Raw genomic sequence first — 125673 nt, 5'->3', positions numbered from 1 at the left:
GGCAATTCTGCCAGCCACTTTAGCAAATACCTGCACATCTCCAAGTCCAAGCTGGATATTCAGGAAGTATCCTTTGAAGGTGCAAAGCAAGGCATAATGCCCTTCGGATCCTCCTGGTGGTACTGCGGATCCAAGCGCAGTAATCCCTCACGCAGCTCCCAGAAAATACAACCCTTCGCGTCCTTATCTTTAATCTGTGATCCTCATGCAGATTAATAAACCGGTTCTCTCTTTCCTTCAAAGGGGGCAGAGGACGCCTGCGACAGTCCTACAGCGTCATGAATCTGTGAACAAAGGTTTCATTACTGAACAAAAGTGATTGGGAAAGGCCTGTAGGAAAAAGAGATTTCTTAGGCAGCCTTCATGTCCTCTAGGATTGTTTCAAGAGCCCCTGGTTCACTGGGAGCTGTCAAGATTTAACAAGGTGGTAATTTTATGACTAAAGAAATTGAAATTAATGGCAGCAAAAGTTATGTAGCAGCGTAGTGTTTTACTCGAATACCTAGGCTCCACGGTGCCTACTGTTACAAATGATTAAACTAACTGACTTCGGCATGCAGAAGCTACAGGTTCAAAAACAAAATGAGGCTTAAAATACCCTAAAAAAGGCAAAGATGATATAAGCATTTGTCTGCTTCTTATAATAAGGGGTCTCTGTGATAAGAGACGCTGCGTTTTGAAATGCTTCACACCACCCATCTTTTGCCTCATTTCCTTTCTGTTTATACCAAGCTTTCTACAGAGCAGTGTTTGGTGTTCCTCCACACCACTGCCCCATGTCTTCAACAGGTCCCACAGGGAGGCTTTTCTTCCTGCCCCACAAGAGAGGGACCATCCCGAGGACCTCACCTGGGGGGAACCAAAAGACCGGGACAGGATTCACAAAGACAACGGAGCGTGTGTGAGGAACAGACAAAGCAATCTTAAATACGGCTGCCCAGATTCAAACCTCGGCTCCAAAAGGCCCTGAACTGCTAACTAACAGGAACAGGGAGAAGCATCACACTTACACTGTCCCCATTTCTTACCCCTTTCTCCTACAGACCTGGCGCCAGGCCCCTGGGTGGGAAAAGCCCAGGTCTGTTGCCAGCTCTCTGGCAGGTCCAAGCGATGCACCAAAAGCAGTTGTGCGATGAGCTGCCCGCTGGCTCCCTCACACAGATACGTCCTGCACGAAAACCAGAACCAAAACCGACCGACTGGCACCTGCCTAAAGCTGAGTCTGAGGTGAAGGAAGGGCCTGAGATTTCTGGAAGGAAATACCAGGGTGGATGTGGGTACTACCTTACTGTACGTTGCTATCAGCACTCTCCACACACACCTGAGAACCAGCAGCTCCTCCAGCAGTACATTTTTTTCTTATTACTGTTTGATTTAAGGATTATATCTGTCCAGTCTCCATCTGCATTATCAGCACATTCAACCGCCTGGCGAGCGTGCAGAAAAACATAACACACAACCGTTTCACCTTGAGATATGCCAGAACTGGCTTTCTTCCCTGGCCGACTTATAAAAAAACAAATCAGGTAGCGATGAATATATATACACACATTAACAATAAATAGAAAAAATTAAAAAGCCAACTCCCATTGTAATTTGAGATTGTAACTCCCAGCACAATTATCACTGGAAAGGAAGGGAAGACACAAAGACAGATTTCCCTGTGCTTGTCCTTCTGTCTCTGTACTACGAAAGCACACATACCACCTAAAGGAAAAATCATGTGTGCTTATAACTGCAGCTCAAACTATTCCAAAGACGCTCCTTTGGCACCAGGGTGGTGAATGATTGCCAGGACAGATGAAGAGTGACAGGTCCTCTTACAGCACGGGAGGAAGGAAAGAAGAAGCTGTTGAGTTAAGCAACGTGGTCCCTACCGTTCACCGGGTCACACGTGCTTGAGAATCACGATTCCTTGCAGTGACAGCCCAGTGCACCCCACGTGAAACAAGCTGAGGAAAATTACAGTCAATTATCTCTGGTTCTACAAGAAGAAATTCCATGGGTATAAGGTTACCCTGTCGTTTGGTTGTCTTCACTTCTTCCACACACCCCTCTGCTAATAGGAGGTTTTCCTACCGAACCGTAAAGACACGCAACCAGGCCCCGCTTGGGGAATTAACACGTTTTATTTCTCCATAGACTCTTTCCCTCTTTTTCATAAATTACTCACTTTTTATGAACTTTTCTTTCTCTATTGCACCGTTAAATAACAGGAGCACAGCCTTGCACTCATGGCTAGTTGGAGGTAGAGAGAAAGGTGACCTCCGTGTGGCAAACTGCCGTCAGCAGTGGCAGCCTGAAAACGAACAAGATGCCACTTACCCTCCGGGACACCACTGCCAAGCACAAAATCTTTCATTAAAGCTAATATTAACCAAAAGTGAAACAGCTGGTTTTCAAGGAGGTTTTCTTCAGCAGCAGAGAAGACAACAGCTTCGCTACAGCCGTCACGGTACACGACAGGCTCAGAAGTTGGCAAGAAGCAACTGAACATGGGAAACGATGAAGGCAAAATAAAAGAGGGGTGGGGAATGACAAAGATATCCTTAAAGAACTAAGAAACTGAATCGATACTACTGGTAATTTGTACATGGCTTTAAATCTATTGAGAAGAAAAGATTTGGCCTGAGATGGCCAAAAAGTCTAGCCAACCTCCAAGCTTTAGTGCTACCATCTCCAATCGTCTACCTCCACGGGCAATTGCTCCCCTGAGCATCACCAATACTTACAGGTATTCTTAAAAATAAAACATGCAAACTGTGTTATGACGCAGGGAAACACGTCCACTTCCCTGCAGTTTCACCCTGAAATGATGATTTCCCCAGAGGGCAAGAATCACCTGTGGACACCTCCGCTGAGCACTCAGCATTGCTGTACTCCAGTCCGCCAGGCTACTGATGGCGAGCCGAGTGTTATTCTTTATTATGGTTATGAACCCACCCGCTTCCGAAACCAAGTATCATTTTTTGGGGAACAAACCCACAAGTTTCACAATGCCAAAACTGCCATCGATCAGGATTTTCTCTAAAATAAATAAAGGGAGCTTGACTCGTGATACCAGAAGCACTGACAAGACCCTGCCAGGTCTATGCCCTGAGCTTCGTGCTGGCACAAGGTACTTGGCACCAGAAAAAGCAGCGAGGGTTCAAGAGGAAGAGCACAGGCAAAAAGTTGTTCAGGATGCCTGCAAGGGATCAGTTTTGGCAGCAGAGGGAAGAACTAATGACAGAGAGATCGGCCAGCTGAATCACAAGCCATTGCTTTTCGGGGAGGCAGGGACAAGAGACAGTCCTGTAAGGCGCTGAAACTCTGGCTCACGAGTCAGCTAAGGCAGAAGCAAAAATCAGGGCACAGTTGGTCTTTGCAGGAGAAGCATCGTTGTGGCAATGAGCATGATTGGCTATTAGCCAGAAATAAATCGCATTATGCATTGGTAAGTGGCAGCATTCAGCAGGAAGTAAATTGCAGATGTCTTTGGGCTCGTGCTGGAACGGTTCCTTTTGCTTTTGTTATTCAGAAGCACTGCACAAAAGGTCATGGCAAAAAAAAATATTTCTTTAAAGTTAAAGCCCTATAATCCTACCTAAAGTACATTTATTTTTTCAATGCATAAGAATGCGAAATGCCATGATTCTGTGAATTGCTCTTCCACTATAATGCCAGACATGTCAGGAGTTGCTCTGAAAATAAACACAGTCTGTACTGTGCACATCTCCCCAGTTTGCTCACTTTACTACAGGTTTTCTGCTACTGAGAAGCCAATTTTACAAAACTCGACTGTCCAGAATCGAAGCAAGCTAAGGGACAGAGATTACCATAACCTCTAAGGCTCATGCACATGAATTTTTCTGTCTTGCTCTCTTCTCAGTACTTAAGATCTTGCTCAGAATAAATCTGCAGTAAAAGCCAAGGAACAATTTATAGGATGACCGGAGCAGTCAGGGTAAGAAAGAGCACAGGCATAAGCACTTATTTAGTCTCCTGAAAACAGACCAGGTGGTCCTTAAATCTCTTTGATGTTCACAGTTTTAAGAAGGGACGGTTTTAGATTGAATCACTTCATTCCTTCAGTGTAGTGCTGTCTTAATCTACAGGAGCTGCTCTGCGGAGTATTTAGCAGAGGCAAAACCTTTGCATCCCTCAAGTTCAGGTTGCAGAAAATGCATCTCCCCTCCATCCTCAGGCATGCAAGACTGGGCTGAATATTGAAATATTGAAAATTTGGTTTCGTTAAACTTCTAGAACCATTTTAATTCTGTTTCCTTAATAAGCTTCAATGAATGCTCGCTAATGTGCGTTTTCAAAGCGCATCTCTTGGGTACAGGAAGCCCCAGGCTTCAGTGTCTACACGCATTCAGAGACGAGAGACTAACAGAAAGCTTTCATCACATCGCTCTCAGCGCTGCCGTGGCTATTCGCCAGCCTGAAGATTGCTCTCTGACATGGTGTGAGCTAATTCTTGTCGTGCTACTTCACGCTTGGCTAGGAGTAATTGTTGCCTCATTACAAATTTAATAATGACACTGTGATATGGGATCACTCTGCAATTTCCTTCCCTTCCATTTTTTTCTTTTTTCTTCTTCTTCAACACCAATTGCTACAGATTCCAGCGATTTTAATTAATTTTTCTTTCCTTAAAAAAAATAAATAAATCACATTTGTCAAGGTTTTGCTCAGGTAGCGCTTACAGAGCTTTGGAAACATCTCCACAGTGATTTTAACTCCTGGTTCCTGCAGGACCCTGAAAAGGTTTCTAGTTTTCCTTCACCTGCATCTACTCTGAGAAAGCACGATGGCTGCCTACGCCCTTAAAGATGCACCGCTTCCCAGAAGAACAAAGAGATTTAGGAAAAGGTGCACAAGAAAACCTCTTTAAGGCCCTTTCCACCCTATGGGTTAGGAACAACAAGCGCAGCATTTCCCATTTTGCTCTCACCTTACCCACTGTCAGGAGAGCTGGATCTTAAATCTACCTCGTACCTCCACCCCAGCCCACCCGAGGCTGTAAAAGAGTCTCAAAGCAGAACAGCGATCACACTCACCCTCTTCTCGCTGCCAAAAATGACAGTCTGCTGAGCACAGGCTACGGGAGGGGGATGCTTCACTGCCATCTCTTCCAAGCACATGAGTGGATAACACCCTTTCAAGAGTCACAAGAAAAACTAGGCTTATTCCCAGTGCCCCAGCATTGCGTTCACCTTGCCATTACTCAGAATAAAAACTCTGGAAGCATCACCCCAACACGCATCAAAAAAACTACCTGCATTTACTTTGTCTCTCTTTCCAGCTTCCACCCAGCAGTGAGTGATACCCGGCGGGTGGATGTGGCATTGTTCCTTTGTAATCTGAGGGGACTTATTTTCTGGAAGCTCTTATACTCTCTGAACAAAGTGCACCATGAAGACCACTCTGGGTTCAAGTGTTGCTCTGGCCAGTCTGAACTACAGTGAGAGGTTCCTCAGACACACAGCGATGTCTGGAGAGATTATTTCACACCCTCACCTCCCCACCTTCCTCTCACCTGTTTTGCACTGTGCCATAAATGCAGCTGATGTAATCAGCAGCCTGGAGACTCCCCAGAGCTACGGGAATCCCACAAAAGGTATGAATGCGACCCATCTGATCGCATGGGTGAAAATGTAAGGAAGATGACCTCCAAAGAAAGAGGAGGTTAATCCTTTAATGCACAAGACCTGATTCTGAGAACGCTGCAGCGAACACCATGGAGCAGTCCTGGAGCTACAAGACCTGAGAAGCACTTTCAGCAACTTGTTCCAGTGCAACCTCCTCTCCCTGTGACCTCGGTGATGGCAGTTCCCACTGCTAAGGCCTTGGTGCTTCTCATGATTTCAAGTGTCTGTCCACACCTTACTTCTCGTCATTTTCAAACAAGTAACACATAAATAAAAGCACAACCTGACAATAAAAGGATAGCAGTTTTAGAAGAATATCTTTTATGCTTTTCCATCCTCTTCTTTTGCCTTTTTTTCCTCCCGGTAGAGAAATAACGCCAAACTGGGAGACGCAAGACTATTGAACCCACTATCGTTTTTGTAGGCTATTTCCCCATGGCCACCAGATAATCTGGAAGGGGAGAAATAAAGCCCTGCCACACCAGTGAGTGCTGATTTGAACTTGAAGACCCAAGCCCGCTGGAGTGAACAGTGCCAAAACAAAAACTTACTCCAGGTTTCACTAAGGTGCACTGTAAAGGCAAAGTAACACAGGCGAGAATGCACAGAATCCTAAAAGGAAAGAAACATATAATCAACGATCTCTACTACCACGAGACACCTGGAAGCACATGCTGAGGACTGTAATTAAGACAGGCGAAGTGCTGCAGAGGCGGCGCAGGGCACGTGCGGACGCAGCGCTGCTCAAGTCCCTGGTACTGTGAACGGAATAGCTGATATGACTCCGGGGAGGAAGCCACACGATATTTATGATGATAGGGTTAGCTCAAGGGAAATAACTCTGTTTTACTGCAAATATCAGAGACAAGAAGACAAACTATCCTCTCCAGTACTGCTCTTTCACTCCTCTGTGCTGCAAGACTTTCAAGGAGGTCTGTGCAGAAGAGCGCGATGGGTTTTCCAACCAGCTGCAAACACCGGCAGGCACCAGCTACCTTTTACAGGTATACGGACGCGAGCTGTCCCTATAAACGGTCTCCTTTCTGAGCAGGACTCTTGGGGTTGCCATTTTTTGCCCAAGTCCAAGGAACTTTGCTTCTCCTGAGCTGCCCAGACTAATTGGAGAGACTGTGGAAAGTGTATCCCAAGTCACAACTTGTGCCTGATGCTTCCTCATTGGCACCACGAGAAAGGTTGTCTAAGGCTTTGGAGAGAAACTGCCGTAACACAGGCATGGCCAGACAGCCTGTTCTTCACTGGGCTGGGGTCATTAAGCATTTCAGTGCTCTGTTCTATGCTGCAGTAAATATTGTGCTTTAAAGCCACCTGATAGGTGTTTAAGTCCTGTTGTTAATCTTACTTTCAGGTTCTGGGACCCAAAATACAGGTTTATAGGTTTATTCCACAAGCTGAGAAAGCCTGCAAGAAGCTACCATAAACGTAACCCTCACCAATTACTGAGCAGCGGCCTAAACAAGAACATTTCTGTGTAGGGCACCTATATGCGGTGTCCTTGCCATCATTTCCTTGCCAGAGTCCAAGCAAGCCGGAAAGCTGGAAAAAAACACAACTCACCACGTCATACCCTAGAGTTGGATTTGTATTCAGTTTCTGGGGCTGCATACAACACAAGTTTGGAACCAGCTGGGAGCACATAGCACGGTTTGGCATGAATGCTATGTGCACATCTGGCAGCGTGGACTCACCACCTTCACGTTAGGAGCGTCTCCTATCTGCAGGAATGCATGATTCTCCTTGCACAAGCTCTGAAGTATTGACCAGAGGTAGAGCAGTGAGACATGAGTGGGAAGCGGCTGCATTATCACCTTTCAGGACAAACAAATTAAAATAGCAGCCACAGCAAGTGGGAATTGCACCTGTGAAGCCTGAAGGCAGCCATCTTGCATCTTCCCCCTGAAAAAATGCACCAGGCAGCTTCAAACTGGGAAAAGATCCTCAAAATACAAAGGGTTACCAAAAGCAAACCTGCCCACTAAAAATTCTTCAGCTTCCCCTCACCTTCAAAGGGACATCAGTCTTTTTGAAGCCTGCAAAGCGCAGCGTGTGGCTGAGGGAGGACGTCTGCGTGCAACACCACTTCTTTCAGCCGATGAAAGATGCCTGATAAGGGCCTCGAGAAAGCCGGGGCTCTCCCTTCAAAAGCAGACTGCACAGGGGAAAAGCCAAGTGCTCCACGCTCCTCTTCCCATCCCTTGCCAACCCCCATCAGGCTGAGATACTGAGGCAGCCAAGCCACCCTGTGCTTGAAAACGGAGATAAAAACTTGCTCCTTATCCCATTATTACTCTGCAGAGCTTTCCCATCCCCTCAAGACAAACAAAGAATACAGAATTTCAGAGTCTAGCTCAGTCTTGGCTCGAAAGCAAGCCAATACAAAGATTTTGTACAACTCTTGCCTGAACGATTAATCTCACTAGCACTCCCATGTCTGCAGGCACAGTGTACACCAAGAGCCAAGTGCCCATGAACTACGTGCACAAGTCAAATCGCATCCTCCCCCAAATCCCTTCCCACCCCCCAGTTTGCACTGTGGTGAGAGAGTTTTATAAAACAGAGGGGCTCCTCTCTAGGAAGAGGAGTAGCCACTCCAGTATAACTTCCACAGCAGCCAGCCATACATTATTACGGTTGTGTTCACACGCTGTATCTCCAAAATGAAAAATATGCCATCCGGGACGCCAGGAAAGGTTGGATTTTTGCTCTCATTGCCATGCTGAAGTGGGCACATCCAGATCCAAGAACATCTCCCCAGCCGAAGGGCAGAAGGACTGGGCAGAAGGAGAGCAGCCAGGCCCCCAGGCTCCCTGCTGGGCTGAAGAAAAGGGACTGCCACTTCTGATAATCTCCTCCAGCTGCTTCACCTGCTAGGAATCATCAGCACATGGCCCCCACCACACGCTATGGGATAAGAAAGGTCACGGAGACTGTACAAAACTGAGAGCCTGCCAGCAAGCCCTGCTGTGCACACTCAGGGAAGCAAACCGTAATTCAGATGCCTGACAAGGTGCTGCTTTGGAAAAAGGGTTAATGTCAAAAATTATTGCAAACGCTTTGAGTCAGAAGCAAGATTAAGCGCTTTCCACCGTTTCCTATAATACATCTTTTGCGTCATTTCTCCTTTCTTCTCTCTGCTATTTTTTTGTTTCCTCTTGCCATGAAGCATTCAGTTCTCACTACTCACACCATTTTACTTCACCTGCTGTTTCCCACTTGCCCCTGCACCTGCTTTGTTTTGTTGGTCAGCTCTGCTCCTTTCTGGTCGCTTTTCAGAACTTCACTGGCTGTGGAAAGTCACAATGTGACATGAGGAAAATCCAGGTCTTGCCATCCTGGTGCAATCTCCTTATCCAAATGTCCTGAAAATTTTCAGGGATTTCATACAAAGTCTGTGAATCTTCTAATTCTTATGCTTTTAAACTTTCCCAGAAGGTAACATGACTCTAAAAAGAGAAGATGTTTTAGCGGTGATTTGAAATACTTCTGAGGACAAGGACAGTGAAGTATTCCACCAAAACATCTAGTTTCTTGAAAGCATTTGTTCCCAAAATCTAATTGCTCAAAGGAAAATCATTTTGGATGCTGCCATCACGCGACCTGACACTACTGGCAGCCGGTGACACTTAAAGGACCCAAGTGTAAGGCAGATCCAAGCCTGGCAGCTTTGCTGACCCTAAACCCAAGGACTGCAAGCAGTCATCTCTCTCAAGGAAGAGTCTGCAACCAGTGTAACACCAGAGGAAAAACTAAAGCTCAACCACTTAGGGCAAAAAAATATTACTACCTTTTCTCTCCAAAATGTCTCTCGTGGATGTTGAGCCCTAATTTTCTGCTGGACACATGTCCCATCCCAAGAGCTGAGATTTTGACTTGAGCAATGCCAATGTAATGTAAAACAACTTCAATATTTCAGGTGGTTGGGTCTGGCAAGTCTTCCTCGATGTCATTTAAATTTTAGAGAGAGGCATATGAAAAGGGATTTATGCCAGATGGAAGCCCTAGGAGTGGCCCATCGCACACACAATTCTCATACTATGTCCATTGTTCCAGTGTCACTGCAAATTGCACGAATTCAAAGGAAGGAGACAGCAGGGAACCATCCTCTCAGGAGAGCAGGGAACCATCCTCTTAGGAGAGTGGCAGAAAAGCAGAGCTTTCCACTTTGTGTCAGCAAGCTGTTAATGAATGGCAGTCATTCCTCTTTGGTGGCCTTCATAAAATGAGCCAGCAGTGTCTGTTTTACTCCTGCGTGGTCACGTGCCAAATCACACCTGGAAATAAGTGTCCCCTTACATGACAGTTTCAGCAAAATAGACAAAATCAGATAAAATCTTAGAACACGAACTGATCTTAGATCCCCACAAAGCACTTCCCTCAGAACTAAGCTATCCAAGGGTGTTTTGGCTGCAATGTGCCCCTTGAGAGCACCTTTCTAAAGCCCAAAATACTAGGCATCCATGACTTCCTAGCATCCAGTTACACATCTTGCTTGCTCTCTCCAGAATCTCCAAACTCTGTCTCCAGGATCCAGGTATCTGTGCTGGCAACTGAAGGGGAACACTGCCTGGTGAGTACATCGAAGCACAAACGGCGCTGCTCTGAAACACAACAGCACTAACACAGAGGAGGTGACAGTGAGCAAAGCCACCTTCCTCACAAGGGGATCTCCATTACCACACTCCAGAAAAAACAACCTTTCAGCAAGACTGTGAAGAGGAATGAGATAAAGTGCTCCACAAAAAATTCTTTAAAAGGGCCCAGGTAATGGCAGACAGCTGCCTTTTTGGAGACCATTTGTGCGTCTCTCCATGAGCAATCCAGAAATAAAGCCATCATTCCTCATTTTTTAAATAATGGAGTCCAACAAAGCCAGCAGAAAGGCATCCTTTTCTCCACTGGTTAATTTTTTCCTTCTCCCAGCCAAACAATTATTTCATGTTGGTGTTCATCCAGGCAAGCTCTCCACCCTCAACTTCCAGCTAATGAATCAAAAACAAAAGCTGCACTTAACCAAACCCACAGTTGACCCTGCATCAAAGTTGTACCTTGACCTGCTTTGATCCTCCCACATATAAACAAAATTAAACAAGTCCCTGGCCTACAATTAGCTCATTTCATCCTATCCTCCAGGCAAACTGAACTTCAGTCCTGCTGAGGATGGGGGCACCAGAAATACCCTTGTGCAAACACTTGGCTTGTCTTAATTACTTGATCTTCGTGCATTCAGCATTTTGCAGACACATCAGCAAGTACAGCCTTCCCATCCTTTTTTTTTTTTCCTCCACTCTTTCTCTCCTTGTATCTTGTTAAATTCAGGAAAACTAATCCTTCAATTAGAAGCTGAGTTAAAGCACACTTGCAGAAAAAATGTGCGAAGTGTCTGCTTACATCTCCAGCAAATGAGGGAACCATTATCATCCATCCAGTTGTCACCAGGATTTGTATCATATGGTTAGGCCATTATGATTTAATTCTTTTACATGGTATCTCAAAGTCATTTACTTGCAAGAGCTTGCAGTTAACTGGACCACATCAGCCAGGGTTGCACAACGTGCAACACCCTTTATCACAGTCACTCATCGGTACTGAAACAGGCACCCTCCATCATATTTGAGGAAGTGCTCAGCAGCCTAAGCTGGAGAAAAGCACAGATCAATTTGACCTGAAGTTGGTCAAACATCCAGCAGGCAGCTGTGATCAGTAAGAGTCTTTGCAACACCATCTCCTGCTGATAGAAGACTACTGAATATTTACACCCAAATTCTCCCCAGAAGAGCTTCCTATGCTAACTGCAAAGTCCAGTTATATAATATAACCAGGCTCTCCTTCTCCTGACAAATCCCGTGGTTATGGGTGAGGAGCTATCTCACGTGAGACTGCAGTGGAGGGGCTTGCTCTGCAGCCACCGCTTTATTTCAAGTGGAATGGCAATTCCCGGGACTCTGGGGCTGCTTTCCTCTCCGTTCATGTGCAGCAGATACGGCTTGTGACCTCCCACCGAGAGGAGCTGTAAAAACGTAAGACACAGCCAACAACAATTTCGCCGTTGCCCAAAGCGGCAAAATGCGTTCCAGTGGCTAACCACATCCATCAACCCCCTCCAGTTATTCAGCCCCGTAGAGCACGCATGTAACAACCTCCACAAAAGTGCGAGTGTCGACACTGCACCAGAAAAAAAACCTGTTTCCTTTTTTTTAAACATTCCCCTAATTAGAGACATTTTGAAGCTTCCCATAAACAACGCGTTGTAAGAGAAATGCAAATAAAGACAAGATTTACCCAGAAGACCAGAAAACCTTGACTACTTTAGTCTTCTTAAAGCAAGAAAAAAGAACCTCCAAAGTACCAAACCGTCCTTTTCAGACTTTTTAGAAACCCTCCTGAAGAATGCCATGTTTTACAGTTCTGTGGGGGCAGTGAGGCAGGGAGTATTTTGTCATGTCCAGGATCTCATTTTCACGCAGGATTTTCCCCAACACCTTCCCCACTACCAGCATGTAAAACTCTGCAAGTCGCCGTCTCCCCTCCTCTGTCTGTGAAATGACGATCGACATTTATTGCTGTCCTCTCGCCCTCCAAACTTCAGCAGGATTTCTCAGATCAAAACGAAGACAAATACTGGTGCTCGTGCTCAACACCACGTGTTCCCTGTATATTCTCTGCAGTCAAAATATAATGCAAGACCTTAAGAGTAACAGCAGGCTTCCCTCTGGCGAGGAGTCATAAGATGTTTTTAATTGATGGAACCACTGAACATAGCTGACGTCAGAGGTAGGATCTTTACAGACCTGTTTCTGGTAGGATTATAGATTTGAAGGTTCTTTGGCACTCATCCATTCGAAAAGCATTGTGCAATAGCGTTACCTGGTTCATCTAGGAGATCTCAGTACTATGCAGCACCTGCCTGTGCATGGTACCAACAGCTACTCTGTAGAAGGACCTGTCCCTAAAAAAGAGAATAGCTGGAGAAAAATACAAAGTGGAAACACCAACTGCAGGTGCAGAGACATCCAAGTCACAGCTGGTCACTAAATGTAACCTCTGCTACCATCTACTTCTTGCTACAGAATCACACAAATTCCTTTTCCACACAAAGAGGAGTCAAAAATGAGGAAGGGGGCACCTCTTCTCCCGCTGAAATCCACCCCCGCACATTCCAGCTCCATCTCACTTGCAACAGCCTTGTCTCATCTTGTACTGCCACTTCAGGAGGATGGCTTCCAAAATGGAAGCTGATTTGGGTATTTGGGTTTGGAGCCTGCATACGAGGAGACTCTCACTTCTCCACTGAGAATCCCTAGAAACTCCAGGGAGAAAGAAACACAGTTCCCAGCAGCACACCACGACACGACTGGATGCAGCTCTATACAGACTCGAGAAATGAAAAACAAAATAAGATATTTAACAGACACTTCAGGAAGAAAGAAATTTAAAAATATAGATATTCTAACGTAAAAAGCGCCTCACAAGAAGCACGTGTAAGGTCTGCTAACAAAACAACAAGCCAGGAAACAAAGACTAATGACAAGAAAAGTGGAGTTTATTATTACCAACTAAGATGATCTAAGATGAACTAAGTGATGGCTTTGCCAAAGAAAAAGGTCTACAGCAGCACCAAAATACACAAAAAGGATGCCCAGTGAGCAGAATGAATCCAAGTCTCCTGGAGCTAATGCAGGTTACTCCTACAGATGGTGGCCATGAAATATAGAAGCTTTCTGAAAAAGCCTCAAAACAGATATATAGATATATATTGATATCTGTCTATCGATCTACCTGTATCTGAGATGCTCTCCTGCTTTCTGCCTAGTCAAAACTGCAAAGGAGGCACAGGAACCTGAAAACAAACCTGACAAACACAAATTTTGGTGAGTCTGATCTGTTCTTCAGTCACACAAAATAAATCTTTCCTTGATGATAAGGAGAACTTTAGATATTGCGCTTCACAATCAGGAACACTCATTTTTTCAGCTAGGTTTCCTTTTAGTGCTCAGAGGGTTAGCTTTTGCAGGGATATGTGTTAAGTCATGACTGAAAAAATAAGGCAAGCTATCCTAGATGCCTCAGTGAAAGCAGCTGTGCATGGCAGTCTGCCCTTTTTGGTACGTTTGCCCGGATGAGAGAGCTTTACCTGTGGTCCCATTCACATTCTTAATAAGAGCACGCTGCAGTCTGACCCAGAGCACAATTTATGTCTCAGCTTGCCATTGAAGAGATGCCAATATTTGAAAGCTGACCCTCCACCCTTCATCTCATTCTGTCATCTGTTAATTGCACCAGACATTTTACACGTAAAGTACCTCCACAAAGAGCCAGCAATGCGCTGAATTTATCAGGCACAATGGCTCTGCACAAAGAGGAGTCTCCAAAAACATTCCTTGCTGTTCCTTTACCTAATCAAAGAACCAGATCTCCACACACAACAAATGGGCTGCTCATATCTCACAAGACGCAGCTATTTCCCACTTGGAGGAAAAAGGCCACATAGAGCAATTGGCAAAAAACTAAGCGAGGTCTCTGCAAGAATCTTCTTTTATCCCAAATTCTCCTGAGATGAAGCACTTGATATGAGAACAAAAAGTTCTGCAATTCTTGTGAATAATTAACTTCAGTACAAGCAAATGCTCTTCTTGGAAGACAGCTTCCCCGAGCAAGCACAATTCACAGCGATGGAGATGAAGTAACAGGAAGGAGAAGGTGTTAAACAGATGATGATAAACCAAAGATTTCTCCAGGAATGTTCCTTTTCAGAGCATCTGCAAAAAAGTAAGTACTAGGACCTCGCACACAAAACAAATACCTTGGCAAATGGGAAGACACCGGCGCTACTGCACAAGGCACCAGCTCCGAGACACGCAGCCCAAGGCAGACCAGCCCTGGTCAGAACAAGCCCTTGACCTTGCAGCCTTCCACGTGCTTAACTTAATGAATGGGGCATAGCAATAGGAATAACGAAACGAGCTTGATCTTTGCAGGATTTAGCATGAGTTAATGTGATGTTGTTCTGCAAAAGCATGCGGTAGGCATCATTATGCCTTTGCAAACCATTAAAAAACTAGTTAACATAAAAATCTGCTTTTGGCCCACGTTCAAGATTCCTAACGGTATGTGTAACACCGCTCAGTTTTAGTTGATAATTGAGAGGTGCCTTACAAACATAGAAAAAAGGCTAAATGCAGAGTCACTTGCTGGCCCAGGTAGGAAACGAGGTGCTGCGAAGTCTTGAATATCAGGTAAGCCTGACACAGTTCAGCTCTCCTGATTTCAGTTTGACAGATGTGAAACAGGTTTGTGAAGCCCCTCTGAGGACCTTGAGGAATTTGAAGAAATCTAAGCAATATTTTTGCTCAGAAAATATTTTTACAACTCAAGGGACAGCTGGATTGACAAGCTTGTATTCTCTTCCGTAGGCATGATGCAGAAGAAACACAGAAATTATGGCAGGTCTTGTACACGAGGGCTAATTCTGAGCTAGAGCTGCTGCTGAAAACCCGTGGCTCGCTTTTGCAATGGAGCATGGGGGGAGAGGCAAGGGAAGCAGTCTGTGGAAAACGTGACACCTTGGTCACACATTAAGGATTATTCCTCTCAAAGGAGTTTGGGCTTTTTGACCAGCTGTGGAATTTCACTCTTATTCCCCGGGTGCCATGTTTTTTTGGCCGGTCCTTATGGTTGGCACACTCAAGTGTTTCCAGGCACCAAAGCAAATGGCTGTTTTCTCCAGCAGCCACAGACACCGACGCAAGTTCCACAAATCCCCCAATAAATCACGCCACAGGGCTGAGATACAGGCACACGTTCAGAAAACTGACATAAAATGCACTTAGCTGACAGCAGGCGGGATGCAAGGAGAACATCTCCAGGCGGGCTGAACACCCACGGACAGGGCTGGCACTCCTGGTGACGGTGTTTCTGAAGTCACAGCGCCCCACCTACCCGTGTCACCGCTCCCTGAAGCGAACTGACTCGGACAGCAAAAGGTCCACCCGACGGGAGCTGTCCGGCCACGCAGCAGGCCAGGTAAGGAGCGGGGTTACAAGCCAGGTCCCCGTGGCCCAGCCGCTCACCTTTGCCAAGCAGATTCCAGTACTCACCATACGTTCCCGCCAGACGTCGGATGTCTCAACCAGCTTCCAATTCTTCCCTATTTCCCCCTAATCCTTATGGGCCCTTTCTCTTTTTAAGTATAAAACACACAGCAAAGAAACGCAGAGGCAAAATGTGTGCCCACGCTGCTCTGTCGGTCTTTCAGCTCCGCCCTCTTTGCCTTCTGAACTGTCAGAATGGCGTCCTTATTTCCTTCATCACTGCACCTTTCATAAGTTCAGTTTTCTATATCTGTTTCCTAAAGCTCCTAAAACAGAACCTGAAATTGCACGTAACTGGAAATCTGGAAAGCAATTTATTTGCCCACACGCATGTAAAATGCTATGGTTTTTCCCCACAATGGCTTTAAACATCTTCTAATTGCCTTCAGCTTTGCAATTCCATCCCTGGGACCTGCTGCAGGAAAGAGCACCAGAGAACAGCTGTGTTTCAAAATCCCCAAACTTGTAAATAACGTGTGCCTCCCCCTGTGGGAAGTCAAGCTTCTTTATCGTTCTCCTACCGATTCACGCCCATAGCTTGACCAAGAACATCTCCCTGTTCAGGAACTCTTCTGCATTTTCCAGACCTACCCTGCCTGCTTACATCAAGATGCAGCGTGGACTGCAGGCTGGAACAGAAAAGAATTAGCAAGGCCATTTTTAAATGGCAACAAAACAAAGCCCTGTTTGGGGACACTTCTTTCCTGGGCAATCATGTTTCATGCTACTCCAATACAAAGGGTGATTTATTTGCTGAGACTTCATCAAACAACACCACCGTCCCTGTAGGGAACAGAAAGACGTGTTCCTTTGAAAAAAAAAAGAAATGGAATAAAGACCTTTCCATCACTGCAGCCTCTGCAGAAACAGTTCAGAATTTGAAAGCAGCACATTCAGAAAGCACAGCCAGAGTTTAAAAGTATTACTATATTTACTGGAGCCGGAGTCTTGCTGTGAAAACATGCATCTTCCTGCAATTTGTGTTAGGACCATTTAAAATTATTTTCCTCACATAAAACAGCTTCTGCCCTCAATGCTTATTGAAGTCAAGTGCTAGCCGGTGTTTATATGGAAGAGAAAATATTTGAAGGCACTATTATCTCCTGCACTTGCAAATGAGGATTTTATTGTTTCTTAACCTCAGAAATGTACCATTTTATTTCAGCTTCAGAAGTAGTAATGATTACAAAGGGACAATCTCCACCAGGCAACAGCCTTGTTTAAGAGCAATCTGTCCTCCAGTTGCGCCTGGAGACCGCACGCTAACACTGCAGAACGCCCCAGTGCCATGTGCCATAAAAACAAACAGAAGGTTTCGTAACCCCGCAGAACAGCACACGAGACAGGAGGAAGGTAAAATCCCTCATCCCTTTGGGAAAAGAGCCCTCAGACTTTATCATTTCACGCGTGCATGCACAGAAATGACACGGCCATAAAAAGTCAGAGAGGAAAAGGCGAAGGAGATGTGCGTGAGGGCTGCAGAACAGAGCAGACGTTAGAGGAGACAGGTTTGCAGCTCTGTCCCAGACTACGGCGTGGCCTTGGGCAAACTGCTTAGCAGCTCAGCATGGCTAAAACAGGATGAATGCCACCTTTGTGCCGTGGCGGCAAACTGAACGCAGACCACAGGGGTACCTGATTTTATAGGAAGGGCAAGCACGCCGTTAACTTCCCATCTGCAGAAATGCTCTGCCTGTCCGCAACGGGAAATTCCTACCATAACTTTGAACACACACCTGTCCCGAAGCAGGCTCTGCAGGCAGTGTGTCACAGCAACGGCCACGGGATAAAAAAGCTAAAATCCTGGAGAAAAACCAAACATCTTCACTTTGGCTAAAGCTCAAGACCAAAGTTGTTTGCAATTCAGCTGGGTTTGGACTTGCATTACTTTATCTTTTTTGGTACTCGACATGATTGGCAGCTTGCCTGCCTCACAGCCGTGTCTCTGGCTGCCGAAAACCAGGCTAACAGGGATGCCATTGATACGCCACTCATCAGCTTTGTAGAACCGTAGAGTTTAATCACACGCAGGGAACAAAACACACACGGGCTTCCTGGGCTGTACCTGAGGAGAAGAGAACAAGGGAGGGAAGGAACAGGCACCGTGCAGTTGCTCCAACACCCAGGATGCTGTACAAGCACAGTGCTGTATCCTACTGAAACGATCAAGCGTAACGGAGCATTTTTAGAGCAGGACAGAGGATTTCCCTTCAGTGGAATAGTTTCCAGAGGAAAAAGGAATTTTGCAGCATTTAACAACAGATTATTAAAATGCCAACACTTCCCCTTAAAACATGTGCTTGACCTGCTGAGCACAGACACCGTACCAGGCTCTCTGATGGGGCCCGAAGGCCAAAATCTCTCTTCAGCTGCATCTAACCCATGGGGAACCAGAACTGATTCCCATCAGCACTTACACAGGCCAGTGCAGGGGCTGCCTTCTAGTCCTGGCTACATTAAAGGAAACTTTACAGACAAAATTGCATTAAAAAAAAAAAAAAAAACAGACTTAACACCAATATGAAGGAATTTCATTGCCTCAAATTTACCTTTATTAAATGGTGCATCTTTTTTACTTGCTTCCAACATTGAAAGAAACATTATGCGAGAGCAGTTTCTCTTTCAAACCCTCCCAAATTACTGTTATGGTTTTAAAAGTCAATGTTTTCCAAAACAGGTGTTTAAAGCCTACATTCGTGCAGCAAAGTATTCAGTGTTATTCTCCAAAAATATTGTATTCAGTTGGGCCTCCAGAAGCCAAGGGGAGCCAACACACAGTTAAAAAAGCAGCGAAAAGAATCAATACACAATCAGGGTCCCTAAATCTACAGCCTGGCTTCAGCCTCCTGATTTTGAAAGAGCTACACAAGTCATGATTTAAAGGGATGTCCACAGGCAAGGACTGGGGAGAGGAGGGAGAGAAGGCAGGGCAATTTGGGGGGAACATTTGGGAAAAAAAATACCCCCTTTAGGTATTAGATATACTATAGCTCCTTTAAGGACAAGCCATTATCAGCACGTAATTCTTCAGAACAGGCGAAGGGGCACAGCTATGAGCATACATATACTCAGGAAAGTCCAATACAGTGACACCGTCTGAATTCAAAATATGCAAAACACACCAAGACATAGCAGACTACAAGGAGAAGCAGCACTCTGAAATAGAAGCTTGGCTTTTCCTCCTTGGTTAATCCTCCCTGCCTGGGAAGTGAAAGCCCAGTTAATTTAATCGGCCTTTTAATCGGTTCCTTAACACTGCAATAGGCAGGTTGCTCGGGGTGAGCTCAGGAGTTACAGACGAACTAACCCAACGGGGGCCTCCATCGGGAACTCTCTCCTTGACCCACTCTCCTTCGTGCCCTGCTTCCCAGCGCTGGCACCCCTGGGACCCTCTGCTGAGCAGATTCAACTTGCTAAATCAGCAGAGAATTAATCACTTCACCCTCATTCAGGAAATCCCCCTGAGGGAGTCAGGGGAAAACCTCCCTTTTTGCAACAGCACACTGTAGCCTACAATTTGGCGCAACTTTAAATGACACCCTCACATTTCCAGCGACAGCTGGCATGTGCTGAACTTGAATTTGTTGGGCTTCTCTTTAAACTGGAAAATAACGCTTAGCATATCGATGCGCAGCAATGCTTAACTCGTACAGTAAAACATTTACTTGCAGCCAAAGTTGCACTCAAAGCCTCCCAAAACCCCTGCATTGTAATCAAACAGCAGCCAAGTGAAGTTGGCCTCCTGTGCTTTTTCCTCTCAGACTCCAGCCAGCAAGGAAGAATTGACTGAATACATTTGGTTGCAGAATATCAGGAAGGATTTAGCACATCAGCTAACACAGGACTTGCTGACTAAGAGGAACTCAGCAGACACTAGCAAAGTTTTCTTAACTCAGGCTATCAAGGCTTCCCCACGTAAGAAGTTTAAAAGCTTGTGGTTTGAAATTCCACCGCTGAAGGGTAAGAGGTAGAAGAAATTGCGTCAGTGGATTTAGACACTGGAGAGATTTTTAAACTTCCCACGGAGTATTTTTGTTTTCTTCCCTCATCGTCCTACCCCATTTCTCAGAGATTACAGCACCGCTACCGAGTTTGCTTAATGAGGTTTACACAACATTATAGGTACTTGATTTAGCTGTCACGGCTACCATCTGTAATTAATCCTCCCAGGAGCTAGAACGCTGCACAGCTTGCTCCTGCAAGCTGCGTTTCTGATGCGGTGCAAGCTTATAACCTCCATAACTCTGCTCTCGCACCAGTTTTCTGCCGTCGTAACTTCTCTGCATTCATTTGGCCACTCGCAGCAGCCAGCGGAGAGCGTGACCCCCAGGAACAGGCTGTAAAGGAGCCGGATGTTAACAGTAACGGGACTAGGAGGGAGCCCTTTCCCTTTGTCCTTTCCCTTCCCTTTTCACAGAGCAAGAAATAAGGGAGCACACAAGTGATTCGACCATCCACGTTTGGAGGCTATTTCTGTACAACATTTTGCACACAGCAAGTGTGATCAAGACAGATCCTTTAAAGCTGAAACAGGTGCAGTTTTTACCTTGTACTAACTTATGCACAAGAATTACCATAGTAAAAAGGCAAAGAGGTTATGGCACTTCAGCCTCCCCTTCACTGCTACGTGAAAAAGCAGGTGAGACGAATACTACACCTCCTCCATGACGCCATCTATGCTCCCATACTTCCACAGACCTGATACTAAGATGGAGCTTGCCTTGTTTTTAAAGCAAGGAGACCTGTGCTCGTTGACTCCACGGAATAAATGAATTCCTGATTCTGGTCCAAAAGCTGCAATTTAAGCACAGCATATCTTTAAGGGAAAAAAGCCAACTATGATTTAAAGATTTCTAGCGATACAGAGTAATTCATAGCACACCTCAGGGAACTGTTCCAATCATTCCCTCCCTTCACGGTTAAAAGTCTACTTAATTTCTAAACCGAATTTATCTGGCTTTCAGCGTCTGGCTCCTCCAGTTCCTTATGGGCAGAAGAGTTTTATTTCTTAGAATTTCTGTTCCCTCTGTAGTCTTTTCCACCCAGTGCCCAAATTACTGCTCAGCCTCCCCTTTGAGAAAGCACGCCTTTTTGTTTGAGTATAGCAATCCTGCCATGCCTCCCCAAATCCCCATCAGGCAGACCTCGTCCAAGCTACCAGCAAAACATTCACCTTAAATAAGAAAGCACGCAAAACCTGGAATTCTCCTATCTAATTTCTCCTATATCTTATGGCCAAATTTATCGAGGCCGTGTTCACAGATACTTTTCTGTAGCAGCACACTTCAACTCTGTAAACAAGACCTGTAAATGAAAACATCCCTGAAGTGTGTTATCTTCTCTCACTGGGGAAGAAATAAAGGAAAAAAGCTGGAGGAGTTTGTTCTTTGAGAAAAGTGAAGAGTGACCAGATAGGAAACAGGCCAAACCCCGAATGCCTGAAGACCCCCTCAAGGTTTGTCCTCTCTATCCAAATTTATCTCTGCCTGAAGCCAATTCTTCGGCAACAGAAACAAAAATATGCAACTGGTCCTGGCTGCTGGTGCAAGATAAGAAGAAATTAATACTTCTGTGGTAGATTCTGCAGATAACCTGCTATACGTGCCCGAAGGAGTCATGTGCAAACACATCAATAAACACATGAGAAGTTACTGCTTTCCAAGGCAAACCCCGCTTCGCACTGCCAGTTTGCAAACTTGGTTGAGACAGACAGTGAGGAGCAACCCTTACGCTTTGGAACCTCTCCGTCGTTCGTTTGCTTTAATGAATTAGATTTCCTCTGCCTGGGGCTATCAAATGATCCCATCCTGGATACGTGCTTGTTGTGAATGGCACGCGAAGGCTCAGAGGCAAGCTGCTTTCAGTTACGTGGTCATTTCCAAACCGATGAGCAGGTCTCTACAGCCACCTCAAAGGAGCAGCTACTGCCCTCTGGAACCACTACAGGATGCCGAAGCAGCAACAAGCACGTGGACAAGGGGCTTTGCCAGACCACACGGGGACAGGTGCACAAAAAAGCTTAAAAGGGGAAAAAAACACATTTCCCAGTCTGAAGGAACTAAGAAACGTCTACAAAGACTTCAGTTCTGATAAAACTATCAATGTGAGAAGGACAAAGATAAGCACCTCTGCTCACAACGAGGCCCTCAGCAACTTCCACGAATAATTCTTATGTGTTAAAAACCAAGTTTGGGGGCCCAAACTGGCTCGGGGTTTCCAGCCTACGTGACCTGCACCAGCAGCAAGTGGCAGTTCACATTATCACTGCAGAGATAACCTAATGCTGAGAGAAAGAAAGCCAGTCCAGCTGGGAGAGGGGCAGGAACTTTTCCTGAGTTACTGAGGGGGGTCATTGACAGAGCCACAGCGCTGGCAGAAGCATTTGCTTCTCTCCACAGCACCTTCACACACAGCGCCAGTAAAGGCTGGTGGTATATTTACCAGAGCTGGTCAAAATACTGAGTCGAAAGCTTTCAAATTAAAACCATTTTGAAAACAAACAAAAAAAATCTTTACGCACAGCCTCTTTCATTTAAAAAATTCTGTGGGATTTTTTTTCTAATGTTATTCCATGGAACTACTCGAAGACTGCACTTACCAACAAGCACATCTCAGACTTTGTATGCACAAACTAAGCTCAGCAAAACCTCCGGTCGACAACCAATCTCTAGTTAACCCAAAGGCACAGAAATCTAATCACCCACCTTTTTGATCAGCTTCCAAGTTGCGTTTTTAAAGGGTACACACACCCCTCTCAGAAACCTGGCACAGGACGCACATACCTGCTTTTAACACATCAAAGGGTCGGGGTACTTGCCCCGACACAAGCCAGCTGCTCTGGATATCCCTGAGCGCTGGCTTTTGTCCACAGCAGAGCCGACCCACCAGCGTGGGCGCAAGGAGGACAAGAAACCTTTCAGCCCCTTGGTTATCTGCAGAATGGGATTCGGGACCTGAGTGACAAGCACACCTTCGGCACAGAGGGCAGCTGCATCAGCGAGGCGCAGCAGAACAGCTTTACCGTCAAAATACTCCCCAGAAGCACAAAATACGAGCTGGATTAAAAATTAAGCAACAACAGAAAGAGCACGCAGCAAAATTTGGCTTGGGGCTGCAGTGAAGATCGAGAAGTGAAGCCAGAGGAGAGCAACCCACCCTTTGCTCCTCCGCAATACGGACGGGACGGACAGCGGGATGGCAGCACCATCCGGTAGCACCAGAGCTCCGCATATTCTTATAAAGTATTAGCTAATTTCCCCCCCTAAATACCATCTCAAACAAAACAAGCAATTTACAAGGACACAGAAACAACCTGCCCTTAGCTGCCACCACCAGTGAAACTAAGCGTCCTCGCTGACTGTACAAAACGGGGTGCAGAGCCCAGCTGGGTGACAGCATCCGGATCAATGCAGAAAGCTACGCGGGGGGACACCGTAAGCAATTCTCCCCCCTTTTCTCTGTCTCCCCACTAAAGGTTTCAACCTATCTTTATGAAAATATGCTCTGAATTGGGTGGAATCTAGCATATAAATTACTTCAACTAATAGCCTTGGTTCAAAACAGCAAATTAGGTAAATGCTTAAAAGAAATCCCCGTCAGGAAAGACATCAAGTATTTGCTTAATTTAAAAAACAGGTGGACAAAAACCTGTTCTTGCAATCTCTGAACTTCCTAACAGTACCAAAACCACAGCAGAGCTTTCAGAAACTTTTCAAAAATCACTCAGCACCACGTGGCACACCATAAACCCTCGCTGGCTGTCCCCTGTTCGACAGCTCATCTCTGTCAGCACTTTTCCCTGCGAATTACTTCCTTTCACCCCTCTTCCTGACCCGAAATAAACCTAAACATCATAAACTTGAACATGGTGAAGTCCCTCAACTTAACCAATTTTTAGCATCTCACAAGTACACTTTTTTTTTTTTTTTTTTTTTTTTTAAGTTATCTGTCTTTCTGCCTACACACCAAAATCTCCCCCAGCAGCACATCCCACGAGGGAACTTGTGCTTTATCCTCCTGGTCCACTTTCACACGTTTGCACAATTCACACCCATGGCTTAAAAATATCGCTGCGTTCTCTGCCGAACGAACCTCTGGGACATTTTTCTCAGAGTTTTCCCTGAGCTGGAAGGTCACAAGCGAGCAATTCGGTCATCCAAGTACTCGCCACCCTGGCTGTTCATTTCCATCCTACCTGCAGAAACAGAGCCAGGACTCTGCAGAGGAACTCCTCCCACCGCACGTACCCTTCCTAGAGGAATTCAAAGCAAGCACTGCTACAGTGCTCTCTTGTTGGCCCGGCTTCTCTCAAACTCTGGCCTCCACTGTCTAAGGTCCACAGCTAACGGTGGAGAGGCTTTTTGCTTCCCTAAATCAGATAAAATTGGAAACAGGCTCCTGTAAGTGCAGTTATTTAAACGTATTGTGCAAAAACATAATGATGTCCACAGGAACTTTTATTTATTCACGTACACGCTCATATTAAGAGTGAGAAAAAGAGAGGGAGATGGAAAGGGTCCCAGGAACCTCCCTATAAACAAAACCTTGTCTGTGATCAATTTTTACATTCTCCTATGTGCTAAAGATAGCAAGAGATTCCAGCACAACAGCTGTGCTGCACTGCTTTCATTTCAAGGTCAGAATATGGACAATGTAGGCAATAAACTAGCAATTGGAACACAAGGAGGCCAAAAGCCGGTCAGAAAATCCTCTGGAAGTCTACATAAAAGCACGATTAAGAGAAAGGGGTGGGGAGAGGGATATGCAGTATTCGTTGGATTCCTAAAGCAGCATCTCCCAATTCCTTCAGACACAAGGGGGTCCTCACCTTCCTAGTGACCAAACTGGCTGTGCCAAGGAAAGAAATACACAGCAGAAGACCTCATTTGCCTTCTCAGCAGTCACAGCAGCTGCCTTGCCAGGAAATGGAGACAAGAACACAAAGCAGAGCCAGGAGCTGTTCCCACAGAAGCCAGAGGCAAAGCACGGATGGATTTCCAACACTCAAAGTGCCTGGGAAGGCAAAGATAATCATGTTTGATTAGAGTAAGAGCAGCCCCGCGGAACCTACTGCAGAAACGTGCACAGAGCACAGCAAATTCCCAGCCAGAAGAGCCCCAGCAGGACACGGACCGGTGAGTGCACCGGGGTAGGTGAAGGGAGAGCTTCAAGAACCACCCAGCTGTGCTCCAAGGGCTCCCCTACTCCAGCGCTGAGCCGCCTCAGCAAGGATGTCTGGACGGCGGAGCACGCTGTGCAGCACACGCCGCCAGCCCCAGCGCTGATGCCGAGCACGGAGTAACTCAGATCTCAATGTGCACCAGTAACTCACAGAGCACACTACAAAAGGCAGTGGGGTAACACCCACAAGCACCTCCTGGGGAGTCCAGCCCTCAGCTCCTCATCCACACACAACCTCCAACACCCCTTGCCTAATGCCAGTGGCTGTGTTGCTCCACAAGGCTTAACCTCGAGCTGTCAGACACCCTGAGTACCAAGTAATGCCCACAAAAGGATACGAGCTCTATGCTTTGCTCAGCAGTCTGTTAACACCCACGTAACAACCGCTTTTGTGGTCAGGAGGTGACAAAACGAAGGATTACCCCTAAAGAGGGTCTTTCCATGACACACAGAAGAAACACAGCGCTGAGTGGTTGAACAAAATAACGAGTTGTCCCACACCTACCAGCTAAGCTTCAGAGCTGGTATCTTCGTATGCCCAGAGACAGCAAACAGCACCGAGAGGGAAGGGACAAGTCACTGAGTAACTTCTCTCCTCCCTCCCACTAGGGCAGATCTAGAAGACTGATGGATCTGGTAGCCTCTAAGACTGTTACTGTTATCTTGCAGGCACATCTGCAGTTGACCACTTACTCATATCCAGTGCTAAATCATTTCTTTGTCTGAAAGTGTGTGCGCTTGGCTCAAAGCAAGGAGCCAAAACCTCACGCGTGGGGCCAAGATGAGGAAAGAACACGGGACAGAGAAGCCCAAATCTCTTACAGGTAAAGTTAAAAGGCAACCCCATGCTTACTAAACACGAGCTGATAAACTGGTTCCCATTTTGCAGCCTTATTTCAAGTGCTAAATAAGCTCGGTGGCTCGAAGGCTGACTGCCAGCGTTAGGGTCAAATGCTCAGCTGGTGAAATGCCCGGCTCCACAGACATCAAAGCAGCTGAAGCCATTTACAGTAGCAGAGGACCCGGGCCTGTAAAGCAGAACTGTATGGGAATTTGGGCTCCCCAAAATAGAAATACTGATCACGTTTCCATAAGGCAATTCTGGCCACACCTCTGGATTCTCTGCAACACTGCAAAGTGGCAAGTCTACAGTCACCACCTCCATCACACTGGCACCACTGTCCAGGGAATGAAAGATTAAGAAAGAGATCAACTCTCCATACCAGCCGGGCAGATACTTCTTGGCTTTCCGACCAGCAATCCTCACACAACCCCCCGCTCTATCTCGCCACTCAGACATTGCTGTCAACACGGTTGCAGAGAGCTCAGAGAGCTTGCCAAACATGAACGCCAACAAATCACAGCCGTGTCACTTCCACATCATTTTGCAGTCAAGGGTCAGGGTAAGCTCCTAACAAAAACAGCCCAATTCCACAGTGGGAGAGTGAGGATCGGAAAGCATCTCCTGCACACAATACTACAACGCCCTGAAGAGGGAAAAGGAGCCATGGCCCACAAAACTGAAGGGGAGAACCAAGCAAAGAAACACCCAGCCGTGCTGAACTCAGCCCACTTGTGGATTTACTTGCACGGAACACCGCAAAAAGTAGACAACTGCAAACAGAAAGAAAAAACTGTCTTCAGCAAAATCAAAGCTGCCACATACACCCTCCTCTGTGGTACGGGAAAACCAGAGGTTATAAGCAGAGCTGCCTGGAACTACGTGTAAGCTGAAACGTGGCTCTGTTTTTACAGCTCTCATAGCTGACTGATGCTGTCTTCATCACAGAAAAGCACAGCGGTGACACTTATGGCACTCTAATTATATTAAATATCTAAAGCCTTTAAAATATTGGTGTATCATCTAAAGGGAGAAAGGCTCAATTACCGAGAGTATTTTTTCTATTTCATCCAGCTGAGAATAACTGTTAAGAGGTTGTTGTACAAGATGTGATGGATTTAGCCAGATGCTCTCATCATTTTTACTGCAGTACTTGAAAAAACCAGCTTCTATTAATACACTAGAAAGCCAATGAATTACAGAAGCATGAAATGACTTCAGTGAGGTTAAAAAATTGTTGGCATCATACAGAAAGCACTGAAAATATTATGTTTAGAGACCTCAGCGTAGCTCTTAGAGACAGCACTGCTGATTTTAACAAGGAGGTTACTTATCGAAGCTGCAATATGAGCAACGCTCATCTCCTCAGCGTGAACATGTGGATTTCTCAGCTAGTCCTAGAGGCTAAAGAAGGCATCTGGGTAAACGGGTTGCTGAGTGAAGGAAATGACCTCGAAAATCAGATCAGCCCCTTGCTGGCACCTGCAGAACAAAATGCATATTCACACACAAGACTAAAAGGAGGGAAATGATCAGATATTAACCAAGTTCCGTGGGCCACTGTGCTAGACTTTCTTATAAGCAAAGGCTCTAGCAATCCGCACCTCACATATCACAGTGTCACGGTTCTAAGACGAAACACCTTGTAGCAGGGAGGTTGAGTCCAGTTTCCAAATCAGAGCTGCCTGCATCCTACATACCCATAACAGAGCCACAAGCTCAAAAGCACCAAGTGTTACCTGTGGATACCCAAGCAGTGGAAGTCCAGCAAAAATATTCTGCGTGGAAGGCACCGTTCCTAGTTTGTTTCTGATACCTGAATTCCTATTTTTATCAGGGAAATCAACATCAAAATAATAATTTAAAAAAAAAAAAGGCTGAGGAGAAGGCTCCACACTACAAATCAATAAATAACGCTTCTGACAGCCCAGCCGCAGGAACGTTCACCACAACACATGGAGCACCCGCAGCCACCTATTACTAAACAGAAATGCCATGCCAAGGGGGTAACTAGACAAGCCAGAGGATGCTAATCCTAGCAGAAAAAGCAGTTTAACTGCACAGCCCCCTCCTAGGATGCCAAATATCGCAGATAATACCTTTTCCTAGGGATTTCAAGAGGCTTGTCTCTGATCTCTGATATTTCCTGCCTGAAGCAAGGAGAGTTGATACTCTTAGATCTTGCCAGCTTAGATCTTGCCCTCAAAAAGAAATGTATCTATGGTAAGTCCAGCACACTGCTCTCCAATGCCTGAGATCCTGAGGTCTCATGATTCTTCTACAGCCAGCAAATCCTTCTGAAACTCACAGGAAAGGATCCCACGGCCTTGTGGAGTCAGGCTGTTGCTGTAATGACAAAGCGGACCGGACAGGACAAACAGAAACCCTCTGCTGCAATACCAAAGACAGACACGGGGCTGTCAAGCTGTCTGTTAAGCCACGTCTTCAAAAAAAAAAAAAGGTAGATCAGTGTTGTGTTAAGTCGCATCTGATAAATCAAAATATTAACGGACCAGACAGACAGGAAGAAAGGACCATTACAGAGGTAAATGCTGTTAAACTCAGTTCTACTTCTACCATGCCACTGTGTTGCAGCTATCCTGGGCCACCATGGGTACGCCCTTAGTTTATCTGGTCAGTCACACGTCTTACGCATGGGATCGCTTACTGGATTACAGTCAAACATTGGAAAACCTGCTAGGAAGTAAAATTACACTTTTTTTTTTCTTAATATAGTAAAACAATACGTTGTAGTCATGCCCAAACCTCTGCAGTTGCAAGATCTACTACTGCCAGATAACAGGGCTGATAGCCGCATTCATTGTGGCTACAACCATGGGGTCTTGACAGCAAACCTCCATCCACCTTGCGTTACATATCGTGCTGCCACCTTCAACTTGCCCAGCGTAAGCAGGAGCACGATGAGAGCATTCTGCTTAGCCAGATAAGGTGCAGACCGGTGCCAGGACACAGCATTCAAGTACGGAACATGCCTTTGATGAAACACTGCACAAACAGAGAAGAGACAAAGGTCTAAAGCTCTCCAGGACCACCCTTGCCTTTTCCCTCTTATGGGAAAGGAGAATTGCCTTCCTATTTAAAATCCTGCTGAGCGAAAGCCCAGCTCCTTTTGCTAGAGCACTCTTTAACCATGCCATTTTGCTTCCAGAACACCTTACTTACTATTCCTTTTGACGCTCTGCCTGCAATTTCCTAGCAGAAAAGCCAAGATGTCCCTGATAATGTTTACATTCTCAGAAGTCTGCAATGTAAGATTCCCCACTACTTCAGTCTGACAGTGCCGAGTTTCCCCGATGCAAACCCAGCCCACTTGTGATGACAGACAAGTCACCAGCACTAAAGACACGTGCAAAGTGCTCGTGGGCAGAGGGAGCACGTCCCGAGCCTGAAGGTTTAAGTCCCTCTTGCTCTGTAACACTGCATTTCAGTATTTCTCTGGACTGTAAGTAAGCTTCGTTGGTAATAAGCACATAAAGAAATTTCACTTCATCTACCTAGGCAATGTAAACTTAAAGTCTGGGACAAATTCTGCTCAATTTGTATTTGACTGTAACTCAATTAGCTCCGTATTATCTCATAGGATGTCTCCAGATGTCTCTGAAAGTAACGTATTCGTCTTTGTTTTGTCCTAAGGATTTCATTACGTTTTAAACAGATTTTCATTAGCTTTCTTGTTTCATTCTAGGGAATCTATGTAGTAAACAAAATATGGAAAAGAGACTTAAGAATTACTCCTTGGTCACTCAATGGAAGCACATAATTCACTTTTGTTTTGGAAAGTTTCCCACAGGAGGAGATTGGGGCACCGTCAGCTTCACTGAGGAGCTCAGGTAGAAAGGAGTGGGCACAATTTTCAAGTACATCTCAGTTAAGGTCCAACCCAGGTTTTCAAAATGGAACATTTCTCAAATTCTGGTTCTTTAAATCACATTAAAACACCCAGTGGAATAAAAATGTAGCAAGCGATGTTTACTCTGTAATATTGAGAATTTAACTGTAAATTAACTCCTTAAATGCTAAAGAAAATAAGGTCTTTACCTATATAGAAGAATCTATAAAACTGCTAGCAATGCGGAAAAGAAACTGCTAACAAGTTTGCTCATGTTTTCACCTGAAGCCGCTCTACCAGACTCAGTGCATGCCAGGATTTACTGCACCCACCAGCTCAGAACCGGCCATTAGTGCGTCAATGGTGACAGCTCTGTCTAAATCAGGGCAGGTTTGAAGTTCCTAATGAAACAACTGACCCTGTACTTCCTCTGATATCCATGAACCACAGAAGACACAACCTACACCGTGTCAGGTAAGTTGCAACTTTGGTCTGGTGCTGGCTAAGCACCCAAAACCAACCATTCCCACATGACTGTGACCACGTCCATTAATGCAGAACAGCAGCTGAGTTCTCAGAAAACAAAAAGGTTTTAGTTTTCAGGGACACCACATTCCCATTAGAAATCGTAAGATTTCAAGTTTGATAACTAAGATAAATGGGTATGCATATAGCTGCAAGGTCCAAAAATGCCTATCTTTGTCATCTTGCTATAATACCTTAACTTCAGCTCCCACTGATGTCACGGGAAATTTATGTTCAATATGAACTTATATGGATGAAACAAATTACAATTTTCTAATGTTGAGCTTGCACGTAATTTAATATTCTCGTAGTTTAATATTCACAGAAAGCACTTTATGAAACTTTCGGTTTCTCTTGAGCAAGGAAACATCTGGTTCAAAATTCTTCAAATTAATACAGGAAGAAATAGGTCGTGTTTGTGATTTCTCATCTGGGAGAGGAGGGGGGGCTTTTTTTTTTCTTACAGATCCTCAGAAACAGTTAAGGATCTCTGAAAACGCCGAGGACTCTCCTTAGGCACAGCATTCCAGCTGGTAATACCAAGATACTTCTGATGCCAAGCTCACAGGGTGAGAGGATTAATTACCGAATGATTCTGAAGTAGCTATAATGATTACAGAATAGGGTAAGCACCGAGCATTTTATTCTAATAGGCCTCCCTAATCTATGGTTCAACAATAAATCACAGCATTAGGAAAACTACAGTGGTCTTCCAATGGAAGTCGGCTGCATATATTTGCACAAAAAGCTATTTAATATGCATGGTAGAAACACAGACACCCCAGCACCATAAACTTCAGTGCATCGTAGCATCACGTGGCTCTCTAAAGGTATTTTCAAGGTGACAGATCTGAGATGTGGTATAAAAGCAATACCCCCACCTGGAAGAGTTCTCCATCTATTATATGGCCTCCTGAAAGCACCAAGGAGTATCTTAGACTCCTTGTGAAACTCATCAGTTACAACAGCAACAGCTAGAGCACAACTGAAATGTCTCAGAGAATGTTTTATCCTGGACAGCTTGGAATCGATTTATTTAATAAGCCTGCGGAACGACTATAACGACGAAGGGATCTCATACTGGCATTTCAGATGGAGACACGAGTTATTCACAGGAAAAAAAGAGGAAGAGGAAATGGAGAAAACCAACGTGGAAGATAAAAAATTCAACATGGGACCACTGTCCAGACACAGCAGTCCTATTCTGCTTTATGCCTGATTAAAACACTAATAATTTATTTCCAACCACGGAGCAGTCTTCACCAGTTCCTCGGAATTTCTTTGCCAAAGATGTTTTGAGTTTGAAGAAAAAGGTCTCGAACCCAGCCTCAGCTGGCAAATGTGCAAGCGCAGCCTGGCACCGACACAGTGCAAAGCTGCCTGTCCCAGGAGCAATTTGACATGCGGCATGTAGGAGCAGACACAACTCCCACAAATTCCCCTATCAGCAGCCTTCCTCCACAGCTGTTTCTCTCAGCTGTCTCCCCAAAAGGAATAAGATACAGGATAAACATCTCTAGGCTCTGCCAGGGCAAGTAGCTGTGCTCTGAGCCCCAGACTACAGAGAGCCAAGTCCTGTTTTTCAGTACTGAACACCGATTTTTGCTACCTACATGACTCGAGCTACCCAGATGCAAACCTTGGCCTTAACTGATTTGTGCAGCATTTTGGGAGTCAGTCAAAAAGATCACATCCCAACTACCGTTTATGTATTTGCTGTTACTTAGTGATATACAGACACATCTAAACTGGGCTGTTCCATTTGTCTGACTCGCTCTTGTGCCAGCTGATAGATATCCTACTGCACAGACACAGAAAGCTGTTTATACAGGAGAAATTCACTCTATACTAACAGTTTCTTTTTCATTTATAAACAAAACAGTTCGTTTTCCGTTTATTTTTCTGTATGTAAAGGAAAATTTCTTACTGATAAATATTAGTGACTCCAACATTTCTAAATTCTAAAACTAAAACCAGGATTTTCCTATACCCTTGCAAGAGAAAGGTGCTCGACATCCACTCACCTTTCATCGGTTGTCTCACAGATTTCATCCAGAAGTTCTTTGGGGGTCATCAAAAACGTACAGCGCATTTCTATTAGTTGGTGGCACTCGTATCAAGTGCCGATTATTTTTCAAACTCCTAAAAAAAAGATCCTAGCCCAAAAGACCTTGGTATGATGTTCAATGTCATTCAAAAGAAAACTTTGGCGGTTTAGACATAAACCTCTGATAACTAGTATTAAATAGAAATTAAAAGCACTACTGAATCCACGGCTGCTGGGGAAGAAGCACTCAGAGCTTTGAAAAGTTTTGTTGGTGTTTCCAGCACTTTTTCCAGATTCTGGATTTGACAAGTCCCTCCGGCAGAAAACCAACATTACAAGGAAACAGCCCAAGTTCCCAGATCACGACAGCCTTCAACAAGTGCCCGCATGTACGGGTACAGATATTTCACTCCAATACAAGACCTTTGTGTTTCTAACACAAACTCATCCATTTTTTTTGCCTCTCTCCTAAAGCTTTCATCCTCATCCTAAAGCTTTTTCATCTCTCCTAAAGCTGCTGATACACGCACACACTCATAGTGTCAACTCCGCCTCCATAAAATCTTCCCTGGGAATAATCAAAACTATATTGACTTTCTTGTTAGGTTCAAAGACCTTAACAAGTCATCTGATGAACATTAGTGTTACGTCCCAGGAGCACGATTACAGACTTTTCAGTAGTCCATAAAACCGACAAGACGACTGCCTCCAGCACTGCGCCCTGCTGGGCTGCTTTCTGCAGCTCAGTCAGTGCGCCGAAGAGAGGGGAAATCAGTTTTTCCGTGAGTTGTCCTTTACCATTCAGGAGAGAAAGATGGATATCAAGTGCTGATTGTTTAAAGTCACATTGTGGCACGCTTGCCCTCCAAATGATACAATGAGATCCCTTCTGGAGAAGCTGCAATGCCCGACCTGAGCATCTTCTGTTGCCTTCTGCCTGTGCCACGCAGACCTGTCACGGCGGGGCACGTCTACGCCTACCCCTGCTAACCCAACCCAGCAGAACCGCCCTGCTCCCACACCTCAGCCCCACGCCACTGCTCCACACGGAGCAGCAATGGCTTCGTGTTTGCAAAGGCACTGCCGCAGCGGAATAAACGTACAGGTTTAATGACCACCGCTCGCCATTTCCATTTTTATCATAAAGACCTCTGCAAAACCAGCTTTTTTTCCCCTCCCAACGTTTTCACCAGCTGTGGGACGCCGCTTCCAACCCCAAAGCTGGCACTTGCAGCCCAAAAGTTTTCAGCAGAGGGCCCAAGTTTGGCACACACCCCAACATGACAGGGTCCTCAGCCCCTCAGTTACAAGCTACCTTTGAGACACGTCCCCAAGTGAAGCAAGCTGTCACCTTTCTGTAGCTACACTGCTTTGCACTGCCCTGAGGCTTCCCCTTTTAATGCATTATAGCCTTGTTCCACTGGCAGAAACTGACCTCTACCATTTCTTCTACCAATTAACTGGGCATCACAACCGCCATCCTCTAAAGAAAAAAAGCACCGGAACCCTGATTGAGGTTTTGACAGGGTTGAGGAGAGGGAAGGAATGAGGAAACACAACCTGAATTAGTGACCTAGCAAAGAAAAACAGAATTTTTCATGCGGGGAACTTAGGAAGGAAAAGTAAATGACAAATCACAAGGAATTATGTCCTAACCAAGGCTCTTGCAGTGCATACAGAGAGCTGGAAGACACAATGATTTGTAAAATGTATAAATGCTGGGTAATTGTTGAATTGTTGTACTAGTGAATGAATCCACGAGCAACCCTGCCAAGGCTTCGGCGTATAGCTCCTGTAACTGTGACATTAAATGTTAATCATCTACTTAAGGCAGTGTTCGTGGATGAACAGCCACCGTGCAGGAAGGGCACTGCAGTGGAAAATATAGAAGAGGGCAGCTCTTGTAAGGACCCACTCTCCAAACCCAGCTGATCTGAGATCTCCCACGATGCGGCACAGGGAGAGGAGCCCAGGTGGAGATGCCAACAAGCAGCAGACCCTCAGAGCTTCAAGGAAAGAAAAAATACAAGCTGCAGAGAGTCACCGAGCCCTGGGTCCCCCCCTTCAGCTCTTCCTGCACCCAGTACAGGACAACTCCCAGGCAGCTGTTAACAAGGCTCACAGCCTCCAGGTTGCCCTTTATTCACGTTGTGAAGAGACCTTCAGGTGCAAGTGGGGGTAGTTGCTGGTTTCTCTGATGTTAGAAACCCAATGCCAGCACCTCCCCACCACAGGTGTTTTTAATTGAAGGGATAACAGTGGGAAGGGGTTAAGGCTCCACCTGATTTCTTCACAGAGATAAAAAAGAAAAAGCAACTGGAAAAGGAACTGATGGGCCAGCTACGCTGCTTGTCTTTATGCATGATGTACAACCTAATATATCGCGAGAGAAAAGTGAAGTACGCCCACTGTGAGGCTTTTACTGTGTGGTGCTTAGTATTCAGAACGAGTTTAGTTTCAAGTGCCTACAAAAAAAAAACCACAAAACATGATAATGCTGGAAGATAGCAGGGCTCAGCTATGCTGCTCGTGTTCTTTCCTTGTAAAATTGGTGTTTGTATTCTTAGTCCCAAAAAAATGACTTTTACATGCCTTCTGAATGAGAACCACTACAATATAAAAGAGTTATTACATAATACTAAGATGTGAGCCTTGATCCACCAAGTAATAACTCTTTACTGATTAAAAGACAAGATTTCACTACATCCTCAGGAGAATAATCATCTTTCATAAAAGCTTCTTTTACCTCGTGCCATAAAAAAGGAGCCTGCTCCCATCCCCCTGCCTTATGCTATTATTTTAAGGAACACAGAGAACACAGCCAGCATCTGTTTTATTCAAAAAAAAAAACTTCATGCAAATATTTGCCTTTTATTTTTGATCTTCAGTTGATCTCAGCTTTCTGGAAGTCATTTCCTATGTGCGAAGTGTCTCATCAATAAGCCTTAACGACATACAAGTCATGTAAATCAAGAGGCTTATTTGCTATCACCTTGCACGCCCATTTTCAGGCATACAATGGGAGAACAAATTGGATATTAAGCACTACACATAGGACATTGTGTTATGTATTAGCACTAAGATGTGAGGCTGCACAATGGCACTGCAGGATCAGGCCGCTGCTACACCAAATTCACCCCCAAATTCCCCTGGCCTTTCCTTTGTTACCTGGGAGAGTCGCAGCATCTCACTGTACCTGTTCAATAAGTAAAATTCCTCATATATAGGATGTCGGTCAGCTCTCATAGCTACGTTTCCACCCTGCAACAGCAGGAAAAAGCTAGCTCAGTCTTGCAAGCCTCCAACACGTAACTCATTACCTCCTGAATACCTTCGTTCTCCTTTGCAGAAGAGCAATCCGAGCGCAGGCTGCTCAAAGAGGAACCCCCCAGCAAAGCGGGCAGCGGTGTGTTCTGGGCAGCGGTCGCGGGACCATTACACAGAAGGGAGATTCATGCTGCGGTAAACTAGAGTTTATAGACACAATGTTATATGCGCGTTATAAATAGGAGTTTATAGTTTGCTCCCTGGAGGAGCTGAGGATGTAACCCCCAGGCTAAGTGGTAGCAATTAAATCACATTATTTATAAAAGACACCTTCACTATCTTGAAAGTATGCAAAACCTTCAACTGAAATCACTGATTCCGATCCCGTTTTCTTCAGTATTTTTTTTTTTTAAGATGGATAACAAGAGGTTGCTACACCTTTACCTCGTTGTTACCCTAATGTGTTATGTTCCCTATCCAGAAGTGCCCTGCACCTGCCAAGAATTAATTTTAATAGTCACTTAATTCATTTAAAATAGAAGCTATCCAGAGTGGGAACGTTTACTTCAAGTTTGAAGAAACATTACTTTTTATATTTCCCCATTCATTTCAGACTCAAAGCACAGATGGAAACAGAAGAATTAAATTTAAAATGCATACAATGATACAATCCTGCGATTTTTTTGTGACCTCTCCCATGACTGATTGCAGAGCAGAATTAGAGAGACGAAAAGCTGAATGATCAGAAGAGCTATGACATGGGTTTTCCCCTTTTCCAGAAAGGCGTGTTGTTCTTCTGACCGACTGCTAAACCTAGGTCTCTTCTCTCCAAACATTCAAGTCAATCAAGCACTTGAATTACCCTGATTCCTTTTTCAGACAGTTCCAAAAGGAAAAAGGGAAGATAAATTTTTGGTAGAAGCACAAGTACAGTACGTGTCAGGGTAAGGTTAGGGCTTTGTATTCCATCTAGTTTTCATCCAAACTCCAAGATTAAAAACATATTCTATTTCAAGAAACGTTGTTTAGCTTCATTGCTGCTTCGTAATGTTAGAAAACCATTGTATGCGTCTCCAGAAATTTCCAAATGAGTTTGTCACTCCCCAAATTCATTCCTGCATCCGTTACCACAAGTGTTGGGACGGACCACACCTGTGTTTTAACACAACCAAAAGAAAGTTTAGTGGAGATCGCTCAGCTGGACTTGTCCTTCCCTCCTGCAAAGTCTACCAGACAGAAAGTATCATTTATCAAACCACACTTTCCATTTAATCCAACTCCCACCTTAATTCACAGCCCCATCCTTCTCTCATCCTCCCAGGGCTGAGAACTACTCTTGGTACAAGCCAGCTGGAAGAAAGATGCAAACACAGAGTTTAACAATACCTCCCCCAAACATTTACCTTCACTGGGGCGTGAAAGTCTCCTCAGCCCACCTACACTACCCTCCAGCTAAGAAAAGCAAGTAACGTGCATTTTCTTCTTTGCTAAATAAAAGCAGCAGCAGCGCCGGCTGTGTGGACCTGAAAACTCCTTCAAAGGTGAAGGAAGAGGGAATAACACAAGCCTCCTCAGCACAGCTGGAAACGAAACAGAGATGTTTTTCCTCAGAGGAAATGCACGAACAGGAGCTGACCCTTGATATACAACCAGCTATGTCAGCCAAGCAAGATGCAGAACGCTCTCCTCAGTGTTAACGATTCACGCAGCTCTGCAGCACTTGCATTCACTGTTCTTGAGTTATGCCCAGAGGATTTTTCAAGTGACTTAAGAGTTCGGGTTTGCAGCAGAAGCAAGGCAGCCAAGTGCCATAAAGCAAGATTTGCAGCAACTAGCGTTTCTACAATACCCTAGGAACAGCTCACATACAACTACTTGCACCCGACACACCAAGAAAAGCCCTGAATAACAGGAGACTGAAAGGAAAAACAGTGTTTCTAACCATAATTTTGGATGTCAGAAAATTTCTACAGACGTATTTGCAGGGAGGGGATGAACTGCTCTTTTAGAGCCATGGACACATTGCAACGCTGCCACTGCAGGCGACAGCCATCAGGAGAGGTTACAGAGTTTGGCCCGATGCCTTCTTGTCATTCAGAAAAGCTGTCTTCCCCGGGAGTAAATGGTTTGTAAGCAAAGGTACCCAGAAGGCACATTCCTCCTCTGCAACAGATTCTGTCGAGATAAGATCCCTCCTCTGCAGGTTTGCCCTGCCACTGGGATTTCTCCACTGAACGTGTTTTTATATGCAGCTCCCCACAGTCGCACACAAACGCTAAAACCACAAAGTTATCCCCCAGCCCTCTCTGCTCCCCTCGGGGCACGCAGCAGCATCACCAGCGAGGAACCCCACAGCCAAATTCTGCTGTCAGCCCCACCTGTGCTCTCACAAGTCGGCCCCCACTGGTGTTAAGACTCGCTTTAACCCTGATGCAGACAACAGCAGAGATGGCCAGCATGGGGAGCTCAAGGCAGCTCCAACACCGCTGCCCACTGCGGTGCTGAGCCCAGCTCAGCTCCCCTCCAGCTGGGACGTGGCCTGCCCTTGCTTTCCTCTGGCTTTCCAGAGCACAGGCGAAGGCACAGGGAGCTCCTCGGGTACAGACAAAGTCACTCGGGTCTACTCCTGTCACCCACATGCAGCTTGGCCACGAGGCAAATCCCTTGCATGCTGCTCTGGCAGCGCTGCTCCTTCTAGAGGATAGGAGCTTGTTCTAGGAACGATACGCTTAAGTCGTTCCAGTTTTACTCTATTATAAATGTCAGAACAAAAATACTAATGCAGGTGCTGAGCTAAGTTTTACTGCAGCGCAATTCTCTTGTGCAGCTAATGAAAACTAGTACGATTACAGAAATGGTTTCCTAATAAAAAATACAAACTTATTAAACACAGATAAAGATGAAGTCAAGGATACGGGGAGCAAGTTCTTTAAATGGGGACATCTAATGTGAAATATCCCCACATGCAAAATTTGTATCACGATATCGCCAAGACCTGCACTAGCATTTCAGACGCAGCTGCAGGGGAAGTGGAGAAACAACAGCAAGAAAACACAGAACGCAAAAAAAAAAAAATTGCAACTGACATCAGTGAGAAGTGGTAACAGATTAAAACCCCTCATTTACCAACCTTTCAGCTCACTGAGCTGCAATGCTCATAATAGCGCAATCTGCCATACAACTCATTAAAGTTGGAGCCTAGACAAACTTCCCAATTGCTTCTAAAACACTGAAGCTCCACAGTGCATTACTGAGAGAAGCAAACCCGTTTAGCCTGACACAGCTTCTCCCCAAGCCACCCACTGAAAACATTCACATCCAGCAATTTGCACTACATTTTACCTCTTGGGGCAAAAAAAAAAACTTCCAAGAGCGAGGGTCCAGGTCAGAAGGCCTAAAGCTACACAGGGGCCATGCTTCTCTCACACGCCACATGTTTGGCTAACTTGCTGGAAGAGAAATGAACACCCAGGTTTTCCCTGGCTGCTGCATGCTGCTTGCCAGACCACAGCAACAGATCCCTGAGCAAGTTGGCTGTGGGGTCGGAGGCAGGTACAGGAGCGCTCCAGGAAAGCAAGCTGCTCGGCCTTTCCCTCTCAGCCCAAAGCACCTAAGCAATGCTACCAAGTGTTACAGAACAAAGCAGTTTGTACAAGAATCACAGATTTTGACTATTTATGAAGTTGTTTATAGAATATGTACACGTAAAGAGGAAGACACTAAAACAAAATACTTTGGATCAAGAAAGAAGCATTAAGGTACCCAGTACTTACCATAATCAATTGAGAAAAAGTGTTAAATTGCTGCCACTAATACCTTATATATTTAGGGAAAAAAAAAAAAACACAGAACGTACCTAGTATCACTGAGACATTTTACAAAAGACTATTTTGTCCTGTCCAGGACCGAACACTTATGATTTCTATCTTCCAATCTGTAAAATCGCGCACATCCTTCACAAGCTGGACAAATAAGGAGCCCCAGTTAGAAGCAGGCAGAGCTGTACTGAGATGGAGAACGGTTGGGTTCACAAAGGCCCAGGGAGAATTGCTGACCTCCCTGAGGGCGATATTTATTTTGCTGTTGTTTTCCTGCAGGCTGAAGGCTGCTCTGCGACCTGCTGCAAGATCAGCCATCCCCAGCAGAGGTGACAAAATCAGCAGTCAGAGTAAAGTTCAACAGCACCTCCTCAAACATTTTCCCCGACATAATACACTGAAGCTTACCTACCTCAAAAACCAAGCCTTGGTAGACACAGGCACCTGTGGGACAACAACAAACAAAAAAAAGGATGGATTAGAAGAAAAAAAAATTTACAATCACCAGTCACCTGCCTTATTTTGATCAGGCCAACCCATTCCCACAAGCACCTTATACCCCCTCAGATGGGTGACAGATTCCTGTGTTTGGTGCCTCTCATGCAAGGGGCACATCTTCTCTCCCTCTGCTGCCACAGCTGCCTCCTCCAAGGAAAAAGGCCTCACAATATACACGTAAGATGAAGCTTACAACTCTATTTCTACTTTGATTCATGGCCTGAGCTCTCGCTGAAATACAGGCGAGCCACTGCTATTCAATGGCAAAATACAACCCTTAAAAGTGCAAGGTTACACAGCACTTAAATTGCATGCTAAAGAGCAGGCTCTTCTCTGTGCTCCTATAAATCCTTTTACCATCTACAGGAGAAACAAATAAGCACGTGAATATACACATAAAAACGCGATCACTGTGAGAAGAGCAGCCATGAATTCCTGCCCCTAACTCACTCCACGGGCAACGCGTCGCATCTCCCCTGCTGACAGGCTCACGGGACTCCCGCCCTTCAGGCTCCCCACCTGATGCTACTGGGAGAGGGAAAGCTTCTCCGAGCAAGTGACAGAGAGATGCGCGCCCATTCGAGCACACTTTATATATTCTGCTTCAATAAGCCAAATAAGAGGTTAGAAAATAAAGCCATGAATAAGCTCAGTGACACTTCTTCCATTGATTTTCTGGGAAACAGCCCTTCTCAAACAACAGCACGTATCTGTCTACTGTGACAAGAATGTGAAATCAAAAGCAACCCAAGAAAACCAAAGATTAAAAGCAAAGAACGGGAGAAAAGCTGCCTCGAGGGACCACCCAGACAACTAAGAATTTCCTTGTCAAAGAGTGTTTTTTCCCATAAAAAGCAGATTAGACAAATTTGTACAGAAAACCTTGGAGCCACACTGCTCGAGATTGAGAGCTCCTCCTTCGAGCTGGTCCTCAGCTCAGCTACAAGAGGCTGCAGAGGCACCATCAGGAATTATTTTCCCTTGCCAAAAAGATGAGCCCTAAGAGCCCAGTTGTGTTTCTTTCAAACTCTGCAGGTATCTTTCTACTCACACTGGCACTAGGAAGATCACACGCGCAGACTGAGCACGGGAGAGGATGACATGCCGAAACGCCGGGTTTCAATCTCACATCCACTCTGCATTTTCATGGTGGTGCCAAGGTACTCGAGTGCCACTAAGACTTAGGCTCTCAGCAATTACCTGTTCATTAATTTACTTGACTTCCATAGCAACCCGGGTTAAAGGCAAAAAAAAAAAAAGACATTACCATATCTAGACTTCACGATACTGCATTTATTTTCATCAAATACCAGTTATTCTCCTGCCCCTCACATCCCTTTCCTCCCCCCCATACTCTTCTTTTGAGAGGAGAGAATAATTTCAAGGTTCATCATCCTCCTGCACCTCAAAATTCAGTGCAAAACGCTACGAGGTCACATATGGTTGGAAGGCACATGAAAAAATAATACTTAACACCAATTATTTGAAGCTGATACAGCTTGACCATTTTAATCCTGAAAAGGGCTCACTGCCCTTCCTTCTTTACTTAATGACTATAGTTCATTAAAAGTATGGAAAAAATGACATCATAAAAGATGAATTACTGTGTCATAGCCTTCACTAAAGACTTGAAGCCCTTAAGAAAGCCGTGTGAGGGGTACACAAAAAAAAAAATCACTACCATTTCCTACCTCTGCTTCAAAAGGCTGTAATTACATCTGGGGCCCTTTGTGCCAGGCACTGTAAATACCTCGCAAGAGAGCGGTCGTGTGCCAAGGAACTCATCGACAGGCAGGGATCAGCAGGGATGAGAGAGGCCTTGGAGTCTCTCTCTGTCGGCACTACAGCCCACTCCCTCCACTGCACCCTCTGCACACAGGCTCACCCCATGTGCAGCTACAAAGCAAACAGAGCTTTGCAGCACCCTGGCTTTCCACACAGCTCCAGGTCACCGGAGTGATAGAGGACTGTTTGCAAAGCTCACCTGAAAGGGTTCCCTCAAAAGAGCATGGTGCCTTTCATACACTGAGCGAGCTATGGAAGAAACACCCTGACTTTTTGTCTAGTTACTTGTGCTGGGCATACCAGATACAGGTGGTTGATAGGGCGGTTTTCAGATTTTTTTTCTTTTCGAAATGAATCTCTCTGCTCACCAAGTTAATATCCCACGTTCACATCTGCCATTTCCCCCATTCACACACAGACATGGCTACTAACTCCTGCTGTTCGTTAAGACAACTAAAGCAAACATGACACATTACACTGGGAGCTGTACGTGGGGAGTCTGTCACTTCGGGAACCAACAGCCCACAGCCGCACGGTCAAAAAGAAAGCCAGAAGACAACCTAAGAGCACAAGTGCAGCCCCGGTGCATTGCCAAAATCAAGCTATCAATAACCTTAACCCCTGCACTGACAGCTGTAGTAAGATTACACATAGCTTTGCACTTTTATAAGTCTCTCCAGAACACTTTTTTTTTTTTAATTCAAGTGACAGAAGCAGTCAGCGGTCAATGCCTTAGCTGCACTCAGAGCAACATCCACACAACGTTAAGTTTACCTCAGAAATCTCTTAAATCAGCGCAAGGTGACAAAGCTGCCTCCTGTGCACTCCCCAAAGCCCCTATTATCACTGCCCTAGCACAGCGCAAGCAGATACCCTATGGGCAATGATCTCTGCCCTCCCCACCGCCACCAACAGCGGTGACAAGCGGGAGGGGACAGGGGCACGAGGGCTCTGCTCAGTTCCTTTCGCACCCAGGCACTGGAAACCCATCGTTTCTTAAAATAAAAAGGACCCTTAAAATAAAAAGGACCCTGGCTTTGGAAACCCCCAGCCTCTTAGTGTATTCTCAGCTGTCCCAAGCCCCCTCCTCACCCTCCGTCACCTCAGGTGACGAGCCTGAGGTGAAACCCACAACCAAGCCCTACGGTGCGCACCCACCGCCCCTCAGCCGCCTGCGGTCCCCCCCCGCGACCATTTTGGGAGCAGGCACAGCCGGCCCGAGCCGGGGGGCAGCCAAAATGGCGGGGGGCGGGAGACGGACCCCCGGCCGGAGAGGGAGGGAGGGAAGGCGCCCCAAAACCCACGGGGACCGCCTGGAGGGGCTTCTCCTCGGGGCACCTCCCGGGACGGGACTCACCTGAGGCGGCAGCAGCCAGCGCCGCGCTGAGGAGGCAGAGCGGCGCCCAGGCGCCCATGGCCCCGCCGCGGGCGGAGAGGAGCCCCGGCAGCCCTCGGCAGGTGCCGGGGCAGCTCCTCGGCCCCCGGCCGACCGCCAAACTTTCCCCGCAGACAAAGCGGCCCCGCTCCGCGCCGCCAAAAATGCGCTGCAAGCCGCCCTCCCTCCGCCCGGCCCGGCCCCCGGCCGCGCCTCGCTACCCCCGCCCCCGGCAGCCGCGGCTGAGGAGGCTGGGGCTGCGCCTCTCCTCCTCCTCCTCCTCCTCCTCTTCTTCCTCCCTGCCGGCAGCTGAGCCGAGGCAGGGGGAGCTTGGGGGGCTGCTTGGACAGCGAGGGGCTGGCGCTCAGAAGTCGACCCCAGGAGCGGGAGGTTTCTCCTTCATTTTGTTCGCGGCTCGCTTTTGCAGGGTAAAAGTCGAAGGGGCGCGGTGTTTGCTGGAAGGGACCGAGCCCTGACAGAGGTGGACGCTCAAACCATCTTCCCACCACCGAGTCCAGAGCTCAAGACACTTTGCTCCTCACCCATTATATAATTTCCTCTAAAAAGGAAGAATTAACATTAGTGATTACAAGCCAAGCACTCGGAACTTCACAGAACCTACCAAGTGCACCATACACCTCAAGTTCAACTTTTCCCCGTAGAAGATTTTCTTCTTTTAGGCACTTTCCAACCTCCTGACCACTCATTACAAACTTACTACTTCACACCTCCAGTGCCACACGTGATAGAAGAGACCGGTGCTAATTTCTCCACATGCTTTTGCAATATGAATATTGCTTTCTGCAGTAAGTCATGGGATAAAACCTTGTGGCTGGTTTTCTTTAAACCATGGACATTCAATAACTCTAAGCAAAAACCTAAAATAGGGATGAAATAGAAAATTGATCCTAGTTTTGTTAGGGTATGAATGTAGTCCTCTTCAGTTCGTGTCAATGGACGCGCCTCATGGCGGTATCCTAATTAGCAGGTAGCAGATCCGTCATTTGTACAATGCTGCACTGACGAAGTCTTTTCCTCTTGCTTGCTTTAAACAAAGCTTGTTTGATTAAATGCAAGTATGCCAGCAAATTTAATAGCAATTCCTCATAGTAATTCAATCTGTTCAATTTTGATCACTTTCTAATGAACACTACTCTCTTGAACTCAGAGTTGAAGGTCATTTTTTTTCAGGACTGGATGCCATTAATTTCTGTAACAACTCTAGCAAGAAATGGGAGAAATAAGATGTACAGCATGGCACCGATCCAAGTTTCAAACTGTAATTTGCATGATGAGTTTGTCACTGCTTTACCAAGTTATTATAGCTATTAGCAGGAGCTACTTTTTTTTTTTTTTATAAAAACAGGAGCAGAGAGACTTCGTAACCACTGGTACACACACAAAAACACTAACCAAACAAATATTTCATGTTAATTTAGAATAGTGTACAAATTATTAAGGGAATAAACACATGCGCCTTAATTCCCTCTTAGTTACTCAAATGAAAAATCAGGACAGCTCGACTGAACTCAAAGGAGCACTAGCTAGGCAAAGCAGGTGGAAATAGTAAGAAGAGCCAGGCATTCAGCGTTCATTAACTTTATAGATGTGCAAAGCCCTAGAGATGCCTGCCATGTAGAGGCACTTTTATACCAGGTGCACGTTCAACAAAACAACCAAGTGGAATACTTCTGGTTGTCCTCATTTTTGTTAGCCAGATATAAACTAGGCAACCAAAGACAACGCTGCCAATGTTTGCTCTCCCTATAACCATCTTCCCAAAATGCACAGCTTGTTTCAAATTACTGCTGCAGAGAAGTCTAGCTGTTAACTTTGGATCATCCAAAGCCATGCAGAAACACAGCCTCTGCCATACAAGCATTTCAGTCAGTGCAGGAGAAAAGCCCCAAGATGCAGTAGAATCTAGTAATAAGTTATTTTTGACTGGCACCACTCCACCTACCAGTTGAAAACAACACTTTATCACCTGCTCATGCCCTTGATGAGATTTTGATTCATACCAATCCATTAACGTGAGCAAAATGGGTCTGTCCTTACTACATAATACAGAAAGAAATTGACAGAAAATAAGTGATTACTGAGGAATGGCAAAAGTATTGGGGAGATGAGTCTTGCTAGTCTTTTGCTTTCACAACTATTTTTTCACTGCTGTGCTCAACTGCATGCAAGACTTCTGTTCTGTTGTGTCCAGGGGGAGGATGGAGGGTATGCGTACAGAGGGAACAGAGAACAAGTTACTTACCTGCCGATTCTTCGATTATTTCATGTTGCTGTCCGTCTTTCCTTGATCATCCTCTGTCTTTTTACAGTTTGTTGCCCTTTTTCAGCTGCAGCCTCCCCTTCTCTATTTCTCCTACCTTCCTTTCTGCTGTTCTCAGTTTGATTTTCTTTCCCTCTTCCTTTTCTCCCCATCTCCAGTGCTGACCTGCTCATTGTTCCCATGCCACTATCTTGCTTTTGTCTTTTCTCCAGCTTCCTTCCAACAGATCCTACAGGACAGCTCACAGTTGCTGACATCTGTGAAGTGACAAGTTTTTGCTCCTTTGGTAAAAAGGCTGTGGCTGTTCTCCATGCCCAAACTGTCACAGAAAAGAAATCAGGTTTAGGAAGGTCAGATCTGCCATGCTTCCTTGTACTCCCTGTGTTAGTAGTCATATCTGCCCATTCAGCAGGGTCTCTCTGCTATCAGTGTCATCCCCTCTCTAATACTCTCTATTCCAGCTCTAACATATTCCCACAATCTCCATCCCTCCTGCTGTGAAGCATTTTGCTCCCCACTACATCCTGGGTCCTACTACTATGCTATAACCCCAAATACTTTAAAAAAAAATTAAGAAGGAAATTCAGAATTCAAAGTCAACCAAGGCAGCTCTTTAAGGTGTGTGAGACCAGTCAGCAGGCAAGAGAAGCCAAAGATGCAAGCTGAGCAACAGAAGAAACATTGTCCTTCAGGGAGTCCATTTCTACACAACACTACGTCACACCTTCCTACAAGCTCTGGTACAACACAGAGGAACAGCAAAGATTTAAGTCAATTCCTTCTCATCTCACAAATGTATCCAGAGTGAAGGAATACACTTTTCCGGCCAGTATCCATACCTTTTCAGTCACACCAGATCCAAATAAGTGGATTTTCTACCACATTATTTCCCAATTCAGCTGTCAAGGCAGATAAGAGTTACAAGTTTTAACGCACTCAAGATTACCATGAAAGTAACTTACTTTAATATTAACACCATTCCAAAGAAGCTGTTAAAGTCAGTCATAGAACTCAAGACGCATAATTGACATGATTTCAAAAATTTAACCATTCCAGAGGAGAATATTCTTCATTAATATCCTGGAAAAGACAACATATTTAAAAGAAAACATACCAAATTTTGCACCAAGGCCTCAAACTGAAAGTTTTGTAAAGCCTTGTCCTTGACATCGTGTTTTTCAAGCCCTAATTCAATATAAAACCAGCATTTTTGAGTCTGTTTATGAGTTAACAGCAAACTAAATTACAGAATGAACTTCAGACTATCTAGAGAAATATGAGATTGCACTAAGACTGGAAGTATGCATCTTGCAAAGCAATAACTCAACTGTCAGCCGCAGCCACATCTCAGAAATGGCAGGACAGAAAGTCACTGAGGTTGAAGGATATTTTTTTTTTTAAAGCATACTTTATCAAATCTCTAGGCTGAGGTCAATTCCCTGTGCATTTGTGTTTAGGCACTGTTTCTCAATTTGGCATGCAAGTCACTGGCTCAAGTGATTCGGATCAGTCATAACTTATGTCCATGGAAAGCTGGGCATGCGCTGGCACATACACACAGAATAGCTTAAGAAACACGTTTCTGAAAAGGATCCACCTCAATCCAGCTCTGTTGGCTGAGGTCTCTTCTCAGGGTTTTCTTAAATTGCTTGGAATTTAGTCCACATTGTCCAGACTAAGAAATCTATGGGTTAGGCCTTCCAAAGATTGTGACCTTCATCTAGGAACTCGTTAAATTGAAGCAGACTCAGATGCAGTCTGAATCAAGTCTTCTAACAAGCCAGGTGCTTTCTGGAACAACTCAAGTAGACAATCATGAAGTGGATTTTTTTGTGAATTCCCCAACAACAGAAACCCTGGCACCAGTTCTTACATTTAAAACTTCTACCAAATGTTACCTGACATAACCGTGCATTCCTTCCTGTAAGGGTGCTAAATCTTACTGTCTCAGTCTCATAAAAAGTTCCACAGAAATAAACATGTTATATAAAAATATATGTATATTAATTACATTTAATCACGTTGAATTTGAAACTTCCAGTCAAACTACTCACTGCTCTTGTGTGGAAAAAAGTGAAGAGGCCAAAATCTACCCTTTGCACACCTCTTCCTTTCTCCTAGTGCTAAGACTTCCAGCAGTAGACTTCCAGAGGGCAGCTCTGAGCAGAGTTTTGCCATACCTGATTTTATTTTATTTATTTTTTTGGCATCTTGGTCTATTTCTGCTCTGTCTTCTCTGAAGATAAGTTGGCCTGATGAAGTCAGAGACTAGTGTAATGAATTGACCTTCTTCAATGAAGAACAGTCTCACTACTGTGCTTGCACAGATCAGAGCTTTTTAACATCTCCAGAAAAAAAACAGCTGGCTTTCTCTATAGAGAAAATTGAGGAGAAAGGAACCAATAGCTACAGGTACAAACAATCCACAAACAATTAAATTACCCCGTACCTCCTTCCCTTCCCTGGAGTGAAAAAGTGCACATCGGATGCAACTCTCCTAACAAATATTAAATAGCAGACAATTTAGCTCTGATAACAGTGCTTTGCTGAATTCCAGGCAAATCCTGTCAAAATTGAATGAACATCTCAAAAAGTAGATATTTTTCTTGGCACAGAACAATAATGTGCCAGAGGCTGCAACTGTGCCCTAAGTAATTCACAGTTCTCATATGAAAAATAAACAAAAGTGGAATTATGTGGCATAAGCTTTTTGGGAGAGGACTTAAACTCATTCCCTAACATGTCAAGACACTGTCATTGACTAGAAGCTTTGCCCGAATTTAATGTGTTCAGGGTTGTTTACTGATGGTATTTTTTTTACCCAGAAGGATGAAGGATTTACTACTTTAATTAAAAAAAAAAATCTAACCTAAGCTTGAGATAAAGCACTGAAAGGGTTTTATCTGACCAAAGAGAAAACAACTTCCTTTCGTAATACTCTGATGCTGTGATAAAGCTAGAACATGGAGCTTCCTCTCATGCAGCATGAAGCCTGATACACCCTAGCCACCTTTGACTCCTCTGTCTTGCATTTCAGTCACTCTCTTCTCAAAGGTCAGTAAAATTGTCTTGTTTTCATTTTGCTTTTAATAAATACATATATTTAGAGAGGACAGATGTAATTTTACCATGATGCCTTTAAGTCTGTAGCTCACTACACTAGGATACAATGCCTATCCGTGGTTTTAGTTCTAAGATTACCAACTTTTCTCTAGGTAGCACCTTTTCCTTTCAAAGACCTTTGGGAAATGATAGCTTGAAGGCCACTGTGACATGCTTTAAGAAGAATCTGCGATCCTGACAGCTATATGTTTAGTGCACATTTCACCTCTTCACAGAATATGCGAGACCACAAATCATTACTGGAATAAAGAAAAATCCAATCTTTTCCCAGTGTCTCTACATGGACAAGGAGTAAGAGACTACCTCCGTGCACTATGCATAACATAAAAGGTTTTGTTAATGAATATTTTAAAAATACATGGAGATTAGGTTATTAAAAGATGAAGTATGCATCTCAAACCACTATTGATGCTGGATTCTTGAAGGGATTTAAAAATGTATTTTTAAAATATGTCTTTAAATAATGACGAACTTGGGCTTTCATCGCCTCCTCATCTACACACAGCCCTGTTAGTGAAACTAGAAAAAAACGTTTCCCAAACTGAGCACCCAGCGCAGTTTCCTCCCTTCTCAGGGAGGAAGTTTCCTCCCTTCTCTTTATAGGGTGACTGCATTTCAGTTTTGGATAGCCAATGCAAATGTGCACATATACTGGCTACACACAGCATGTGCACACCCGGTCTTTAGTTTTGGGGAAACATATGATTGACCATGCTCACGCAGTACAGCTTTCTAGCAGAGCTGCAGTCAGTCCAGCAGCACCCAGACGACAAAGTACAGAAGTCACCAGGCAGCACCCTGGAAATCAATCCAGCAGGCTCTTTCCACAAACCTCAGCATTAAACATTTTTCTACTGCCTAGCGCATCTGCATGCGTACTGCCAACCAGGATTCTGTTTTTATCTCACTGTTCCAGTCCCCCAAATCCACTCCCATCCCCAACAAACCCTGAAAGATGCGAACAAGTATGCTTGGGAAAGCCCTGTGAAAGGAAATGTATTTGCAATGGTTCAGATCCCCTGAAATATTTTTCTTTTCTTCCCCACAGGGCACCTCTGGTGTAAAGTCACTACCCACCTTGTTAGCATGTCATCTTTTCTTAAGGCTTTAAGTAGTAGTTAGCCTGTATACAGGTCATTTACAATTTTGTTTTGTCATAACCAGATTTCACTGATGCTGGGAAATGAGGCTTAACTGCCTTCCTACAAGGAGCGTCTTAAAGAAAAAACACTGAAGTGCCATTTGCCTCGCTGCTCTCATTTCCACTCCAGTCAGTTTCCTCCTAATGACTGGCTCAGAGGCCTTGCAGCTAGCAATGTAATCACAGGACTCCTCCTGCTGGAAAGATGAAGCTTTCAGGAGAGAAGAAAGCATTTGTTAATCACTATCCTTTTTACTAAAATAAATAAATAAATAAATAAAATAAAATAAAATTAGGCTTCAGTGGGGTTTTGTTTGTTTTCAACTAAGTTTTCTTTAAGCTGAGGAAAAAGTCACCCAAATGTTTCTCCACTTCAGCAAAACCCACAAAGACCACCACAACGCCAGCTGCAAAGAAATACCATCAGCACGGGTTTGTGATATAAAGATATAAAGATACCCCAGCACAACATATCGGGCCCTGAAGAGTCCCGCTGCCCCACTGAGGATCACACCGAGCAGTTTCCCACCGTCACAGCCCTAACATATACCTGTCTAGCTCTACCACTGACCAAAACAATACAGCATCATGAGGTTACCAAGGGCAGTAACTGCTTCCTCACTCAGCATTTCCAACTTCCTAGCTATTTTGGAAGAACAACTTTCCCCCTTCCTTTCCCCAAATACTCTTGGAGCTAGAAAACTGTCTCACGTTTAACTTAATGGAACTTTATGGTAGCAAATTCAGCTCTGTTTTGACTATTTTTACATTTTTCATAGGCTGTTTTAGCAGAAAGCCTCATCTTTGTTCTCAAAAGCCTCTCAAGTGAGTGCCTGCCTTCGCAAGGTGACGGAATGTTACCCACCGTAGGTACAGGTAACCCTAAAAACAAGCATCTTATGTTGAAGGCCACTGATGAAAAACAGTACTAAGCCTTAGATGTCAACCCAAATCCACTTTCTCACAAAGCCTCTTCCTCGTAGCAGGGTGCTATATTGTATTTTTAGTCTGTCATGACAGCTTCATTTCCCCCTCTCCTAATTAAGTCTTTAAAATTTTAAAATTTAAATTAAGTTTTATCCTATGGGCAGAGCTAAGCTTAGCATTAGCTTCAACCCAAAATTGGGAGACCACAATCCAGACTGACAATGCCAACGGTACTGCAGAACATGAACGTAGCCATGCCAGCCAGATCTCCGTTCCACTACTCCTTCCCTTCTCGTTTGTAAAGGTGTTTTTCTCACCTTTGTGCACAAAGGAGGAACTTCTGGAACAGAAAGTGCTCGGAACGCCACTTTTACTGCCCCACGCTGTCCCCTTCTGCACGGTAGTTAGGGATTTTGCTAATGACATTTCCTTCACCTTCTCATTTCCATTCACTGTATGTTACAGATAAAGCCTGTGTCTGCATTTAGAACGACCTTATTCATTGTAGGCACCATGGGATGTTTAAACAAGACTTCATCAGTGACATCACCCAGACAAGCATCGTGCTGAGCCCAGATTTTCCAAGCAGTTTTGTTTGCTCCAAACGAAGCGCTCAGCCTGACACCTTAGGCCAGCCTAACTTTCAGAGCAGGGGCAGCACGCAGCAGGACTTGGCAGCTCTGGAAAAATTAACGAGGGAGCCTGGACCTGACACGTTAAATCAGGATGTGTACAAGGCTGATGTTACTTGACATTTTGGAGGCAGCGCTCCGTTACAGTACGGCAGAATGGCAACTGTGGGACTAGTGCTAATCCCAACAGTGAGCAACCTGGGAAATCCCCAGCCAGTCTTTCGTGCATCAGTTTTGAACGCTGCATTTGCAACATCCCTATCCTGCTCTAGCTTTACCTCTGTGCCATAGTTTACAGCAAAAGCTCTGTGAACTCAGTTTGACCTACCCAGATTGAAGTTTTTTGGAGTGCAACTAATTTCCATACAAGTCCAGGTTTAGGCTGACAGCCTAAACCCTTCATTCCCCACAACTGCACACACGCTTCCATTGTAATTTCTTCCTTGTTTGGGCACATTTTTCTCTAAGTATCAACCGGGAATTTAAGTTCATTGCCTGCTTCCCCTTAGTTATACAGCAGTTTCATATGGGATAATTTTAAAAGCAATCATACATCATCTACATTACAAAGTACACTGCAGCACTCCCTTCTTTTCACAAGGAGACAGACCTGGTTAATGGAGTTTTGCTTTTGATGGAAGATCTGTGCTCCATTTACCTACCGAAGGAGTATTAAGCATTCATTAACAGAAACGCTGGCAAAGGGCTGCCTCTTATCATACGTGACTTACAAGAACTTAATGTACAGAACAGATAACCAATTTATATAGTGCCATAACTAAATCAGAAACCACCAAAGCATTACAAAACCACAATTGGCAAATAGTACAGTAGTATTCATAGCTAGATGCAAGCAACACCATCTTAGTTATGCTTACGTGACAATTAAACAGGTTTCCAAGGCACACTGGCACAAAAACCACACGTACAACAGTTCCTACTCTGCGTGTTTTGGGACTAAGCTTATTACAGGGGATCAATCACAGGTTGTCTTCCTCCTTTTCATCTCTCCTCTATCTCAATCAAACATTTCAGGATAAAATCATAAAATACACAACGTTTTGTATAATGCCATTTTGGTAATATGAAGGCCAGGAGCATTATTACTAGATCAATTAGTAACATAGCGTACTCAAAACTGCAAGATTTTCAGCTGCACTTGTTCAGGTACAGTTTGCTGAGTTCATTAGCTATTTTTTTCCTCACCTGACCTCTAGAGATTCAGATTTACAGTATTGCCACAGTGTTCAAATTTTCAAACTATGCATTTCTGAAGGAATATACAGTACTCCACATTTTTATTCTCTGAAAATACATTCGGCAGTCAGCCTGAGATACGTTCACCTGTGTATTTATGCTTAAGCATTGCTAAATAAAACAGAACACCCATCTTCTAAACAACAGGCCTGCAATAACGGATAGTAAAATCTGAAATAAGTCAAGAAAACTACATGAGACCAAGAAACCTAGGCAAATGATATCATAAGCCTAACTTGTCTATATCAGCAGGTATCTTACCTTCGTCATGTTCCACTGCAGTCACAAACAGCACATAACATTACAATATCTCACAGCATTACTCGTATATACAATTTGTTAGTGCTAAAGATGCTGTTTGCTTACATGCACACACAAAACTTTCTCTGCAGAGTGGAACCCTGTAAAAAAAATCCTACTTTTTGCTAAGATTCAAAGTGTTAATCAATTGCTCGTGAACTATTTGAGTCGCGCAGAAGCTTAAGAGACATCCTCAAACCAAGGCACACCTCCCATGGCTTGATCTTCCCTGTTCAGACCTGCATACATACTCCAAGTTTAAAAAAAAAGCTTACCGTATAAGTGATGTACCTTTAGAGGATGCTGTACTTGAGCTAATGAAGCTAGACATCGTACAGGCAAGGAACTTGTAGAAAAAATTGATCATGTTCATTAGAAAAAGTCATCTTAGAAAAGATTGTCAAAAGCAATCAAAACCTTTTGTTGCAGAGTAAGTTGCTCCTCCACTCTACACTGGCATAAACTAGACTTGCCTGCACACAGCCAGTAATCAGCACAGCCTGCTATTTAAGACACAGGGTGTCTTAAATATATTTTAAAATTAAACCTAAACTTCAATGCTAATGCTTTGGAATCTAATGCTTCAAAAAAAAAAACCAAACATTTATCTTTATTATATATCTTTCTATGTCTTCCGAAAGTTGCCAATTCTGTCTCACCTAATCATGGATACACACGTTTTTATAGGGAAACACCTCCCCTTGCAATACCTCTTTTCTTGATCTAGCTAGAATTGGACCAAATTTGATGTTTAGGTCAGTTAACTTCACTGAATATATTTGACACAATATTTCTGCCAGTCGCACCAACTCACTTCCACAAACCTCGGTTGATATTTCTGCTTTCCACAAGGCATGAGCACAGCCCATAGCCAAGGTTGTTTACACAGCTATTCAGAAGTACTGACATTGCCTTTTTGCAAATACTACATAGAAAGTCTGCTGAAGTTAGCGCGAAGCCTTCCTTTACCCTTAAGACAATTTTCTGATGAAATTGCATAAAGCACTCCACATATTTAAAGAAACAGCAGTGTGGCCTAGCAGCAACCTGTCAGGCACCCTGACTGACTGCAGCCAAATGCTTCAGATGGAGGTGCAAGGATTTCTAAGCAGATATGGGTAACCTCCTCAAAAACAAACCAACAACTCATGTCCAGTAAAAGGTATGATTTAAAGCCCCAAACACAAGCTACCCTTCCAGGTTTGGATAACCTCATCCCCTTTTAAATGGCCTATCCTTTCTGGAATCATCTGAATTCTTTGGATTCATTTCTACTAGCATATGTCTAGCAATGAAACACAAAAATATCAGCAAGAAACTTTCCCTAACAACCCTACATAGGGGAACAAGAATGCCACCTGCTGGAAACAACGTGCAGAAAGCTGAGAAAAATTCTGCAGCAAGGTGGAAAAACACCTGTTTTTTAGCCAGCCAGTTAAAAGACGCATGGGTATTTTCTCTGGTCTCCAGTTAATAATTAAGAACTATGCTGGAAAAAAACAAATAGGCAAAATAACAGGTCAGAGCAATTGCCACACAAACTGAATTAAATTGAGCAGAATGACAGGATTACACTACAAGCACACTCATTACTACCTGTTGCAAAAAAAGGGTTGGTGTTTTGTTCTTAATTGGTTTGACCCACACCAACTAGCCCTCAAGAACAAAAAGCTAACTGTGCAAAAAGTTGAAACATTGCCAAGTTGAGCCTTCTGGTGTAAGAGCTCAAACCCAACAAGAGTTCAATTCATTTGTCAAACTGTGCTATTCCTAAAAGAGACCTCCATTTCAACGAAGAAGCCTTTACCTTCAAGATTTTCCACCAAAGCTAAGTGGTATTCATAGTTACCAAGAGTCAAAGGAACAAGCTAAGCTAACACATAACCAAAAGGGACCCCACAGCATTTCTCCCTGTACACTGGCAGAGGAGTTGGGGAGCCTCCACCCAATAAGCAAATCAGTATTTTCTAAGGCAAGTCTAGTGGTCCGTGCACTCTCGAGATAACTAACCCAGCACATGACCACGGCCCTACATATCCTAGCTACTCACTGCTGCTCTTATGTACGTGCTCTTCATTCCCAGCTGGTAACACATGAAATACTCCTAAGGCATCAGTCAGCGTTTTGAGGCAAAGTCTCAACACAAAGCGTACTGCAGGAGCCTTCTTAGAGTCACCAGTATGGAAGCAAGACCTCCTGCTTGTTGTAAAGCTGCCTCTCACCCCCCTTCAAACCATATCCACTTATCCCTTGTGGTTATTTGGAAGCCCATAAAAAGGAACGTCTTTGGCCGACCAGAAAGGGATACTTAAATTTTGTAGTTTCACTCAGGTCTCATCTCGAAATAGTTTAAGATCAACTCTTTCCAGGGTAGTACAAACAAGCCACTAATTGGGTTCGCTGAGGGGCATAATATCAACTATGCATTGATGAAGTGTTATTAGAAAAAGAAGGTGCACAATCACTCCTCTCGAAGAAGATAATCCGTTTTTTTCTGTAGAAAAAAAATCAACTATTAAAGTTTGTCACAAAGACAATCCCACATTCAGAAGTAATTTCAGAGTGCCAAGTAGAACAGAAATCCATACATCACACCTCTATGTATGTAGATTAAATGAAAACAAAGCGGGATGCCACAAGCATCATGCAAACGTGGCTCCCACCAACTCAAAAGCAAAACCACCTCTGATTTTGCAGAAAACAGGATGGTAAATTAAAATCTAGCTTTTCTCTTGGCAAGTTATACAGCAGCTTTCCAGAAGTAACTGCATTAGCTTCTCTGTGTGAGGTTGGGTCTAACAGACAAAAGCATTGAACAATTTTGCAATTTCAACAGAGTAGAAAACCCAGCATTATGGATATAACACGTGCTGGCCTTCCAGCTGCAGCTGTGGAAATTGGATGCCAGTACCTCGAGCTTATAGCACTATATTTATTAGACTAAGAACCATTATGTGCAAAGAAAAAAAAAACCACACACACAAATTAGGGAACTGTCAGCTACCAAAAGAAGAAACTTAGTGTCTTCAGTTTTGACAACACACTCCCTTTTGTGACATAGTTACTTGTTACACAGAATTTAAAAATGAAACTTGTGTATTTATTTTTCCTTTTCACAGAGTATGATTTGAAATCCACCATTAGCTTTCCAAGCCTGATCATCAGATCTACAAGGAAAGGCATCAGGTACTAACAGATTCTTGAACAGGTTTTTCTTCATCATCTCCTTCCATTGTTTCTTCTTCTTCTTTTTCTTCCACTTTCTCTACCTCAGGAAGAAGTCCATCAAGGTTCAATAGCAAGCCTTCACTGGTTGAAGATCTAATAACCAACTTCTGCACAAAGGGACCTACAAAACAAAGGACACCACCAATTTAGTTACTCCAACACTTTTTGTGTCTCCAGGCTGAGTTACCGTAGTACTAGATCTAGATCGTGTCAGGTATATGACAGTCACAGAACGATGCGAGTAGACAAATCATTTCAGTACAGACAGTTTAACACGCACCCTGCCAGATAGGGCTCAAAATGCACTTCATACTCCGGTGCTACAAAAAGGTAGTAACACGATGGCTACATTATTCCTTCAGTATCTCACCAGCACTTGACATAATTGATATTCCAGGGCCTTGGAACATACAAATCAAGCTACACACACATACACACTCTCCTCTAAAGTATAGAAAAAAATCCAGTCAGTTTGGAATCTAGTCTGACTGGCAAATTACAGATGGGAAGTTCCTAACAACCTGACAGCTTTTCTTCCAGCAGTCATATACACCAGCCTAGGATCCAGTTTTCTGAAGAGTGCCTTGGGAAGCACTTGACATATAAGCATAAGTGAAAAGCCTACTTTTTAAAGGCAGCAGGCATGCCATTCCATGAACAAAACCCTACATTTTTATCTACCACAACATGTAGCACCCATAGCTTCTGTATGGGTTAAGAATGGTGCTCTGCTATCCTGTGCTCTCCAAGAAATTATTTGAGTATTACAAAGCAGTGGAAATAATACCGAGCTCAAGGCAGAAAGTCCAACACATGCTTCCTCCCTATTCCTCCTCCAGAGCAGCAGAGGAAGCAATGCAGGAAAGTTCTGTGAAGTGCAGTCTGATTATCTGTCAATCACATCTGCATTTTGGATTGAAGCTGCACAGGAGGCAAAGGTAAGGACAACAGCATGCATTTGAGGAAGGGGCTGCTGAGGTAGGCAGCGGTTTTCAAATTCCCTTTGGATTTGGAAAGGAACTGAATAAAACCCAGACTGTGGAGAAAAAGGCTAAGATGTGGTTATTTGTAACACATACGTATCCGATCAAGATGATTAGGAAGCAGTAGAGATGATACATGTCTGATAGCTAAAATAGAGCTCCTAGTATAAAGAAAAAAAAAAGCAAACCAATGCCATAGAGCAGGAAGAATACGCTTCAAGGTGAGAAACCTAACAAGTCAAAAGACTGAAATAAAATAAATGATGATAGATATATTAACACAACACGCTCTTCCCACATACAGCAAACAACATTCTCTCAGGTCAACTCAAATCATCCTTTCATCTTCATGATGTCAATGCCACCCCTACATAGCTTGGCTTCTGAGTGTTCACAATTCCTTATATACAATAATTAAGCCCTCTTTCTAACATTTCAATCCTAGTAAAGATGACCACGTGGGCACTGAGTTCATTTCCAACCCTCCCACTCCACCCCTCACTGAGTGGTCAGGTCAGAACAACCATGTCAAAGAAAAAAAAAAAGCTGCTTTAGGCTCCAAAACACATTACAATTGGCTTTCCCCTATTTGCAGCTTCACAAAAATTAACTTGCCACCTGTTGATCGCACAAATATTCATGCGTGATAGAGAGCACCAAAATAGCCCAAACAATCCTATTTCAGGATCCTACCAACAAATGCTGAAGGAGTCTTTTGACAAGAGGCACTACAGAAATAACCCAATTTCTTTGTGGAGGATTAATTAGAACTACATTATACTCTGAGAACATATGGCTGGTGGTATTTTTAGCCTTGCATTAGACCAAGTGACTTGCAGAGGGATGCCTTTTTAGTGATAACTGCATAGTTGCACGAAGACGCACTACTACATATGGAAAATCTAAAACGAACAGAAATCTGTAAACGAAGCGACTGACAGTTAGCAAGCCTACCTAGATTCCTTTCCTGTAAAGATATGTTGAGGACCACGCTTGCTTCCTATAAATGGCATATATTTTTGACCAAGCAAGTAAGAACAAGACAAAAAAACACACCACAGTCATCAAGCTTGATACCACCAAACAAACAGAAATGTTATCAAGTCCGGAACGGCTTACCCTTACTTAACCAAGTTGGTGTAGTTTATATATGAATCTCATCAATAAAAAAAAAAAAACAACTCATGACTTTCTGCTTTTATTTAAGTTTTATTTCTAGTCAACTAAACCCTTATACTTTTATTTGGGATTAAATGCTTCCAAAGGCTTGTTTAGTTTGCTTTTCACAGTCTGTTCTGTCTGTACAGTCAGAGCATCAGTGGAAGAGACAAAATTTGACTCTTTTTTGCAGACATTAAACCAATATTAATAAAAAAATTGGTTGGTTAGATTACAGAAGGCTATTCTTCCCTAGAATTATGTTCTTAAATCACTGTTTCCACTCCAGTAATGCAGATGACATCTGTTTTACATTTACTTCAATATGAAAAAGAACAGCTAGCGTATTACTTGGTCAAATTCTTTACAAAAGAACAGTGAGCAGAACCCACAGGAACAGCACGCCGAATTCATGCTTTTACTCCTTTGTAACATGATCATTCAGTTAGAGAAGGAAAAGAAAAGATTAACAGCTTTGCACCAGGAACAGCAGAAATTTAAAAAACATCTTGGCGACAGAAAAAAATGGTTGTATATATTCAAACGGGTAGTTAGCATCAGACTAGATGTTAGCTGAAGCACTGGCGTTGTCTTAAGCAACTGCAGTTAGATTCTGGGTTTGGATTCTTTGTATTCAGCTTCAAGTGGGGTAAACCAATCCACCCATACCCTGAAGACCCCCATGTCTCACAAGGATTCCAATGTATTGTTATAATCCATTTAAGCATCAACCTGCCAACTCAGTTTTGTACATCATCTCACTTCTTTCCTCACACAGACACTTCTGCAGTGCAACGAGAGTTCACGTCAATAAAAGCAGATGCTATTCATGTCGTTATGGGCTGTCAAGCTGTCAAGCCTTAATTCACTGAGTAGTCTAACAGCTCCCTCCTCCCGTCCCAAGCAGACAAAGCAATGAGGTCATTTAATGACACCCTGGTTAATAATCGTTTCTTTATTTTGTTTCTAGAGCTTCAACTAATAGACTGGAAGAACAGCTACTTACCAGAACTTGATGGCTTGAATTTGCAGATATCCTCTAAAATTGTTTTTAGATTGGCAACTATCTGCTCAGTAGGCATATCCAGCTGAAAAAGGATAATGCAGAGTTAGCCATGGTGATACTTAAACCCTTAAATTAATAAATCAGTATGTGCTGGGTATGAACATATTTCATTTGGATACATCTTGTTTCTCTGTATCCCTGTTAAAAGAGTTACAAATCCCATTAACGACCTTATCAAAATGACTCTGAGAAGTATACGAGGCTGTATTTTTATCGTTGTTTTCCTTCTCTCTACTCATGACATTCAATTACTCCATTCCCATGACCCTGTATACAACATGTAGCCTTAAAGATGTTTTTAAAAACAACCCACATACAAGTGCTTTTGTGAAATAGTACTGAAATTAAGTATTAAATATGGGCCCCCAGCATAAGAAGGATGCAGGGATCTGTTAGAACGGGTCCACAGGAAGGCCACGAAGTTGATCAGAGGGCTGGAGCACCTCTCCTACGAAGAAAGACTGAGAGAGCTGGGGATGTTCAGCCTGAAGAAGAGAAGGCTCCGGGGTAACCTCATTGCAGCTTTTCAATACTTAAAGGGGGCTTAAAAAAAAAAAGAGATGGAGAAGGACTTTTTGCTCAGACAGATAATAACAGGACAAGGGGGAATGGTTTTAAATTGAATGAGGGAGATTTAGATTAGATGTTAGGAGGAAATTCTTCACTCAGAGGGTGGTGAGGCGCTGAACAGGTTGCCCAGAGAAGCTGTGGATGCCCCATCCCTGGAGGTTCAAGGCCGGGTTGGATGGGGCATCCACCGTAGACTGGTGGCTCCTGGTTCTGCCCGACGTGCTCACGTAACAAAGTACTTACACACTACTTCAGGCACATAAGCAGTCCTCGCTGAACAGATCACAAATACTTGGGAGTAAACCAACACCGCTGCCAAAAAATTAGTATCTCCATCTTCCCTCATCTATTAATCACCTTAAACCACAACTGCTATTCATCTCACCTGGAGTCTCTTCAACAATGAGCAACTCACGAGGAAGAGACGCACAAACCTGAACACCCTCGGGTCAAACCCAGGGCTGACTTCTCTCAGCTCCTGGAGAGCTTAACGCACGTTTCTCAGACTTAATGTTCTGCTAGCGTTAACACCCTGCTATGCCTTATTTAATCTCCCTGGTCTCACCCGTATCACCCAGACATCTTTATGAAGTCTTTTTCTAGAAGTTTCAGAAGTGGAATTAAGAAAAATGAGCTTGCTTTTTTTTTTTTTTTTTTTAACAGAATTAGCTTTGTTTCAGTGGAGTGTACAGACGTCACTGGGTCCCACCTTCTTCTCCACTCCCTCTCAATGTAGCACAAGCAGGTTTTAACAATTCACTTGTCCATAAAGGTATGCATTACAATAGAAATCTTGTTATACTTCCCTAGTCTCCTCCCAGATTTGGTCCATTAATTTCTTTTCATGCTCCTCTGGCAGATTTTTGATCCAAATGCCATTCTTCTGTTACACAGGCCAGTAAGCATTCATCTTTATTACTGTTAGCCTGACTGCGAAGTGCTTAATCTTTCATAAATTAACAGCTGTAAAAATTTGTTTGCTAATGCTGAGCATTTCACTTCACTGACAGACTCACCATGCTGTACAGAATTCAAAATAAAGGAACACTTGCAACAATTTCAACAATTATAGTAACTAATTAGAAGCTATATATAAAGGCTTGAACAGTGTTTGCTTCCTAATCTTGCACTAGGTTCGAGTCTCAAGCAAGCCTCCAATTGTGCAACTTGAGTGAGCTACTTAATATTCATCATCTGTCACCAAGCCTGCAACACAAAATATACAGAACTAGCAAGCTGCTCTAAACAGTAAGTTACAATTTCTTCTAAGAACTATAACACATTATGAGAGAAGACAAACATGTCAAAATACGAAGACATTAGTTAATATCCCGTTTGATACTACAGGAAAACAGGGCAAAGTGAGTTACATTCCATCATGCAACATGACACATCCCAAGAGATCGTGTACCACAATTTTCTTGAGATGCAGATGGCTCCATAATGAAGACAGGTAATGCCCAAAGGGTTTTAAGTATTTCAAAATAGCTTCCACATCACCAAAGTATCCCACAGTAACTCTTGGTGTGCGCACAGTCACTGTGTATCAGCACTTAGATATTTAGGTTAATTCTAGCCTTCCCCAAACTGACAGAAGCACTCTGGACCAGATCTCCAAAGCTGCACGAGCTGCTCTGCTCAGATCGATTCCGGTGGGACCTCAACATCTAACTCCTGAGCCACCCTGACGAATAACAATGCCTCCAGAGGGAACAACTATAAATTTATTTCTAGTCCACTTTGTATAAATACAACCTAACCACAATGGAGCTTGAAAAGATGGCAGTATGTGCTAAAACCAGAGCACAGAACTGAAGCGTTACCTAACTATAGTTTAGGTCGCTTCTCTCTAGAGCAGCACAAGGTGCTGTAAGGAGGTACAGGGAAGTTATCTGTTCTTTTTTGAGGGAAGAAACAAGTTTCTTTAACAGGACCTCTCACTATCTCTGCTGCCTAGGCAGAAGTTACCTATAAATATCCAGCACTGTACAAGTTTAACCAAAAGAGATGATGTTTAAAGCTCCATTTACGAAGTCCCAAAGCTTCTAATCTACTAGAGGATCTTTAGAAGGCTGCAACTGAACATACAGAAGACCCGCTCAGCTATTTGGTGGATACATCTGCAAATGAACTAGAAGATGCCCCGCTATCAAAACACTAGCTTTAAGTGTTAAACTGCGCTTAGGGAATTGTATCAAGAGATCAGTCGTGACACTAAACCTGCTCTACTGATTTGACTACAAGGGCTGTATGTAGGGAATGGCAGCCATGGAAGGGCAGAAAAACCTGACAGAATATAAAAAAAAGTTATCAACACCAACAACTCAGAACACTGTGGTAAACAGGATTATCACCAGCTAGTTAACTAAATGCTTTGGGAATCTGGGGACAGGAGAATCAAGTCAAGCTAGCTACAGAAGTCATTTAGACACAGCAAAGCTGCTCTGCATGGCAGAAGCTGTACAGAGAACGTGCACAGCATGGGAGGAAGTGGAATATGCCCAAAAAGGAACACAACATTTGAGACATTCGAGCTCAAGAGCTGGAGGAACCTCCCTCCAAAAACAGTGAGACAGCCAAGTCTTCCTAGATGCTAACGTTAAAGGCTGAAAGTAACTGTTGCCTCATACACCCCAGCTGACAAAAAACCCTTCCCATTCCTTGGTGCAGGGAAGAGGTGTGATTTGAGAGGTTCATGATCATGCTGTAAGATACTTAATGGTTTGGGAACCATCATGTGGAAAGACCTATTTGGTAAACATGAAATAAAGAAACAGCACGCATGATTTATGCATCCAAAAGGCTATACATACACATAGGTTTGTTGTTGTTTTTAATTGAGCAACAAAAAATAAAGGTAATGCTAAAAGGCTTCCTGATGGGAATTTCTATCAATTCCTTCAGGTTGCAACTTGTTTTACAATGGTTTCACTGCCTGGGCTAAAAAGCAAAGCAGAAAACCACCTACCTAACCACAAAGCTGACAGCTCTGAAGTTCAAGTCATGCACGAACATATGTACAAACCTACATGTCCACTGCAATCTGCAACCGACTTACACAAACCCAGAAAATGGCTAGCCCTGCACATTACATGAAACAAGAAGCATGCCAAAGCAAACCAAGGAAGAATGGCACATCTGTTTGCCATTACCTTCCTTCTCCAAACATCTCTGGTGCACCGAGATAAATAAGCACTAGTTGACAGCAGTCCAGGCATACTGCTGTTGTCTTTCAGAAAATGGACGTGCCATCTTTCCCAAAGTTAGACAAGGTCTAACAGAGAGTGTACAACATTATACAAAGTCTAGTTTTGGTTCATCTATAAAAGGTAATGGTTTGAAACTCCATGATCCTTTCAGTTAAGTGACAAAGTCCAGTAGCCCTTCCTCTTATTTAGAAATAGCCCTCTTCTCATATTTTTGTTATTGAAAGGAACTGCACTTGACCATCTCAGCTACTAACATTTTAGTCCCTCTGATATTTTAAACACTATTGAATCAATTAAAATAACTTCTAAACGTAAGTGAAAATACTAGCAGGTATGGCACCCCTGTGTCTAAAGGAAAACCCCATAGCTGACAGGCTCAAGCTGCCTCATTTCCCTCACAAGCACGGTTTATGCACAAGAAACATGGATATGTATTAACTTCCAAGTGAACCAATCCAAGTGTCCTCATTCCTGTGTCCAGCACGAGTCCCTGTAATACCACCTGCATTGCCATGTTTGTTTTGTTCTACTCATTTCTGCCTCAAGGGGGACAAAGAGAGCCTTTTTCCTCCTCTTTTGCATGCCATTCTAACAGAACAGTCACTTTCAGTTCAGAACAGAGTCATTTCACACCACATTCAAGAAATTTAAAGGAGCTGTAAAGCTTGTGCCTTGATCTCAACGCTCACATGTCCTCTTCTTCCAGCAATCAGGATGAAGGATAATGTAAGCACTAACATATAGTCCTAAAATAATGCCCTCCAGAGAGCCTCATACGGTGGGGCAGATCAGTCTGCCCTCTACTTCCAGCCACTTTACCTCTGTGGTGGCGTGGCCAGAACACCCATGTATCAGCACGGATCCACCTACATATTTCCAGCTCGGTCTCCAGCTGAGGGCTTCCCACCTGCAGTCATGAGGACTTGGGCTCCCACAGTGAAGGCTGCAATCAGCCAGAAATTAAGAGTTTTGGCACCTTCACTCAGAACTCAGGTTCCAGGTTTTCTGAAGACTTACAGGGCAATGCAGTCACTAAAAACTAGCCGTTTCAAAAGGGAACTGGAATTTTTATGGCTTCATCTCACGGCATGTCGGAGACCTGGGCTGCCCAGCAGCCATTCAGCCAGAAAGCTAAATCACTTCTCAAGGCACTTAAACTGGGCTTACAGTTGTGGCATCTGACACGGGGGAAATCTACTCCAAGTCCCCTACTACAGCTCTCATAAGACAATCTAACAAGAACAGAAAACCCACAGATCCCCAGCATTTCACGGTTTAGCTCCATCAACTCCAAGATCTAGAGTTCCAACTACCAACAATACTTTATTTTTTATTTCAGTCAAATGTGAAACAAGTTCGTGAAGACAGACATGAGTTCACAGCTCTGTTTTCTGAGCAAGTACATTTTGTCTCCTGGTGCTAATAAGAGATGAACAGAGCCCTGTTTTACCTTTTAGCTTATAGCAATGGTGAGACATTTCTGGAGCACAGTAAGCCGCCAAGCAATTAACAACGGTACTGTAACCAGCATCCCGTAACAATATGTAACCTCTGTATGTCTCCGCATTATTCGAGTAGAACCAGATTTCCTCTTAATTTCAAGAGAAGCACTTGACTCGGCTGAACTCCAAGAACTTGTCCTTAGATGCCTCTATATAAAATGTTAACTAAATCTCTTCAGAGCAGGTTTAGAGCAACTCCTAACAAATTTTACTTTGCACTGCACCAGCATAATAAAACTACTCCATTTTGCCATAATTCAGGGAAGTCAAATGCCTCTCATGACAGCGAAGGCAGGAACTGGAACATCTCCGCTTTCGGGAACAAAAAAAAAGCCCCCAAACCAAGAGCTAAGTGCTGACAAATGTGGCAGATGAACATTTCCACAGAATTGGAGAAAACATTCGGAGGACAGACGGTATCAGTTAAAGAGCACTGACCCACTTTGTGTTGCCTTGCTTTCACTGGCTTCAGCTCAGTTATGAACCTTCCCAAGAAGGTCAGAAGGGAAAGAAAAAAAAGCATTTCTCTGTAAGAGCCTGGTGACCCTGCAGATATCCTTTTCTCATCCTGGCACTCAAGCTGGTTGCGCTTCTGAGATACTAGCAGTGTATAGGAAAGAAAAATGCAGGCAAAGAATACCCGTTACTGAGGCTGTGCCCTTGATCCTCGCTGTTGTGAAGTGCCGTTTCCCGTTCTATAGTTTACTTCGCTATGTTTTTCGCCACCCTCAGTCCCTGTTTTGTTCCAAATTTGCCATATAGGATTACTAGGAAGACATTACTTTGGTATAGCATCAAGAGCTCCACAAAACCTTCAGCTCTCGCTGAGGTATGTATTGTAAGGCTCAATGTCCCTCACAGCCTGCAAGGACACTGACACTTCTGGCCTTCCCGACACTGACAGATGAGGGAGGTAGGTGCTACTGCCAGTGCAAATTGCCACTTCCAGCCTTAACTCATGATTTCCACTCACCAAGTTTGAGAGGTCTCTGGTTCAGTACACCTCCCTCCACACTCCTAACCCTCTAAAGGAAATGGTGTTCCTGTGCACGTCCCTTCCCAAAATGTATATCCTTCCAAACAAACTTTTAACTCTCAACTCAAAATAACCTTCCTGCATTTCACAAGAGAACCACTTCCCAGGAAGCTCCCTGCACAGACACAGAAACAAACCAAAAACTCCTTCCTGGTGTCACCTTTACATTTTCTAAAGACAACACCTCCAACTTGGGAGAAAGAATACTTCATAGCAGTCAACAGCAGCCTATCCCAATTCAAAAGCTATGTCAAAACCCTCAACAAAAATGACTTCAAGCTGCCCTCTTCAGATAGCGTGATTCTGAAGGAGACATCCCAAGTGTCTCAGTTGTCTCTCTTCTGCTCTAATCTCTGTGTCTTAAAAGAAGATTTTACATTCTTGGTTTCACAACCTCAGATCTACTAATTAGACTTAACTATTGCCAACTCCCAGGCTTTTCAAAGACATCTCAATTACTCACTACATAAGAAAACACCACTGAGGCTGCTGACTTATGTGGGAGGGCGGCATTACTTCAAGCTATGGGCCATAATTGAACTAACAGGCAACATAAGACAGCAAGCAGCACTAAAGGGAAAAGCTCTCTTTGAGAAACACCAGCTTGGCAGAGTCCCAGAAACATCTATGCCACTGCTTGGAACACAGCAATAGATCTTTACGCTTCTGTGTAATTCACAAATGATTATTTTCTCACTGACAAGGTTTAAATTTAAAGAGCTCTTGATTTAGTGGTGAGCAGACACGCATAACCACTCAAGGCTTCCACCACCACCCAGAGCCTTGCCCGTGCCAGATTTCCTCCCAGCGGCGCTGCACAAACAGCAGCACAACTAGGTCAGGCACAGGAGAGCAGCTACAGAGGGTGGAGACATTTTACACGAGCCGTAACCACAGTCATCCTCCGGCGTCCAACTCCCTGAACACGTCACGTCCACTGCGGTGGAGTCACCTCTGCCACGGAGCTGATGTTACCTTACCACAGCTCAACTGCGCACAAGTAAACCCCCAGCACGCTATTTCCGATCCAAGATTAAGAGCTCATTCACAAGAACCTGCTATTTACTAATTATAATTTAAAAAATGACATCTCTGGCTGCACCATAGCTTCAGAAGTGCTTACAGAAATGCGGGGCCTGGGCCGCCCAGACAAAGAACCTAAGGTGCCCTGTAACACCAGCAGCTCATGGCCGTAACAGGACATGGTTTAAGTCTCAAAAACTCTAACCACAGCAGTAAGAAGCTATACCAAGTACAACCAACTACACGGAATGCTGTCAAGCTATCCAAGTTTTGATTGCTGTTATTAAAAAAAAAGTTGTTTTTTTTTTACATTAAGTGTGAAAAAAACTTTAAAAGATATTTAATTTGCAGGTATTTTGAAGGCTGATCAAGAGGATTACAATTAAAGTAGTCCAAAGCAAAAAATTAAAGATATAGAATACAGGCAAAATACTTGAAAAGTATTTTCTTTTTTTTTTTTCTTTTTCCATTTTATCTATGGATTTGAAGTGTTTTATATAGTCACATCAGACTTATAGACAGCTAAAGATACCTCCTGCCTGAATGAGAATCTAATACATAACACATTTTAGGAGAATAGTCCTGAAAACCTCAGTTTTGAGGTATTGTACAGAAGAACAAGCCCTTTAAATTCATATGCACAACTCACAGGAGCTAGCCAAAATCAACAAACTTGCTTATCTAATATCACCAGACAGAACTGCAGAGAACACAAGTCTTGTGCACTTCCTTTCTGTACCAGTATCAGTTAAAGTTAAAAACGGGTCGGATTACAAATAGACAAAATAGAATGGAAGTAAAACAATTTGGAACAGGAAAAAAAATAAGGAAAAAAGCTTAAGAGCCTATAACAAGGGAAAAGACACCCTTCAATAACCCGGTTTCTTATGACGGTAGTCAAAGCGCAGATTAATTTTACATTTCAGGTATGGTGCAAACAGTTGGTTTGTTTCTTCCCCTGAACCAGGACTAGAAGTTCTTAAAATTAAACCATGACTAAAAATTTCCTAAATTAAACCAGCCTTTAATTATTAGGTTCAAGTGAATACAGTTTGATCCAGAGATCCCACTCTTGGCATCCTTAACTTCTCAGCATTAGATATGTCTTGCTCCCAGTGGAACCAGCTTCCATCACCATACTTCAGTGACATACAAGGCTCACATCAGCTGAACACGTTGCACAAGAAACAGTAAAGTTCTTTTTAGTCAGTGAAATAACACTTAAAATCTTGAGAATGCACAGGTCAAAAACTTTTCTTCCCTGTTTTAATACTGACTTCAACTCTGCTCAGTAGAGAACACTCAAGAACTCTCCATACTTACCCTTGCTATTCTTGTCTTGATTACACGCTCGTCTTCTACCGTGTACTCTAGACCTTCTCTAAAGAGTTGTAGCATTTTGGGGATATCGTGGCCCAGGGAATCTAATTAAAAACACAAAATCTGGTTAATGTTTATGAGTAGGGCATAACATACTACTAGAAAAGGGAGAATTCAATGTTTCAGCTAAAGCAGTTAAATTCCAAAGAAAAATGTAGTTTCATGAAGCATCCTCACACATCTTCTATGAAAATCTCTCTCCATATTCCTTCCTTCCTCATTAATGAGCAGACATTAATAGATGATATAGTAAAAAAAAAAAAAAAAAAAAAACTAAGTAAGATTTCACTTCCAATAAAGAACCTGTGAAGAGCGTACACAAGCAGTCATTATTACCTAATTCCTAATATAATTAGTTTGGAAGATCAGAACCTACTGAGTTAAATTTAGAATAAGCCCCAAGCGTCTACCTTGAAAACAAACACTCCACAACTGTGCAATAGCAAGATTACACACTACGCGAAACATCCTGGCCCAGTCCAGCCATTGAACAAGTCAAGACAGCTGTTTTGTTATCTCAGCTGCAGCTCATTTGACAGATTTACAGCACCACTCGGTTGCTTCAACTACAAGTATTATTTCTCCCGCATGCCTTTGAGTGACTCCAAGAGAAAGCAGCCACCAATAACCTACAAACCAAGCAAATTTGTAATGGCATAACATAACTTTTGTTTGTCCCCAGAACATCTGGAGTGTTCTGTTGCAATGCCTTGGGCAGGTTCGTATGTTTGCCTCAAACATTTAGGAGGCTAAAAACACTGCCTGCAGCCTGTAAAAACATTGTTAGGGCAGCAGGGGAAGGGAATTTGGTTCAAGATTTAGCATTTCATGCAACTGACACTGCTCACGTGAATAACTTTTTTCCCGTGTTTGAAAGACCCCCCGAAGTACAGCAAAAATAAATTAAGTCAGCAAGGGAGACAAAATATTCAGAGACATTTGGTGCTGTAAGAACCTGATCTGAATAGGAAGTTTCTTGAGCATAATGAAAAGGGAGCAACCACACAGAAAAGTTAACAGGTTATACTAACAAGAAGCATAAATACTGTTATTAAGAAGCACAGACAAGTACATAGAGCAGTCACGTAGCTGGGATTCAAACAACTGCCCAACAGTCAGACAGCACAACTATCTCAGTGAACATCGTTTTTTCCCCAAAGTTGTTTCTATTTTCCTACGTAACTTCACTACGTAAAGTTTGTAGTACTATTACAGTTGATCAGATATTAACTCACACGCACAACTAGTTGACAAACTTACCTTAACCGTAATCCCAACACTTTTGTTGTAGGGGAAAGGCACAGTACTAGGTTCCTAAAACAACTTTCGCATATGACAAAAGGAGTGGCTCAGTCACATGCAGTCAAATACTCAGTGTAATTACATGTCCTCATGAAAAAAAAAATCACCTCAAGAGTTAATCTTGTTCCAGTACTTAGATTTATTAAGAAAATAAAAATGCTTCTTACTTCTTTTTGTGCTGGGGTATTTTCGTCTTAGCTTGCCTCTTAATGGTATTAGTTTAGGCATTATTGCCGGAACAGCTACATAGGAGTCCACTTGGATTTCATCTTCCAAAATCTGCAATAAAACAAAGTAAAATATATTTAGGAACACAATAAATTAACCAAGTACACAACTTCTACGTACAAAAATGTCAGATCACAGAAACCAGTATCTTACTCTTTATATTGGCTGCTAACCTCAAGCTAGAGCTTGCTGGACATGAAGTTCTCTGCCCCCCTCCCCGCTTGGTCACTGTTACAAGCTACAATGTTTAATTTAGATAATTCTTAAAAAAAAAAAAAATACCCATTTGATTAATTCAACTCCTCCTACAACAGCAGCTCCATTCTCTCGAGCTATTTCAGCTTCTTGCTCATTCTGTTGAGAGAAAAAGAATTTATTAGCATCTGTACTACCAATTAGTCTGTATCAACAGCACTGGATAGGTTCTTTACCTTGACAACGGGATGTAAGAACAGACTATATACTAGTTAAGAAGGGAAGAAAAGTTTAAGACAAACCAAAGATGAAAAAAATATATCTAACACTGGCGATTTAGTATTGGAGCAGCAACCTCAGTTCACTTCCAGTCCTAACAGAAAGCAGTATTCAAGCTTTCAGTTTGTTCCTGGAGAGAAAAAAAAAAATCATCCCTTTGGGGAACAGCTCTGTCCCATGCCCTTTCTCTCTGATCGTCATCCTCTGGAAGCTTCAACCAATAATCCACTAGGTGGAGTCAACACGTGCTGTTACTCAAAGCTAAAAGAAAAGCATGAAGCAGGCTTCTTAAAACCACCATAAAATACGGCTATTTACTTCTGAAAGTGCTATTAAACTTTTGCTTCAAATAGCATTTAGAAGTCAACTCTGGTTTTCCTGTTTTCAGAGGACCATCAACTAAATCCAGGGCACTTCTCTAGAATCATTTCATATAGGTTATTTTGTTAGAAAGATTAACAGGCAAAGAACAACAGCAAAGAGACTGAACTAGCCTCACACAGATGCTACAAAGGCTCTCCACACCATTTCACATCACTGATCTCCTAGCGTGGCAGATGAAAGGTTTGGGGGTGAGGTGGGGCAGGGCATTATGTAGATTGGTTGTCTATATTTTTTATTTGAGAAGTTACTGAACACCACCGCCACTCAATGGCGAGCCGTTACAGCATAAGCCACTGCGAGTAACTTCTAATTTGCACTGCCTTCTAAGGCTTCAGACAGCAAGGTTAGACACGACTGCTAAACCAAACTGTCCACCTTTATTACAGGATAATCAAAGTTTTTACTCTGCAAACAGACTTCAATAATTTCTCTCCCTCAGTCCCACCTACGCAGATGTTCACTCCCTGAGTGCATTGCTAGAATAAATTACGTATACGTAGATATATCAAGATGAAGGAAATTCAAGGTGGTTGTTAACACATTAAGGCGCTGCTGAAGATGAATCCTCAACAGGCTTGAGAATCCTGCAAAGCATTTAGAAAGCCTTCCCAACACACGGTACAGCGCACACAACACGACTAGATCCCATGCAAGAGCACGCTAGGTTCATAACACATATAACTAAGTAACTCGTGCTTACCCACCTCTGTGAAAACCAGGACCTTATTCACTTCATCTGTAAAGCGATACGGAAGAAGAACAGTGCTTGCAAACGGATCTACTTTTTTCTAAAAATAAAGGAAAATATTGAAACAAAAAAGAAATCATGACTTCAGAGCAAGTTATACTAAATAATTTTGCACCCACACAACTGCACAGATGCAAGCATCTTTGACTAAAACATTTTTACCCACAACATACTTGCACGTAATAATCATAATAAACCAGCACAATGCACTGATTCTGACTGCCTTTGTAGGTCTGGTTTGGAGTAGCAGAATCTAGACTTCACCAACATAAAAATACATGATTTATGTACGCTGCTGCTTGCCCAAGAGAAAGGGGCTGGGGTCAGTGACTCCCGCACGTGGCACTGCCGCCACGCTCAGGTGCCGTCAGTAACACACAGGGAGGTTCTGCAGTCACAGCTCATTTAAATTAAGTTTCTGAGGAGGTAGTGGCCAATGCAAAGCATCAGCAAGAAACGTGTCTCTCACCAAGGCTTAAGAATGCCTCATTGCTACTGGAAGCAGGAACAAGAGGTCTGTCTAAGCATAAACTTTATCTAGCTCTAAGTGACCCTGGTATACCAAAGGGATATTTAGTTACACGCACAAAGAAAGAAACTTTAAAGAGACCAAACTGTTTTCTAGCTCTGAGGGAAGGAGAAAGGGTTTCAGGGAAAATCTAAACTGGGCTAGGTGCCTTTGAACTGACAAAAGGGAAGACTGGCAATAAAAGCTAAGATACTCCACCAAGACAACACTCAGACCAGACTCCTAGCAACCCTCTCTGAAGCTGAGAGCGCAAGAAATGTCACCTAGCAAAAATTTGTCCATACTTTTTCCTCATTTCTTAACCAGCATCCTCTGAAGACTTGCAAGGACACCATCCACTTTTAGTGTCATGAAAAGTGCTCACATTGACATTTCCACTTAACATGAACACGTCATTAATCCAAGCCAGAAAAAACAAATAGCTGCAAGAAACTCCTCCAGAAATGACGGTCTTAGCAGCTTAACAGGAATCCTGGCTCTCTTGCACTTCATCAAGGTAACAGAGCAAGTCCCTCTGCTCTGGATTCAAGTCCAGTCTGTTATACTGACTAGGAACTGGTACCAACTGTGGTCAAGGGAAGTGAAACTATCTCCCAGTAATTGCTGAGGATACCGGCAGCTCTTTGGCATGCAGCAATGTAATAGGGCTCTTGCATGAACCCCAAAGATCCCAGGGAAATAAATGATGAAATAAGGTTCTTCAAAAAAACAACTACAAAAAAAAGGTTTCCCTTTCACTGTCTCTTGCTAAGGACGAAGAGCAGTGTATGCATAAGTGCCTTCACTCCAACAGTACCCACAAAAAACATCGTAAGCAAACAATACCCTACTTTCAAGGTGCACGACTGAAAAACAAAAATAAAAACATGGCACGGGACAGAGATGGGAAGAAGCTAATCTACACTTCTCCCTATAACAAAGAATCCAGAACAAAATATAAGCATGATTTTGGTAACACACCTTCAACTGGAAAGCCCAAACAAATGTGAAGTTCAGTTTGATCTGTTCTGCCTGGACCTGATTTTCAGTCACATAATAGCCCATCTTTGAAATTCTTGAAGGTGCTTACCTTGACCCCAAGAATTTGAGCCGTATTTAATAAGCGTACACACAATAAAGGCATAAAGCCACCTGCAAAAGCAGACTGTACTCTGACAGTCAAACAGAGCAGCTGGAAGCAGCAGCTGAGAAGGCCAACAGAAACATCTACTCTACATTGAAAACACAGCCTACCCATGTTAAAAAAAAAAAAAAATCAAAACACCTCCTTATCCTCTTCGAACTTACCTTCTTCTGCTGCGCCATATCTAGAAACACATTAATATACACATACTGTTTTGGGTATGTGAAGTCTAGTTCCTGAAATTTCTTCAGCATACCGACAGCCTCTTCTACGTTATAGGACGGCCGCTTGTAAAGCCACGTCAGGTACACATCATCCACTGGCTTGCTCATCAGAGGCCGCCTGATAATTCCTTTTTTCTTTTTTGTTTCTTCCTGCTTGGCCTTTTGTGAACCTCTTTTTGCACTTCTGAGACAAAAAGAAAACAAACACCATTGTTAGATCATCTGCAGAAGAGTTTGGCACTTGCTCCAAGAAAAAGAAGTAAACGTCAGTTAATTAATGAGTAGTTACCAAGGTAGGCTCAACACATAAGACCAAGTAACATCCTTAAATTCACTCCAATAACTTGTCTCAAATGGCCAAGACAAATCAAGCTTCCAGTGGAGTTAACAAACACAAGCCCCAGACTTTAACTCTGCTATTTTGAAAGGCTCTCAAAATGAGGGAAAAAAATAGAGGTAGAAAAGGATACTCCATTCCTCTATTAAAATGAAGATTAAAATTGAAAAAGTTAACTATACTCCAATGCTCTTGGTGTACAGCATGCTCCGCTGTTCTGCGCACAGAACTCATTTTTCTTCTCCCACTTATGCACTGGTATCAGACTTTAAGAAACATCAAAGCAATCTAGGTGTCTAGCTGAGGTCATTTGGTTTGCTGAGCTTGGGTTCCACACGAGGGGCAGGCGCTGAGCTCTGCTCTCTGGGGACAGCGACAGGACCCAAGGGAACGGCACGGAGCTGGGACAGGGGAGGGTCAGGCTGGGGGTTAGGGAAAGGTTCTGCACCCAGAGGGTGGTCGGGCACTGGGACAGGCTCCCCAGGGCGGTGCTCACAGCACTGAGCCTGCTGGAAATCGAGAAGTGTTCAGACAATGCTCTCAAACATCTGGTCTGATTTTTGGGTGGTCCTCTGTGGAACCAGGATTTGGGCTCTGTGATCACTGTGGATCCCTGCCTGCTCACGATATTCTGCGCTGTGATTTTATGATAACGTGAGGCAAGAAGAGGAACGGTCTGAAACCAGTTCCATAAGCTCAGCAGCTTCCACGCTGACACGATTCCTTCAGCTGTAACCCAGCCGTCCTTTTCAAAACCACACAACAAAACCCATCGCGTTTCCCCCCCACAGCCGTTGCACTCCTTACTTGAACCACTACCAAAAACCCTCCCTGCGGGCCCAGCCTTGATCTCCCCTCTCCGCACTGCTTCCCTGGGACCCCACTGCCTGCGGGAAGCCCCCGAGAGCAGCTCGGTGCGAGGGCGACACCTCACACACCACCACCACGGCCCCCACAGGGGCAGCGGGACCCTCCCGGACCCAAAGCCCAGCCGAGGGGCAGAACCACGCACTCACTTGGCGGCCGCAGCGTAGCAGCAGACGGGCTGCGGGGGGCGAGGCGAGGCGGCGGCGAGCGGCTGGCGGAGCCCGGCCAAAGCCCACCGGCAGTGCGGGGCCAGAACTGCGGGAACAAAAACACAAACGGCGCCTCAGCCAGCCGCCCGGCCGCCTCCTCGGGCTCCCTTCATCCCCGGGGGGGTGAGGGCGAGGAGACAAGCGGCCGGCTGGACGCAGACGAGGCCCCGAGAGCCGCGCCCCCCCCGCCCCCCTCTCCCCTTCACCTCTCCACACGCAGCGGCCGCTGCCGGCCGCCATCTTGCGCGCCCGCCGCACCGCCCCGCCGAGCCTGCGGCGGCGCCACCGCCCCGCCGTCCCCCCGAGCGCCGCTGCCGGCGCCCAACGTTCCCCCTGCTCAAAGGTCCCCCCCACCCCCTTCGCTCCCTGCCTAAAGGCCGGGGAAAAGGCCGCCGTGCCGGCATGGTTCGAAGGCCGAGCACCAAAAAAACGCCCCTCGGTGCTTTCAGGGGGCTGGGTGGCGTGATGTGTGTGAAGGGAGGGTTTGGGCGGACAGTATTAAGGGGATCGTGAGGCACCGTGCGCCCGCTGCCATGCCCAAATCCCGACAGGCCCCGCATCGCTTTGCCATGGCCCCGAGCTGGTGGCTGCCGGGGAAAGGGTTTAAATCATCACGGTTTAAGCTGACAGCAGCCAGAAACCTGAAATGTGCTGTACAGATCTTACCCGTAAACATGCTAAAATAGAAACAAGGCAGAACGAGTCGCGGGAGAAATGCACCGCGTGAGTCACTGCCAGCCTGCCGCGGCTACTCCTCGATTTCCTCCTGCTTCCCTAGCCACAGTGCTCACAACCAGGGACATTTCCGTGTGTAATAAACTCCCCTGTGAGTTAACATCGGCTGCTCTGCTCCAAAATGATGTGCTGCGAGTCCCTAACAAAACTCTGCCTGCCCCAGACATCGGCTGCCAAGTCAGGGACTGATGTCCTCTGAAGCTGCGTGGTTTGTGTAGCCGGGGTGTCAGGCCCTGGCTTAAACCTGCTGCGTCCTGCAGCCGCTCTCAAGCCTTGCTGTGCTCATCTGGACACACTCGATGCTTCTGGCTGGGAAATTCGGCCCTGCCAGAAACCCCAGTTCCAGGGTACGTGGCTTTAAAAGCCACGTTTGTGCTATTAATAACGGAAACAGTTGTCAATTGATTCCCAGTTGTTCCAAATAACTCAAGAAAGCTATTTTCTGGCCAAAGTCACCCTTGTCCCATTTCAAATGTGTTTGGAAAAGATCTGTCTGGTCTACAAAACTACCTGTGGAGCACGTAAGGACTCTGTTTATCTGGATGCTGAACTGCTCCAATATACACCATGCGCTATATTCCAGTCTCTTGCTCACTAAAGGGGGCCCACTTATTTCACACTGATGTGCTTTTGGCTACAAACATGCTGACTTCTGCAGTTTCATTCCCTCCCTGATGAACCTGGGACCAAGAATATTCTCCAAATTCTTGTTTTTTTCTTAGAACTCTGAAGAGAGGTTTATCTATTTCTTCTGTTGGTTTGCTCTGAAGTGTTTGTGAAACATCTGACTCACATTGACACTGTACGTTTCTTTTCTGAACAGTGTATTTTCCAGTAGCACGAGTCCAATTTTTCCCTGTAAGCTTCTTACTGACTTTAATAGACTCTGATGGGGGTCTAACCCAGTCTGCCATATTCTCTTGCTGTTTCAGTGCCTTTGTGCTCTCCTACTTCTGAGTAAGAGGCTGCCACACTCACTGGAAGTCTGACCTGGAAGGGGTCTCAGCCCAGATCACCGTGCCCCTTTGGTGAAGAAAGAAATACAGCTTTTGTCTCTACAGGGACCACGGGTAATGGGTAATGACCCTGCTGAAGGCCTGGCAGTTGTTTTGCAGGCAGCTGTTTGATGTTTACATCTCCTCGTGCATTCCCAAATACGGCAGGGAGCCCCTCGAACTAGAATTGTTATTTTTAAATCAGAGTAGCTGATGTTATGTGCATATGCAAAACATGGCATAACAAACCCGATACAGGTTTCTCCAATGTAACTGTTCACTCTGTATCTCAGGAAAGGATCCAGGAAGATGGGAAGGTACAAGGGTGACAGGAGGAAGAAAATCTCCTCAGTTAAAGTCTTAATGACAAGTGAAAAAGCACAAAATCCAAGCATGGAGGCAGATCAGGTTTGGGCAATGGGATTTCTTTTTGGATGGGCAATAGGCACCTACGTATCCTATAGTGGTGGCAAACGTAATACAAGACTTACCACGCGAGTCTCCTTAACATGCACCTGTGATCGGGTAACAACCCACATCCTTCACCCTGTTCCTCCATGACTTCTGAATCCCCTCATGAGCTTCCCATTTGTTCAACAAAAGGTCACTGCTGCAGATTGTGGGTGTTGGCTCTGTGGGGAAACAGGCTCATGGTTAACTTGCTAATGATTCTTCCGTATCACCTGTACGGATACTCTGAATACCTCTTGTGCACAGCACGGTGAGGAACCCAGACATAACAAATTTATTCTGCGAAGGAAGCAGGGCCTTGGGGAGGCTGCGGTTTGCTGTACAAGTGGTGGGGGAGCCCCCAGGAGATGCTGATCCTGCCAGCGGTGACCCCGGGCAGGCCACTCGCAGAACCTGGTTTCTCAGTTACGCTCCCTTTTGAGAAGGGAGGGAAACAATACCTGAGGTGAGGGTGGCGAGGCCCTGGCCTGTAATGGGAGCTGGAAAACCTACAGAATGATTAACCCAGGCAGGGGAAAAAGGGAGGGCACAGTCCTCCTTCACTGGTCCGTTTGTATTTTTCAGGAAAGAGGAGTAATGAGCGAAACAGTTAAAGGCACCGATATCAAAGTCAGTACCAAAGCCTTTAAAAGGCTGTACGTGATTTTTCTCCTAAGAAAGGCAGGCCACTAAACTATTTGAAGAGTCTTTTTCTTTCTCCCTCCTTTCTCTCTGCCCTGCTCTGTATGTCCGTGCTTGCTCCTGATTACTCATTTACTCCATTTGCTAACAGAACCCCTTGAAAAATCGTGGAGGCTCCTTCCACGCTTCTTGTTCTCTGAGCATAAACGAGTCCGGCACGAGTCTAGACAGCTGCAGAAGAACTGAGTTTCAATAAGAACTACTTGTCCTACCCTACACCTCCCCAGCTGCTCGCTGCGAGGTACCTCACAGGTACTTCCCGGCAGCTCTATGCTGCTTTTGTTGCCAGTTTTCCCTCCTGTGCTATCCCACAGAATGAGTGCATGAAGACCTACACTCCTCTCCACCCCTGGTTTCTTTTTTTTTTTTTTTTCTATTTTGAATCCATGCTCTGTCCTCATGCAACACCCCTATTTTTTCTCTTGAACTTGGGAGCAGCCCTGAGAAGAAGGCAACCTCCAACTTTGGTGTGCCCAACTGGCGAAAACGGGCTCTAACATTGGCACGCCGTTTACCTGCGTTCCCGTGCTTCGTCCGCCCTCAGACACGGGCCTGTACAGCCACAGCGTGGGCGCCCAAAAGGTTTTGCAGCAGACAGACGCTTCCTCTGGAGAAACAGAGGTGACGAATGTGAGCTAAGACACCACCTACACCCCCAACGCTCGGCTTTTGCCTCACGCTCGGCGAGGGGCCCGCTCACCCCGACAACTGCCTCACTTCCTCAGCTCGGCAGGCCTTTGTGGGGTGCCCTCTTCACGCAGGCTCTGGAAAAGGCTCCTCACTGCAATTAACGGCAACAATTAGCTGCGGAGGGCCGCTTACCCTCGCTGCACTGGGGGGGGGCACGGGGTGGCCTCGCTGGGGTCGTGGCACCATTTTGGGCTGGGGCACCACTTCGGGGTCCGTCACTATTTGAAGGTCCCGTCACTATTTGAGGGTCCCTTCACCATTTCGGGGTCCCGTCACTATCTGAGGGTCCCGTCACCATTTTGGGGTCCCGTCCCCACTCGAGGCTCCGAGCACCCCCTCCCGTCCCCAGCACCGCCCGCCCCGCTCCCTCCTCCTCCTCCCGTCCCCACCTCCCACTCCCCCGCCCTCCGCGCCGCCCGAGCCCCGGCCCGCTCCTCCCCGCCGCCGCCACCGCCGCCACCGTCTCCCCGTCCCCGTCCCCGTCCCCGTCCCCGGCGGGCCGCCGCCTGCATGTCGTTGCTGCCCGCCGCCCCGCCGCCGCCGCCGCCCCGCCGCCAGCCGCGCCGGATGCAGGTGAGCGCCGCCGGGGCCTGCCCGGGGAGCGGGGCCGCCATGTCGGGGCCTGCGCCGGCCGCGGGGAAGGGGAGCCCGGCCCCGGGAAGGGGAGCCCGGGGTTGGGGGGAGCAGGCGAAGCCGGTTCCCCGCCCCCCCCTCCCCCCCGCGCCCCACGGGTGTGGGGGGGGGCTGCCCGCTGCGGGGGGCTCGGGGGGTTCGGCTGCCCGGCCCCGCGCCCTGGCGGAGTTTACGGGGAGCGGGGGCTCGCTGTGGAAACTTGCTGGGGAACACGGCGGGGAACATGGCCTTCCGAGAGCCCCCCGAGCCGCCCGCCGTGGGATCTCGGGGCAGGCCAAGCGACCGCTTTGGGGAGCTGTGACTTGTCGCCGGGCGGCCTGGGGTAATGGGGTGCTGCCACTGTCGCTGTCACCCCCACGCCACGCTGTGCCGCTTGGACAGGCACGGGGACGCGTCCCCGCCACCTGCAGCCAACCTGGAGGGGAAAACACCTCGCCTCGAGGTCGCTTCTCGCCTGTGTGGACATGGCCGATAACGAAAGTGACGATAACGCGGCTATTTTTAGCCCCTGCCTTTCCTCTGAGATGTTTGTGCTCCGGTGCACGTTTTTTAACAAAAAAAAAAACCCACAAAGTATGTTCCTTCTCATAACGCCTTCTCTGCGACAAAACCCCAGGAATTCGTAGAAGTTGCATCCGAATTTGGAGGGCCAGAAGGCTTTGACAGGGGAGGAGCGTGGCCTTTACAAACACAGCACAGCCGGTGACTTCATTTCTGTGTTCTCCCCATAAATACACCGAGTTACTGTGAAATTCGTACGGACGAGCACCAAAACGCAGCCCGCACGAGGTGCGGCCATGCGCTAGCGGTGCCTCACGGGAGGTGGAGGCTGGCTGTACGTGCGAGGCTCGCTTCGTGCCAGCACAGCAGCTTGACCTGGCTTCCTGCGCGTGGCCGTCTCCACTGCCACCCTGCTGCATCTCGGGCCGGCTTCTTGTTATTGAAGCAGGTTTGCAGGGACCTGCGGGACTGCAAATGCTCACCTGGAGCTCACTGTGCTCCCTCGGAGGGTAGCAAAGAGTTATTTACGACTTTATCCCGTAATGTTGCTCCAGAGTAGATCAGCGGTGCATGCTTGTGACATCTCGCTGCTCCATGCCCTGGGATAACTACGTGCATCACCATATGCATGACCCGCAGTGTTGTGTTGATTCATCCGAACAGAACTTATGTTCGAGCATCCGCTGGGGCATGAAATCTCCTTGCCCGCTGTCTTCAGAGATGATTGCAGATGATAAAAGGCCTGTTGCAGTTTGCCTGTTCGGTTTAACTGAACAGTGGGAATTTTGCAGTGCTTTGCTGCCTGCCTCTCTCTGTCTGCTAAACACATCCCGTCAAACACTTTCGGTTTTGTTCTTTTCTTGCTATTAAAAGCAAGAACTTTTTAGCACCATGAGTGCTAAAGTACAGCAGAACTTAATTTATTTGCTTGTGCCTTTTCTTCCTGCAGGGGCTCTTGCTTTCTAATTTAATTTGTGAATTTAAAGTACGACGTAATTGGATGATAGGTATTGCCACATTCCTGGGCTAAGTTTAGGTTTCTTCTCCCCTCGGAAGCCAAGATGCAAACATGCCCACGACACAGGAGCAAGAATGCCGATCATCAGACTGTTTGTTGGAAAAAGTTCATTTGGCAGCGGCCGGCAAAACGCAAAACTTTGCAGATTCACTTTGATCGCTGTTGAGCTTCACACCAGGTCTATATGGCAAACTTCTGCTGGCACAGCTCTGTCTGCGAGCGCAGTGACGAAGTGTGACCCGTGACTGACATAGCTGTGCCAGCAGAAGCCCCAGCTGTAGATGCAGTTATCTGCACAAGTGGACTTTTACTGATAGAGCTTGTTTTCGTTTTTAAGGGTGTTTTTTTCCCTGTGCTGGTAGCAGTGTCGTTGTCAGGAAAGCACAACTCTTGCAGGGCAGGAGGGGATCTGGTGTAATCAGCCGTTCGGCTGCCTGACTCGGAAGGCACGAGCGGTCAGTCTGTGTTTCGTGTGCGTGGCTCTCCTCTCCCCACCCGCCGTCACTAGGGGCTCGGTAACTTCTGCGGTGGGAATTCTCCGCAAGTAAGTGGTGTTATGACTGCTACTTGTTTTCTTGCCTTGCGAGGGTATTTATAAAACTTCATTTCGTGTGATAAGCTGGGATTTTTTTATCATTCAGACTCTGGTTGTTTTTCATTACCGGTCTTATTTTTATAAAAAGCAAGGCAGGCTTTCCTCTGAGTTCGCCAAGCACAGCAATATTTAGCTCTCACACCAGTCTGACCAGAAGTAAGCCAGAATGTGACCCCAAGGTGTGTGTGGACTCTGGAAGTGAAGTGAAGGAATCAGTGGAGAAAAAATAATTAATTTGCACAGCCGGGTGAGTCTTTACTTAATTTAAATCTAAAACATCGCAAAGAAAAACTTACATTTAGGTAGCTCGCAGCAGCTGCTGTCTTTTTTGTTCAGAGTCAGTGTGCACAAACGGGGAGGTGTCTCTCTCTTTTCTTCTTTCTGCAAACAGTCCGTTTTAAGTGGTAACATGCATAATTCTAGAGCAAATTTCCTTTAACCACACAAAACCACTGCTTAGCTCAGCCTCAGTCTGCTGGAGGCTTTCAGGTTACATAAGTTTAAGAGGGGGGCTAAATGCAAATAAACGGTTTGCTTTTTATTTACCAGAAAGAGATTTCTGAGTTGCAGACGGGTGTGTGAGGCACTGGGTGTCATCTGATCTGCAGAGCGCTGAGAAAGCCAACATCATGGTGGAGATCAGTTGTTTGGGAGCCTCAGATGGCGCTTCAGAAAACTTTGAAAAACGAGTTAAAATACATTTTACTCATACCTCCTGGATCAAATTCAGGAGGATTTGCTGTGGATTTTCTACTTAAAGCGTTAAATGCTAAGCTTCTGCTATTATATATTTTTTTTAATTCAGCGCTTAATGTTGATAATGGCCTGTGACAAAGCTTGCATGCTAGTTACTTGCCTCCCTCCATCTAACAGAGTGTTTCTTCTGCCTCAAGCAGATGCGTTAGAGCTGCTGAAACATCGACAGCTCTTAAGCAGACAAACGCTCTCCTCTGCACTTGCCTGTGTGCGCTGTGTCCCACCGGTGGCTCAAGCTAGCAAGCTCCCTGTGCTGCTGCTTGCCCAACCCTTGCCCTGCTCGTTTGCGTTGTCATCGGGTCTTCCGTCACCCTAGCCAGCTGTGTAGAAATTGCGAGCGGATCCAAGAGCTGCGCCTTCTCCCCCATTTACAGGGTTATAAATTTGCGTGTCAAAACGTGCGGCAGGCTCCGTGGAGTTGTCACCGTCCCAGCGGAGCGCGCTGCGCTTTGCTGGAGCCCGAAGGGGAAGCCCTGCTCTCCTCCCAGCCCTGCCTGCCCCGGCGCTGGCATGTGTTGGGTCCTGTGCTGAACCGGTTTCGCTCCCTCACCTGGCAGTAAATAAACAAAGCAGGAGGCAGAGGCTGCAGGGCGCTCATGTTTTTGAGAAGTGGTGGTTGTTGGATCACCAGAAGGCACCATGTAACTTCATCTTCTGAGCAGTCCCGTGGCTTTTAGTGATTCGTCTTCACGGCTCCTGCCTCTCATCTGTAATGGTAAAAGCAGAGAGGATTTTAGGACGTTTCTTCGTGGCTATCTTTGTCTGATGACAGCATTTCTGAATCTTAAAAGGCTCACGCTTCCCAGGTCTGTGTCAGTAAACTTCACACGTGTACTTCCAGCCACAAGACACCCCTCCAAAAAATGAACAGACAGCTCAGAGGGGACAAAGCGAACTCTCAAGGAACCTGCAGGAGATGGCAAAAGGACTCTATACGCAGAGGATTTACTGGGTCCCTTTGTGCCTCTTTCAGGAGTAGACCTCAGAGAGCGAGGTGCAGAGGGGACTGTAGGCTTTTAGCAGAACACGCTGGCTGGTTTTGCTGTAAGCTTGATACACTCACAAAAGGGCAAAGTTACAGCTACCTGTGCTGGCATGGTACTGGACGTGACTCGGTTCCCATTATTTAGGAGAGGACTTATCTCCCAGGTCAGCACTGAAAACCAAAAAACCCGACCTGGAATTGTTCTGAAGGAAAAAAGAAGTGCATTGGAGGAAGATCTCACCAGAAAAGTTGCTCCGGAGTCCTGTTCAGCAGAATAACTTTTGCAGCCACTTGCACGTCTCCGTACAGAGGATCAAGAAGTGATTTAACAGTGTTCAGACACTACCAGAAAGCTTTCCCTCTAGGGCTGAAAAGGCAGTCATTTAAAATACGATTAAAACCAGGCAGAAATACCTTATGTGATGTTCTACAAGAAACAATTTTTATACCTTTCGAGGGAAGACATTAAATCAGCATTGAAAAAAATTCCACAAGATTAAGAAAAAGCAGCTGCAGACAATTTTAGACACCACTCGTGCAGGCAGCGAACACGGAGATTTTGGAGCGACACAAAGCCGGCACCCAGGGCCAGGGAGCAGAACCCCATTTAGCGGCTGCATGTCCTGCAAACGACTGGTTTAACTAAAGCTTGCAACCTGCGTGTGTACACAAGGAGCAGATAAGGCTGTGTGTTCTCCCTTACTTTGGCATTTCCTGATGTAAATGATTAATGGCGTTTTATGGTGGCACGGCATTGTAGCTGGTTATGCTTGGCATTTCGCTGAAGGGTTTTATTGTCTTTCTGCCTGCCGGTAAGGGGGCTTTATACGTGATATTTGGCCCGAGAAAGGTGTATAAAATAGGATTAAAAGGGCTGTAGGACTGTCTGCAGATTTCCTAGGATGTGTAGATGTGTATTTCAAATAAAGTTAACACTGTGTGTGTTGTCTGCAGGCAGGTTTCACAGATCTACAGCACTTGTACGCAGTCATGTTAACAAAGGTGTTCAGACAGTCACACACTAGGAGAGAAATGAAATACTTTTCCCTTTTTTGTCGAAGTAAACACGTTGGGGAATGCGAAATGCTGCCACTTTGAGCACAACGCTGTGAGTAGGGCCAGGGGAGAGAGGAAGAGGAGGGCTTTTTGCTCATCACCTTGCTGCTGAAAGCAAGGCGAGGCTTGCTTATGACATTGGTAGTTAAAGATGGCGGGGTCAAAACTGGTTACCTGAGGATCAAAGCAGCAGCAGGCTGGCCCCCATTCCAGTAGGTCCATGGGAACGCTTGTACAGCTTTACTTTGTCCACCAGATTATCTGTCTTGCCTACGACCATCAGCAGTGCTTGTTCCAGAGAGAAAAGTTGCTGGAGGTGGCGGGACTGATATGGGAATAAAGGTGCCAGCCCTCTGGAGGAGACGTACGCTTTCTGAATCCACGTGGTGATGGAACTTCAGATGGGACTTCATTTTTTCCTTTTTTTTCCCCGTTTGCAGCTTGAGGGTTTGTAAATCTTTGCTGGTGTACAGACCTGAACTGACCGATCCTTCATAGCACCCTGCAGCCATCCATCCCTGCTGATGAGTAGGGTCTCTGGGGGCCCATGTGGGCAATGGGAACACAACCAAAAGCTCCTGCCTGTGCGTCCTTCGTCCTCACCACCAGCTCTTCCACAGACACTACTGCAGGCTGGCACCTCTCCGGTCCCTTCTTGCAGCCAGCTGAAACTCAAAACCAATGTGAATATTTTAAACGCTTTTTAGAGGCAAAAGAATATTCACAGGTTGAGGCAGCTCTGCAGGTAGTGGAATAGATGAATGATTAGTACACTGCTGCTGCACAGTGAGTTTTGTTGTGAGCTTTTGGAGGAGGCAGGGAGGGAAACAGTCTCCTCAGGAAGCAAGGAGAAAAGGGAATCGCCTTCTTTCAGCAATAAACGAGCTCGTTTACTTTTTTTTTGTGGCAGGAGAACTGTGGAAGGGGGAAAGCAGAGAAGCTGCTCTGTGTGCTTGGCTCAGTATTGTGGTCCTGTCTTCTGTGAACAACGGGGTGGAGAGCTCTCGCAGGTTTTTAAGCTTTCAGTTATGTGGCCTGCAGCTGTTCCAGCTTCTGGTGCTCAGCACTAAGGTTTCACAGTCTAAAGAGGTGTTTGAGAGTTTCCGATGGAAAGGCCCCGTTCAAATGCCGCGGAAACATTTGTCTCTTCCACGGAAGCTGGGGAGTTTGCTCCCGGGAGATGGAGGTGAATGGCCACCCGAGACTTGCCTGCCCCACGCACCTTGACTTACACTTGCATGAAGTTATTAAGCTTTCTGGTGGCTCTGGGGTGAGGGGGTCTTCCCAAACAAACGCCTTTGTTCTTCTGTAGTGCCCTCGACACACGGGGTATTTCCTTTGCCTTTCTCCTTGCTTTGGGCATAGAGAGCAGGAGCAGAGTTACAGTGCTTGGCGAAAGCATAGCGTTATCACCCGGCCATCTGCGGGCAGAACCACGGACGGGAACTGCTGCCAGCGCTGTGAGACTGCAAGCGTTGCCTGGCTTTTCGGAGAGGGCTTGTTCGCTAGCTTCTTGTCGGAGCACGTATTGGTATGCACCGCTCAGCTTGTACACAAACGACACAGGCTGCTGCTAAACAGAGCTTCCTGCTGATAAAGAGAAATGTGAAACTTAAAACTGATTTTCACGGGACACAAAGGCAGAATATTTGTCCAAAAAGTTCTCTCCGGGCAAGGGAAAACACTCTCTTTGGCGTTTTCTTAGAGGAGAGGAACTGACCAGCCCAGGGCAGGAAAAGGCCAGCTGGGGCAGTGGTGGACATAATTCCAGAGGACTGGGGACTTCTCTTTACTGGCTTCCTCTATTCCTTAAAACTCAATTTGTATTTACCCTGGTAGATGAATTTACAACTGGCCTTGGAAATGGGAGAGAGCTACCACAGGATGAGTTATCCACCCAGCAGAAATTTCCATTTGTGAACGCCTTTCCTCTAATCCCTTTTTGTTGTGGAAAGTTAAGAAAGCAAAAGGAAAATAGGGCTGGGCAACTTCTCACATGCCAGAATATAGTCTTAAGTGCCAGGAAGAGCTGGGTTCAGATCATCAGGTTGCCCTTAGCTTGCATTTTTTCCTCCAGACAAATTAGGTCTTACTGTTGGGAGCAGTTAAATCTTCAGGCTTTTTTTTTTCTTTTTTTTTTGGCTTGTGCAGTGACCCTCATCCTTCTCCCTCTTAGTCTGGAGGGGAAGATTGGGAAGGAGGGAAGCTTGTCAGATAAATGAGGAATATTTTGAGTGGATGAGAGAAGCATATATATCAAGTATTTGAGACCTGCTAACATATGGGCCTTAGGATATCCATTTCATTCTTTGATGCATTTTTTGGTGTACGGTTTGACTTGAAGACAGTAAACAGTCCTGTGACGACTGCGAGATGTTTTTCTGCCTGTTGCAGTAACCCCAAATGCTGCTGAACTGAGCTCCCCTTGCATTTGAAGGTGCTGCCGTTCAGGTTTAAATTGATGCCATTCCTCTCATGGTAGATGCAGGTACAGCCAAAGTAACCCTGGATGTGTATGCAGGGAGATGAGTACAACTTTACAGTATTTTCTACTTACGAAATTCTGTGTTTTAAAACCTAGACAGTGCTACAGTATTCCTAAATCCATACCTGTCTCCTCTGTGTACCCACTGTGTCTGTGCTCTTGCTTTAGATGCTGTCTCTGCGAAGCAGTGGCGTGTGTGCAGCCCGGAGGTGAGTGCCGCTTGGTAGGACCGCTGTCTGAGATTGGGCTCTTCTGTCGCTTCTTTCAGAGACCATCTTCTTCTTTGCAAGCTTACGTAGCACTTGGATGCCCCCACGTCTCAGGGCATTGCCACCCTTGAAAGGCAGCGCGTGCTGCAGCTCTTCCAGCAGCAGCCGATGGCTTGCCTAGCTCCGAATCTGCAGCGAAGGGCTGCAACCAAAACTCGGCGTGGTGGGGAGGGAAGGGGACTGCAGGGAGGCCTTTCCGAAAACAAACGTTAGGGAACTCTTTAATCATCTTGTGTGCTAGCCTGTGTGCTGACGGAGAACAGAAAACTGATCTGTTTGTGGAACGTCAGCAAAAATTGCCAAGGGTATTCCCTGGTGAGGTAATGAGCGCGCGTTAGATGAAATCCCTTCCAGTGGCGAGTGGGGGAACCACCCAAGTCTAACTTACCTTTTGGCAGAGCAACGAGCCGAGTTGGGTAGCTCCTGGCCGTGCCCCTTGCTAGCTAGCATACACGGCAGGGTTCCTTCACGTTTCACTCTAATAGACTAAGAGTGAGCATTAATCCTCGTTCAGGGCAGCAGAATTAGCCTTACGCGAATTCAGATTTAGAGACGGGCATACCTCAGTGCTGGGCAGCACCTTCACCCGCCGGGGGTCACAGCTCGTGTGCCTCATCGTTGCGGGCAGGTTTTATGGGTGCTTGGAGCAAGTTAACCTTCAGATGTTCGGGGCTGGTTCTTCTGTTAGATGGGAATTCCTTGGTCCCCACAGAGACGGTCTTGGGCTGTTATTAGCATAATTTCTCACTTGCCATCATTCTGGAATGCATCTAGAAGTACATGTTAATCGTTAACATTGATTTTAAAACTAAACCTAGCATTTAGAGCTTAGGTTTGGTATAAGTGCACATGGGAAGAGTTGGATTATCGAATACAGGAGAAGCTGAATTGATTTTTGATACCTAATAGCTTTTTTTCTGGCAATCAGGCAAACTTTCTTACTTCTTTGACTAAAAAAGTAAAGTACATTTAAATACACCCTACCAAGAAAGGGATTTTTATGCCTAGAAAGTACTTCATTTTTTAAATAATCCCTTTTATTTCTCCTCCACTTTTGGGCACACAGGCCTAGTGCAGCATCCCACGGCCCAGTTAAACTGGACTCTAATATGAAAGGGCTAGTTTTTTGTGCCAGTGATTGCAAAACACTTTCCACTATTGGTGTGCTTTTTCTTTGACTTTTTTTTTTTTTTTTTATTTTGACTAGTCCAAATCTCCCCGTAGCTGAACAGGGCAGGCTTTGTAACTTTAAAGCTGTTTGAAGCAAGTTTTGTGGTGGCACACTTCCACGTTGTTAATTATTGCTGCAAAGACCAGATTGTGAGAGATAAGCTGGCTGTTATCTCCCTATCAGGTAGGGAGAGTAGCTGAAGTGCTGCTGGGCTCTGCTTATGTTGTTAGAGCGCTGGCAGCCTACCACGGAAAGGTTAAGATAGCATTGTAGCCACGGAAATAATCGCATTCGTTCTTTTCTCCGAACACAAACTTTCTTTGGAGGATGAAAGGTTATTGATGATTGGCATTGTGTTTTAAAGAAAGGAAGCAGCATTTATTGAGCAGGCCCCTTCAGAGCTGCTGCAGTGGAGTGTGCGAATTAATAATTCTGGTGTGGTTCTGCTCAAAAGACGGATCGATAGCCAGCTTCTCTCCAGTTATTGAACCCAAGGAGCTGAATGAGCCAAGGTGTTGGCTCAGGGCAACCTGAACAGGCTCTTTGTTTCCGAGTGAGTGGCTGAATGAAGTGAGGTGTAGGATTAGGTTTGTCAATACAACAGTCCCTTCCCTAGAGGCTGGGAGCGATGCTAGTAAGCTCCAACACTTTGAACCTACTCAGTTCTCAGCGTTGGAAGTTTTCCATCTCCTTGGTCCTATCAATGTCAAGCAGGTAGCAAGAAAACCTGCTCTCAGCTGCAGCCACACACCGCTGCTTTTCTTCTGTGCTCACAGCCCAGGACAGTGTTTAGTCTCAATGTTTGCCACGAATCAGGCAGCCGCAGTGGCTGCTTCCTTCCCCAGACCCCCAGTGACTTTAGTTCTTAATCCTTTAAGCCACGCTGCCCCATCTCATTAACAGATCAGCACTCTCCAGGGGCTGGGGAGGCACTGCAAGTGGGTCACTTCTTTGAACTGGTGCGGGACACTCGTGTAAATAAACATGCTGCTTAAACCGTCCCTCTGGGGGCTCCTGGTGAGATTTATTTACAGGCTGGCTGTTGAAACTGTCTTCTCTCCTTGTCCCATAACTGAGCCTGGTATGTATGTCTGGTAAATGGAGCTTTGCTTTTGAGCAGGTACCTACCACATATTTGCATGTAAACTAGTCCCTAAGAACCCTCCTTACGGTTACAGGTATAAAACACCTGCGAACAAAGGCAGGCATTACTTACCGGGACTGGATGCAGATGTTCAGGAGAGGTCGTGTACACAACGAGAGGTAACAGACCATTTCAAATAGAGCAGAAGCTGCTCTTTCTAAGTAAAACTGAAAATGTTAACTCAATACAGAAATTCAAGTAACTACTTAATACTGCATAGGATTTCCACGCAGTAAAAGGTTCAGCTGTTCTTGTAAACGGGGCTGTGACATAAAGGAAAAGGAAGGGCGGAAACCTGGATTTTCTTGCATTACCTGCAATTTAAGGAAAGCCTCACTGCTTCATTTAAAGGAGATGAGGAAACGGGGGGAAATAACTCATGGGTGTATGTCAGTAGGGCAATTAGCATTTCAGTCAAGTGCCAGTTGGCTCTGAAATTAACAGAATACAGCTAGTTCCCTCCCTTCCCACTCCTCCCTTTGGCTTTTGCTCCTTTTTCTTTTTTTTTTTTTGTGACTTTTCTGTGCTTCTCTTGGCTTTTATGATCGTCGCTGAAGTGATAATGTGAAGCCCTCTGGGACCCTGCCACCACTGAAGTTGCTATCAGCTGCTGCATCCTGGCTACCTCTTGCATTGCATGATTCCCCCTGCAAATGAATTTCACTGTGCTCGGGCTTGTACTCCGTGTCAAGGCAAGCAATGCCACAGATGAGCAGGAGGTGGGAAGCCTCGCAGGATGTGGTTGCTGAACGTCGCTGCACCCAGCTGAACATCTTGTTTTGCTTGCCTTGCAGGGGCTTGACAGCACGTGGGTGAGCAGAGACAGCGCTCTAATCAGCGTGCCAGGCACAGGCAATTTTGTACTGAAAACGAAGCAAGTTAGGGTGACAGTGAACGTGTCCTCAGTCCCTGAGCACAGTCACTTCACAGGGATTTGCCAGACACTGGTACAAACTGCTGCACCTCTTGCATGACGGGGAGCTCACTGATGAACAAAGAGAGGATTGCCTGTTAAACTGAGCATACGAAACTTAAATAGCCTCCTCTCGCTGAGCCTAATCTAAGTACTGCGTGGAATAAAAACTAGGGCAAGATTTGGACAAGTTCCATGTATTGTCGCTGTGCTTGTTGTTGACATGGCCTTGTCACCATGCTTCTGGGCTCACTAGCTGGAGCGGGTGGGTGCAAGGCCAAAATCCTGCAGTCAGTCTCTCACAGAGTTGCCACCAGTGATAAAGACTATAGCACTCCCTAAATCGTCAGCCCAAGACAACAGTTGCTCCATGAAGACTCCTCCTGCCTGTGTGAGCTTCTTTGAAGCCTGGTGGTTGTCTGAGTCTCTGCTTATGACCAAAGGGGTAACACTGCCAGGCAGCACTGTCGTAAGAATCTGCTCCCTTCTGCTTTTCAGGGAAGGGATGCCTCTTGACTGATTACAGCTGGGAATAACAGCTTCTCATTCTCTCAGCATTAGTATAGAGATCCCATGACTTAAGTCTTCCTAGTCTTCTACTTATTTTGCTTCCCTGACCCACTCCCCATTACGTGGGTGGGAGAAGATTGCGTCAATTGTGATATAAAGCTACAGTCTGGGCCTTGAAGGAGCTCTGCCAGATGAGGCTTTGATAGTTGCAAGTAAGGCCAAAGCAAGCTGCTTTTGTTGAAATATTTTGAAATATGAATATATGAAATATGTTGAAATATTTTCTACATCTAGTATTTACCTTGATGATGGAGCAGAGCAGGGTTTTAATGAAGCATTCAGCTTGCAATGTGTGTAGACTCTTAAGAGAGCTTCAAGTTAAGGAAGTGAAATCCTGGAGCTAGACCTAACAAAGTTATCTTAACTCTCAGTAAAGCACGTTTGTTTTCAGATGCGTGACTGATGTGGTTCAAAACAACCTCCATATTACCTTGCTGTATTTTTAAATATGTTAGGAGTCGAGAAGAATACAAGCGGATGTAATTTGCTGAAAGCATTCCACAAGCAAGGTCCTGTCTTTTCCACTTGGAGCACAGATTATGTTTTAAAAAAAGCAAACAGTGCTGAGGCTCTATCTACACATTACAGTAGAGGCAAAGTTTCTGTTGCTACAGACTTGAAAGAAGTTAGAAGTAAATGATCCTAAATGCTGCAGATTTCCAAAGTTCCCCTGGCTATGTGGTTTGGGGCTCTTTCTGAGAAAGAAAAGATTGCTAATGAGTGGAGATCACTCCTACAACAGTCCTACTGAGTTCATGTAGAGAAACTCTCTGTATTGCAGAGTCAGTGTGCCATCTCACGAGGAACAGTTTTCTTGAATGGATGATAGGAAAAGAAATACATCTTTTTATAGGTTTATAAAACAAAGGATTTTTTTTCAGTTGTGTTTGTGGACTGCATAGTTTGTTGCTAGCTCCATAGTACTAAGCTCAAAATTGTAGCTGTTATTTCTAAGACTTAACATTAACTTCAAATTTGGTCTTTTGCCTTGTGGTATTTTCCTCTTTGTTATTTTCCTCTGTTATTTTTTATGCTGTTGGTAGGACATTTACTTGTGTTCAAGTAGCCTCTATTTATTTATTTTGTCTGTACTTTCAAAGCTTGTTTGAAACCTCAGTTTTGGGAAATGACCATAACAGAAAGCCTATTTTCTCTTACTCATAAAAAAAAAAAAACACTATGAAGAGGTATTTTAATTCATTTCACTGATAACCTCTATTACCAATCACATTGCTTGGAATAAGAAATTGAAGAGAGACAGTACCTTTGTTGACAGACCCCCAGCGCTCACTGAGCTCCTGGTAGATGCAATGGCTAGAGAGGCGGTTGAACACGTTCCTGCAGGAATGCACGAGGAAAAAATTCAGATCCAAGCAAAGACTATCACAGTTCTCCGTACATATTTTCTTGCTAGTATATACACTAGCTACTGTATATACACTAACATACCCTAAGCTAATATATCTGTACATATATTATCAGTTATGTTTTAAACCCCCATAACATACCATTGAACAATCACCCTTTTTTTTTTTTTTTTTTGCTCTTCAGCTCAAAGTACTCCAAAAGCCAGTTTTTGTATTTGTGGGCATTGGCTGTACTTTCTCTTCTCCTTGGGGAGCCTGAGATGAGTCTTGTCTGACACTTGTATGAAAATGGAGCGTGCTTATTACAGAGCAGTAGCCTTCCTCTCCACCCTTTGCAACCATTTAGCCTTGTTTACAAGATACATAGATTAAAAACTGTTCTGTTTTCCAGCGTGGAGTCCAACTTTCCAATGTTAAATAACACATGCCTCTGTGTGTATGTATGCATATATAATACATATATAAACAAACACACACACATGCTCTGGCCTTGTCAGCCGGTAAGGTTTTTAAATCCTGGCGAGGGATTACTGCATGGAAGTGGATGGACAGTAAGCTGTTACTGTGCAGAGGAAGGAGGAATGATTCAGGGCTGTCTGCTGGATAGTTTTCAAAATGCTTTGGCAGTTTGACTCATGTATACACAGAGGCTGAAAAATCACAAAGAATGTCACTCTGCTGGAGGCCAGGATTTTGAGTTGTACCAACACATCCACAAATATAGGGCAGAAAGGAGATGAAGCTGTAGCTCTCTTGGATATTTTTTTTCTCTCAATTTCTGCCCTCGTTACAAATAGACAACTTATATACGCATTGAGTTCTGAAAGAACTTACACAGAACAACATTAGAGTAGCTGTTGTTTAAGAAATGCATCTTTTAAGCTCCCCAGGGAAGGGACTGGTCATTATTTTGGAACAGCACATAGCTCTAAGGGACTTTGACCTATCTGGCTTCAAAGTCCTCCTGCAACATAGATGCCAAATAATCAGGACAGCTTTGAGCAGTGTTTTTCTTTCCATGGAACATACATTAATCCTTTGGCTATATACGGTGTATTTGCCTTCAGAATAAGAGACCCGACTTTATTAGAAGTGGTAGAGCAGCTCATCTCTCGTAGCAACCCCCAGGTACTTAATTTGGTTTGTCTGGATGTGCTGTGTAATGGAAGAGATTTTTCCCTATCCTCAACTGCCGTTGATTTCCCCCTATCCATACAAACCACCCCCACAGCATAGTTTGGGAGATTTCTTGTCCCTAGCACAGTGTCCTCATTTCTCCTTCTGAGTTGATATGGTTTGTAGGGCCGCCTTCAGCTTCTCACTAAGAGGAGTCATGGTTTATAATTCACACTGCTAACTATATCCTGCTTATCTCATGCTCTCCACACCTACACAACTTGAGAAGATCTCAGATAGTTAGATACAGAAGAGCATTGCTCTTTTCTGTTGTTACCTGCTTGGGTTTTTTTTGAAACTCCAAGCATGCAGAAGCTCCTGTTGTTCATTACCCAAAACATCTCTTCAGAGTAAGAGCCTGATAGCTTGATACTTCTTTCCTCAATAGACCACACTCTTCACATCTTCGGTACTATTACATTATGCCTTTTTTTGTTCTAGTTGATAGTCAATAAGTCCTATACAGAAGAAATAATAATAAAAAAAATCCTACAATAGCATTTAAAAGCAAGAAGAGAGAAGAAAAAAAATGAGAAAACCCACACCAAAGGGGGTGCTAAGAGGGATACAGACCTGCTACTAATAACACTCCAAAATCAGGCAACTTCCTTCTAGCCCCTTTTATATACATTTGAGCTAGAGTTGCTTAAGTTCACCTGGGACCACACGTGATTTCAGCTGGGTAACATTGCTCTGCCAGTCAGCTCCTGGCCTCTGAGGGCAGACTCAGAGGAAGAGTTAGCACATAAGCATGAAACTGTTCTTAGGAACCCACAGATTTCAAAGTTTGTTTGGAGCTTAAATATCATTTTTGTAATGCACTCATGTTCTCAGATCCAGATTTTCTTTGCTTTATACAATATCACGGTCATACTGTTGAAGTTTACATATTTAGGTTTTTAGTGGAGAGCAAGTTTTAATAGCTTCATAAATTTCTCAAGGGAACTCTTTGGAAGAAAAGACGTCGGGAATTTTCTTTTTTGTCCCACTTCAAAAGAAAAGAAACAGCGTACACATTCTGCTTATGTCACACCGCATTAGCTGAGCTTTAGCAGAGGTCCCACGAAACTCGCAAGGTGCGATCCCTGCCAGCTGAAGTTGCCCCAAACCTGTGCTGCTTCGGTCCCCATGCCCCTGGCTGCTTTGCTCCTTGCGACGCCACTACTGCTCAAACAATTTGGGGGTTAACGGATTCAAGGGACTTGGTGTAGCTCCCTGAAGACTGAGCAAAAATAGGTTGGGATTTTTTGATATTGGCTTAGTGCCAGGACAAGCAGAGGGGGAGAGGGAACCATAGGAGCTGGGAACTCGGGCAGAACTCGGTTTTGCTTCAAAAAAATACACGCAGTGGCTTTTGAGTTTTGCTTAACGTTGTTGTTATGCCGAAGAAACGAGTATATTTGATTTGGGTTTGTTTTCCCTTTTTCTGTAACTGTGGAAATCACACTGATCTTTGACTCACAACTATTTCAAAATAATCCTACAGTGACTAACATCTGAAAAATGTGCGTGTCGTTCGACTTGCCGTTTGGGGCTCGTTTCGTTGGAGGGCCCCTGATTGCCGCAAATTGCTTTAAATTGGCAGAGCCCTTCTCATAACAGGCGATATTTCAACATAACTTAATTGGGTTCCCTCCCAAAGAGGAAACAGCCATCCTGAAGCTTTTCGAAGGTGTCACCCGGTCGGTGGTCACCCCGGGCCGGCGGGCAGGTATGGATGAACGCGGGGTGACTCAGGCTCCAGCCACCTCGGCACGAAGGCCGTCATCACCGGGCCATGGGATGTTTTTCTGACTTCTGCCGGGCGGAGAGGAGCAAGGCTGTGGGGATCTGGTGGCGTGAGCCCTGCTCTGGTTCACAGCAGGAGGAGGCCTGTGCCGCTCGCAGGCCTTGACTCGCCGTGCGTGTGACAGCAAGGACCCCTGGCTGGACCAGGCCTGCCTGAGCTGTTAGCCATCTGCGCCTGGCTTGCGATGAAACAGCAAGCAGGAATACAAATGATTTCCCACTTGCCTTTTTTAACTGGAAGTGCGCCTCGAGAACTCGTAGGAAGCGGCCGCGGCCAAGCCTTTCACCAGCAGTACGCAGCAGGAGGTGTGTGTGTGTGTGTTCAGTGTGCAGAAACTGAAATTTACGTCTGTCTGGGTCTGATATTACTGTAACATTATGCTGACGAAACAATCAGAAAAGCCATGTGAGCGTAGCCTGTCTCACCAAGAACTGACCCGAGTGCTAACACTGGCTATTGGGAAGCAAAGTTTGCGCTGCTGCAGCTGTCCTAGGCCCAGATGTGGTGGAAGTACAGATTGGTTTCAGATATGACAGATTAAAAAGCAAAATTAAGACCCATCCTGGTTTGGTTAAAATGCTTGATGATTAAGACTTAGAGATCCAAAAAGCTCTCTCCTACCATAAGCCCTTAATCCCTTGTGGGCATTCTGCTTGATTTTTAACACATAGCCTTTCAGTTCCCCCCATATAACCTGCACTATGCCTTACGGAGGAAATAAACACTGCCAGGTAATGAAACCTCATTTTCTATTAAGGGATCATTGCAGGCAATCCCATGGCAGTGACGCGACGGTGACATGACAGCTCTACTTGCTACAAAGCTGGCTGTTTTTTGGCACGGACAAGCACTAGGACCTGATTTGGGTGCATCTCGTGTCAGATTTGTACCGAGCAGTACCGAGATAGCGCAGGCAGCGCTGCACAAGGCGGTTAGGCTGGGACAGGAGGTAGGGTGGCAGTGAGATGTGCATCCTCGCAGGTATTGGGACTGGAGCCGTGCCCGCCAGGCTGCCAGGGCCTGCAGCAATTCACAGCCCAGCTCTGGTCGGCTCCAGGGGTCTACCAAAATCCAGGAAGAGCCGTGTCGAGACATGCTGGAATGTGGATTAGCTTTATACACGTCTAAGGGCAAGGATGCCCAGGAGGAGATGTGAAATAGGGCCGCTCTGGCTCTCTGCAGGGGCTGTGAGGGTCTCTTCACGAGGCCAGGGGCTGCTGCTCCCTGCCTCTGCACATGCACACGTTTAACAGTGAGAATAAGTGCAGCAAAACGCCAGATCTGGAGATTTAGCAGCTCTGAAATGTATCCTGTACCTGGAGCTGTGTCGGGCAGTACCGTTCCTGGTGTTGGGACCTAAGCTTTTCGGGTCTAATCCCGTGTCCTTAACTAATCTGTCTCATTCATCTCCCAGAACTGGATCGCTGCGGCTGAGCAGCGTGAGCGCAGAATCCTCTTAGGCCGTAGCTTTCATTGCCGTATGACTTCACCTGCAAATAGCAGGGTGCTATAATTAGCACCACGGCTTGCCTCTGCCCTGTGCTTGAAGCAGGCGGTCGTAATTCAGCGTGAATGGGATTCCCTTATGTGCTCGTTGGGGGGTGAAGACGCAGACCTGTAACCGAGACCGATCACAAAGGACAGCCCTGGTACCTCATCTCGCTGCAAAGTGCCAGCAATCCCTACCGGCTGGAAAACCTGCAGCACTTTAAACAGGGCTCACAACGGGGACGCGTGAGCTTTGCGCAGCTGGGCTGGCTGAAAAAAGCTGAACGAGTTTCCTCAAATTCTTCATAGGTTTCTGTCTTGTCAGTTGAGCAAACGGCACCAATTAGAGTTATTTTAAGAGCTTCCCAGCTATTGGAGCCCGTTGGAAAAGAGACATATGTATGAGGAAAAAAAATACATCCTGGAGACCAGCTGCTTTGGATTTGTGTAAAATCAAGGTCTGTGTATTTTGTGTGTCTGGGGATGAAGAACAGGGCAGGGTTGACAGAACCAGTGACCAGAAAATTCAGCTGATCTCGTGTTTTTAAATCAAACAACTCCTCTCCCCCCAAGTGCTTCTTAGCCCAATGGCCTGGCAAGGAATGGAAGGAAACCTCCCTCCGCGTTGTCTGCAAAGCGCATGGTTTTTGAGTGGGATGCCAGAGCTGTCTTCTGACAAGAATCTGGAAGATGAGATCATTTGCATTTGTGTGAAGCCCCATATGCGTTAGAACCGCAAAAGTGAATTTTACCTGAACTTCCTTTGTGGCTCCTGGGCCATTAGGAGTCAATATGTCTTGGCTGATACTGGGCTCGAAAAACCACAAAGCACAAAAGCTAGACTGCTAATGGAAAAAAAATGAGCCAATTCCCCTTTAAATTGCAATTTCCAGTTTTGTATAAGTGGAGTGCAAAAGGGGGACTTTGCCTGTTGAAAATAATTGCTGTAAAAACAAAGGGAAGAGTCTTCCCTTCAGTTTTCCTGTGAAAACTACGGGAGGAAGCAATCTGCATGCTTTTTCTCAGTGAATGAGCGAAACGCTGTTGTCCTGTCTACTTGCACAGCGAGTAACCTGGTGGTGATGGAGGTTATGCCTCGGTCTGGGCTGTAAATGAGGAAATACAGAAATTCTACATTGGAACGGTACAAGGGAACATTGTAGAAGACTGCAGAAAACCAAACTTTAGAGGGAAAAATGCCTTTTTCTGTTACGGGCCCGTATTCTGCAAAGGTCTGAGCACCTGCTTAGCTCCACAGGCTGTGAGCAGCCAGGCTGATGTCAGCGTAATATTTCTTGTCCATAAACTCCAGGGTGTGTGGTTCTGCAGGCTGTCACTGGGGATGTGATCTCCCAGCGGGGTGGAAATGAAGAAATGTTGTTAAGCAGCAGACGGTAATGGCTGTGATGTTCTTTCAGACTAAGAGGGATGCCAAAGGAAAAATATGATCCTCCCGATCCTCGCAGGATTTACACCATCATGTCAGCAGAAGAGGTAGCCAATGGGAAGAAGTCTCACTGGGCCGAATTAGAGATCTCGGGTGAGTCGATTTGCCTTTGAATTTTGGTTCGGCAGAGTTGTCAGTGCCCCGGAATTGCACCGGCCGCTTTCAGGGAGGGGATCCTGCAGTGAAAACAGTTTTTGTGCGGTGGGGGGGAGCATTAATTAACTTACCAGATTGCCTTCCAGCTTTGCTGACTCACTTGCAGCCCAGTTGATGTAAAACACCGACTGAGAATGGACGTGAGTTGTTGGATAGCGCTTCTCCTTCCCTAGAATCATACCTCTGTCACTGTCCTCTTAACTGGGGGGGTTAGGTAACTGTTCAAGAGATGCTCCTGGAAAAGATAACACACAATTATCTTCTGCAGGCCTCACTGAGGCTGGGTTTTCACCCTGGGACCCCCACCCATCTCTCCCAGGGGGCATTCTGACGTTCCCCATGGTTTGTATCTAATGGTTTGAGAGTGTAAAGCTGGCTGAGGATGTGGTTTGTCACTTTTCTTTTTTAGGTAGAGTGCGGAGCTTAAGTACGTCGCTTTGGTCACTGACGCACTTGACTGCTCTACACCTCAATGACAACAATCTGACTCGCATTCCACCTGATATTGCCAAGCTTCATAATCTGGTTTACCTGGATCTGTCATCCAACAAACTCAGAAGTTTACCAGCAGAACTAGGAAACATGGTATCTCTCAGGTGAGAGGAAGCACGCTGGTTACATTTTCAGGAAAAGTCTATATTCTGGGATTGGAATTGAGTTGTTTTTTTTTTTTTTAACTTCGATTCGATTCATTCTTCTTTGACTTAAAACCATTCTTAGATTTAAGGTAATTCTGAAAAATTCAAGATTGATATAAAGGTTCAGTTCTAGCAATTACTTTTGGTTATATTATTCTTTTTTTTTCTAATCTCTACAGATACATGTCCATAAGCTGTGTAGTCTTCTGCTTTAAAACATTCTCACTTTGAGACTTTGTGATTGCCTGCTGTTTATATTTCCCTGATATGATTTTGTTGGATGCTTTGTTGTTGTTGCTTTGGCTTTAGTTTGTTTTGGTTTGGTTTTTCCTAATGAGAATATTTCAGTTGTGCTTTGAAATGGGAAGATTGGCATATCTTTCCATAATACAAAAAATTCAGCGTGAAAAGTGCCATCTTTGAAGATGAGCAGCACAGAGAGCTTTAAGAGCTTTCTTCTGAAGTGATAACTCATCAAAAGTGTTTTTGCATTTGCTGCAGGGAATTGCTTTTAAATAACAATCTGTTACGGGTTTTGCCTTATGAACTTGGACGGCTCTTCCAGCTACAAACCCTAGGTTTGAAAGGTGAGTGAGTTCTTTACGGTTAAATATTCTGCGGAGTACTCTTGGATTAACGAGGAAGTTGGGCTCAAAAGCTTTGTGTGTTACCTCTACGTTTTCTTACAGTTCCAGATATTGAGGTTAGAGCAGCAATGACTAGCTAGTTTGGAAAACAGTGCTTATTTTTAATGCTATTAAGCTTCATTATGAACCTATTTCAAATCTATAAATAGGTAAATAAACCCCGTAATTTACTCTATTTATTGATTGAGGTGAGCTGAAGGAAGGAAGTCTGCATGTGATAGCTGTTTCTAAAGCATCTGTTACTGTGGTGTTCTAGAGGTACAAGTTAAGCAATCTAAATACCTTCTGGGTCAATTTGTCTGTTCTCATTATGGGAGATTTTCTTTTATTGGAAAGCCTCAGGAAAGTCGGGCAGCTAATCACCAAGTTGTTTTCTGTTGTTGGCAGGCAATCCTTTATCACAAGATATTCTCAGCCTCTACCAGGATCCAGACGGAACTCGAAAGCTACTGAACTACATGCTTGACAATCTAGCAGGTGACAGACCTACAAACCTTGATTGACAGAAGTGGTTTAAAAGCATGCATGGCTGACAGTATTTGCCACTAAAACAAGAAAGTGAACCACTGAGGGGGAACATTTTTCTAACTGCTTTTATGTTTCTGCCAAGTGGTTCCACTCATAGACACACACTTGCATGCAGGGAAGGAAGTTCACATATTTCATCTAAGCTTTGCCCGTGTTACCCAGATGGTTATTCCCAAAATAACCCTTTAGTTTCCAACAAAGCCTAAAGCCTTCCTCGATAAAGCCATTTTGATACTTTCCACTAGAAATTATAATCCAAATGCAAGCAGGATGTCAGATTTAGATCTACAAATACCACTGTGATTAAGAATATCTAGGAGCTGCCTCATGGTTCTGTAACTGAGCTTTCCGTTTTGCCATAGAAACTGTGGTAAAACAAAACAAACCTCCGCCTCTGCGCTAAATTTCCACAGATGGTCTCAGGGTCAGCTCACAGCTGAACTTGACCGTGTTGTAAAGTGGCCAGGGTTTGACACGGCACTTCTCTTGTGCCACCTCATAGCAATCCCTAGCTGCGTAAGTGGAGAGCACGCGTTGCAGGACTGACGGATGTGGGGCGAGGATAGGATGTCTGAACCACTGTCTGAACCGTTTTTCCTCAGCAATTTATTCAAGGTGCAGGACTCTTTCAGTGGTTCTAGATTTGCAAGAAAGAGACAAAAATAGTGAATCTTACAACTGACAGGCTTGTTCTTAACTGTAATTAACTGCTTCTGGCATTTAAATGCTTGTTGTGCATCCTTGTCTCCCGTGGAGCTTAAAAAGGCATGGGGAGTTGGGGTTGCAAATACAGTATGGAACATTATTGTTCAGTCATCAGTTTGATTTAGAAATAGTAACTTACAATGATAAACCCCAAATTAATCACTGTTGTGTGGTTTTTTTTTCTTTTTTAGTTCATCCAGAGCAGCTGCCTCCAAGGCCATGGATTACTTTAAAAGAACGAGACCAAATTCTGCCCTCAGGTAAAACTGTGGTTCTTCTCCCTGCGTTCAAACAATGATGTGCTGAAGGACTGTTCTTGGGCTTTATTTACAGAGAATTCTTCTGGCTTACATGGCTCAGATTGAAAACAGCAATTTGTGTTCATTTGTATTAAATAATTAGCACATGGTTGTGCCATAAATATAATTTTTGTAACTCAGATGGAATGCTGGTCATTTCTTCTCTCTGTTAGACTTTTTCATAACTGTTCCAGCTACTGATGCCAAAGGAAAAGAGCTCCTTTTTTAAAGCCTTTTCACAGAAATAATAAGAACTGAAATAACTGCATACAATTCCTTATCGATACATAAACTGACTAGAGTGAGACTTCAGGAAGTCCTATCTGCAAGAGAACACACTGGTACTGAGTGGTACTGAAGTTAGTGTAATGCCCTCTATTGTTGATTTTGGTGAAGTGCAAGAGGCAGCATTTCTTCAGTCTACAAATCCAGTGCCTCTTCTTCCCCTGTACATCCTCAATATAGCCCTCAAAAAACACCCAAGAGCTTTTGTAAAGAACAAAAATGCTAATATTTTTATTGCAGAAGATCAGATTAGTAATCATCAAGGGCAATGTGGCAGTCCTCTACACTTTTGTTTTTAGAAGCTCGAAGATGGCAGGTCTTCAAAACTTAGCTCAATATTGTGTTAGGCAAGGTAACATTGCAGTTAAGATCATCTGTCCTTTTTTAATATTAAAGAAGAACAAGTCAGAAAGAAAAAAAAATCAGTAGGAAAGGGGAAAATGCAAAAAGTCCTTTAAGCCACCACCACATTAGGTTCTGCATTTCCGTTTTAACATCCTTTACAAATCAGTATCTCACTGCAGTTCTACAGAGTTTGGTTTTATTTTTTAATCCATCATCTTTAGCAGAAACAGAATTTAGAATTCATTAAATAGCATTGCATTAAGCAAATGAGCTGTGGGATATTTCATGATAAAAACTGCAATAAGCCAATTGATTGTTATTATCAAATTGAAAGAACCAAACAGCAATCTTCTTTGACTGCAAGTAGGAAACATACAGCAGTAACCTCATACATTACATAACATACAGGTAACCTCACAGTAAAACCTCACTTCGTCCTCTGCAAATATGAGTAGTCTTTTCCAAGTGGCATGATGCTAGGGTGTTATATTTACCTATATTTTTTTGGGTGTAAAATTGAAGAGTTGAGAATTTTTTTAAGTGAAAGTATGATTCAGTTTGAATAATCTCATGAGCTGTATGCTGACTTCTCTCTCTCTCTTTTTTTTTTTTTAAATGTCACCAAATAATATATATACGCTTGCTAATTCATGATTCCATTTTTCATTATCTTCCCTGACCTCACCTGGGGCTCTCTCTTCCCCTTGTACTCAATATACTTTAACCAGACATAAGAGGAACAGCATTCTTTCTAGGCCACTAGAAATGTTGTACGGGTGCTATGAAAATTGTACAAATGTTTTGGAATCAAACTGCCTAAAATGCTGCCTTCTAAAGCAGCATTTCTTTCTGATGATGTGGTATCATGACGTGGCGACAGCTTCTTTAGTAGATTGGTTTTGATATTGCTGTTGACCTGCACAGGTCATTTATGCCTGAAGTCGCTGTATCAAGGCACATAATGCACTAATGACTGGGTTTTGACTCAATCACTGAAATGCATGCTCCTTTCCTTCTCCTGACTCCAGTTGCAGAGAGAGACACTGTTCTGAATTGTTGCCCACCAGTAGAGTTGTCCCATCCCCCATGCAAATCAAATTTAACTGCAAAATGGGATTGCATTGCTTTCTTATACATATGCCTTCTCATTTTGATAGTAAAGCTGATTTTTTTCAGGAAGAGGTTAGCCTTACATCGTAACTGCTGCCTCATGAGGGCCTTTTTGCTCCTGTTCGTGAAACTCTCAGCGGAGTATCCCACTGACTTGTGTTCAGTAGGCCCTTCAGAACAGACCCTATAAGAACCAGTATTTTGACTTGAACACCTTCATCATTTGCTATCTTCAGAGCTTGGTAACATTTTTCTGTCTTTGTTTCCTTCTAGCTTCATTCACAGTTATGTGCTACAATGTGTTGTGTGATAAATATGCCACTCGGCAGCTCTATGGCTACTGCCCATCTTGGGCGCTGAACTGGGAGTATAGAAAAAAGGGAATCATGGAAGAAATCGTCAACTGTGATGCAGATATCATTAGTCTTCAGGTAACTGGAAAATTATTTTTCATCAGAAGCAGAAAATACTAACTTCCACCTTTAGAATGAAATGCTCCCTTGAAAACATCAAATTCTCCAGCTCACTAACAAATTCCAGGGCCTACCAATACAAGCTGTGCGCACAGCTCCTTGTTCACATATTGTCTTGTGATTTATGAAACAAGATAAAGTGTGTGAGATAAACTTAGCAAAATTAGTATGTAATGTGCACTGCAAGATACGGGGTTTTCCCCCTCAGCTACATTTCCTAAATACTCTCCCTCTGGGTGTATGAGATTTCCTACAAAAGGGGAGACTGCAGAATGCTATATCCCCAAATGCCACTGTTCCTGCGTGGTAAAGAAATTAAAGTCTCAAAAATAATCTCACTGGAAAACGAGGGCATTGGCCCGTCAAAGTTAAATATTGATTGTCATTAGTACACGTATACTGTTGTGCTATTAGAAATCTATTGCCAATGTTTAGAACAGCTGAGCACTTCTGCCTTTAGACTGGTATTTTGTTTTCTAAGCAAGCTTTGGTAAGTAAATATTCCACACAAGAAGAGAATAGCTGTCTTGGTCTGAAACGTCAAGAGAATCCGCTCAGAGATCAGATGCTATTACAAAGAAAATGGATTGTTAGACTACAGTGAGAGACCCTTCTGTGTCAGAGTTCTCAAGGTTAAATATTAACTGGCGCTGGATATCTATCGACCTCTAACAAGTTTTAACCTAGGACAGTATCTGCATTCATATGTCAAAAGCAGCAGGTGTAATCTCTTGCTATTCAAAATCCACCCATCACTTTCCCTTTTGAAGGGATTCCAGGTTATCCAGGAATGCAAATCTGTTTCCATCAGGCCATTAATCTAGGAAGTGAGATGATTTGTGCAAACAGAAGCTTTTGACTTCGGTAAGAGCTTCTGATTGCAAGCCAAGACAAGCAGTAGTTGTCACATAGGAAGGGTTTACTTGACTTTGTTAGCCTAAAGTATTTGTGTTCAATTCCAGGAAGTGGAAACAGAGCAATACTTCACCCTTTTTCTGCCAGCATTGAAAGAACGAGGATATGATGGATTCTTTTCTCCAAAGTCACGTGCCAAAATCATGTCTGAGCAGGAGAAAAAGCATGTGGATGGCTGTGCAATATTCTTCAAAACTGAGAAGTAAGGAGCAGAAGCAGCTTTTCTTACATACATCTTAAAAAGTTTGATTTAGATCTGAAAGTCTCCCTCTCTCAGGGTGCACAGTAACCAAATTACTGTGCTATAACACAAAAAAATAAAGTTCACTACAAAGAATGATCCTCCCTCCCCTTGCTGCCCTGATTATTTGCAACAGAGTCTTTCCCTTTCTTTCAGACTAAAGATATGTCTTAAGAAGATATCTTGAAGATAACTTAAGAAACATAAAAGTTGGAGGAGGGCTAGTATGAGTAAAAACAAACATGCTTCACATGTGCGTTTTTTGGCTGATCTAATAAGTAGCTCACTTTCTTTACAAACCTTTGCCTTGCTTGACAAGTTTCACCCCTCTAAGATTAATCTTTAAAGGTCTTCAGTCTTTAAAGCTGTGCTGGCTTAATCTTCAGTATTAAAAGGTGTATTGCTGCCACAGGATCACAGAACACTCTTGGCTTTAATGTGGGTGTATTATTGAATATCTTTTCCAAAAAGTTCTGCCACACTAAAAGCATCAAACCACTGGGAAGGCAGAAGAAGCTCTGGCATTCATGCTTCTCATTCGTGTGAACTGCTCAGGGGGCTGCCCCCATGTTGTACCACATTGAGTATCCCTCTGAGTATTCCCTTAGAACAGTTTTCAGTAAAAACTCAACCTGCTTGCTAATAATAATCATACTTTTTATTATTATTATTTTCTGAGAGGACAAAAACAAAAAATCACTTTCAAGAGGCAGCTTTCGGTTTGTCCTGAAGCAAGGCATTTTGGGGCATCCTGTGGCTGTAAAGGAAAGAAAAAACAATGTCACAAAACTAATGGTGGTAGCTAGAGGTTAGAAGGAAGCTGTTTTTAATAATGCATTTGCCCAAAGTAAAAGACAAGCCTTTAATTACCATCTCATCTTGATTTTTTTGCCTAGAACAGTTGTGGGGAGGTGTAGTAACCTCTCAGCATTGCTCTGAGTAGTCCTTTCAGAGTGCTCTGCTGAAGCACATAAACGCTTCCTAAACCCCAGAGATCTATTCCAGGACAGTCTCTATCTTGTCAGGCAGAGAACTCTGCCCTGACTGGAAGAGTGCTTCTTAGAACTGTTTTTGCTTTATGAAATGAGAGGCCAAAAGAAACGTGCCTCACCCTGTCCTTCAGACTCTGTCCCTGGATGTTGCAGACTGGAGGTCAGACAGGAACGATGCCTTTCACGCAGCTGTATGTCACAGGTGTTCATGTGCGATTCTGCTTGTTTCGCCAGGTTTACGCTGGTGCAGAAGCACACCGTGGAGTTCAACCAGGTGGCAATGGCCAACTCAGAAGGTTCAGAAGCGATGTTAAACAGAGTGATGACGAAGGACAACATCGGAGTTGCTGTGGTGTTAGAGGTGCACAAGGAATTATTTGGAGCAAGTGAGTATGACCGTGGCTATCTCACGGACTGACTGCTCAGTTCCCCTTGAAGGCACGACATTCCTTTGGCAAAACATCTCCACGTGATATCACTGCCATTGGCGGTGGTAACCGAGTACTTGCAAATAAGCAAGCACTGCTCACTTTGCTAATTTGAGAAATGGAAGCCCATCGGTGGCTGAGGCAGGACACAGGTGACGTGGTTTCCAGTTCTAGCTGCACTTTCATCCAGATGCCCAGCATTCAGCTTTCTTCTGTGAGGCTTTTGTCCTTGTTTAGTTAGACTGCTAAATTTTACTTGATGAATTAAGCTTTTCCAAGGTCACTGTGTCTGCATGCGTATGCTCTTACCGGTAGTTGTTGGTAATATTCAACTTCTATTTTCAAGTCTCTTTTTTTTCCCTTGATTGAATCCTTCTGTCCTCCCCCAATGATTACGTGACACTGCTGATGTATTGATGTGGAAGAATGAGATTATCAGGTGTCTTTTGATGCCACTTGATTGACTGACTGTCACACTTTCATTATGTTTGATCAGACGCAGTAGACAATTTCAAGATACTTAAAATTGCCACCCTGCTCTGTCTGCGTGTCTGGATTTTTGATCACTGCTTTCTAATGTGTATTCTTCAAAGGAGCAGGGTGTCCGGATCGCAGGACAGGGAGAAATTGTGTGTAACTTCATGCCCCACCATTCAGAGTACTGCTTCTCAGGTATATAGTAAAAGCAGCTGTAGTGTTTTCCAGCAGCTAGGTTCATACTGCATTTATTTAAGCAGATGCCTTCTTTTCCCAAGGGAGTAATTAATAAGCAAAGCTAATCTATTAATAATAATCTTAGCTGTGGCAGCTAAGAGTCAAGAAATTCGCTTGTGCCTTAACCATTGGAGTGGTGCATAGTTTATAAGTCAAGTGATGGCCACCTTCACCTTTAAGTTCATTATGTCCTTTAGTGACTGGGCATTGGAGAAGATTCTTGAGAAAGTCTGTCCTTGAGATGTGGAAAGGAAGAGAAAGGGGGAGCATTCAGAAGATGTTAAGAAAAGCAATTGACCAGTAGAGAAGGAATGCAACTGTAATTGTATCAGCTTATGCTGATTATTTCTTTCCTGTATTGGTGAGATTTAGTGAAGTGGTATTACGTACGAGCTGCTGATTTTGAAAGGAGACGTGGGTTAAGTAGTGCCTTTTTCTCAGCAATGAAAGTACATCTGTTTTCTGGTGTGCGTCCCTTCAAGTCCTTAGTAGCTAGACCCTGCTCATAACGAGGGATAAATCTGCTGTGTTCACACAATCAGCCTTTTCCCTGAAAAAAAATGTATTTATCTATCTAGGTATAAAATCTCTTCATGTGGACAAACAGCTGCTTATTGTGGCCAATGCCCACATGCACTGGGACCCTGAATACTCGGATGTGAAACTCATTCAGACTATGATGTTTGTCTCAGAACTGAAAAATATCCTTGAGAAAGCCTCAAGCAGGCCTGGTAGCCCAACAGCAGATCCTAATTCTGTCCCACTGGTGCTGTGTGCAGATCTTAACTCATTGCCTGATTCAGGTAAGACTGGTTGTGTCTTAATTTTTAACGTACCTTTTTAGAGTCCTTTTTTCCTCTGTGGGTGATTAAGTAGCTTGTACTTCCCTGGGTAGCTGTTGTGGAAAGCTTTTTTAGAAGCAGCAGTCCTCTAAAATTTGAATGAAGAAAATGCAAGTCCTCCAGCTGAGCAGATTGCTTTTTATGATCAATCGTGCTCTCTAGAAAGGTTGGTCATGCCTCAAAAGATACATAGACAAGCACAAATAGATCTTAAATAAATGGTTAAATAAATACCCGGATGGGAGGTTCATGACGTAACATGAAAACTTCCTAAGGAGATGCACTTGCTTTAGTAATTGTGATTTTTGATACTGTTATATCAGGCATATGTAAAAAAGCTGCCTCTCTAGCACCCCTTGTGTCACATACATATAGCAGTATACACACTGTGGTTTTACTGTAATCCTCAAGAAATTGTGCCAGAACTGCTGGAGAGCTCCTGTTCCTTGGCTGCCTCTCAGAAAGGGGTAAACGTATCAGGAATGGACATGCTGGCTGTGCAGATTTCTGCTCTTTTTTCCTGATTCCGTGGGGTCTCTTATCAATGGTCTGGTTTTTAACTCCGAGGGCAAAATTCCTCGGATCTTGTATTTTAAAGCAACTGCCTGAACCCTTTCCTTTGCAAACAGGTGTAGTGGAATACTTAAGCAATGGCATAGTAGCTGACAACCACAAGGACTTCAAAGAGTTGCGTTACAACGAGTGTCTCATGAACTTCAGCGGCAATGGGAAAAACGGGGCTTCTGAAGGAAGAATTACACATGGCTTCCAACTCAAGAGCGCCTATGAAAACAACTTGATGCCTTACACCAATTACACTTTTGATTTCAAAGTAAGCAGCGATTTTTCTGAAATGGCAGACATTGACCTGGTCTCCCCAGGATGCTGTCTTAACTTTCTGACCGTTTCTCTCTGTTCCTGTAAGTGCTTCTTCACTGGCTCCTACACTTGCTGGACGCTTTCCTACCACACAAAAGTCCTTGATTTGTTGGCGTTTTTAAGCTTCTGACCTGGCTCTGGCCAGTGACTTAACGAAAACGGATGCAGTGCTTTGAACGCGAAGTGGCGTGCGCATTGATTTCCCTAATTCCAGGGCCGTGCGTCTTCCCGTGACTTGCAGCGAGCAGCCAGTCGAGTTGAGGTTGCCAGAACCGAGGCCTGTTCTCACTGTCATGTTTCTCTTTCTCCCTAGGGTGTGATTGACTACATTTTCTATTCCAACACTCACATGAACGTGCTTGGTGTCCTGGGGCCTTTGGACCCTCAGTGGCTGGTTGAGAACAACATCACTGGGTGTCCACACCCTCACATCCCTTCAGACCACTTCTCACTGTTAACACAACTCGAACTCCATCCTCCGCTCCTGCCTCTTGTCAACGGTGTGCACTTGCCGAACAGGAGGTAGTGGAGCCCTGCCCCTTTGAGGGCAAGGACCTGTTGTTATGGACCTGTACAGTTGTAAATCAAAGTATATAGGAGTGAAGTATGGCCAACCTTAAGCTGCTTCTTCAAGCTCCTTTCCTTATGTGTTTGATATGAGATTTTGCACATTTTGGTGCATATTGGTATCATTTGGCACTAGGGCTGGAACCAAAGTATTATTCCCTTTCCAGGTTTTTAATTTAATTCTGTTTTTTAAACTGGCAAGCTTTTTCTTTTCAGTAGGAAGCTGCACTTATAAATGGACAAATGAGATTAAAAACTTGCATATTAACGTATTTAAACATAAAGCTTTTTTTTCCAGAACGGGGCAAAACATGCCAACCTTTTAGGAGAAAGAAAAACAAAAATAGAAGTGACTGGTTTGTAGGAAGAATATTAGAAAATGTTTGTTTGAACCCAAAATGGGGACTGAGCTCCGCATCCAAAATAAAATTTGCACATTAGCAAAGCACTTAATACCCAACTCTTAAGTTATTAGCAGTGTGGCCCTGCCCATTATTTAACTAATAGTAGAAAACCAAAGATGGCTTAATACCCATGATAAAACTTGAGGTCTAAATTCTCGTGACATAAGTTCGCTTACCACAAAAATTCCAATGAACATACATCTCACAAGGATTGAGTTTGAGCATTTGATGCCATGGTAGATGGCTTGCTTGGCAGACGTAATGGTAGCTTTTGTTTTTTGGAGCTCTGAAGAACGTGGTCCGTTCTGGGCAAGATATTCAGGAATCCGAACGGCCTCTGTGAGACAGAGCTGCCTCTCTGCTTTGGCAGGCTAGGACGACCTGCTGCTCAGCAGCATGGCTTGGGAGCAGGGTTTGGGGGTGGGAAGGAATTGCACTTAAAGCAAGCAGTTACAAGCAGCCGAGAACAAAGAAGTTCCAATTCCCTTCTAGGTTCCCTTTGCTGAAGTTCAGTTGCAAAGATGAGGAACTTTGGATGAGCTGGTTGAGCTTAGGGTACAGGAAGAAGCCACTGGAAATGATCTTACTTCTGTCTCCGAAGTGCATGTGAGGTAGCTATGTGGATGCTTTTGTCACTGGGGGAGAGAGCAGTAGCCATAATCATTCCTTGGATTATTTTTCCTGACCCTAGTTGCCAAATAGCCATCATATGTTTTTAATAATCTTTATTTTCTGTTGTCGGTCAGGGTTGAATTCAAAAGCTGCTGGTTCATTCCCAACTGTTAATGCTCTTTAGATGTGTTGGAAATCCTTTTTTTTTTTTTTCTTTTTTATGCTCTAGGTGGCCAGTTCAAAACCTTGTGCCTCGAGAGGCATTAAACCTAATGCAATTTTCTGCAAGAATAGGTTGGCTGCTTAATGTTAAAAAAAAAAATGGCACAGTAATAGGAAAAGGTTGTGTCTGTGTTTTTAAGTTTTTCTTTATTCTGCTTTTTTGCTGCTATAAGATTTTCTTGAACTTATATTTTAAACTTTTCATGCACTTTACTGTTTCTAGTCTCAAAATGTGATATTTTTAATAAATGAAAAAATTTTCCATTACGTGAATGAAATTTTTAAACAGATTGATAGCCTATATTTATGTCTCATTCGTATACTTAAAGAAGTCAAATTTAAATTGTTAAATCAGTTTTAAATGCTAAGGAGCCATCTTCTGTCTTGCAAAACTGATAAGTCAGGCTGTTCCTCTACTCTTTAAATATGCATTTCCTTTGTCGTTTTATACATAGGAAATTATCCATAGGAAAAAACAATTGGACCTAGAGTAGAAAATATTCCCTGACTTTTGCTGGTGGGCCGGGGAGGGGATGGTGTGGGACAAATGCAAAAATCAGTTCAACGAAATGACAACTCCCTTTTAAAAAAAAAAAAAAGTGCCTAAAAATGGAGGCGTCATCTATTGCCTAACATGAATTGGAAGCTATCATAGCTGGGTGAAATTAATGTACATAAATTGCTTTGTGCAGCGCCAAAAAAAGCCCTTTTGAAAGACGGATTTTCCTCTAGGTGCAGGTATCTCTTTTTTAATATACCTCAGCGTTCAACACCTAGCCATGCAGATAAATCGAGAACGTGACTGAGAGTATAGTACTGGAAAGTAGAATAGCATGAAAAACTTAATTTTGTGGACATTACCTTTCTGTAATCAGCTACTGTATCTTTTTTGGACGGGGGTTCTCTGCTCTGGAGGTATGCACTAACAAACCATTCTCCTCCTTTCGTACACGCATGTTAACGAGCAACGTGAGCAATATTTCCTACCATACTTCACTCCCAATATTTTTTGAGATGTTTGTATAAAATGGAATTTAAAGTTCACCTATGATTGTATATGAACTGCAGAGGAGCCCGTTTATTAATAAAAATAAAAACCAACAACAATCTTTTGTAATATCAGGGTGGGAGAGGGTGGGGATGAAAACACCAACAACCGGTAAGCATTGTAAACTGCGCAGGTTCTGCTTTCCTTTGGTTTATAACTGACTGAAGTGTTCTGTTGCAGGAAGGTGTTTAATTGGATTTTCTCTGCTTCAAAATGCACCTCGCAAAGCCCATTATGCTGTGCAATTTTTAAAAAGTTCTTTTCCCAGACGCTGCACAAAACTTCTGGATTTAAAAAAAAAAAATCTGTTTTAAAAAAAAAACAATCTGTTTAAAGCTCCGTTCATGTTTCAGTTGATGCACGTAACTGGGGGCATGTTTGCTTGCGGTTCACACGTCTGGCTCCCTCCCTGTTTTCCTGCTGGTTTTTCCCCTTCCCTGCAGAAGGAGCAGTAAGGGGGTCGTGCTTTTTCCTCTAGCCGAGCAGATTTTCTGCTCCCAGACGAGAGGGAACGCGGAGCCCTCAGCACACCTCGTGTTGGGATGTGAGCTGTTCCAGAAACACATCTCCCACATGGTGATGCTCCTTTTCTTTTGACCCAGAAGGATGCTGACAGCGTCCTGCAGGGTATTTTCTAAGGGAGAGGTAGGGAAGTAATACACGAACCCAAATATCACCAACTATAAACAGTTTTTCTTCATCGCTGCCCCTTGTTTCTCATCCTCGAACAGATTGCATTGCCCTCACAACCAAAAGCCTGGAAAAAAAAGCTTGAAGCCTTTTACTGCTCCTTGCTGTCTTGGTTTGGTTTCAAAAATACTGTGCCTGGTGTCAACTTCTAAGCAACAGCACTGCCTAAAGCAAGCAGAGAAAAAAAAATCCAACACCATTCTACAGGCAACTTTTTAAAATTCAATATGGTAAATCTGTTAGCTATGGGGTTTTGTGTATATATATATATATATATATATATAAAGAGAATTTTGTACAATGTAGCTGAATATTTTTGTTTCCTTATTTTGATGTAAGGAGTGTGAACGTTTGCGTACCACTCGCTGAAGTCAGGTATGGCACAATGGGTTCTGAGACCAGCTTTTCTTCCCATTTGCCTTGTTAAAAGCTTTTTTCCGTCATTTTCTGGCATTCATCAAGAAAATATGTCATTTTGTCAGCAAGCTGTCTCTGTGTGTTTGAAGCCACTCCTGTTTAGTCTGCAGAAGCCTTCGGAAAAGTTCTTGTTAGGCTCAGCTCCTTGCTATTCTCTGTTTTATAGACTATAAAGCCAGAATCTTTGAATCCTAACCTTTTCAGAAGCTCTTACCACTGACCTAACATAGCATCCAAAACCGTGCTGTGGTCTTCAGAGGTCAGGCACCGCTGCAGGCCACCGCAGGTCTCCCACCTTGCCAGCTTAGCTGCTGGGACTCCTAAAGCCATGCTTATGTGCTTGAACTCAAGGCCAGGCTTACAAAGGTGCTGAGCAGCTGCAGCTCCCAAACCCTGAGTGTCGGGCCAGGTATCTCCCGGTGCATCAGCATGGCTTTAGGAGGCCGGCCAGGTTGGGAAAACACCATAAAGGTTCCCAGCTGGAGGGCAGTAGTGATGCCTTCCTAGCAGTGAGCAGCAGCCAGAGCGGGCTGACAGCCCTTAGCATTGAAGATGAGATTTAATCCCAGCAGCGCAGGAGTAGCTTTCATTTTACAAGGCGTTTTAAGCTTCTAGCATCCAAACCTTCCTTTGGCGTGAAACTTGGCATAGCGGGGTTGATGGAAAGGTTTTTTTTCATCCTATCCAAGCCAAATCAATAGCCTGCACTAGAAATAGCACAACAGTGCAATACCCTCCTCTGTCTTGGTTTAAAAGGGAGTCCAACCTCAGACAGCAGTTGTCATCCCCCAAGTCCTCAGCTTTCTACGTAATTGTGATTTGTCTGTTCTCAGATACCACACATTTCTTAATAGACGTTTTTTTGGTAATAATGATTTAATGTCCAATGTAAACATAAGGATTGATGCTCTCCCTGCTGGGAGAGCCAAGGACTGAGCCAAGCACGACCTCATCTGGCACTCCCCTCAGCTTCCTGAGACAATACCAAGGTGTTAAGAGTGAGAAATGCCATCCCTTCCTCCCTCGTCATTTTACACCAGAGTTTATTACACTTTTGCAATGGATCTGTGTTTTTTTTCCCCTAATAACTAAAGAATCCCTTTCCTCACTGCCAGTGAAGCAGGTGGCGTTGCCCGTAGGTGGATTTGAGGGGTTCCTGAGGCTGTGCAAACTCCAGAGCCTGCCGTGTGCCCTGGCATGCCCACCAGCAGGAGGTCACTCCACTGAAGCCAGGCTGTTGGAAGAGCAGTGGGTCGCTCTCCTACACAGCCTAGCAGACTCACAGTAAGGTCAAAAACAATTTATAGACGAGATGATAAAGCTGCAGACACAGCTGTGAGTGATCCGGGACCTTCTCCTGTGACCACTCTGCGCTGGTGCTGACCACGGGTTTGCTTTTCTTCTGGGAAATGAGTGCAGGGACTCTAAAACAGCAGGGCTGATGAGGTAGGCACAGGTACTGCACAAACAGCAAAGGGACGAAAACAACAGCTTCAAAGAGCTCTCAGCAGGAGAGAAGTCGTTTGACTCCCCAGTGGGTGTTCGGAGGTGGCAGTCCGCTGCTTTGGCTGTGTGTGAGGACGAAGGACTCCAGGAGCAGTTCCTGGGAGTACAGCTGAAAGTAACCAGGAAGGTGGAGAAATGCTCGTGCACTTTGGTGCGGGGTTTTTAACACAGCACTGATGGCAACGCACGCCAAGTGATGTGGCTCTTTCTTTCTGCCCTCTCCTGCAATAGCACGATGTATTTAGCCTGCACAAGCTCTCACCGTTTTAGCGGCGAGGTTCGGAGTGATTCTGGTCCGTGGTCTCATCCTCTTTGTTCAACAGTTCCTAAAATTTAGGCGTTTTTCCAAGTTTGCATTTGTCTGTATTTGTCTTTGTTCCAAAGCAAAAATTAAAAAAAAAAAAATCATGGTGGCTGTCTTTACAAGTGGCGTTACATGGCTTTGTTTCTAGTTTTTAATTATTGCATCGTGTGTTTTCCTTCTGAGCAATTTAAGTGTTTGTGCGCACCGCGTGAGCTACATCTGCCCTCAGCCCCTAACCTCAGGGGCCTGAGCTGCCCCCCCGCCCCACCTGCAGCTCTTGGCTCAGGAGGGTGGCTTTGTTCAGCCTCCTTTCTTTCTTTCTTTCTTTCTTTCTCGTTTTTGTTTTTTTTTTTCCTTTTTTCTGTGACACAACATCTTCTCCCCCCGAACGTGGAACTGCCCGGAGATGGAGAACCAGGAAGCGGCAGTGCCACTCTCGGGCACGCTGAAGTTTTAAGGGGCTTTACAGGACGTTTCGTGGAAGTGGCAGCCCAGCCTGAAATCGGGAGCACGCTGGAGAGGGCTTCTCCCTCTCTCTCTCTCTCCCTCCCTCCCAGTAATTTGTGTTTTCCATCCTTGCGCGCTATGTAAAGGGAAAGCCAGCTCCACTTGTACAAAAAGATCCTTTTTTGCACTCTGTCTGAAAAACCACATTCTGCAGGACATGCCATGCCCCCCCCGAACCTTGTATCCCCACTTCTCAGGGAGGAGCTCCCAGGGCAGGCAAAGAGACGAACGTCCCGCGAGCTGGGGGGACAGCAGGGACACGGGCAGCGGCGGGGCCAGGGCTGGGCCTTTGGGGGACTCACTCTGCGCAGGGACCAGCCAGAGAAAAAGGAGGACACCTGAGCCAAGCAGTCCTGCCTGCTTTAACCTTACAACAGCATGGAGAGGGGACATGCTCAAAACCCCAAACTGTCACTTTTTTTCTCCACCCCTCCTTTTTTATTTTTTAATTTTTATGTTTTATTTTTTATTTTTTATATTTTATTTTTACCATTGGAAACCGGGTACTGCTCACACGTGATGTATAGGGCTAAATATCTGCTTGTTTCCTAGCACCTGTGTACTTTTGTTTCCTTCTGTAGGCAATAAATGGCTGTTTTGCAACCCCTCTGGTCTCCTGCTGCGGTTCCTGGGAAGCACGGGGCGGGAGGGAACCCGTCGGGACCGGCAGCGGGCTTTGCACCTCGGCCACCACCCTGGGGTGCACTTGGTGGCAATTGTGATTTTCGTGCAAAGCCGCATGGAAAAAGCTGCCACAACGAGGGCGAGCACGTTCATGTTTTTATTGAGCGGCACCCAGGGCAGGCTGGCACCACGCACGGGAGCAGCAGGGTCACTGGAACAAGGGGCAGCAGTGGGAACCAACAGGAAAGCCTTTTTGGGGGAGGATGAGGGGACGGAGGAAGGCTCCTGCCCCCTGCCAAAACCGCGGGGGGGCCAGGAGCGGAGCAAGCGCCTGCGCCGTGCTGTGACACCAGGCAGGTCTGAGCGTGGGGTGGTTACACCACTGCTGTCCCTGTGGGCGGATAAATAACCGTGTCTGGTTATTTCTCATCGTAGCTGGACAGGGGCAGAGGTGGGGGATGCTGGGGGGGGAGGCACGGGCCCTGTCACGGGGCCAGCGGCTGCCTTTCCGCATCCCTCCGCGACCGCGCCGCCGCCTCTTTTCTGGTGCCATTCCTCTGCGTCAGCTTGTGGATGAGCAGCTGGATCCAGGGCGCCTCGGGGGCCACGCACACCTTCCTGCTCCTCGTCAGGGAGAGGCTGCAAGGCGACCAGACCCGCTCAGTCCCCCGCGAGGAGCCTCTTCCCCCAAAGATTTCCCAACCGCGCTGCCATCTGCAGGGAAAACCCCTCCTGCCCCCCTGGCATGGTCACAGGGCAGCTGGGACGGGGTTTGTCCCAAGCACAGCCCTTGTACCGAGAGGGGCAGCTTTGGTGGGCTCTGACCCCAGCTCTGGGAGCCGTGCCGGAGGTAACCCCGGTTGAAACAGGCGGCAGCATCCCCTGCAAGAGGCTGGGCCTTGCGAGAGGCACCGCGGGGTTTCGGGGCTTTGGAGAGGGTGCAAGCACCTGGGTGTTTTCGCACCGATCGGGCCCTGGGCTCTGCACTTACATGATCTCCTTCCTCCTGCAGTGAATGCCCGGTGGCATAACGTCGATGGCGAGGATCAGCCCCAAGCTGATGACCTGGGCGGTCGATTTGACGCACTTGCACCTCTTGTTGGTCAGCAGGCTCTCCAGCGACAGACCTGCGCCGCAGCAGCCCACGTCCCAGGCTCAGTCCCCAGCCGGTGGGGGACAAACGGGGACACCCCCCACTGCTGTCCCCAGTCCCCATCCCGACCCCCCTGTGGTGCCATTTAGTGGGGCTCGCAGCAGACAAGGGCAAAAGCAGCTGGCGTTGGAAGGCGCAAGGCTGAAGCAAGGCTCATCCCTCCCCAAAGAGCTTCAAATCCCCTCCCCAAAGAGCTTCAAATCTCTCTTCCCGTGCATATCGCAGGGTTTAGCTTCGGGGTTTTGAAAACTCAGCTGATGTTTTCAGAACCAAGACTGTTCCCTGCCCACCTGCCAAGCGCTCAGGCTTACAGGGCCTTGAAGAGGAGCAGCTTAACCCCACCGTGCGAATCCCACCCCAGGCATCCCCCCTCGGTTCAGCCGGCGGGTTGAAAAGATGAAATTTTGAGTTCAACGATTGCCGAAAGGCGAAGGAGAAATCTGAAAGCTTGGAGAAGCCCCACGCATCTAACAGCACTGCCCGGGCCCCAAAATCACTCACCGTCCCCCGGCACCAGGCTGCTCAGGAGCAGGGCCAGGGCCAGCGCCGCCGGCAGCAGCCGCATCCTCGCCGCCCACCCCGAGCCGCGGGCAGGATGCTTTATAGCCAGCCTCAGCGGGGATTTTGCGGGTAGGGAAACGCAGGGGGAAAAGGATCTGCCCCGCGCCCCCGGCTTCGACTTCCCTGCCGTCGCTTCCCCCTTTCGCACGTGGCCCGAAGCGCCTCCCCGCCCTGCATCGCCACCGAAAAATGCAGAAACCAGCACGGCCACAGCCCAAACCCAGGTTCACCTGCTAGCACAAAAACTGAGTGAAGCCGCCCCCTGCCCCGAGCCCCACGGCGCACTGCAGGGACACCAGGGACGGTAATTGAGGGTGGCCACCTTTATTGGATGCTTGTGCCCGAAGGGGACATTTGGCTTCTTGCTGGGGCCAAGGGGCTGTGGGGAACGTCACTGTGGAGTGGGGGCAAGGGAAGCGTGCACAGGCATTTGCAGGGGTTTAGGTGTATAAAATGGGGGAACACTCAGGGGGGAAATGGCTGCGGGGCATCACACAGCAGCACGCTCCCCTCCGGGCTGGGGGCGAAGCGACGGCGGGGGGGGGGCTGCCCAGTTTTGGGCACGGCCCATCTGTGCGTCCCGGCGGCGGCAGCTTCCTCAGGGAGGAGCAGCTTTCTTCCTCCTGCCGACAGCAGAAGGGGAAAACGTGTGAAGAGCGGGCCCTGGGAGGGATCCCAGCCTCCTGGGGACCCCCTTCAGTGCCGGGGCTGCTTACAGCTTCGGGAGGTCCTGCAGGAGTTTCTTCACCCAGAGGGCGTTGGGATCCACGCAGACCCTCTCAAGGGATTTTAGTTTAATCCTAGAAAACACACGGGGTTTCGGCACCACCACGTCCAGCCCCTCCAGGGGGAGGCTCAGGGAACCGAGCCCCCTCCTGGCCCCCACCCAGTGCGGGGAGGTGTAGGAGTGCAGGAACTGACGGAGGGCAGAGGAGAGCAGTATCTCGCCCCCCAGGAGCCACTTACACCACCTCGAGGCGCCGGCAGCTGCTCCCCACCGGCCGGACCTCGACGCTCTCGTACTTGGACGGGTGGATGAAGGTGGCCGTGGTCTTGGCGCAGCGGCAGCTCAGGTTGCCGTTGGCTTCCAGGAGGGCTGGAGGGGCACACGGCTCACACACCACCCCAAAACCCACCCCCGACCGCTTCCCCCATCCCGTCCCTCTGCAAAACCCTTTCCGGAAAACGCGTCTCCCCCCCGCCCCAATCCTCCCAGGGCCGGCACCTCTTTGCCAAAGAGCCTCAGAAACATTTCAGCCCCCGGCAGAGGAGCATGATGCCACTCCAAAAACCTTCCCCCTCCTCCCGGCAGCCCCGCAGATGGAAGGGGGGCACGGGGAGCCCCGCGGCCTCACCTGCGCCCCCGGGGCGGTGGGTCGCCAGCAGCACCCCCAGCAGCAGGGCCGCCCACGCTGCCATGCCGGCCCCATCCCCGGCCCCGTCGGCATCCCCCTATTTGAGCCGGAAAATAGGAGAAGTGCGGTGGCGCAGGCGGGAGGCCCCGGGGTCGGGTGGTTTTCGCCCGCCGCCCTTCCCCGCTGACGGTGCTCACCGAGGTCGCAGCGCTGCTGATAAAGAGCGGGTCGGGGCTGTGTAGGGGTGTGGGCTTCCCGAAACCGGCGCTGTTTTCCCTTTCCTGAGAAGCTGGGTCTTGTGAAAACATTCAACGTTTCCCCCATCGCTTGTTCTTAGTTCACACAGCCACACAAAGCTGGGGTGTTTTAACCTTCTGCAGGGCCAGCCATTCCTTGTTTCTGCACAGTCACTGTTTGTGTGTCAGCTGTAACAGCCTGGCACACTTAAAAAACATTCCCCACTTACTTTGGGACATTCAGAATCGGCAGGAGGCAAGCTAACGAAGCACCTCAGAACATCAGCAGGTCCGTGACATCCATGCCCCACAAGCTGATTTTCCCCCCCACCAGGCACATCCTGACCTGAGCTTTGGGGACACTCGTTTTGGCCCCTTCCCCCCTGACCCTCCCTGGGGCCTCAGGGCTGGGACACCCATCCCAGCTAACGCTGCCGCCTTGCACAAACCTCTGTCTCCGTCCTAATGCCAAAGGGGTTTTCATCCCCTGACCTGTCATGAAAGTGCTCCATCTGATGTGCACTCAAAGCGCACCACAATGCCTGCGGCATGCCAGCCAAGGATCAGTCAGAGAGCACCCCAGATGCAGAACGAAAGCAAGCTCAGGTCTAAGTTACAACAGCTGGGGTTTACCAAAGCCCCACGGAGCATCGTCAAAACTAGGCTCAAGGCAAGACCCAGGGAAAACACAACAGAAGAAAAACCCAGATTTTATTTGACTCGAGCTCTCAGGACACCGGGCACCGCGCCCTGTAAGGAGAGACAAGACGCACGCTCTGTTGGTGAGCGCTCTCAAAGTTGCTCCAAGAGAGGTGGGAATAGCCCCTGAAAAACACAGACTTCAAAGTGCATGGGCAGGGGAACAAACGAAGGGTTCACTCTCAACACTCACATATCTGTGAGTACAGGGAGCAGCTCGGCTGCCAAAGGGCCAGACACGGGGCTCTGGCTTTCGGGAAAGGGGGAAGCAGGGGCAGAGCGAGGAGCGGCCAGGTTTCCACGCCTGTGCATCATCTGGCAGTCTGCCTCGGGGCTCTGAGCATCAACTTCCTCAGCAGGAAACTTATTTTTTCTTCCTGCAAAAAGCAGAAGGAGGAGAAATGTGTGAACGCAGAAGAAAACGGGTCCTAGGGGAGGAAGCTCCTGCCCGAGCTGGAGGAGGTCACCACCATTTCCCCTGGGGCTGGTGTCACTGGCAGGGACAGACACCTCCTGCCACCCCTCAGCTCTGCCAGGGACCTGGCACCACTGCAGGAGGAAATTTTCCCAGCCTAGCACTGAAGCACCATTGCACTCTCACGACAGCTCCTGCCACGATTTTTTTCCCCAAAAAAACATTCTTTTCCCCCCAGAGATGTTTTCAGAGGTGCGGCGCCGCACACAAACCGAGATGAGCACAGCCTAGGGGTGGCGGTGTTGGTGCACAACCAAGCGCTGCGAGGCTCACCCTGCTGGGTGACCCCATGGGATGGGGTCCCTCAGCCCCACAGAAAGCCCCAGCAGCCCCCCAGGAGCCCTTGTTCCTGTAAGCTCTTCCCAGGACTGCAGGCACGAGCCAAAGGGGCTTCAGCAAAGAAACTTACGTGGTCGCAATACGCTTCAGTAGTTTCTTTACCCAAGGGGCCTCGGGGTTCACGCACACTTTTGCCGAGGTTCTTAATTTAATTCTGAAACACAAGGAGTGTTTATGAGCATTATACTCCCTCCAGAGGCAGGGATTTGAACAGCCGGAGCTGATCTGCAAGAAACAGCTTTCATTCACAGCGCTCGCCACGCGTGGGACCTGCAGAAAGCTGCGTGCAATAGAGGGAAGCCGAAGAGAAGAGGGAAAAGCAGGATGCAACGCGTTCCTGTGCTGAGCAGAGACCGCACCTGAAGCCCAGGGGCCACCACACAAAGGTGGTTTCTCTGCAGATGTACACAAGTGAAACCATTCACATTTTGGAGCAAAGGCAAACTATCAGCCACTATTCAATCAGTCAATTAACATGTGCCAGAAGGCATAAATGTATCAGTGCTGAGCAGCTGAAGAAATCCTACGCTTGCACTTAACACCCTGCCTCACAGGACAGAGGCAAGAAGCTAAGGGTTTGAGCTGAGATCTGCTTGCTCTCAGAAGCGTTGTATGTCAGTGGAGGAAAAACCTGGTTGTGGCTCGTCCTACAAACTACAAGCACACCCCACCCGTATGCTCGCCACTCAGCACCAGTGCTAGGAAATCACGCTTTCCCCTGCTTGGAAAGGCTCGTTTAAAACTTCAGCACCTCATTTCTGGGAGGTAATTCTGCAGAAGCCGAAGCAGTGGGAAGATGAGCAGCGTTCCCTGCAGCTGCACAAGGGAGCACGGCTGCATGGGTCCCGGGGACCTCTGGCACACTGGCTCTGACACATTTCCTTCGCCAGAGGTGACCTGAAGTTCTCCAGCCCTGAAGCATGAATGCTGCTGAGATTTTTGAAAGGATTTAGCTTTCAGAAAGGAAGCTGAGAAGCACAGTGGTTGCAGAAGACGACGCTCAGTGCTGGCCCTGCTTCTCTGCGGGAGCAGAGGAGAAAGCAGCTTTCTGCCCCTACGGCTACAACAAGCAGCTCGCAGCACTTACATGATCTCTGTACGTCTGCAGGTGCTTCCCACGGGTCTTATTTCAATGCTTTCATATCTCTTTGGGCTGATGTAGTCTGAAGTTGTCTTTACACACCTACAGCTCAGGTTTCCGTTCACTTCCAGGATGGCTGAGAAAGAGAGAAGGGAGCAGCTTACAGAGACAAAGCGTTATTGAGAGATGCTGTAACTCTGGAGCTCCCAGAGAGCCAAAGCTGCCCCTTGCCATGCTGCTACTGACAGTGCTTTGGGGACCAGTATAAGAAACAGCTATCTGTGCCTGTACTTCTGTTCCCTACAGCTCCTGCCAGCTGAACCAGCAAAGAGGAAGGCAGAACTCCTTCCTTGGCTACAGGAGAAGCCCTCGGTGAGGCACCCAGGGTAGTCCCTGGCTCCTCGGGTCTCCTGTGGTGCAGGACGAGGGTTTGACACCTTCCCCTGCTGAGGCAGCAGGGACCGAGGCTGGCTGACCGCTCCCAGCCGTGGGTATCTCTGCGACGACGCCAGAAGCTCACCTGCATGGGCCGAGCGGGACATCAGCAGCAGCAGCAGCAGCAGCCCCAGGAGCATGGTGGCTCCTGTTCCCCCCCGGGCCAGCGGGTGCATCGTGGCAGTGTAAGGAGCCGGCGGAACAAACTCCCCTATTTATCCGTGGGGGGCACGCTCCGATACGCAGCGGCCGGAGTCAGACCTGTCACACACGGCAGGCAGACCGTGAAGGAGAGATGAGATCATTTCTCGGAGGCTCACCGCAGGCAGGCCAGGAGCCAAATTTGCGATGTTATTGATAAAAGCCGGCTTTGGGGATGGAACGCGTGCTTGGTTTCCCCACGTAATCTCCACCTCCCCACCCCGACCCCTTCTCATTAGCTGGGTCTGTACAAACGACATCAGCATTCGTTCCCTTTAGTATTTACTCAACCACAACAGGAGACCAAAATAAAGTCAGAGCCCAAGCCCCATGTAAGCAGGGTTTTTTGTTTTGTTTTGAGGCAGCCAGATATTTACATATTTCTTTCTGAGGGCTATAATCCCCCACGCTATTTTTTGCACACTCTTACATCAGCAAAAAAAAGCTCAGCGCCGTACAGTGGAAAAAGAATAAAGAACTTGGCAGCATGTTTCCACCCAGCCCCTTCAAATCTAGCACTTTGCTGTACTAGCAAAAGCACCCAGGAAATGCAAGAGATGACTGGCACAGCATCACCAGCTGATGGGAAACTATTCCTACACCTCTGCATGCTTCGATTAATGCTGAGGTGAGCGTTTATCAGCGGCTTTTCTCATACCAGTGGCCTGGGAGCAAAGCACAAGAGGGTGTCAGGCAACAGCAGCAGGAACAGCAGTGGGGCACTTGAAACAGGGTTCCCTCAGAACCGAAGGAACAAAGCACCACGTGTTGGTGTGCGGGGGGTTGGTCCCATAAAGCCAGCATTGTTGGCACTGACACGGGATGTGCAAGGCCCGTTTTCAGGCCCTGTGGCCCCAAAAGCCATCTTCATGGCAGCAGCAGCGCCGTGGGGCTGCGGTGGGATGGGGGCTGCCCTCAGGGCAAAGTCACCAGCCGGGAAGGAAAAGGGGAAGGGGGGACACAGCCACAAGAGAGAAGTGAGGAGGAAGGAAGAGGGCAGCAGAAAGATGATGTGGTTGGGTGATAATGCTGTAATTTGGAGCTTTCAAATCACGTCTGTGTTTTATATAGTAATATGACAGTAAACTAAAAAAAACAACAAACCACCTGAGCCTTCTACTTAGAGTGTAAGCCACTCTTCTTTCTCTTAGAGGCTTGTTTTTCCCTGAGACAGGTGCAAAAATCTTGCAAAGATCTCGTTCAAAAGACCAAAGCCAAAAATGAGGAGTTGAACTCAGAGCCCAGGGACAATTTCCAGGATCTGTTCACAAAGTCCTGCAGAGGGAACGACATCACCCTGCTGCAATGCCAGTGGAAAAGGAGATGGCTTTAAAACTGTTTTTTGTTCAATATTTCCAAAGTTTTCAAGTTCCTATGACAGCTTCAAGGCATTTTGCTGGTTCGTGGCAGGAATCTCTTGAAAGAGAAGTCCACAAAATGGTGGGGAAGGCATCAAGTTAGCCAGGAGAGAATCATCCACCTATGCGAAGTACTATGGAGACTCCAAAGCTTCAAAACCTTTCTGAAGTTTATGACTTTGACACGGTCCTGCTGGGGAAGACTGAGAGAAGTGAAGGCAACCTTTCCTGGAGCAGCACGGCAGAGAGGAGTAGGAAAAATGAGGAGCTGGGACAAAACGAGGAGCTCACCCCCAGGCTGAGGGGAAGCCACAGTTGTAACCTTGTCCCTTGGCTGGGCAGTGCTGGCCAAGGGCATCCCTGGCCCTGCTCCTGGAAACTTTACTATGGGGAGAAAAACAGCCAGAGCCTGCATGGCACAACCTGTCCAGAATGGTTCAGTAGCAGGCAAAGGTGCACTGGGCATCCAGCTAGCACGGTGGACACACCACTTATTATGGTTTTCTCTCTGTGTCGTTGGCGCACCTTTTCCTGTAACAGCCTTCCCCGTTTTTCAGAAACTTCTCCCGGGGTGTCTTTTCCAGTTACAGGACCTGCAGACAAGACAGATTAACTGCTCGGCGTGTGATCACTTGTGCCAAGTAGCATCAGGGGCATCCCCTCTGCGGAGGCAGACTCAAGTGCCAGCTTGACCCTGCGTGCCAAAACCAAGCCCCACGGTGATTTCAGGCCCTGGAGTTGTGTGGCAGTCACTGCCCGTGGGGCTGTGAAGATAAACCGAGCACAGCCAGCAGCTCCTGCTCAGACACGTCCTCTTGATTCATACCTAGATGCGGATTTTCATAGCAAAGTCCAGCTCTTGCTCAGTCGCCGCTGGGTTTCCCCTGGCAGGCTGGGCAGTTTGGTGAATCCCCGCACACATTTGCCTAGCTGCCGGTCCCCAAGCTGCTGGAAGTTTCTGCTTTGGGTAGGAAAAGTGAAATAGATGTGGACGTGGCAAGAAAGGAGAACTTGACAGAGATACTGTAATCCCAGGGTGTTTAAACTGTCTTGGTAGTAGTCATGGTGGTTTTAATACATGACTAACATGTACATTGACAAACATTGTGGAAGAAAAGCTTGCAGTCATTGCTGATCGCTAATATTTGTGCATGCTGAGTGGTAATTCTGAAAAGGCAGAAGGAGGGTGAGGATCTAGCCCATGACTGTACTTAAACCAACCACATCCTGGCTGCCAGTAATTCAGAAAAGCGGCCCTGGCACCTCGAGCAGTGCGTTTATCTGTGCCATCACCAACTGAAACACGTCAGAAATATCCTAGCAGCTTCTGCATTTTCTGCAGCAGCTGCACCTTTGACTCAAATCAAAGCCTCGCCTGCATTTTTGGGTTTTGTTATTTTATTACTTTTTTTTTTTTTTAATCCACTGGATCCTCTAGAAATCCTTCCTATGGCACCTACACAGACATGGTGCAAACACCTCGCTAAGGACATGAGTGTGGCAGAAGAGCAGCACTCTGCTAGGTGGCTTTGCTGTGCTTCTGCAGCCATCAAACAGCTTAACACACACAATTTAGTGACAGAGACAGAGAAGGCCTCAGGCTGGTTCTCCAAGGTCAAAGATTTCCTTGAAGGCACTGAAAAATAGATGGTGTGAAATGAGAGGGGAGGCAGGTGAGGCATTTATGGCAAGGAGAAGAAAGCTCTCTTTTTGGCAGAGGGAGGCTGGAGACTTTACGTGCTGTAAAAGATGAGGGAGGAGAACCTGTCACAGCACTTCCACATGCATGATCCAGGGGCAGAGCAAGGATTTGGTCTGTAGTAACGGGGTAACTTTGGAGATGACGAGAAAGCGACCTGAACTAAGAAAACCAGGAGGAAAAGAAAAAAAAAAAAAAGAAAAAATTGCCATGTGCAACAGAAACCCAACCCTGATGTAAATGAAGTGGGGACACCGGCCATCCTGCCCCTCGGAGAGGATCCGTGCACTGCACTAGAGAGCAGGTAAGGGTCCCTAAGAGGCTGTGTTGAAGACGTCTGCAGTGAGCGAAGCAATGCCGGGGCTGGAGCCTCTCGGCCGCACTGAAACCCGCTGCCCTCATGGGGAGTGAAAGTGCACTTCCAGCACACCCCTTCCATCCCAGCACCCCTCGCGCGAGACAGCAAAACTATTTCAAAGAAGAAAAGAAAGTACCCCTAAGAAAACCCCAACGGCAGTGAATTGCCACCGCTGTGGTTTGTGGTCTGTCACCTGCTTCAGAGAGAGATGTAAAGATACGTGAGGGAGAGTCGCACACACACCTGTTTCGGTGCCACTCGTGCCTTTCAATTCCCATTTATCGTGTTTAGAAAACTCACGGGCATTTCCACCCTAACTGGGAGCAAAGCCTAAAGCAGAAAAATCAGGAGCTCGAATCTACCCAAAATAACACTGACCAAACGGCACAGCCCAGGGGAAGGGAACAACTGACCTCCTCCAAAGAACTGTATGAATCTGACCCTCTGCAAGCCAGCCCCAAAGGCTGGCAGAGCTTTATTTATACCCAGATGCAAAACAGTCGGCGCTTACCGAGGCAAGCTCCAGGTACAGAAATTAAATTTCAACATGAGAGCACCAGAATTAGAGAAATTCTAATAAAATCAGCCCAAAGCTAGGTCATTCAACCACATACCAAGCTGACGCTTGCTGTCCTAGAATGAAGGTACATGGATGTGCTAATGATGTGCCGTGGGAACAAGATCTCGTTTTCTCCTCTGTTCTCCTGAAAGCCAGAAGTGTAATCACACCTGCCAGCAGGTGAAAAACCTATTTAAAATTACAGGTATCTTTCAAAGCAGGGCTTAACTATTTGGTCTGCTTGAGGACTAAAGGAAAGGGGCGCAGACAGAAGAGGGAGGCTTAAAAGGGAAAAGAGAAGGAGGAAAGTTCGGAACGAGAACAAAAACTCAACTGGGATGAGAGAAATTGAGAAAAACCTTTAAGAAATGGGGCACTCAGGGCAGACAAACACCATGAGTCACCTTCCAGCCTTTCTCCTTTATAATCAGAGTTGTGAGGCCCTCCTGCTCAGGAGAGCCGGCCATGGTGCTGACATTCGTGCATCCCACATCAGTCCCTGGCCAGAGGAGCTGCGTGGAGCAGTGACCTTGCTTTTTGGTCCTTTTTGCCGAAGGGAAAGCACAGGACGCGTTCAGCAGTGCACCAGAGCACGCCACCCAGCCAGAGTGCAGGGACAGTCTCTCTGGGACTGTCCGTCCACCCCGGGGATGCAAATAGCACCGGGCAAGTGCAGGAGAAAACCCCCAGACTGCGTGCTAATTTACACTTGTAGCCAGAAAAGGATGCAGGAGAAATACGCAGCACCCCCGCGCTTCAGTGCCCAAAGCCCTATGCCTGTCTGTTTCAAACATGAATTAACCTGAAATTAACCCAACATTGAGCAGAGGAGAAGTGCCATTCCTCAAAGGCACCCTGGGAAAGCACGGCAGGCTGCGTTGCACGAAGTGGGAGCAGACCCCGAGGGCTCTACCAGCGAGCCCCGGTGGCTGCAGCCATGCCGAGGGGCTGAGCACCCTCCG

General features: G+C 45.6%; 5 protein-coding genes and 1 long non-coding RNA gene across 9 annotated transcripts; 1 reads left to right on the top strand and 5 right to left on the bottom strand.

Annotated features, from left to right (window-relative positions):
• Positions 1-55667: 55667 nt before the first annotated feature.
• MRPL1 (mitochondrial ribosomal protein L1) lies at positions 55668-74473 on the bottom strand. Its single transcript, XM_035562791.2, has 9 exons — positions 74376-74473; positions 74110-74215; positions 72697-72940; positions 70837-70920; positions 69557-69628; positions 69214-69325; positions 67688-67788; positions 58965-59046; positions 55668-55938 (listed from the first exon to the last, which is right to left on the bottom strand). The coding sequence occupies exons 1-9, from the start codon at positions 74407-74409 to the stop codon at positions 55772-55774; spliced, it is 1002 nt and encodes a 333-aa protein (XP_035418684.1). The 5' UTR covers positions 74410-74473; the 3' UTR covers positions 55668-55771.
• A 1923-nt stretch (positions 74474-76396) lies between these two features.
• Positions 76397-78919, bottom strand: LOC126913286 (uncharacterized). The gene is made up of 4 exons (XR_007708185.1): positions 78790-78919; positions 77752-77832; positions 77567-77658; positions 76397-76531 (listed from the first exon to the last, which is right to left on the bottom strand). It is a non-coding gene; the product is annotated as an uncharacterized LOC126913286 (long non-coding RNA).
• Positions 78144-110213, top strand: CNOT6L (CCR4-NOT transcription complex subunit 6 like). Of its 4 annotated transcripts, XM_050710356.1 has the most exons (13): positions 78178-78314; positions 85939-85979; positions 97076-97197; positions 97670-97856; positions 98400-98485; positions 98933-99022; positions 99970-100038; positions 102091-102248; positions 103253-103407; positions 104673-104824; positions 106159-106383; positions 107052-107254; positions 107615-110213. In XM_050710356.1, exons 1-13 carry the CDS (start codon positions 78252-78254, stop codon positions 107825-107827), a joined length of 1764 nt encoding a protein of 587 aa, XP_050566313.1. In that variant the 5' UTR covers positions 78178-78251; the 3' UTR covers positions 107828-110213. The 4 variants fall into 4 exon arrangements, with proteins under 4 accessions (XP_035418416.1, XP_050566313.1, XP_035418568.1 ...); XM_035562523.2 differs by lacking the exon at positions 85939-85979 and having other exon boundaries at positions 78144-78314; XM_035562675.2 differs by lacking the exons at positions 78178-78314; positions 85939-85979 and adding an exon at positions 94444-94474.
• A 4474-nt stretch (positions 110214-114687) lies between these two features.
• LOC118247486 (C-X-C motif chemokine 2-like) lies at positions 114688-115920 on the bottom strand. The gene is made up of 3 exons (XM_035545513.1): positions 115857-115920; positions 115194-115329; positions 114688-114841 (listed from the first exon to the last, which is right to left on the bottom strand). The coding sequence occupies exons 1-3, from the start codon at positions 115918-115920 to the stop codon at positions 114688-114690; spliced, it is 354 nt and encodes a 117-aa protein (XP_035401406.1).
• A 594-nt stretch (positions 115921-116514) lies between these two features.
• Positions 116515-117335, bottom strand: LOC118245367 (alveolar macrophage chemotactic factor-like). The gene is made up of 4 exons (XM_035541502.1): positions 117272-117335; positions 116883-117012; positions 116633-116716; positions 116515-116539 (listed from the first exon to the last, which is right to left on the bottom strand). The coding sequence occupies exons 1-4, from the start codon at positions 117333-117335 to the stop codon at positions 116515-116517; spliced, it is 303 nt and encodes a 100-aa protein (XP_035397395.1).
• A 1751-nt stretch (positions 117336-119086) lies between these two features.
• Positions 119087-120712, bottom strand: LOC118246477 (interleukin-8-like). The gene is made up of 3 exons (XM_035543616.1): positions 120642-120712; positions 120108-120260; positions 119087-119174 (listed from the first exon to the last, which is right to left on the bottom strand). Exons 1-3 carry the CDS (start codon positions 120710-120712, stop codon positions 119087-119089), a joined length of 312 nt encoding a protein of 103 aa, XP_035399509.1.
• Between the last annotated feature and the right edge of the window lie 4961 nt (positions 120713-125673).

Source organism: Cygnus atratus, chromosome 4, assembly GCF_013377495.2.
Source record: "Cygnus atratus isolate AKBS03 ecotype Queensland, Australia chromosome 4, CAtr_DNAZoo_HiC_assembly, whole genome shotgun sequence".
Lineage (NCBI taxonomy): Eukaryota > Metazoa > Chordata > Aves > Anseriformes > Anatidae > Cygnus > Cygnus atratus.
This window is presented reverse-complemented; position numbering and strand designations above follow the sequence as displayed.

What these genes read in the sequence shown, in the direction of transcription:
- MRPL1 (XM_035562791.2), bottom strand. Translation starts at nt 74,409, where the DNA reads ATGGCGGCCGGCAGCGGCCGCTGCGTGTGGAGAG. An exon ending in TGCTACGCTGCGGCCGCCAA is followed by an intron (nt 72,941 to 74,109) that starts GTGAGTGCGTGG and finishes TTTTTGTCTCAG; the next exon opens with AAGTGCAAAAAGAGGTTCAC. An exon ending in ATATGGCGCAGCAGAAGAAG is followed by an intron (nt 70,921 to 72,696) that starts GTAAGTTCGAAG and finishes CTTTATTTTTAG; the next exon opens with AAAAAAGTAGATCCGTTTGC.
- CNOT6L (XM_050710356.1), top strand. Translation starts at nt 78,252, where the DNA reads ATGTCGTTGCTGCCCGCCGCCCCGCCGCCGCCGCCGCCCCGCCGCCAG. An exon ending in CATGCTTGACAATCTAGCAG is followed by an intron (nt 99,023 to 99,969) that starts GTGACAGACCTA and finishes TTTCTTTTTTAG; the next exon opens with TTCATCCAGAGCAGCTGCCT. An exon ending in ATTACACTTTTGATTTCAAA is followed by an intron (nt 107,255 to 107,614) that starts GTAAGCAGCGAT and finishes CTTTCTCCCTAG; the next exon opens with GGTGTGATTGACTACATTTT.
- LOC118247486 (XM_035545513.1), bottom strand. Translation starts at nt 115,920, where the DNA reads ATGCGGCTGCTGCCGGCGGCGCTGGCCCTGGCCCTGCTCCTGAGCAGC. An exon ending in CAGCCTGGTGCCGGGGGACG is followed by an intron (nt 115,330 to 115,856) that starts GTGAGTGATTTT and finishes GCTGCGGCGCAG; the next exon opens with GTCTGTCGCTGGAGAGCCTG. An exon ending in TGCAGGAGGAAGGAGATCAT is followed by an intron (nt 114,842 to 115,193) that starts GTAAGTGCAGAG and finishes GTCGCCTTGCAG; the next exon opens with CCTCTCCCTGACGAGGAGCA.
- LOC118245367 (XM_035541502.1), bottom strand. Translation starts at nt 117,335, where the DNA reads ATGGCAGCGTGGGCGGCCCTGCTGCTGGGGGTGCTGCTGGCGACCCAC. An exon ending in CCACCGCCCCGGGGGCGCAG is followed by an intron (nt 117,013 to 117,271) that starts GTGAGGCCGCGG and finishes GTGCCCCTCCAG; the next exon opens with CCCTCCTGGAAGCCAACGGC. An exon ending in TGCCGGCGCCTCGAGGTGGT is followed by an intron (nt 116,717 to 116,882) that starts GTAAGTGGCTCC and finishes TGTGTTTTCTAG; the next exon opens with GATTAAACTAAAATCCCTTG.
- LOC118246477 (XM_035543616.1), bottom strand. Translation starts at nt 120,712, where the DNA reads ATGCACCCGCTGGCCCGGGGGGGAACAGGAGCCACCATGCTCCTGGGG. An exon ending in CTGCTGCTGCTGCTGCTGAT is followed by an intron (nt 120,261 to 120,641) that starts GTCCCGCTCGGC and finishes TGTCTCTGTAAG; the next exon opens with CTGCTCCCTTCTCTCTTTCT. An exon ending in TGCAGACGTACAGAGATCAT is followed by an intron (nt 119,175 to 120,107) that starts GTAAGTGCTGCG and finishes CTTGTGTTTCAG; the next exon opens with AATTAAATTAAGAACCTCGG.